The sequence below is a fragment of the Diabrotica virgifera genome, chromosome 1, assembly GCF_917563875.1.
Source record: "Diabrotica virgifera virgifera chromosome 1, PGI_DIABVI_V3a".
NCBI classification, from domain to species: Eukaryota; Metazoa; Arthropoda; class Insecta; order Coleoptera; family Chrysomelidae; genus Diabrotica; species Diabrotica virgifera.
In genome coordinates, this window is record NC_065443.1 from 273,604,634 (window position 1) to 273,734,085 (window position 129,452).

The following is a 129,452-nucleotide window of genomic DNA, read 5'->3' on the forward strand; positions in this document are numbered from 1 at the left end:
GGGCATTTAGGTATAGGGAATATAACATGGAAAATAATCAGTATTTATTAAAAACGGAAAATACGACAACAATGTAATTAACATTGTATAATATCGGCAGCATTAGAAAACTCCTACTAACCAAAATCTATAAAAATCTTGCAAGCCGTTTTCGAGATAATTGAGTGTTTCCATAGATAAAACTCACTCTGTATAATTAGATATGCCGAATGCCGACAAAGCAGTGCAGTAGTTTTTTCAGTTAGCTTGGACGGCGGACGGTTTATAATCAGTAATATCGTGGATATAACTAGTGAATATGGACTGACTTTCAATACAAAAAAATGGATAATTAATGCGAGATCATTAAAAAAATCACATAATATATCAAATTAGAATATTCTGGCCATGTTATGAGAAATGAACAGAGATATGGCTTTTTGCAACTCATCCTTCGGAAATCTTAGCATCCTCTGATGAGTAGACAAAGAGTCGATTATGAATACTAAAATTTTTCGCTTTTACAACATCATAAAATATGATGGAAGAGCTACACTGCCGTGCTAGGCCCAAAGGCGGTAACTAACATTTGAAAAAATGGTGGCAAAATCGATTTCAAAATTGAATGCTACAATTTTGGCCCGTTAGGGATTTATGGACTAGCTAATAGATTTAATGCATGGATAAATGCCCCAGTTTATTAAGGGAACCATTAGTTATATTTTAAAACAAAGTTTTATATAAAAAGAGGTAGATACCGCTAAAACGTTTTATCAAAACTTACTATAATACTAAGCCTATAAGCGGTATGTGGTTTACAGTTGTGATTGATATGAAATAAAAAGCTTTTCTGTGTATTAAATTTTATTAAATTGAAAGAATTAAAATACTATTAAATGTTATTATTTTGTTGAGCCACGATATGACAACAACAAATTGACAATATTTAGTTGTCGTTATATCTGTTTTCTTTCAAGAGTCAATAAAAACATATTGGTTCATTAATAATAATGTTCCATTTGTGATTCAATATAGACAATTAAATAGACAACCGAACAACATACCAAAAAACCTATTTAGTATTACAATGGTATTAACTCATAATTAAAATTTTTTATAAAATCTTTTATAGTGCGTGCGTCTAATAATTTGGGCGAAACTGTACTTATACTAGGAAAAAACAGAATCCCTTCAGATTGTTATAGATGTTTAAACAGCTGCTGATGTTAAGCGTTTTAAAGAATTTTTCAACTGTAAATGTGATTGTAAACCATACTTTTCACTTTCTATTCTCAGCCACTATATTCTTAGCGACAAAGGTTCGCTATTTTACGACTTTTATAATAGCCGACACCTACCCTAATATTATTATTCATTGTTATATTATTGGGTATTTCACAATATCATATTGGGTATTAAAATACCATTACTTAATATAATTAGGGCAAATTTAACATTTTATTAGTTGTATTGTAAAAACTAGTTATATGTTATGATTAAAATATGATCACATTTTCTTTTACCTATTTATAATAGCATTGTATAACTATACTACTAGATATTGTCTAGTTAAGCACTGATAATATTTAAACAAAAAAAAATGCAATCAATGGGACTGCTAATCCCATGTACGACCAACAAAGGGTTAATTACAGAAAACTTTAAGTATGAAACAGACCTTGCGCCTGCACAGGCTGAACATAATTTTTTTCACCTCATGTAATTACTTTACAATAAATTGTCCTCTTTCTATAATATTGTCTTCAGCGGTTTCACCTCGTGTTTCACAACTCTTACTCGACTCTACTTGATTTTCTAAAAAAACAAAATATTTTAAGTCTCTTTTTCTAAAAATGCTTGTGGACAGCGTGTGGATATATTATTAAGTTTTTAAAACCTAATTAAAAAAAAAGGAATATTTTTAAATATGAAAATCTCTTACTGCCTAATTCAAGACATAAATCACCCACTTGGCGCAGAGTCATATTATTTAGGACAACATAATTGGTTAATTATGGAAACACTATAAACAAAAATGAAAATACATTTCAATAGATATAATAATCTCGAAAAGTTCTCATCATCCTCGCTAATTATTTCTTTTACTAACACAACTGTTTTAACTAACACAATAATTTTTCAACCTTGTAAAGTTAGGCCGAATTTACTTCGTAATACTAAGGCGATTTGGCGGTTTCTAAATGTAGGCGTAGCATTCTTTAAAGTAGATTAGCGCTAAGTGCAATATGCTAAGGTATATGGACGGCAACTGTAGCAGATACCGTCAAAACGCCATAGTATTTAACATTTACCGCCAAATGGCTTAGTATTTTAACTGAAAAGTGTAGATACCGCTAACAAAATTGCAATTTTATTTAAAATATAATGCTTCTACAACTCCAAAGACTCTGTAAATATATACTAAATACCCTATTCTACCTCAAAATACAAAAATCTCATTTTCGATAAAAAATCAGTTATCGCCTTTGGGCTTAGCACGGCAGTACAGGACGCAGTATCAAGCTTTAAAATGACGTAAGCTTTGAATGTCACATATTTCATCTATGTTTTACACTGAAAGAATAAAAAGCCAGTTATGGGAAGAACCAGTTTATAAATACTGGTATTAAATAGAGCAACATGATTTTTACGAATTAGTGCAGTCACTGGAGGTGGATATGAGCTATTACCTCCGATTTCGTTAAACCTCCATAGATTTGCATGAAAATTGGTGAGTGGTTAGAGAATATCTCAAGGAACAATGGTGTCATGGTGCCAACTTGCGCTTTTACCCAAGGGGTAGATGCCACCCCTTCTCGTGGGTGAAAATTATTTTATTGAAAATAACCCCATAATTCGATAGAGGGACAAATTCTAAGCAAAATTTGTTATATAAAGTTATTAAAATAAATCAAAACTTTTTGAGTTATTGAAGATCAAAGATTTTAATTTTTTTTAATTCATGTTTTTAACCGATTTTTCATCAATAATTCAAAAATTATAAGTTTTTACAAAAAAGTTAATATTACCAAAATTGAAGCTAATAAAAAATGAAATAAATCCTTTACTTAAAAGTGAGTTATAGGTAACTGAATATATATTTTTTTCGTCGAGTAAAATAATCTAGGTATTCAAGCTGAAATAACGGAAAAATGATGCATTTTATAACATAAACTTATTTAACAATTGTCAAGGTAATTAAAATATCTATTGAATAAGCCCCCGAACATATTTTGATAGCATTAAAATTTAGGCACCAAAACTTTTTCAAAACATATTTTTTTTTAATTTTTTCAAAAAATGTTATGGTTTTTCTTTAATAACTCCGTTTATTTTTAAGATATCAGGTTTATCTAAAAACCGTTTGGAAGTTAGCTCCAAGAGCTATTTAACCACGTTGAATTTAATGTTTTAGACCCCTCACTTTTTTAAAAATAAAAGGTTAAATGGCCCCGGTTGCATGGTTTTCACAGCAAAATTTATGATATAAACGTTTCTATCTCGGTTATTTATTGCCATCTGGAAATAGTAAAACAGGTAAAATATTTGACACAGAATAAACTAAAATTTGGGTATTCATCAGTTTTTACGTATATTGAGTATTTTTGGAGTTGTTATCAAAAGAATGAAACGGGCTGTTCTTTTCTAATTTCTTGGGGTTGAGAGCGGACTGTATTTCTAATCGGTTGGAACAGCCACGGTGAGCAGACCTAGAATCACTATTCGGTGTAGGTATCTGCTCGTTTGGGGTAGAATTAAAAGGATGGCTAAATATTATGCCGTTTTAATCAAGCGAAGAAATTATGACAATCAAATCGATTTACACCGCGTCGGCCAAGGTTTTTGTTTGTATTGAGCGTTGCTATGGGCCTAAAGCCGCGTTCGCTCAGCATGTAGGGACAACGCATTAACCATACCGCCGCCCTTGAAATAATCTTGGATTATTTAAATACATTAAGTTATTAAAATAATAGATGGGACAAAGTCTTGGCTGAGGCTATGCATATCAACTATAAAATAAATAGAACAAATTGGTTATAAGCATAAAAAACAAGGTACGTTTACAAAGGAAACAAAAATTAATAAAATGAATAAAAAAGTTCGTTTGATATAATTTAGTTATTAGAGAGTGTCAGTGTCCATTTCGATGGGTAGAGGACAAACTTTAGTTACACTGCGTTTAACTATTCCATTTAACGTTAATACACTAACAACGCGCACAACACCGTCCTTGCCAGGATGAAGTTCACAAATACGGCCTCGAGTCCATTGATATACAGGAGAATGTTCGTCTTTTAGAAGAACCATGTTGCCTAGCAGATTGGGTGTGTCTTTCTCAAAGCGCCATTTGTAGCGTTGCTGTAGTGTATGTAGGTATTCTGTTTTCCATCTAGACCAGAAGTGCTGGAGCATAAGCTGCAAGTGCTGGTAGCGGGATAATCGGTTTATGGATCCTTCTAACTTTAGATCAGAGACCATGTTTATAGGATGCCCAATTAAAAAATGTCCGGGCGTCAAGGCTTTCATATCGTTAGGATCATTGCTCAGAGAAAACAGAGTCCGGGAGTTCAGTACTCCTTCAATTTGCACCAACAAGGTATACAATTCCTCGTAAGACAATGGATTAGTATCAGTTAGGATTCTACGTAAATGAGTTTTTATTGACTTTACAGCACTTTCCCATATACCGCCAAAATGAGGAGATTTTGGGGGAATGAAGTGCCAATTAATTTTGCTTTCTTGGGAGAAGTTTTTAATATTGGAATTTGTTAAAATATCATGAATCTTTAGTAGCTCGTTGTTGGCTCCAACAAAATTACTACCGTTATCAGAATAAATATCGGTGCACAACCCGCGTCTAGAAGTAAAACGCCTTAGAACGCTAATGAAACATTCAGAGGTTAATTCGCTAGCTAGCTCGATGTGCACCGCTTTTGTAGCCATGCACACGAACACACAAATATATGCTTTACTTAAGCGACGATTACGAAACTTTGATTCTCTCAAGAGAAAGGGTCCAGCATAGTCTACGCCAGAGCGCGTGAAGGGATGAGACATAGTGATGCGAGAAGGGGGTAAATCTCCCATTAGGTTTTTGATGGTCTTAGGGCTGGATTTAAAACAAGGAATGCATTTATGTAAAACCTTTCGAACGGCATTTCTTCCATTCAGGGGCCAAAATTTTTGACGAACAAATGATAACGTTGCTTGAGCTCCTGAATGAAGGTTTCGTTTATGCTCTTGGGAAATAATGAGTTCAGTAAAGTGGGATTTGTCCGGAAGTAAAATCGGGTGTTTGGAAAAGTATTGCAGATCGGCATTTCGCAGTCTTCCACCAACTCTTATAATATCATTTTTGTCGATAAAAACATGCAAGGAGCTAAGTTTACTGGAAGGCATCACTTGACCTTGCTTTTTTAGAATTTGAATATCTTCAAGAAAATTGCGAGATTGAATGTGTTTTATAAGAAGTATTTTTCCCTTTTCGATTTCATGATCGGTCAGATCACCAAACATTCGAGACTCTTTGGCAAACTTGAGGTTTGATATAAATCTTAGACAATATGCGGTTACATTGATGAGCTTAGAATAGCTGGAGAATCTTTCGATAAGAAGGGAAACTGCATCAGATTTGATTTCCTGGGTGGACAATATAATAGATTTTGGATTTATTTCTGGTAAATCCTGATCTAAATTTTTTGTAAAGTTAGAAACGTGATTAGCTGTGGACCAGGTCTCATTTGGTTGAGATAAGAACGTGGGCCCATGCCACCATAATTCAGAATTATGTAAATCAGTGGGAGTGGCTCCTCTGGATAAGATATCAGCGGGATTAGAATCGGAGCGTATATGATACCAATTGACAATGCTTGATAATTGTTGTATCTCTGATACACGGTTACAGACAAAGGTTTTTAAAATACGAGGTTCAAGAGATAACCAATTTAAAACAATTGTGGAGTCGGTATAAAGGTAAGTTCTTTGAATATTGAAATCCAAAAGATCAGTTATCTTTTTAGCAAGACGAGCAAGAACAAGAGCGCCACAAAGCTCAAGTCGAGGTAATGAAATCGCCTTTAAAGGAGCTACGCGTGATTTAGCGCAGAGTAAATTGCTGAGTATATAGCCTTGTGGACTAACGGATCTTATGTAGATGCAAGCGCCATATGCGTTAATCGAACTATCTGAAAACCCATGAATCTCAAAGTTTGAGGAATTTTTTGAAACAACTTGTCTTGGAATATTATATGCATTTACAAGTGAAAGATTATCGATAAAATGTTTCCAAGTCTTATAAATCTCTGAGGGAACCGGATCGTCCCATGCAATTTTAAGGACCCATAATTTTTGCATTAAAACTTTTACTTGGATAATCATGGGTCCAAGGAACCCCAGAGGATCAAAAATTGATGAAATGGTTGATAAAATCGTTCTTTTTGTTACTAGAGTTGAAGGAGGTTTTATTTTAGATTTAAAATTAAACGAATCGGCTTGAGAGTTCCAAGATATGCCAAGAGCCTTATTATTGGGTGAGTCTGATATAATATATTCAGCGTTAGAGTTTTCTAACTTTAGATTGGGCAATATAGCGTCACTATTGGAGACAAATTTCCGTAAAACGAAACCAAATGAACCTAAAATGGAGGTTAGATTTTTACGAATTAATATTAATTCCTCCTCGGTGGAGGCACCAGTCACTACATCGTCAACATAAGTATCGAGTTCTAATATGTTACTTTCAATTGGAAAATCGTCTTTTACCAAAATTGATATTTCTTTGAGACAACTTGTTGCTAGGTAGGATGAACATGCCATGCCGTAAGTTACGGTATTTAGCTGATAAGTGGAAAGTGTTTCCGTAGGAGTATTTCGCCATATTATGCGTTGAAGATTACGTTGTTCAGGATCAATCAGTATTTGGCGATACATTTTCTCAATATCGCTTGTTAAAACAAAATTATGTTGTCTAAAACGCAGTATTATACAAAATAGATCGCTTTGTACAGTAGGTCCTATCTTGAGTACATTGTTCAAAGACAACCCTGTTGAGGTGGGAGATGATGCGTCAAACACGATACGGGTTTTGGTAGTTATACTTTCTTGCTTCTCGACAGCATGATGTGGTAAATAATAAGATATTATCGAACTCGATTTGTCCGTCTGTAGACCAATGTGAGACATATGTCCCAAAGTGATGTATTCTGACATAAAATCGTTATATGCTTTATTTAGCAAAGGCTTTCTTTGAAGTTTCCTTTCAATTGACAAAAATCGTTTTACAGCGGAATTATAAGATTCACCAAGTTGAGTAATTTGAGGTTTAGTGGGCAGGCTCACTTGAAAACGACCCGTGTTGTCACGTATTGTGGTAGATTTGAACTAAGTTTCACACTCTTCCTCTTCCTGAGTATACTTAGAAGAAGAAGACAAGTTATAATTTTCTTCTATTTTCCAGAAGTTTTCAATGCTAGATTGGAGCTGGTCATTAGAAGATGTTAATAAGCAAGAGTCAATAGTTGTGTTCAAAGAACAAGCACTCGGAGGGACGGGACCGCTAACAATCCATCCCAATTTGGTTTGTTGCAAAATTGGTTGATTTTTATTACCCCTGATTTGACCTGAGCTTAAGATATTAAAAAACAATCCTGCTCCTATGAGAATATGTACTTCAGAGGGGTCATAAAAATTGGGATCAGCAAGAACAATATTGTCAGGTATATTTAAATGAGTAGTGTTGATATAATGTTGAGGCGTTAAATCGGTAATACGATCGATAACAAGAGCAGGCATTTTAAATGTATAATCACCGTTTAAGGATTTTACTTCTAAATTGACTCTTTTGGTTAAGGAAGTAGTTGATAAATTAATTCCCGAGATTGGCAAGTCAACATGTTCGAAAGTAAGATTTAATTTTTCAAAAAGTTCCTGCGTTATAAAGTTGGATTGACTACCACTATCTAGAACTGCTCTGGTTAGTATAGGTTGACGATTTTTGTTAAGTGTTTTCACAACGGCGGTTGATAACAATATAAACGAATTAGGGCTTTGATTGGTTGAGTGCAAGTTACAAGAGGATTGGGAAGATGTGGAGTTATTTGGTTGGGGAATTGCATTTTGTGAGGTGGATGCAGAACCATTAAAGTTGTGGGTTGGCGAGGTTTCACTCGTGCTACTGATGACTTTATTTCTATGCAATAGGCTGTGATGTTTACCCTGGCAGGTTTTACAAAGGTGGGTAGATTTGCATTCACTAGATTTATGAGAAGATCGTAAACAGTTGGTACATAAAAAAGCCTTTTTGGCCTCAGAAAATCGATCAGGTACAGACATGCTATGAAACTTGGTGCAAGAATAAATGAAATGGTTGTCGGCACATAAAGGACATTTATTTTTGTTTTGAGCTAAAAGTGAATGGCTATTCGATTTAAATGACTGTTTAGGAATTTGATCGTATCTTTTATCATTTCCCCTTGAGTTTAGCTTACATTCAATAGACTCCAAAAATTTACATCTATCATTTAAAAATTCAGTGAATTGACTAATAGTAGGTGATTGAATATTTTTGGTAACCTTTTCCCATTCTTTACGAGAGGTTAAATCTAGTTTTGAGGTTAAAAGGTAAATCAAAATCATAGATTTATAATACTCTAGATTGCGCCCTGCGATCTTATAATGGGTGACGGTTGCGACAGAGATAAATGAGCCTATTTGGTCGGTAGTCTCTTTTTAATTTAAGGGGAATATCGACGACGTGACTATCCCACTTTATCGAGTAATATGTGTTGACAGTTGGAGCGGGTGGTGATGAGAAATGGTCTTTGGTCTTCGGACGTGGATAATCGTGGTTCGAATCCCATACCAACTTTACCTTTTTTATTTTTATTTAATCAATATTGCGTTTATTAGATATTTTTACATCTGAAAAATGGACCTAAGTAAATCTAGCAGATAATAAATGTACCTATGTAAGTTAATATTGGAATACATAATTTGTGAACTGCATAGTAAAATAAAAGTCATTCGTTATTAATATAAATTCGTCCTTATTCGAATGATGTGAATAATATTTGTTTTGCTTCTACTTTTTAAAAAATTGTAACAATAGTTTCATAAATAAAAATAATGTCTAATTACATATAATTGAATCGGTCATTTCAAAAACAGCAAAGTCCACAATTTTGAGAAACTAACTTTTTGAGAGGAATAGACTCCTTTAAGATAAACGTTGTGTACAAAAACGACACCAGTCCAGTAAAAACATTAGGAACAAAACTACAATATAACTCTGAATTTTGATGTCATCCATTTCATCCATCTTTCGACTATATAGTTAAGTTTTCTTTGCTCTTCTGTAAAATTAGGAATATGTGACTCGTGTTGTTTTTGAAATGACCGATTCAATTAATAAATCGGTGGTACATTATGTTGATATTAATTATTGGTAATTTTTTACGAATATTTTTAATTACTTTATACTATTCTACCATTAACTTATTAAAAAAAATAACATTGGCTTTTATATTTTTAAAAATCTATAGGTACCTATACAGTTTTTCTTATTTGTTATATATTTCTTTGCATAGATTTATTTTAGAGATGTAATAATATCTAATAAACGCAATATTGATTAAATAAAAAATAAAAAAAGTAAAGATTGGTATGGGATTCGAACCAGGATTATCCACGTCCGAAGACAAACGACCAGTTCTCGTCGCCATCCGCTCGAACTGTCAAACCATCTAAAATACTCGACGACAGAGTAGGATAGTGACGTCGTCGATACTCCCCTTGAATTAGAAAGAGACTACCGACCAAATAGGCTCATTTATCTCTGTCGCAACCGTCACCCATTTTAAGATCGTAAGGCGCAATCTAGAGTATTATAAATCTATGATCAAAATAGCATTCCATTCGGAGACTTTCTCTCCTAGGTTCTCTAATGATTTGTAGTGATTTATAAACGTGTCTGCAAATTTTCTTAGAGCGTGAGATGATTCATTCTTAACAAGGCTTAATTCAACAATGGACTTGATATGAGCATGAGTAATGGCTTTCTTGTTCTCGTAGCGCTCAGTTAGTAATTTCCAAGCGACATCGTAGTTTTCTGCAGTAGCACAAAGGGACTTTATGATTTGAGCTGCTTCGCCTTTTAAACTACCTTTGAGATAATAGAATTTTTCAATATTCTGAATATTAGAATTTTTATCGATTAATGCTTCAAAGGTTTGTTTATAGGTTACCCAAGTTTCATAGCTTCCTTGAAATTCAGGTAAAGGAATTGGGGGTAAATAGGTATTTACATGATGATTAGGAGGAGTGATTGAAGAAGGCTGTGCTAATGGTGGAGCTGGGGGCTCAAGAATGAATTTTGCTTTGGCCATAGAGGCATAATATCTGGTTTCGAATTCATTTCTTTCATCTTCTTGAAGATTAATTTCAGGAAGATCACTTGTTAAACAAAGCTGTTCAATATCACCTTGTATTTTTTCAAATTCTAGAGGAAGGTTTTTTAGAGTATCCAAACGAATTTGTAAGTCAATACGACTGGTGCATGATAACGGAGTAACGCATTTTTTTGCAAAGTTATCAAATCTGGTTAAGGAGGCTTTAATTATACCACGACGAGCTACTAAATATTTAAGCTTATCTTTAACGTCTTCTTCTGCCATGGTTTGACTAATTTTAAAAACGTTAAACATTAAGCGTTAAGTCGTAATATATAACTTGATGACCCTGTTTATACAAATCAGGTACGCCAATGGCAATCAAATGTTAATTTAATATTACAGTTTTTATTAGAATGGTTTGGAATTAAAATTAAAATATTTTTACTAACCTTGGGAAAGTTTGGTTGCGCCTATGGCGAGGCAAAATGAATTAAAATACTTTAATCAATTTTAAAGGAGGTTGGTTGCGCCTATGGTGAGGCAAAATAAAATTTAAATATTTTAATTAGCTTTAAAAGCGTTTGGGTGCGCCTATGGTGAGGCAAACTAAATTTAAAATATTTTAATTAATTTAAAATAATTTGGTTGCGCCTATGGTGAGGCAAAATAAAATTAAATATTTTAATTAGCTTTAAAAGCGTTTGGGTGCGCATGGTGAGGCAAACTAAATGTAAAATATTTTAATTAACTTTAAAATAATTTAGTTGCGCCTATGGTGAGGCAAAATAAAATTAAAATATTTTAATTAGCTTTAAAAGCGTTTGGCTGCGCCTATGGGAAGGCAAAATAATATTTAAAATATCTTAATTAGTTTTAAATGAAATTGGTCGCGCCTATGGTAAGGCAAAATTAGATATTTTAATTATTTTTAAAGAATTTGGTTGCGCCTATGGTGAGGCAAATGAATGTTTAAACGAGTTGTAACTTTAAAATTATGTTATCCACGCCAATGGTAGGCTTGAAAAGCTTAAGTATAAGCTCAGAATGGGTAAAAAAAGGCTTTATTGAAATTTGACGATTATTTTTCAGTTAAAATGTATGTCAGGAACTCGAACTGTCATCCATTGACTTTAAAAAATGTGTATTTCACGCTAATGCAAATTAAAGTTATACAATGTGAGGAACTGACCTGTATTCTTCGCTCTGAGTTTACCTGACGTGGTGATAACTGGGTATCCCCTTCGTAGTCTAATGGACTGGGAATTCGGTTCGAAGATGACCATGAAACGGGCTGTTCTTTTCTAATTTCTTGGGGTTGAGAGCGGACTGTATTTCTAATCGGTTGGAACAGCCACGGTGAGCAGACCTAGAATCACTATTCGGTGTAGGTATCTGCTCACCGTGGCTGTTCCAACCGATTAGAAATACAGTCCGCTCTCAACCCCAAGAAATTAGAAAAGAACAGCCCGTTTCATGGTCCTTCGAGCCGGATATTATACCTTCGGTGTAGGTATCTGCTCGTTTGGGGTAGAATTAAAAGGATGGCTAAATATTATGCCGTTTTAATCAAGCGAAGAAATTATGACAATCAAATCGATTTACACCGCGTCGGCCAAGGTTTTTGTTTGTATTGAGCGTTGCTATGGGCCTAAAGCCGCGTTCGCTCAGCATGTAGGGACAACGCATTAACCAAAGAATATGAAAATTACAATAATTTTAAAAAATATGATTTTTTTAAATTATAATATAATTTAATATTATCTTTTTTTTAAATATGCATTCTAAACCATTACTTATGCTAATATAAAGAAGTTGTTGTAAGGATTATTATAAATTTTATTTTTTGTGGAAATGGCGTATGTTTTATTTTTCGCTTTTTCCTAAAAAATTCGAAAGGGTTCTTTTATTTTCATCATAGCTTGATTAATTTTGACGCTATTAACTTGTTCTGAAGCTCATTTAATAGGTATTTCGAAGTACGTTGACAAATGATTAGCAGGTATATTTTATACATTGCATCGTTTTCCCGTTATTTAAGCATGAATACTTAGATTTGAGTACTCGTCGAAAAAAATACACATTCTTCAATTGCCAATAACTCACTTTGAACTAACATTAGTTTAGTACTTTAATGAGGAACGTCTTCAGTTTTTTATTATCATCAATTTCAGTAATAATAAATAATAACGATTTTGTAGAAGCGTATAGTTTTTGAGTTAAACGTGAAAAACCGATTTAAAACATGCATTTCTGTCACGAAAAATGAAATCTGTGGTCTTTAATAACTCAAAAATTGTTGATATATATTAATAACTTGATATAACAAATTTTTGTTATAATTTTTCCCTCTATCCATTTATGGTATTATTTTTAATAAAATAATTTTCACCCCGAGAAGGGGTGGCATCCACCCCCAGGGTACAAGCCCCAGTTGGCATTATGTCACCTTTGTTACTTGAGGTATCCTCTATTTACTCACCAATTTTAATGAAAATCGATGGGGGTTCAACGAAATCGGAGGTGAAAATCTCCAGTGACTCCACTAAATATATTTTTACAAAATTTGCTTTCTCTTATTAATTACCAATTTATTAAAATAAACTAACTATATTATTGTATAGATAGAATTTATCGCATTACAGTATATTAAATCTGACCATCTGTCTGCGTCTATGTATCATACATAATTTTGGGCTTATTACAGAAACAAAAATTAAACATATACAGATAATATTATTATATCAACAGCCGAAAAACATTAAGAGTTGTCTCCAAACTAAAAACATCTCTGCAATTTCGTGCCGTTAATCCATGACCTACCTTAAGGGCTAAATCAGCTCGACCCAAAACTTAACTTTCCAAAACCATAAGTCGGAGTCACCACCTTAGAAATCAAAGTGTCCAGGAAGCATCCAACTTTTCCAGTGCGGTCTTGTCCGCCTGTCACTCGAGCAGAGGCCATTTAACAGAAAGTTAAAAGTAACTCCCGGTTACGATTCAGTTGCCCAGAGCCCGTGATGTATCTGAATGTCGGTGATGCGAAATGCTAAGGGTCTCCACAGGGAGTAATTTTCCTTTACCAGTCGGCGCTTTTTGTTCGCGTCTGTACATCGTTCGGGACACCTAGAATTAATTGTCGTTGGTCTATTGGCATCATTTGATTTCCGACAGGAAAATATGGGAACGAGGTGTTGTTTAATTGTTAACCTACCTACATAAAATCAAATTAATAGTAAAAAAGAAAATAACAATAAAATTCGTACATCTCATCACAGAATATCACAAATTAAATCATTATTATACTAGTCCTACGAGAATACATAAATATTAATGATACAAATTCCTAAGGAAGTAATACAAATACTAAGAATAAAGAAAAAACCACCAATAATAAATATAGACCTTAACTAGCAGCACAAAAATTTTTAGTGTCGTCACATTACAAAGTTAGGTCAATATCAATGACGCTATTCTAAGCAAACTTCTGTAACACCACATTTTAAATGACTGCAGCTTATTTATTTTAGGTTCTTGCTTCAATGTCCAGTAGTCCAAGAGGCAGCGCTGAAAAATCTTTTTGAATTTACTAAAGCTAGATTTTTCACAGTTGATTACTGTGATTGTGTAGAGAAACATACTGCGGTCGGTCGAGCGAAACGTAGAACAGGGTTTACTGAGACGGTATCAAAGTTGCTTTCCTACGAAGGTAATTAAAACCTAAAAAAAAATGTATACCATTTTTATTCAGTTGCAATACGAAGCCAAAACCCTCTTAATTTTTAATTAGATTATAGAGTGCAGCCCGCACTCTTATCGACGATTTCACCTCTTGTTAGAGGCTCTTCAGAGAATGCATAGGCTGCTTTCTCTGCTCCAGGTAAAAAATTTTCGACATATTAGTCCCCCATTGCAACTGACGTGAAGGTAGTAGGTATCTGCTAAATGAAAGACTATGCGATGCGTAGCGGCATCTGCTATATGAAAGACTAAGTTTTTCAACCTAATAAAAATTATTGTAAAATAAAATATTTTTAAAAGATTTTTAATTGAAAAACTTATTGGCCCATTTTCCTGGTGACACCTCCAAGGCTTCTACAATATGCAAGCCAGATGGATGCTGCAGTGAAGAAAAAAGGGAAAGAATTCTATAATATGCAATTCACAAACCCCGTCTGCAGCTTGGTAAAGTTCCAACGGAAAATGGACCTAGTTACTCTATAGGGGTAATACTAATATAAAATAAAAATGTATACTAATTTTATTCAGTTGCAACGCGAAACCAAAACCGTCTTAATGTTTACTTAGATTAGAGAGTGCAGCCAGCACTCTTATCGACGATTTCACCTCTTGTTAGAGGCTCTTCAGAGAATGCATAGGCTGCTTCCTCTACTCCAGGTAAAAAATTTTCGACATATTAGTCACCCATGCCGCTACGCACCTACTACCTTCTCGTCGCGTCAGTTGCAATGGGGGACTAATATGTCGAAAAATTTTTACCTGGAGTAGAGAAAGCAGCCTATGCATTCTCTCAAGAGCCTCTAACAAGAGGTGAAATCGTCGATAAGAGTGCTGGCTGCACTCTCTAATCTAAGTAAAAATTAAGACGGTTTTGGTTTCGCATTGCAACTGAATAAAAATTGTATACAATTGTATTTTATATTAGTATTACTCCTATAGAGTAACTAGGTACATTTTCCGTTGGAACTTTACCAAGCTGCAGACGGGGGTTGTGAATTGCATAGTGTAGAATTCCTTCCCTTTTGTCTTCACTGCAGCATCCATCTGGCTTGCATATTGTAGAAGCCTTAGATGTGTCACCAGGAAAATGGGCCAATAAGTTTTTCAATTAAAAATCTTTTAAAAATATTTTATTTTACAAATATTTTTATTAGGTTGAAAAACTTAATCTGTAATTAAATCCATTTACTAAGGCTGAAAATCAGTACACACATTCTAAATTAAATATAAATAAAAGTTATTATAGTCGGTTAGCTGTATGACGGGACAGAGCCGGTCGGTCGGCCCCAGTGCATGTACAGGGTTATTCACAATATTTTGACCCCCTTGTAAACTGCTTTATTTACAGAATTAGAAAAAAATGTATGTAACATACAAAAGTTATTCGATTTTTAAATTATAATTTTTTGGCATATATATCGTATAGAATAGAATAGAATAGAATAGAAATATGCTTTATTGTCATGAAAAATTTAACAATTTTATAGACAAAGCTTACAAGAATCATAAATAAAAACAATAACAAATACAATTTACTAAAATTATACAAATCGTCAATATAAATAAAACATAATAAAGTCAAATAAACATCAGTAACATTCTATTGCAAAATTAAAAAAAAATTGCAAATTGCGTAATCTACCTTAAGAAATTTAATAAATAATTTAATAAGTTATGCTGCTGCATATGACACTCAAATATAGATTAAGATTCTACTTGTACATAACAATACTGTAATTTCTTAGTTATTGGTTAAGAAACTCTGCTATTGAATAATATTATGGTCTTTCAGATAAATAGGCTTTAGTCATTTTACGGAACTTGGGGAAAGATGTTGCAGATTTAAGTTGTAGAGGGAGATGGTTGTATAGTTTTGTTGCAGAATATAATATAGATTTCTTTACTAACTCACTGGACGGGATCGGTAAATAGATGTCAAAAGTAGAATTTCTGGTGGAATAGACATGTCTAGGTCTTTCTGGAAAAACATGTAGATGTTTACGAATTAAGCAAACAGTTTCTAAAATATATAAAGAAGGTAATGTTAGAATTCTGTGATCTTTGAAGTAGCTTCTGCAATGTGTTGTTCTTCTGAGGCCAAACAGATATCTGATTGCTTTTTGTTGCAATTTAAAAATAACATCGGATTGGGCAGCTGTACCAAAACCCCAAAAAGGCAGACCATATCGAAGATGGGACTCGAACAATGAAAAGTATGTTATTTTGGAGGAGGCTAAATCCATTTCCTTAGAGACAGATCTTATTGCAAAGCAAGCTGAGGATAGTTTCTTGCTTAACACATCGATATGAAGGGACCATTTAAGGTTGCTATCTAAAAAAATACCAAGAAACTTTACAGAATCAACGATACTGATCTGGCTGTTATGAAGAGGTAAGGGTTGAAGAGTTCCTTTATAGGGTAATGCTACTGTTTTATCTACGTTAAAAGAGAGTAAATTAGAATCTGACCAGGATTTTATTGTGAGTAGATCAGAAGTTATAGTAGCATGAAGAGTTGCGATATTTGAGTTGCTCCAGGTGATACTGGTATCGTCAGCAAAAAGAAAAACTTTTCCATCGATTTTTAAACTAGTGATGTCATTAATAAAGATAAGGAAAAGTAGAGGACCCAATACTGAACCTTGCGGTACCCCACATACAACATTTTTGAGACTAGAGTCTGTATCATTTGCTCTAACCAGTTGTTTCCTATTTTCCAAGTAAGATTGAAACCAGTTCAAAGAAATACCTCGAATTCCATAGAAATCTAGTTTTTTTATCAAAATGTCGTGATTTACACAATCAAAAGCTTTGGCATAATCACAAAAAACAGTGGCAGTGTGGAGATTATTGTTTAATGCTTGATAAACCTCATGTAGTACAGAAAACATGGCATCGGTGGTACATTATTATTTAAAAATCCAAACTGATTTTGTGATAAAATCTTGTTATCAACGAGAAAGGACATAAGTCGGGCTTTTAGGAGTCTTTCAATAATTTTGGAGAGTACCGGTAGTAATGCAATAGGTCTATAATTGCAGGCAATAGATTTTTCACCACCTTTATGAAGAGGAATAATGATGGCCGTCTTTAGGCACTCTGGAAATTTACCTTTCTCAAAAGAATCATTTATTAGAGAGATGAGGACTCCCAACACATTGTCTGGGAGATTTGAGAAAATTTTTATGGATAGTCCATCGGTACTACAGGAAGATTTGCTTTTGATACTATTGATTGTTTGGATCAGTTCAGATTTACCAACCGGTCTTATAAAGAATGAATTCGAAACCTTTCCTGAATTAGGGAGATAGGAAATGGGATCTTGTTTTGACACAATAGTTGATGTTATATTTTTACTCACATTAACAAAATATTCATTTAGATTTTCTGGGTCTGGAAGGGAAAATGTTTGAGCTGTGTGAGTTTTATTTCGAAGATCGTTTATTATGGACCAAGTTTCTTTTGCAACACTTTTGGAGCTTCTGAGACGATTTTGATACTAGTACACTAGTGACACTAGTTGACGTACTAGTGACGTCATCCATTTGGGTGTGATGACGTAATCGACTATTTTCTTAAATGGGAATGGGGATGGAGTGCTAGCTCATTTGAAAGGGTATTCATTTCCCTATTTAGTAATATAAACATTAACATGATTAATTATACAGGGTGTCCAAAAACCTTTTTTTATTTAAATTAATTGTTTAATTAATACTTCAAAAATTTTATTTGGACACCCTGTATAAATAATAATGTTTATAGTACTGTATAGAGAATTGAATAACCTTTCAAATGAGCTAGCACGCGACCCCTATTCTTATTGGAAAAAATAGTCGATTACGTCACCATGCCCAGATGGATAACGTCACTAGTACGATATGTATGTCAGAAAATAAAAATTAAAAATCGAATAACTTTTGTATTTTACATTTTTTTCTAATTCTGTAAATAAAGCAGTTTACAAGGGGGTCAAAATATAGAGAATAACCCTGTACAGCCATTGGGGCCGACCCACCGGCTCTGTCCCGTCATACAGCTGACCGACTATAATAACTTTTATTTATATTCAATTTAGAATGTGTGTACTGATTTTCAGCTTTAGCAAATGGATTTAATTACCTTCGTAGGAAATCAACTTTGATACCCTCTCAGTAACCCCTGTTCTACGTTTCGCTTGACCGACCGTAGTACGTTTCTCTACACAATCACAGTAATGAACTGTGAAAAATTTAGCTTTAATAAATTCAAAGAGATTTTTCAGCGCTGCCTCTCCGTCTACAGCTTTCAAGTCCATATTGCAGCATGGAAAACAAGTACATAGCATCTCAGAGCTCTTACTCTCAGTTCTAATCTAAAGTCTTTGTGGCAGATATTCGTTTTCATTTTCACATTATCCTGGCCCTGATTTCTGTTGTTTGATTATTATTTTCTAAAATCCAGGTTCCCAGGTATTTGTATTTATCAACTCTTTTTATCGGTACATTTCCCAAACGTATGCTTTGGTTTGAAATTTATATTTATTTTTTCTAGTTTTTATCACATAATAGTTTTTCGTATATGAATTTATAGTTCCTATTTTTCACAGAAACTGTTAGTTTTTTTATTAGTAATTGGAGTTGTTCAGAAGAGCTTGGCATATTATGTAATGCCGGTGTCATCTGCGTATCTTATATTTTTAATAGCTCTTCCGTTAATAATTATTCCTTCACTTTCAAATAGGAATGCTTCTTCAAAATGGATTTACCATGTACTTACATTGAATAGTGGTGTAGACATAATACACCCCTGCCTAACTCCTCGGCTGATTTCAATTTCTGGACTGGGTTCGTTATCTATTACAATGTGTGTCTTTCGATTCCAGTAAAGGCTTGTTATTATTCGTAAGTCCTATTTATCTGCAACTAAACTATTCCTTATAGTCTATTCCGGAACGGATAGACACCGTAAGTAGTCCTGTCGCCAGAGGGGGTACAACGGCCTCCTGTATTCAGATGGACTTACTCAAATTTTTTTTATGTATTTTAACCTGTAGAACACGAATTTTTTGGGTAACAGTTGATCTCAAACTTTTAAAGGCGGTAAGCAGAATTGCTATTTTATTTTTTATTCAAAGGTTATTCGGGTTCAAAAATTGCAATTTTTCGATTTTTTGAAAGTTCAACCGCGTTTATCTCGAAAACTATGCATCCTACGAAAAAACTTGTAGGAACATTTTTTGGTTAGAATGACCCAAAAAATACATAAAAACGTTTTGTTTTGCGAGAAATCGCTGTTATGTAATTCCTCAACTTCTTTGTTTATAACAATCTTATCGACATCCGGATCAACTGTTACCCAAAAAATTCGTGTTCTACGGGCCAAAATACATAAAAAAAACTTGGGTAAGTCCATCTGAATTAAGAAGGCCGTTGTACCCCCCTGGCGACAGGACTAAAGGAGAAGTTTAAAGAGGTTACGACATATTAAAATTTAAACTGATAAACTTTTAAGACGAATAATTACAGAGTTACAAGTTTATAATTCCTAAACATAATTAAAAAAAAAAACATCAAAGATAAGTTGAAGAAAAATGCTTAGGCAAGATATAATGTCTATGAATTTGATTAATATTCGTAAAAACCAAGATAGAAATGGCTTTTGCGAATATGTAGTTTTGTACGATATGATTTAGGATATAATTTTTAAACCTATTATCTCCTGGACAAAATCATAAATAATTCCCTTTTTCTAAAAAAAAGCTTATACATATTGTTATATTTCTATTTGATATGAAAATTAAAATTTGATAATTATAAACAAAATTCAATTTAATATAAAATATTTTCAATTTTCTCAACAACGGGCATATAAATTTAGAACAACCTGTATACAACAAATTGTTATATTTAATTTTAAGAAGTGATTAGAAAAAGCTTACGGAACTCGGGACAATGCGCTTAGAAAAAACAAAGTGAATGGCGCGTACCATTATCGTTGTTCGCGGAAGGTTCGATCATTAGCCTATGCTAAATAAAACTCAAGTGAAATCGATAATAGGTCATTATCGTTGTTCGCGGAAGGTTCGATCATTAGCCGATGCTAAATAAGACTTAGTGGAAATAGAGAATAGGTCATTAAATTTTGTAAATAGTAGAAAGTAATTTTAGAATGGGAATTAACTATTTTCTTTGAAATCCATTAAGCATATTTAGAAAGATTAAAAATTGGTTTTGAGGAAGACTGCGAATGAGAGTTGGTGGTGGAAGGTTGATTTGTGAATCTGGAAGGGATATTTAGAAAGTAGGCGAATGAATGACAAATAGAGATCAGAATGTTTTGAGCTGTCGAGAAGTGAAGTCCAGTAGTGGACGGTAGTGTACGGAGAGTGAGAAAGCCGGTGTAGTTCCGTGAGTGTGGAGTATCTATCGTGGAACGAGAGGTAGGCCAGGTTGAGAGTAAAAGAACCTCCTTGAGCCAAGAGTGTCCCGGTAGCTGATTGCAGTTTCGAAAAAGGTAGAATACAGCATCACGACAGAAGCAGGAACGAGAGCTATACGAGCTAATCTTCAAAGGAGAACATTACTGAAAGCCAGGACGAGGTTTTGATCGTAGCCAAGGATAGCAGGAAACGGGTCTTGTGTAAAGACATTCTCAGTTCACCAGAAAAAGGTCAGTTTCATTTGTTTGGACATGAATGTATTGGTTTTTCGTATTAAATACCACATTATAAATTGAAGAACATAATAAATAATATCAGAAAAGCTTCATCAAACTTAAATAGAATTGTTGCTAATAAATCCTAATAGTTAAATGTTAATAAAAACTTTCAATTGGAAACCAAAAGGAAATAAGATTCCCATTTGTAAATGTTATGTTTTAAGAATAATAAGATCTAGCAAATATTAAGCAGTGATTGCCATTTAAATAAAATAAACAATATTTTGATTATAATTGTAACCCATATGTGTGTATTATTTTACTCTTTTCTTTCCTATCCCGATTAGGAACCATTGAGAAATACTTAGAAGCCACGAGAGTAAGTAATTAATTGTATAATTCGCCCTGAGATTGAAAACATATTGATATGTGATCTGGTAAATTAATTAGATTATGATTAATGCATTGATTAAATTAAATGAAATATAAGAATATTATCTCATATCAATAATCAAGATCACATCAATATATCTCCACTTAATCTTATTTACAGGTTGCTGTCCTGAATTTCAGCAGATTACACGTAATGCAGACTTCACATTACGACTTCATATTGTAGAGTCCCTTTCGCTTTCTTTATTCGTCGTCTCTTGTCTTATGAATTGTAAAATTCAGTGATTAAAGATGTACCAGAAATAAGTTGCAACAAGAAAGTTTTCAGATTTAAATAATTACTTACTATGTTAATTTTTATTTTAATAGTGAGTTCTGTATCTGGAAATTTTCGTTTTTCTTTAAGAGATGTCGCTTTGTCGTCCCAAAAGTGGATTTTAAACTATTTTTAAAATTCCACATAAATAGACAGTTTGGTTTTGTTTCGCTTCAGAGGTATGCACGGAGCTGCACTGAGGAAGTCGTAAGACAGAAATAGCTGTCTGGAGATTGTGAATCGCCTCTGAATCGAAAGGAAACATAAACTGTCTTTTTCACTTCTATCTTTTCTCAGCTTTGAGTACTAGGTACTTTCTTTCGGACCGTTTTTCCTAGACGAATGAAAGCGGAATATGAGTGCATATTGTAGAGTTCTTTTCGATTTCTTTATTCGTCGTCTCTTGTCTTACAAATTGTAAACTTCAAAGATAAAGGATGTACCATAAAGAAGTTCCAACAAGAAAAGTTTTCAGATTTAAATAATTATTTACTATTTTAATTTTTATTTTAATATTGAATTTTGTAACTGGGACTTTTGATTTTTCTTTAAAAGATGTTGCTGCAGCGTTCCAAAAGTGGCTTTAAAAGTATTTTTAAAATTGAAGTAGATTGACTGCTCGAATATATGGTATTTATAGGGATAAAAGGCAGATTTCAAGCATATACACTAAGAACCAAAATTTACGCACCAGCTTAAAAATGGGACATTTTTGATGTCTTGTATTTCCTAAACCTGTTGTCCAATTTTAACGACTTTTTTAAAATGTTATAACTTTATTCTTCAAGAATATCGATGTAATAATATTGTTGCTAAACAGATAAGTGTCATTGTATACCGGGTGTAACAATGATAGTGTGTTTTTTTCTCAAAATTTGGAGCACCCTGTGGAATATTCTGGCGTATATAAAATATTGAAATTAAAACTTAACTGTAGCCTTATGGTTTCTTAATATTATGCTTTTTGATTCATTAGTTTATGATGGATAATAAAAAAGTTAGGTACTTTAACAACTAGCAACGTTCTTCATCAATACAGGGTGTTTCTAAATAAGTGCGACAAACTTTAAGGAGTAATTCTGCATTAAAAAATAATGACCGTTTGCTTTGTAAACATATGTCCGCAAATGCTTTGTTTCCTAGATACGGGATGTTGAATTTTTTCTTACAAACTGACGATTTATTTATTGCTCTAAAACCGGTTGCGATTTGCAAATGAAATTTGGTAGGTTTTAAGAGGTTATATTCTTCTTCTTCTTCAAGTCCGTCTCCTATCGGAGGTTGGAAATCATCACAGCTATTCTTATTTTACTGGCGGCTGCCCTAAATAGGTCGATGGAACTGCAGCCGAACCATTCCCTCAGATTTCTTAACCAAGATATTCTGCGCCTACCGATACTTCTCTTACCCCTGATTTTACCCTGAATGATCAGTAATGATCAGTCTCAGCAGCGAGTATTTGTCACCTCTCATAACATGGCCAAAGTATTCAAGCTTTCTTCTTTTAACAGTAAGTACAACTTCACATCCTTTTCCGATCCGACGTAAAATTTCGGCATTCGTCACGTGGTCCACCCAAGATACACGTAGCATTCTACGGTAACACCACATCTCAAAAGCTTCAATGTTTTTAATGCTGCCCATCTTGATGGTCCATGACTCAACTCCGTATAATAAAGTGGAGAAGACATAACACCGCAGCATACGCACTCTCAGATCAAGATTTATGTCACGACTACAGAGAAATATTTTCATCTTGTTAAATGCTGATCTAGCTATTTCTATTCTTGCTCTTATTTCTTTTGTTTGATCGCCTGTATGATCCAGGCAAGCTCCAAGGTATTTATAGGAGGATACCCTTTCTATAACCGTGTTATTGACAACCAAATCATTCCTGGCGTGTGGATCTTTTGTTATTACCATCCATTTAGTTTTTCTGAGGTTTAATGTAAGTCCGTAGTCCGAGGTTATATTATTATAATATAATATAAAATTAAGATTTTATATTCACCATTGGCGTGCATACGGGTAATATGACCGGGTAATATGACCCGTATGCACGCCAATGGTGAATATAAAATTCTTAATTTTATGCCCAAAAATGCGCAATAACTACCTCTTAAAACTTACCAAATTTCACTTGCATATCTCATCCGGTTTTAGAGTAATAAATAAATCGTAAGTTTGTAAGAAATAATTCAACATCCCGTATCTCGGAAACGAAGCAATTGCGGACATATGTTTATAAAGCAAATGGACATAATTTTTATGCAGAATTACCTCTTAAAGTTTGTCGCACTTATATAGAAAACACCCTGTATTGATGAAGAACATGGCTAGTTGTTAAAGTACCTAACTTTTTTACTATCCAACATAAGCTAATGAATCGATAAGCATAATGTTAAGAAAGCATAAGGCTACAGTTGAGTTTTAATTTGAATATTTTAGATACGCCAGAATATTCCACAGGGTGTCCCAAACTTTGAGGAAAAAACACACTATCATTTTTACACCCGGTATACAATGACACTTATCTGTTTAGCAACAATATTATTACATCGATATTCTCGAAGAATAAGGCTATAACACATTAAAAAAATCACTAAGATCGGACAACAGGTTTAGGAAATAGAAGGCATCAAATTTGTCCCATTTTTAAGGTGGTGCGTTAATTTTGGTGCTTAGTGTAGTTTAATAAAATCTTGCCCAAGTATACTTTCGCTAACTTAACATCATCAGCGGCATCTGAAATAAGCCAAAGGAACTCCATTGCAACAAAAGAAATAAGTGGAAAAAACTTTGACAAGAAATCAAAGTTGATGTTAGACAAAAAATTACAATAACGTAGACTTACTTCTTCAAAACAGGAAGATATACCAGCAAAATGTAGATAACATTTGTATGGCAAGAACGTAATTTCCATAGCCCTGGCTGTTTGTCATTTGATCTTAGATAACGCCTTACACTTTAATTTGTTTTGCCTGTTGAATTCAGGTTTGACTAAACAGTGGTCCAATAATATTTCATAATTCAGTAATTTCTAATTTTTTATTTTTAAGTATTGTTCAATTCAAATCCATAGGTTAATTTCCTTCTTCTTTAGATAATACATTCGCTACTTAATATGGGCCTTTTAAAGTATAAAACCAATCATATATCATGTATTCTATCCAGTTCTCACATCCATTCCTTGTCCACTACATTTGTCGCCAATTAACAACTAAATTTAATTTTTTTTTGTCAAGTTTGAATTTGTGAACTGGATTACACAATTTAACCATCATCAAATTTATATTTGTTAATCACTCCTAATTTCATTCTCTGGCTTGCACTGTGCTACTGTTTCGTTGTACTTGGGTTCGGTGTTCAATTTGCATTAAATTCTTATAATTTACAGTTTACTATGCAGTGACTGTACACAATATTTGTCAAAGTCACGTCAGTTGTAATTTGTCACTTACTTTAACACTACCGCCAAAATAAGGAACTGTCATTCATTGTTCTTACATTTCTCTTGCCAAGATGTAGTATCCGGCAAATTTTAATTAATTTTTGATCTGTTTGTCCTTCGTCCAGTGTGTGTTTAATGTCATTTATTAGTTGCAAAATTCTTTGAATTACGTACTTGCCATACAAATGCTATCTATATTTTGCTGGGATATCTTCCTGCTTTGACGAATAATTTAGGTTAATTTAACGTTATTGTAATTTTTTGTCTAACATCAACTTTATTTTTTGTCAAAGTTTTTTCCACTTATTTCTTTTGTTACAACGGAGTTCTTTTGGCTTATTTCAGATGCCCCTGATGATGCTAAGTTAGCAAAAGTATACTTGGGCAAGATTTGATTAAACTATATGCTCGAAATCTGCCTTTTATCCCTATAAATTCCAAAAAATATTTTTAAAATTACACATAAACAGACAGTTTGGTTTCGTCTTGCGTCTTGCTGCGAGTTATGCACGCAGCTAAACTGAGGAAGTCGTAAGACAGAAACAGATGTCTGGAGATTGTGCATCACCTCTTAATCGAAAGCAAACATAAACTGTTTTTTTGACTTCCATCTTTACTCAGATTTGAGTATTAGGAATATTCTCTCGGACCGTGTTTCCTAGACAAATGAAAGAGGAATATGATTGCATATTGTAGAGTCTTTTTCGCTTTCTTTATTCGTCGTTTCTTGTGTTATAAATTGTAAAAGTCAGAGATTAAGGATTTACCAGACAGAAGTTCCAACAAGAAAAGTTTTCAGATTTAAATAATTATTTATTATTTCAATTTTTATTTTATTAGTGAATTTTGTATCTGGGACTTTTCGTTTTTCTTTAATTCACACTAAGTTAATATCACACAATGAGCTCCAAGATAACTTTTTTTTGGTATATACATCTGGCTAATTTATGTTGCTTTAGGAAACATAATATTTCATTAAATAAACTTAAATTAGGCCATAAATTGTTCTTAATCAAATAGGAGAGTCACAAATCCCGTTGGATCCAATCGGCTACATCCAACCAAAAGATTATTCAAATGCAGTCGACTGAATGACAAGGGTCAAAACCTCACTGCGGACATGACACGTTTTTTGGGTTGAAATCCAATAAATAAATAATAGGAAAATATATTATTTTTAAAATCGTGGGTCGTATATCTATATTATTAATCTATTATAGGCCTGGATCCCGCGTACCAAAAAAAGTTGATGAATAGCAAACTAAAAATTTGTTAATAGTTTAACGGTGTCTAGACGGACAAACTTTGATGTACGGGAAGACTGAAAGAGGGGAATTTGTTAGTTATGGAACAGTTTAAAAATTTGAAACGTCAGATTACGAAAACGTCCCATGTATTTTGTCGGACAGAACATCCAATTGATCTGTTACCCTTTCATTAAACTCTCATGAAAAATTAGACTGCTATTACTAATCAGTATGATTCCTGTCATTTGACATAATATTCTTCGTGTTCCACTCATTAAAATGCCCAGATGGTGATAAACACCACTTTGATTTTTGCATGGGAGTTTAATGAAATGGTAACAAATCAATTGGAAGTTCTGTCCGACAAAGTACATGGAACATTTTCGTAGTTTGACTCTCCAAATTTTAAACCTGTTCCACAATTAAAACTTTCCCTATTCCAGTGTTCCATACATCAAAGTTTGTCCGACTAGACACCGTAAAGGTATTAAAAAATTTTCAACTTGCTATTAATCAACTTTTTTTTTGGTATGCGGGATCCAGTTCTATTATATTAGACGTGGACGTACAGTTACGGTATTGAATAGTTTACAGGCTTACGTATCTAGAAGCCGATTTTTAAAATTATTAACTTGTTTAAACGCACCTTTTACGTCAAAATGACGTTACCAGTGTGTATCTAGAACAGGTTGATTAAAATTAAAAAATAAGAATTATATAAATATGTAGGTATATTTTACAATAACAAAATGGATAGTACAAAAAGAAGTTTTTTTGCATAGAATGGATTATGGTCTTAATAATGAAAACAAGGAAGTCTGGTTTAAAAACACCGATTTTATTTTATATCTATCCCAAATTATCCAATTTTTGTTTGATTTTTCATATGCACATATATGGCTCACGTCCAAATCTGCAGCAACTTGTCTTAAAAACCAACCTTCTTCGATTTTGGCAATTTCTCTTGCTTTTGCGCATCATTCAAATTTATTGTAACCCTTGGAGGGGTTTGATATCGTTATTTTATTTTTCAACACTCGCGAAGTTTTTGACAAGCATTGACTTTTTGAAATTTTTTGTCTTTGACATTTATCAAATCCGTATGATCCTGCAAATTTACAGTATTACAATATACAAATTAAGGTGTAAACTATTCAGTGACCGTAACTGTACATTATAAGTTGGCCAATAGTTTTGTGCAGTTAGGAACACTATTATCAGAAAAGCACAGACGTTCACCTATTTAATGTAATTCTGGATAATTTTACATTATTTATTTAACCCTTAAGTACTAACAGCCCGTCTCTCAGATGGCATCGCTTGTCGAAAGTGGGATATTTTTCTTCCTAGAAAATTTTGAAGGTCGCCCATTTATGACTTTTCAAGTTGAGTTGTTCTTAAGTAGTATTGAATTCGGCAATTTGCTGCAGGTTATTATTCGAAAGATATTTAGGCTCAAAGTGTGATTTCCTTCTAATAGACGGGGTGTTAGTGTTTGTGCCCAGTTCGTCATTAAACATTATGTGCCCCAGTTCGTAAAAAAAACATCAAATAAGGGAATAAACACCCTGAGGAAACTCTTTTGAAATGGTTTGATGAGGTAGAAGACGACATAAGTGAAGTGAAGTCATTTTGTTATGAAAATGTTGCCACTGATTACCATCAAGTATATTCAAATGGGAAATAAGCCACAATTTTACCTAAAAATGATTTTATTAACGTTTCGACACCCAAGTCGGGTGTCGTTGTCAAAATACAAAATAATATTAAATAAACAAAAATGTTGTTGCTTAGTAAAAAATTCTTCTAATAATTTATTTAATCTGACTCATTAATATCGGCAATTCAGACACGTATTATACATTTTAAAGTAGACGACTTTAAAAATGATATTGCCAATATTGATGAGTTGCGTTCCTGGGACGACTTTACTAAAAGATAGTTCATTCGATTACATGAAATCAATCCCAACTCAAGAATAGCCGCCACAAAAAATCATAGCATGTGATCTGTCTTTAAAAAGACAACCAAATGTAACGGTGGTACTGAAATTCTCACGTTAGAGATTCCATAGTAAATCAAGATTGGATCGAATGGAACAGAACAAATTAGAACGGGATCCTACAACATTCACAAGAAATAATACGAGGAAAATATCAATACCATATGTAAAAGGACTATCCGAGAAACTTAAAACAATAGGAAATAAATTCAACATATCAACAACATTCAAAACAACAAACACATTGAGATCTGTTCTATCTAAAACTAAACCTAACAGTGAACAAGAAAGAACAAAGAATTGTATTTATAAAATACCTTGTGAATGCGAACAATTTTATATAGGTGAAACGTCAAGACCATTAGACGATAGAGTAAATGAACATCAGTCTTATATAAAAAATAGAGAATTTGATAGATCTCAAATATGTCAACACGCATGGTATAATGAACATAGAGTTCAGTGGAGAGATTCAAGTATAGTCCTAAAAGAAGCAGATAGTAAAAAGAGAAAAATCAAAGAAGCGGCTCTAATTATGCTAAATGGAACCAATTGTGTCGCAAATTCCTCGGTAGAATGCAGTAGGATGTGGTTACCCATACTAAAGGAGGAAGTCAATAGAAAGAAAATACCACAATTAGTAAATCAGTAACATATCGAGTTAGTACATATTTAGTATTTTAGTATTATTTAAAATTTAAAATATCAAGTCAGAATTTGGTATTAGTTTTGAGAGTAAACTAAATGTAAACCCAAATACTTGCGATATCGGGATAGTATCACGAGGTTTTTCCTGGTTTTCCCTCGTGATTTACTATGGAATCTCTAACGCGAGAATTTCAGTACCACCGTTACATTTGGTTGTCTTTTTAAAGACAGATCACATGCTATGATTTTTTGTGGCGGCTATTCTTGAGTTGGGATTGATTTCATGTAATCGAATGAACTATCTTTTAGTAAAGTCGTCCCAGGAACGCAACTCATCAATATTGGCAATATCATTTTTAAAGTCGTCTACTTTAAAATGTATAATACGTGTCTGAATTGCCGATATAAATGAGTCAGATTAAATAAATTATTAGAAGAATTTTTTACTAAGCAACAACATTTTTGTTTATTTAATATTATTTTGTATTTTGACAGCGACACCCGACTTGGGCGTCGAAACGTTAATAAAATCATTTTTAGGTAAAATTGTGACTTATTTCCCATTTGAATATACTTGATTATAAAAATGCCACAAGAAAATAGCTTCAGAACAACTGATTACCATTGCTACACTGTACTAACTATAGTACCTGTCAGTTTTTTTGTTTTGATATTTTTTAAAAACCTTTTTATTTTCATTTTTCTTACTCTTTGCTTAACTCGATTATAAATTTTTATTAAGTTTCTTTAATTTGTTTAATTTTTATCACACTTTTTTCAGGAGTAAAAAGGTACACAAACAATCCTTCCATTCTTGTTATAATGTTTTTTACTTTAATAAACACAGACAAACTAGATTAATTACTGTGTTTTTTAGATAATCAATACTTTCAGTAGGTCATCGAGATATTTTTTGCATTAAAATATTTAACAAAAACAAAAATTACCACTAAAATGTTAAACCCGTCTGTCAGGCAGTTAGTTAGTGTTTACGCCATTGATTTAAGATGTTAGTACTTAAGGGTTAATACTAGGGCAGTCCGATAAGTACTTAACCTTTCCTCCCGATGGCGCCACTATCGCAAATGAAGTGTGCTGTCATTTAATGCGTTCTCGTAGACGGCTACTGCCAAAATTTCAGCCAAATCAAAGTTATCGTATTGTTCTGATTGCTTATGAAAATGAGTGTCTCCGCGGATTCTCCAGATTTGGCCCCGTGCGATGACTATTTGTTTCCAAACTTGAAAAAGACACTCGCTGGGCAGGAATTTAAGTCAAATGAGGAGTTCATCGCCGCCACGGAAGCCTATTTTGCAGACCTCGAGAAAAGCTATTTTTCAGAAGGGTTAAAGAGGGCATAGGTAAATTGAGTCCCGTATACTACGGTGACCATATCTTTTTAAAGAAAAAAAAGTACAAAAAAACAAAAATGTATTAAAAATGCAAAATGTATCTTTTTATTGGACAAACATAACTTTTTGTCAATAAAAATAAATAAACCATGTAGCTAAACATAAAAAATTTTATCAATTAAATTAAACAACATATTATATTAAGAGGATCGGTACGTATTTTCGGCTGCAATGCTATTCAAATGGGGATTCATTTTTTTCAAATCCTGAGAAAACTAATAAGTATTTTTAAAAAATTTAAACGCAGAATGAAAGATTACGTTATTGGCGAGGGCCGAAAGTCCCTGAGAACTTCTATAATGTTTATTTTAATAAGTTACAGGGGTGAAAAAACTAAGAGAAAATTTAGTGTGATTTTTAATTTCAAATATCTCATTCAAAATAAACTTTTTATTTATTCTAAGGGACTTTCGGCCCTCGGTAATAATTTAGTCTTTCATTCTGCGTTTAAATTTTTCAATAATATTTATTGGTTTTTTCAGGATTTGAAAAAAATGAACACAATGCCGTGGTAATATTTTCCAAATCTGTCTTTGTCTTACAACGCACTCAACCGAATATAATATTGTCAGCATATATTGTCAGTCAGACACTGACAATCAGTGACAATTTTAAATATTTGACATTGCATCGGGAATATTTTGAGAAATTGATTAAATATTATTGATATATAGTGTATTTGATAAATAATTGATTTAAGACGTGAACTTAATAAAAAGTTATTTATTGTGTATTATTTGTGGAAGATCCAAGCAGAGAATACATCAGATTGATATATCCTGTGATCCAAGTATTTTGTTGTTAGAGATGTTCAAAATTGTAAGCGTTCCAAAATAACAACATATTATTAAAAAATCACTTTAACACTTTTCCTCTTTTCTCGATTGATTATTAGTTTTTGTTGTACAAATAAATTATTACAATCACTGAAAACATAGTTAGTGAAAAAATTATCACATTTATTAACTGAATTAATAATTTGCAATTATAAAAATAACAGTTATCCAAGAACATTCAAAAGCCATCTCTTTAAATTAATTATGACATTTTCAAGTAGAATGACATTCTAGTAATGTTTACATATCCACACCAGTGTGAATTTTACTACACGTAATTTGCCGTGTAAAGACAGAAAAAGTAGGGATACACGTAAAATATTTGCGAATTATGTACCCATAGCCTTAACTTTAAAAAAGTTAGAAGCCTGTAATTAAAAGTTTTTAGATGAGGGACCTGAAATAGCCCCATCTTCTTACGGTTTTTTGTACCATTCATATTTTTCTGAACTTGAAATTAATTTAAGAAGATCCGGCTTCGACTGAAGTAAATGAAACATTTCATTACAAGTCTCATCAAAATTTGCGTACACCGGCATCGCTGCCATGAGAGTGGAGATCTATGGTGGAGATGGACATTTGTGACTTTTCCGACGTCCAATACTTATTTATTACAGAAAATCCAGACATAGAAATAAAACGTAGAATAGCAATGACTAAAACTACTTTTACGAAAATGAAGTCATTTCTTTGCAATAATCATCTCAGTTTAGAACTAAGACAAAGAATGGCCAAGTGCTATGTTTGGTCCGTACTTTTGTATAGTGCAGAAGTGTGGATGCTAAAAGTATCGATCATGAACAGAATTGGAGCATTGGAAATGTGGATTCATAGACGGATGCTGAAGATACCCTGGACAGCAAAAAAAATGAAGAAGTACTAAGGAAGGTCAACAAAGATAGAGAACTGCTAAAGACTGTTAAACATCGAAAAATGTCTTATCTGGGACATATAGTGAGGGGAAGTCGATACAAAATATTACAACTGATCCTTAAAGGCAAAATAGAGGGCCGTAGAGGTGTAGGAAGAAAACAAGTTTCTTGGTTAAAAAACATTCGTGAATGGACTCAGATATCAAATGCAGGACAACTATTCCATATTGCAGAAGATCGAGAAGCCTTCGCAATGGTGATCGCCAACGTCGGATAATTCTGATATGGCACATGAAGAAGAAGAAGACAGAAAATAAACGCTCGATAGCCGCACTAGTACCCGGAAGGCAAAACATAAATTCGCATAATATTTGTAAGTTTTTCAGTTTGAATTGATCTACACACTTAAAAACTTCAAGTCATCGATCCTGACTATTTTTTTTCTTCTCTGTTCAACTCAGCAATTTTTTCACTTGTAGCCAAGTCTTTCAAAATTCCCAGTTCGTCAAAGAGTTGATCTTGATTTAAAATGGTTGTCTTGATATACAGTTTAAAAGCTTCAACAGAATAGCAAACATCGTTCCATGTTATTTTATTTCTTAGATCTATCTATTTGAATAGTTTGAACTCATGAAGATTTGTACTCCAGTTTTCTAGATAGGTTACACATTTTCTGTAAAAATGTCTCACTTGTATACTGACGTTTTCAGTAGCGGGTTGCCCGTTCTCAAGTTTACCAAGACATTCTCTCACTTTAGCGGCAAAAATAATGCGTCCAACCGATGTTGTAATTCGTTTTTAAGATTAAAGTATCCTTGGGCAGCATTGCCGCATTTATTTTATCACCTTCTACTTTCAGACTGGCTTCATAAAACTGCAATGGCAGTAGCATTAGCAGCGGCAGCGCGAGTGAGCTATTTACACGTTCACGCTGCCCCTGTCGAACAGGACTGAGTGTAAATACGGTACTTATAAAAGATAAAAATATTAATTTTTTTAGAAAAATTAAGTACATTTGAGTGTCCTTAGAAAGGTTTTAAAGTACATTAGGACAATATTTAAAAAGAAGTACTGTCCTACTTAAATAAGTACATATGGTCACCGTCGTATACCTGAATTAAGAAGGGTGAAAATATTTAGATGGTTGAATTGAGTCCCGGGCATCGTAATCCTTCTAATTACCTTTTAATAGCTTTTTAATTTGTAAGTATTTTGTTGGTTATGCATTTATGGTAATCAAATATAAAAAGTAATAGGTATGTACACTATTCCCCGTGTGGAGGCGGGCCTCTCAAGTAGAATACCTCCACAGCTTCTCCTGCTCATCGTAAAAGGCGACAAATTGGAGCAGCTGACCGCTGTCCTTCAACCCAGCTCCTAACCTGTCCCTGTGTGATAGTTATTACCCCCAACTATCATATTACACCCACCCCTACCATCAAACACGTCCTGATACCCAAACCTATACCCGAGGAGAAAACATCCACGAATTTAAAAACCAGTGGAGGAAACCACTGAAAACAAACGGATATGCATAGGGATTGCGGCTATGCACCATCCTAGTATACCGCCACCCCAACCTCAAGGTGTAACACCATCGTGCCGAAGGGGTGCATGGCCCAGGGGTAACGTAGTGGGCTACAAGCGATGCCTAAGAGAGATGGCGAACCCGAGGGGAGAACAGCCTTGGCGGGGCAAGGGCGCACTGCCCCACTGGACAGATCAACACGACCCAACTCGTGGGAAGGAAGATGGGACAAAAAAAGAAAAACAAAGAATGCGGAAGAGAGAGCAGCGGGGGCGAAAAAGAAAACAGAAGAGGCGGGGAAAAAGAAAGGGACGAGAATCAAGGGGAGAAAAGATGGAGAAGAGAAGTGGAAGAAAAGGAAGACCCCGGATCTAGAACCAGCGCAAACAGAAGCAAGGGAAAAGAAAGAGAAGGTAAGAGGGAAACAAGGGAAGTAAGAGAAGAACTGCAAACCAAGAGAGAAGAAGAAAGAAAGAGAATAGGAAGAGAAAAAGAGGGAGAAGAGAACAGACAGAAGGACGAAAAAATAAAGCGAAGAGTCAAAGGAAAGAAAACGCAAGGGAAGAAGGGGAATCGAGCAGCTCTGACAGCAGTTCCGATGATGAATCGGAGGAAGAGGAGCAAACACCCAACTGTAATGCAAGAACAAAGTTGGAACGCCTCCAGGATAGTGTAGCGGCCCTTGAAAACTCATGGTTGAGGTGCCAAATACAAGGGTTGCCATAAAGCAGGAGGTCGACAACCTGAGAAACCGGTTGTTCGATTATACCGAGGAACTGGAGGAGAGCAAGAAGAAAGAGGAGGTTCCAAGGAAGTCTGTTTGCACGACATCCAGAGGTGTGCAGACGAACATGGAGTCCTTGAAAGTCAAGAAAATGGCGACAATGGGTGTTCAAGTGGACCTAGAGAACCCAGAAGCCATTAAAAGGAGGGTGGACGCCATCACGGAAAAAATGGCAATATGCGAGTACGAGGAAATAACAGAGTTCTTAAGTGAGGACTGGCCGGAGGAAGTCTTCCAAAGAACTGAAGTGAAAGAGGGGGACATCTCTGATATAGCAGCAGACGTGGCAGTATTTGTTACCAACAACGACGAGGACAAAAAAGCCATGGAAACGGTGAAAGGTATGTTTCCTGACCTACCAGGTGTTCCAGCGGAGGTAGATGAGGATGGAGGCCTGGGAACTGTGAGAGTCACGATGTCTGCTCATGTAGATGGAACGTGGATTGACAAGGAGAAGTATGGATTCAAACTTCTCCCAAACAAGAAGGAAGAACTCGAGTCGGTGAAGTTCCTCAAGACATGCAGGAAACTGGTACAGAAGATGGAAGAGCTAGGAAGAGAAAGAGTGGGAATCCACACGCCAACATCACTAGGAGTTGAGACATCGAGGAGAATCCTGGAGTGGGCAGCAAGAGGAAGGGGTGTGACGATCACGCTCCTAGGCAAAAAATCCAGAAGAGGGTGGGCAAACATTAACACCAAGCCCAGAGAACAATGTGGAGTAGTACTTATCAGCAAAAACAAGGAAAAATCATTTGCGGACCTTATGACAGAAGTGAAAAGTAACCTCACAGGAAGAAAATCTATCGACATAAAAAGGATCAGACAGACCAGAAATCAAGGAATATCACTGGAACTGGGAGGAGGAAGGGAAATGGCGGAGGAAGTGAAGAAACTCCTCTCTGGTAGCACATGTGTGTCGAGAGCAGTGGCAAAAGGGGGCGTCGTAAAGAGAAGAATCTTGATGCAAGAAATCCCACCCAACACAACGGAGGATGTGATCCAAAAAGCCATAGAGGAAGTAGCAGGTAAAGAGCGGGCATGTGACATAGTAAAAACCTGGACCGAGAAACGGGGTGGAGAAAGAGGGATGATGAGTGCAGTGATGGATGTCGACGAAGACGCGGCCGAAAAGATCCTAAGAATGAGAAGAATTAGGGTAGAGTATACCTCCTGTCGGGTCATAGAAGCAAGGACAGAAATACCAAGATGCTTGAGATGCCTAGCCTTTGGACACAAGCAATGGAACTGTAAAGGGCAGAACAGAAGAGGATGTTGCTTCCGATGCGGCAAAGAGGGCCACATAGCGTCGGAATGCAAGACAGAAACAATCACATATCTCAACTGCGATGTGACCGGGCATGTGGCGAATTCAAGAAGATGTCCAAAGTTCAACCGACTGGTTGAAAGTAGGGACCACTAAGGACTAGTCCCAGGAAGAGCGCGCGAGTGGAAACAGTATGAAAGAGAGCGTGAAAGAAGTCCGAGTCTAGGAAATGGCGAACACAGGAAATAAGATCCGAGAGCTGAGAGTACTACAAACGAACGTGGGAACGGCGAGATTAGCACATGATCTCGCCGAGGCTGCCGCCGTAGAAAAGAATATCGACGTGCTGGTGACGGCGGAGCCAAACCCAACAGCGGCTAAGAAAAGAGGATGGTTTGTGGATACGACTGGAAGGGCCGCTGTACGAATCTACAATAGAAAGCTGCGAGTGTATGAAATTAAACCGAAAGAAGGATACGTGATCGTCCGGATGGAGAAGATGCAGCTGGTCTGCTGTTATGTTTCTCCGAACATAACAGTGGGTGAGTATGAGAGGAAGATGGACGAGATCATGCAGGAAGTGGAGAACACAGGAGGAGAATGCGTAGTGCTGGGAGACTTTAATGCAAAAGCAGCGGAGTGGGGATCTCCTATCACCGACACTCGCGGCAGGATACTGACCGACTGGGTGAGTACTCTGGATTTAGTAGTACTGAACACGGGTCTGGCGCCTACGTTTGTTAGGAGAGGTACAGGTACGTACATCGACGTGACTATGGCGACACAAGGAATAGCGGCGAAAGCAAGAGGCTGGAAGGTTTTACCAGACTACACCGGAACGGAGCATCAGTACATCGGATTCTCGATAGTCGGGGCGGGAACTACTAACGCAGTCCGCGCGTCTGGTACGTCGGGAGGCGGAGGCGGCGATGGAAATGACTGGAAAGTATACGAGGAGCTGATCAAATGGAGAGTTAGCATGATGCAGGGTCAATCACCGACAGTCGAAAACCTGGAGAGGGTAATTAAAGAAGCGATGGAGGGAAGCAGGAGGGGTCGCCGAGATGTAAACAAGATGCCCTACTGGTGGAACGCAGACATCGAGACACAAAGAAATGAATGTATAGTCATGAGAAGAAGGCTAACGAGAGCGAGGGGCAGAGCAGGAGTCGATCCTGATATCATCGAGGAGATCGAGGAGGAGTACCGCCTACGGAAGAGGGAACTCTACAGGAAAATACGTGCAGAAAAGAGAAGGCACTGGAGAGAACTGTGTGAAAAACTGGATGAGGACGTCTTAGGTCAAGGATACAGGATCGCCATGAAAAAGTTCCATGCGTACCCCTCGTATGAAATGCCTATGGATAAGAAGCTCGAGGTAACACGAGAGCTCTTTCCCGCGGGCAGGTGGCATGGTGTACGGAGAGACGAGGAAGCTGAGCGGGCTGTACCCTTTACCATGGATGAACTTGTCGAGGCATTGGGCGCACTCAAGACGCGCAGGTCCCCCGGTTTGGATCAGATATCACCTGAGGCGGTGAGGTGTCTAGGACGGGCGGAGCCCGCGTGGCTTCTGGAGCACATGAATGCACTGCTGGAAGCACAGACCTTTCCTGAGCCTTGGAGGACATCGAAGTTGGTACTGCTTCCCAAAACTGGGGAAAAGTATCGACCCATCTGCCTTCTTCCGTGCGTCGGTAAGCTGTATGAAAGAATGCTGCGGGGACGTATCGATGGCATGATTGAGAGGTCGGGAGGCTTGTCCCCGAGGCAGTTTGGTTTCTGTAAGGGGAGAAGCACGATTGATGCAATCGTGAGTGTATTCGACGCATTGCGCAATAGAGGGGATGAACACCGTTGGGCGGCCCTGTTGTTGTTCGATGTTAAGAATGCATTCAATACGCTGCAGTGGAACGAGGTAATGAAGGCAATGGAGGAGAGAGAGTGTCCTGGATACCTGATGAACGTGGTAGCGGAATATCTGTCTGAAAGAAGAATTATGGTGGAGAAAGGCACGATCGTGGATGTGACGGCAGGTGTTCCCCAGGGATCTGTCTTGGGCCCGACGTTATGGAATCTAGCATATGACGGGATTCTGAACTGTGAATATGGAGAGGGTACGTTTCCCTTCGCATTTGCAGACGATCTCGCTGTGCTGGTAGTGGCGCGGGACGAGCTAGATCTTAAATACCGGGTACGGAAAGCAGGCGGCGTCGTGAAGAAATGGATGACACAGCATGGACTGAAACTCGCGGCAGAGAAGACCGAGGCCATCATTCTGAAGGGGAAAAGGAACAGGCAAAGTGTGGAGCTACAATGTGCAGGAGCGTGTCTAACACCCAAGAAACACGTAAAGTACCTAGGAGTGACGTTGCACCAGAATGGAAAATGGGGGGAGCACGTGCAGGTGGTGACCCGGAAGGCTGCAAACAGTGCGGCTGCGTTGAGGAGAGTGATGCCCAACATTGGAGGACCCAAATCCGAAAGGAGGAGGGCCTTGCACGGTGTTGTGCAGTCGATCGTCCTCTATGTAGCCCCAGTCTGGAGTGAAGCGGTAGGGATACGGGCCTACAGGGGGCTCATTACACGGGTGGACAGAACAAGTCTGCTGCGAGTGGCATGCGCCTACAGGACTGTGTCTGCCGCAGCCTTGTGGGCCATCACTGGATGTGTTCCGCTGCATGTGTTGGTAGTAGAAAGAAAAGAACTGTATAAGAGAAGAGACCTTGAGCTTACTATGGCCGAGAGAAGACAGGAAATAGAAAGGTCAATTGAAAGATGGCAGCAAGAATGGAACAACATGGAGCATGTGGCACAGTGGACAAAGATGTTGCTTCCTAACTTAAAAGATTGGATGGATTGTGGTCACAGGCGACTGGACTATTTCCTGACGCAGGTGCTCACAGGACACGGGTGTTTTAGAGCCTACCTCTCTAGGTTTGGAAAGGCTGACACTGACGAATGTCTATACTGCAGACACCCGGACACTGTTACACATACCATGCTAGAGTGCAACAGATGGTTAGTAGAAAGAAATAGAATGGAAAGAGAGACAGGTGTGAATTTTTTGACAGTGCGAGAAATGATTGAGAGAATGATTGAAAATGAAACTGGTTGGACTAGCATACACAACTATATCCGTGTAGTGATCAAGAAGAAAGAAGAGGAGGAAAAACTGCTGTACCAACCATAGGGGTGAGAGGGAAATATATGGCGAATAGAAGGCAGAGGGAATAAGTTTTGACGAGAGGCGAATAAGTAAGATATATTGTATGAGACAGACTGTGGGAAAGAAGCTCTAGTAAGAAAAAGAAAGAGAAAAAAAAAGAAAAAAAAAGCCCAATCTTGGGACCAAAAAAAGGGGGAACGGGGAAAATGAAGGGCCTCCTTGCTTACAGTCTGTGGAGAAATGAAGGTAAAGTGCTTCGGAAGCGATGTCGACCTTGCAGCGGCCATTCCGTTTTCGGAGCGCTGGATGACAGAGGAGGGTCTGGTTTAGCAGGTAGGCATTCGGCGTAGCCTCGGCGACGAGAGAGCGTTTTAAAGCACCTCGGGAACTATCGCTGGTACTACGAAGAATGAATCCTGCACTAAGGTCAGTCAGGCGGCGTTCTGGACTGAGGTGTCTTTTGAAGATTCCAGACCCCCCTCTTTAAAGACGAAAAAAAAAAAAAAAAAAAAACAAAAAAGGTATGTACACTATAAAATATTTAGTAAAGAGTGCAATCTATCTGTATATGATACGGTGTTGATTGCCAAAATTAGTTCTGTGAAAATTGTTCTTAGTGGTAAAGGAAAATAATTCATTGTGTTGAATGGCTTCAAATATCGTTTTCACAAATTTTTAAAAAATATCTGCAAGCGTTGGATTTGTTGTACACAGACGAAAGAAAAATGTAAAGCATTTTTAAAAACCCAAGGGGACAACGTAGTGACGGAAATTATGGATGACCACAATCATAGTGAATTAAACGATGTTAAATAAAAAAATGTTATAACTCCTTGAAGCGAAAGACCGTAGATGTCAGTGAACGACCTATGAAAATGAGTGATATGAAAAATATGTATTAGGAATCACGAAATGGCGATATTAGTACCTTGACAACCAAAGATGTGGAATTGGTCCGAAAAATATGTATAACGCCCGACGATCTTTTCTGCCGAAATCGCCAAAAAGTATGGAAGAAACTCATTAAGAACATCACAATACTTTATTGAAAACCAACAAAAACGAGGATTTTCTAATGTTAAACGACATAGAATTCAAAATTATTATGTTTTCCTGCAACAGCAATTTACAATTTTTAGCAGGTTTGGACACCATTTGTGCTTATAGATGGAACTTTTGAATGTTGCCCAAAGCTCTTTAAGCAAATTTTCTCCCTCCATCCATGGTCTAAATCAAGATAATTATATACCTTTGTGTTCTTCTTATTGCCAAATAGAGAAAAACATACATAGACTGGCGTTTAAATACCTTACTTAGCATGGATTTAGCATGTAAATGTAGGTTATATTGTTTGCTGTAGATATTTGAGTTATTTCTTTTGTGGTAATAAAATTATATGTTATAAAATAAATTATTGATTTCTCATTCCTAAAAAACATTACGTACACCGACTAAGCCCCAGGTAGTCACGGGACTCAATTTACCCATCTTCGGGACTCGACTCGGCTATTGGAAAGACGGATTATAAATTCTGGGACTCAACTAGGTTACTTCGGTTAAAGAAGGAAGTTGGAGCATCTCTGGGTCAAGTAGGGATGGCGGTTGTTGACAAAAACACCAGTTTTCGGTTATACCGGTTATTTTATCTACAGTTTAACCTGGCGGTTATAACCGGTCAAAAAAACCGGTTATTCCAAAAACCGGTGTTAGGTTTTTTTAGTCATAGCCAATACCAAATAAGTTACATTTACATTGCGCTTTAGTTTGCGATACTACATTCGAATCGATATCAGTCCATAGCAGTAGATAATGCAGTCATCAGTGTTGTACAATCGGTTTCAGTCAGCTTATAGTTTCTCATTTATGCACGGGGGCGAAAAATTTTCCCATTTTTTCTCTAAATTCAGTATTTTTTCCACTTATCCGGTTTTTACAGGTTACTACTTTAAAAGGAAAAAACCGGTTATAACCGGAACAAAAAAACAACCGGAAAAACCGATTATTGCAAAGGAAAAAGGACGGTTTTAGGTTATAACCGGTAGGTTTTTCCCATCCCTAGGATCAAGTGTATCGAGATTCGTCTAGTCCGAATTGCGTTCCGTTTCTTGGGCCTTGTCGAATTGCGTCCCAAATATTGTGCTTACCTGGCCACCGATAACGTCTAGTGAGTCTAGTCCGAATTGCGTTTTATTTCTTAGTTAGCCAACCCAATTGAGGTCAGAGGATAGCTTAATAAATATTAGGTAAGCAGGGAAATATAATAAACGTAATATCAACTAACAGTTGGACCATGAGGACCCTATCTCAGAGGATCAAAGAACATCTCAGCAATCCAGAAAAATCAAATTTTGGTTATCATGTTAAATTTAGCAACCATTCCTTCTCTCCTTCCGAAAACAGTACAATTTTACATAACATCCCAATCAAAAACTATAGACAAATGGACCTTTTAGAAGATCTAGAGATAACTAAAGAAATAAAACTTAATCCTGATTTTTGCTTGAATACACAAATCAATCTTAATTACAACTATAAACCTTTGTTCAGACTCTTGTGGGAGACTCTGGAGGAATAAGTTTGACCTCATGCAATCAAAAAATAATTTTTTAAAATTTTTTAATTCTTTACTAAAGCATCATTTAAAACAATATTTGTAATAAATCATTTGGCAGCTTATTCTTTAAAAATCACATTTCACAAATTCAATGTTAATTTATTTCCCATCTTCCTAAAAAACTTCACCATCAAGTTTCTTTACATCATGTATTAATTTTCAAAAACGATTCGAGTTTGGTTTGTGAAGGATAACTTGTCAATTGGTTTATCCTAGACCTTAAGTCTCTTTTCAATATGTATTTCATTATTTTTTAAAAAACCAGATTTATGTAACTACAGACTTTGTTGAAAAGTTGTTCAATCCAATTGCTAAAAAATGTCATATGTCAACTGTCACTTTATATGAGAAAATGTGAAGACACCTTAACGAGCACACCCTGTCTACATCGACTGTCATTAAAAATCCTCCATGCGAGGTGACCATTCTGCTATCTGACACCGCAGTATTCAAATGGTAAGGTCTTTTTGACCTTACCATGATCAAATATTCGTTTTATATATAATGTAATTTTCGTGTGAAAGTCCTTTGTGCTCGTTCTTGATGTTTAACTTTTCTGGATACAAAATTAACCAGCAGCAAATTGAACAATTTTTTAAACAGACAGACAAGGTTTTTTCCAACCAATAAAATAAAAAACTACATAAGAAACAGAAGTATTTCATATCATAAATGGAACCCATCTCTCTTCATAGTGGTATTTTGACCTTTTTGACGTAAGTTAAACTTTGAATTCTAAGATCAATTATTCATTAGAGATCTTTTATTGTAGCATAGCTCCGAAGATGGCTTTATAAGCCGAAAGCGCTCATCTAAGAATTATTAATTTTACACACTTCAAAAGTACACTTCTCCCCCTTTTACCTGTCAACTAACAGTTTATTTTTATATAATATATTATATTAAAAAGCACCGAATTTATAACTAACACATTTAACGAAATCGTATCTTGAAATTTCACCCCTGTTATACTGGTTAATTTTCTGTTCGAGAAAAATATATTTACTGGGGGTAGCTTTATCTACATTTCTAGAAATATTTTGTTTAACAGAATTTATTTTTATATAAGAATCGGTTTGAATGCGCTTTAATGTTTCAACAAACAAAAAAATATCAGGATGTGGAGACAAACAATAATTTTTAAATTTTGAATGAAATCTCTCACAAGAATTAGTTGTTCTATTATATAGATGCGCTATTCTTTGCCCAAATTTGTGGAGGAAATGTGGAGTCCCCGTCGATATACGTTTCAACTAGATAGTTTGCAAATGCGTCAACTCAATGATCGTCTGGTTTTTCAGGCATAAAATCTTTCACAAAACAATCTCCAACTTGGCTCGGAGGAAGATACATTGGGCCAAAAATATGCTTCAGCCATTTACCTATTTCTGAGTTCTCGTTTTTATACTCAGAACTCAACCCCACATTTTGTACTTTACGCCACCTGTAATAAGATTATAGAATAAATTAATCTCCGAGAGGTGAAAATTGCATTTTGGCCATAAGAAAAATGCCTTTATAATATGTATCTCAAAGAGATGGAAAATGAAAAATATATTACTCGTGAAATAATGACGGAAATAAGTCAAATTTTTACATTCGCGGGTTTTGGGGGTCACTAAACACGAATTTCATGACAGCGATTGTCTATGAGGTACCTGGGGCCCAGGGTAGAACTACTCGCCTGGAGTTTTATGTTATAATCATTAAAAATCTGTAAATAACCATTACCCGGTTCCAAGGTACCTCGCTGCCTAGTTCAGCTTTTATTTTTACTGGAAAATATAACTGGTTCAATAAAATAGAAGGAAATAACTCTCAGACAAGTTGCGGCGGAAAATAGCATTTTTGGGAGACAAGGTTACAAGAGTTGCCAATGCAAAGGTGGTTGTAAAAATATTAAGTGTGCATGTCGTGCAAAAAATAAAATTTGTAATTCAAAATGCCATGTAATAGTCCTGTCGCCAGGGGGGGTACAACGGCCTCGTTAATTCAGATGGACTTACCCAAGTTTTTTTTATGTATTTTGACCCGTAGAACACGAATTTTTTGGGTAACAGTTGATCCGGATGTCGATAAGATTGTTATAGACCAAGAACTTGAGGAATCAAATAACAGCGATTTTTGGCAAAACAAAACAATATTTTGTATTTTTTGGGTCATTTTAAGCAAAAAATATTTCTACAAGTTTTTTAGTAGGATGCACAGTTTTCGAGATAAACGCGGTTGAACTTTCAAAAAATCGAAAAACTGCAATTTTTAAACCCGAATAACTTTTGATTAAAAAGTAAAACAGCAATTCTGCTTAGCGCCTTTGAAAGTTCAAGTCAAATTATGTCGGTTTTGATTATTTGCATTGCTAAAAATTTATTGTGTTACTGTTAAACAAAGCTACAAACAACTAGTGCGTGAGTGATGTTTCTATGATTTCTCATTTAAAATCGAACGAGTAGGTAGAATAGGTACTAGTGCAATCAAGACTATTTCTACGTTACATGCGTTAAAACGCATGTAAAATCACGGGAAACCCTACGTGTTTATAGCTTTGTTAAACAATAAAAAAATAAATTTTTACCAATGCAAATAATCAAAACCGATATAATTTGACTTAAACTTTCAAATGCGGTAAGCAGACTTGCTATTTTATTTTTTAATCAAAAGTTATTCGGGTTCAAAAATTGCAATTTTTCGATTTTTTTAAAGTTCAACCGCGTTTATCTCGAAAACTGTGCATCCTACGAAAAAACTTGTAGAAATATTTTTTACTTAAAATGGCCCAAAAAATACAAAATATTGTTTTGTTTTGCCAAAAATCGCTGTTATTTGATTCCTCAAGTTCTTGGTCTATAACAATCTTATCGACATCCGGATCAACTGTTACCCAAAAAATTCGTGTTCTACGGGTCAAAATACATAAAAAAAACTTGAGTAAGTCCATCTGAATTAACGAGGCCGTTGTACCCCCCCTGGCGACAGGACTATAAATATATGTATATAAAAAAATGCAAAAACAGAGAAAGAAGCCGAACTCGGTACCCAACACAGACTAGTGACAGCAGAGATAAACATGAAATTATTGGAAATAATAGAGAGTCCTCAATATAAAAGAATAGCAATACATAAGATGAAAAATATGGAAATGAGGAAGTTATACCAAAGAGAGACAGATAAAATACTGGAACAGCATGAAAACAATGAGGAAATATGGAATATGGAAGAGAGATGGAAAAAATTGAGAGACACGTTATGGAACACTGCAAAACAATTATGTGGAATAAGAAATAATGGGAAGAATAATAAAAGAACTAGATGCTGGAATAAGGAAATAAAGCAAGCAGTATAAAAGAAGAAAAAAATCTGAAAGCGATACATAAACACAAATGAAGAGCAAGACAGAGACGAATACAGAAGACAGGGAAATATAGTGAAAAAACTAGTAAAAGATGCGAAGAAGAGCTGGAAATTCGATGAAGAATTGAACAAAGGTTTCGGGAATAACAATAGACAGTTTTGGAATATAATAAGAAGCATGAAAGGAACAAAAAGGAAACAAATAATATGAACTAGAAATGAGCGAAATAAATTGAAAAATAAAATCAAAAACGAAATAATAGAAACAGTCTCGACGTTTAAATACCTGGGAGTAATAATATCAGAGGATGGAAAGCTAGATCAAGAAATCTCATACAGGGCGAAAAAAGGAAATAAGATCTACTATGCACTAAATAAAACAATATTTGGATAGGAAGAAATAGATCAAGAAATAAAACTGAAGGTTTACAATGCAATATTTGTACCAACTTTAATGTATGCAAGTAAGACCTGGATAAAGAGTGCAAAACTAGACAGTACAATAAACGCAGCGGAGATGAAACAGCTGAGAAAAATAGCAGGAAAAACGAAATTGGACAGAAAAAGAAATAAAGATATTAGACAAATACTGAAACAGGAATCGATAATAACCAAGATCCAAAAAAGAAAATTAAAATAGTATGGACACATTAATAGAATGGACCAAGGAATACGACCAAAGCAGGTGATGGAATCAAAAAGATATGGTAAAAGAAGGAAAGAGGTAGCCAAGAGAAAGATGAATCGATCAGATTATAGAAATTAGACAGAAAAAAGGAAAAACACATAAACAAATGAAAGAGTTAGCAAAGGACCGCAAGAAATGGAAGATATGGATAGAGGATGAATAAAATCTCCCACGCCCCTGAGGGCCATAAGGAGTTTCGAGAAAGAAGAAGAAGAAGAAAATGCCATGGTTCACTATCTTTTCAAAATAAAAATAATTAGTTTGCAAAAGATATTTTAAATAAAACTAATACATCATGGACAATTTTATTTATCTATCAACACTGGTCATTTGCTTCTGGCCACTGTTGTTATTGACCAGTTATTGCTGAAAACTCTAAGTTACTTTTTGACAACATTGGTCCATAGATAATGTTGTTGTCGTTAAAGGCCAGGCATTGCCTTTAATAACCAGGGAAATGGATATTCACGACAATGCCCGGTTTTTAAATTTAATGTCCAATTTACTTTATAGTCCGTAACCTATACAGGGTGTTTAATTAAAAATTTTCAATCTCTGAGATGTAGATTCTAGACCTGAAAATATTAAGGTTTAACCAAAATCAGTTACATAAAATATGGCCCCTCACTTAGTTACAGGGTGTTAATTTAAAAATTAAAAAAAAATTTAGCTCAGTATTTTAAAACTATTCGACGTATTATTTTCATACTTGGCAGAAATTGCCGTCATGAAATTCGTGCTCAACGACCCCCAAAACTCCCGAGTAATGGTTATTGACTGACTTTTAACTCTAAAAGGACCAAGGAGGGTTAAAAAGTATCCACAACATTGCATTACATCCAATTTTCTAAGTAAGTTTGTTCCTAAAAATCTCAAATGATTGGTAGTTGTCGGCGTACTACTGCCCTATTAGATGGCATAATTAGCATTTCTATAATTTAATTCATTTCCACATACCTTTATAAAAAGTTAACAGTGGACTTATAAATAATTCCCTTGAGTACTTCAACATCATCCCAAAATGGAAAAATGGAGAGGGACGATATCACTCATGTGTTAAATTAACAAAATCTAAAAGAAGAAAGGCCAATAAGTGGGCAAAAACAACCATAGTTTGTTCAAAATGCAAGTATGTATGCGGTAAGCACAGCAAGGAATCAAAAATGTTTCTGTATCCTACAATGATGCCAATTCCACTGAAGACGAATACTCGGGTAAATTATAAATTCGTATCTTTTAACTGTTCCATAACGTCTAGGAATAATATAAAAGTGTTATTTTTAAATTAGTTTAAATAAAGAAGCACGTTTTTGATTAATTTTTGTGTGGACATTTATTGACCATCCTTGGTCCTCGCTGTTTCTACTAAAGGGTTGGTTCTGCGAGAGTTAATGATTAAAACAAAACGTCAGGCGACGAGTTCCACCCTAGGCACCAGGTACCTCAGAGACCATCGCTGTCATGAAATTCATATTCAGCGACCCCCAAAACCCACGAATATAAGAATTTCCGTCAATATTTCACGAGTTATAAATTTTTCATTTTCCATCTCTTTGAGATGCACTTTGAAAATAAATTCTTTTTATGCGCAAAATGTAATTCTGATCTCCTGGAGATCAATTTATTTCACAAAATTTCCTGAAACTCTCTCGAATCGAATGCAAAAAGTTGCATCACGATTCATCTTACTGCACAAAATTCCTAGGTTTTGTGCTTTGTCGTTGATTCGCCTATTTGTAAAATAATTTAATATTTGTCCTTAAAATAGGTTTAGTGGAATGGCACGCTAGGTTTCATGTGTTTAGGGACAAAGATAGATAACGACAATAATAATTTGAAAAGTATGGGATATTTTTGTTAGAAGCTATTTTTATTCATGTATATAAATTTCATCAGGTTTCTTATTGCCATTCACAATTTCAAATAGTGGATGAATTCTTCAGGCTTTTCGAAGGCAGTCGGAAATTAAAAAATGTATATCTATAGTACTGAGTAAACGAGATATTAAACTTAGATTAATAAAAAATAGCATTAAAACCAGACAAGTTTGTGTTACTCTACATCTACAGAATTTGAAAGGTCGATAGAACACTTAATAATGAGCAATTTTCTATTCTCAAAAATTTTCTGTCACTTTTCATGGTACCAGGAGAAATATAATCTTGGACAGCTGGTTTAACATTCTTGATTAATTTTCATATATAGTAAAAACCCCAAATTAGTAGCTCTAATAGTTACTATCAGCAAAAATTCTAGGGAATGAAAATACGCAAAGGGTCTTTATTCGTCTAGTGAGTTTGTTTAACATCCCTTGTACACTTTATTGCCTCATATACTGAAAAATCAAAAGCAAACACAAGTGTTAACACAAAACATGCAAAAAACTGGTAAAACCTATCAGTGTACAGATTAATAGAATAAACTTGAAATCATAAATTATTATTACAACTAAACGGTACTTTTCCATTCAATAATTATTGATTATAAACCATGGGATTGCGATGAGATATATAAATGTTAGATAATGATGGATTAATTGATTAAATAATATTATATACAATGCTTTTCACGGAGATCTCCCATTGGTAGTGGAAGAACAGAATAGAAACTAACGTAAATAGAAAGGACAATAAAAGTTTCAAAAAACTAATGAAGAATAGAAAGGAAATGGTAATGAATTGAAGAGATAAAAAAGAAATGGGAATTACGCACCTATGAATTAACTCAAGAACATGAAAAGGGCAAGAAAAAACAATAAACGAAAAACTTAAATTATAGAAAAACAAAAGAATGCAAATACGGACATCGGATAATAAGACTCAATTTGGAGAGATGGCAAAATGAGAGAATTGGCAAAATGGCAAAAAACATAAAGGAAAGGCAAAGGGACAATAGTAAAGAAGGAATACACAATGATTTATTCAGCAAATACAAAACAGGGTCATAACGAAGCAGTTCTTTATTTCTCCTTATTTCTTTCTTTGTTCTATTCTCTTATTTTCCTTTAGGCTTCTCTAGGCCTAGGCTTCCTTAGGTTCTCCTGCTGGGAGCATTTTTGATGTTTTAAAATTCAGGTCGGCCTCATAATCGAAATATATCGAAAAGATCGTACGTGTCGATCCATTCTACTCGAACCCACAATTGCAGCCCCTCTTCAGATAAGAGCCAATGCTGGGACCTTTATTACAAAGTAAAGGCTTTTAGTCGTAATTATCTGTGTATACCGAACGCTCACACGGTTCTGTGTTCGATATATTTCCCACTCCGCAGCGAAGGCAGGGAGAGGTAGCCCGCCAAGAATATAAAAGTAAGCGAACGAGAAGCACCAATTTTTCCTGAACAGGGAGAAGTTGGTTTTTTGCGGTTTCCCAACTTCATTGCACAATTATACCTGTTCGTCCCAAGAAAATAGCCGCAACTATTTTCTCCACTCGAACGCACTCTGTCCACGCTGCGCTCAAAGCCACCTCCTGACCGCCGACGAGGGACGCAGGTTCGCCTGTCGTTGTACAATGGTTTCTAGGGAGACTGGTCGAGAGCAAAGCACGGACAGTACACGTAAATGTCTATGGAACCAACAACAATCCATCAAACTTTCTTCTCTGTTGACTTCTTAGCCTTCTGGACACCACCGTCCGGCATAACCCAGGATCCAAGAACACCAGGACACGGCGCTTGCTCCAGTGTGTTTTTCGGACTGTTTGCTTTTGCGGCCAACACATTACATTCACTTCAAACCCTGAAGAGGACAAAATCCTAAACGGGGAAGCACATTGAACGCATTTCTTCTGAGCATTATCCAGACAAGCAAATCAAACAATGTAGTAGTAAGCACCAATGCCAACACTGCCAACACTACACATTCACTACAAACCCTGAAGAGGACAAAATCCTAAACGGGGAAGCACATTGAACGCATTTCTTCTAAGCATTTTCTAGACAAGCAAATCAAACAATGTGATGATGAAGCACCAATGAGTCTTGCAGCGAATTGATTCCCTGGTTAAGCTAACCAAGTGGCTAGTGGAAACCAATTTAGCTGAGACATATTGAGTCGAAGCCAGCCGCGGAGCAATTCTGAATTGAAGAATTGCTTGCGACGTTTGTAATTGCGTATTCAGCGATTGCTCCCATCTCCAGTTTGGGGTCTAGTCGATGTATGTGCGTGTAGATATTAATAATTTTATTGCGAATTGAGGAATTATTGTTAATTACACATGTTATCCCGTTTCGATATTAGTAAATACAACTTTGTTTTTCTTTTAAGGATAACTACAAGGGGGATTTCTTGGAAATGGTACGAAGACTAGAATTTTGTTTTTAACTTGACGTTTTTGATTTTATCTTATACTGGGATAATAATAATATATTTTAATTTTAATTAATTCTGTGTTCTACTATCTGTTTTCCGAAAGAACTCACTCACTCACTCACACTCGCTGATCATCCCAACCTCTAGGAACATATGTGTACCGCCGCTAGTCAACGGGACTCACATGTCCGAAGATCAAACCGGTCACGCCCCAAAAGAGCAAATTATTTTGGATCGGTACCTATCTGACCCCCAGGTTTTTCCTCCACCCCTCCCCAACGCGTGGCATACGCCGGGAGGCTTATGATCTTAACGTCGGCGTCAAGCGATTTGGGAAAAGAAAACACCCTCCGTTTTGACATGGTTGTGGTTAGGCCACCTCACTGTAGGGGTAGCTTTATAGCTTTTCTTCCCATTTACATTACTGAATTTACTTTGTGTTTGACATGATTTTGGACTGGAGTCCCTAAGAGTGTGTTTCCCCGCGGAGGGACAACAACCTAGGTTGGTGCCCCTCTGCGGGGAACCGTTTGTGAGCTCGGTCACTCAGCTGTTGAATTGGCACAATAAATTTTGTTCTCCTCGGCAGCTGGGCACCCGATGTGTCTGGCCATCGAGCCCATGCTTATCGCTATCGCACATGGCCTCGATGCTCAGAGTTTCGCGTCCAGGTCTCTCATTCGACCTGCCTTAAGGGCCTATAGCCTAAGTGGCTGTACAAAGTGATTTTTTAAGTATGCCGCGTGGGTACGGTCAGTATTCACTTTTTCCTTGATTACTTAATGTGCAGCGTTGTACGTCCTAAATGGTATTTTGCTAATTTTTTTTTTTGTTAAAAGATTTTTTTGGTGAGCACGATCTGTGGTCCAATCCTCCGAAAGAAACTACATTGTAAAAATATAAAAAACTGAAATCAAAATTAATTGGTCCTCCTTAACCAATAAAAGTGAATAACATTGTAAAAAAATATAAAACCGAAATCAAAATTAATTGGTCCTTCTTAACCAATAAAAGTGAATTATGAAGGTTTTTGCAATTTTATATTTCTTACAATATATTATATAAATTTTAAATTCGGTTTTCTTGAGTAGATTAAACATAAATAAATAAATAATTTAATCATAGTTACTTTTATAATTATTTGTTTCCTGTTTTCGTATAACAACTTTCTTAATAAACAAATAAATTATCTGCTTTTAGCTGGTATTATCTATAACAGGTATCTCAAATTTAGAACCATTCAAAAATTCACATTTTTCTAAAATATCTGTACAGCCCGGATTAAATGAATCATATTTATCGGAAACCGCTCTATATAATAAAAGTATAATTGGAGGTAATACTAGCCATAAATTTTAACTATCCCAAAACGTAATTAAACAATAAATAATTTTTGTCATTTCAATGAATAGAAAACAAGACATCCATATAATTCGATTTTGGTTTTCGGAGTGAATCCTCATCGACACTGCGTGATGTTATTAAATTTTTTGTTTGGATTGAAACAGTATTATTGGTGGAAGTTTAATTAATTATATTAAAACCACACAAATTATAAACAATAAATAATATAATATAAACTAAATATAATTATCTGGATTCAAATATAGAGGAAAAAACGAGTACATGAATAGTCTGAAAATCAATAGATAACAAAAAGGGAGCAGCAATAACATGTAGAGAAGGGAGAGTAATAATAGTTCAGGAGCCGAAGCTTTTCACCTCGCAATTTTTACAGAATGAATCGATTTGTTTGAAAATTTGAGAATAAGTAGTGGATAGTCCAAGTATCAAAATCTATACGATTCCCAAAGGCGATTTTACCATGGGGGTGGTTGACACCCCATTTAGGGGTGGAAATTTTTTATTATATTTTGACCGCAAAAGTTGATAAAAATATTCATTATAAGCAAAAAACGTCCTATATATTTTTTTGATAAATTTAATAGTTTTCGAATTATTCGCTAGCGAAAGTGTTAGTTTCATATCAAATAAAGAAATCAATGTTTTTCGATGGTATGTTCCTTTACGATTCACTAAATTTTTGCCGTAGAAATTTTTTTTAAACCAAGTTCTTGGGAATTAAATAACCTACAATTTCATATTTAAACATTTTTTTGTATCTCTGACGCTAATCTTTCTATTCTGAAGAGAATGGCATTTTTACCAAAATACAAAAACTCGTTATTAGCATGAAACTCCAGTTTTTTTAAACTAATCATACGTAAACGATATTATTTTTAAAGTGTGCACAATTGAGGAATTTATTAAACAAGGAAACAAAATATTGAAGAATGTAGAAGTATACATATGTGAAGTACCAGAAACAATAGAAGATGACAAAGAAAAACACAGGTTAATAGAAGAATATCATAATCACCCGATGTTTGGAGGACACTTAAAGAAAAATAGACTAATAAAGAAGCTAAAAGCAAAGTTCAGGTGGAAAAATTTAGAAAAAGACCTAAGAAAATACGTTAAGCAATGCCATGAATGTCAGATTAACAAACCGAATAGAACGCATGTCAAAGAAGACGTGATATCGGACACTTCTTCGAAACCAGAGGACACAGAGTACATAGATACGATAGGTCAATTCACTAGAAGTAATAAAAGCAATGAAGACAAAAAGGGCGGAAAGAAGAGAATAAGCCCAAAGCAACATCACAACACTTTAAAATAGGAGACCTAGTCCAGGTAAAGAGGGAAGAGAAAGGTAAGTGTAATAGTCTTTATGTAGGTCCCTTCGCAATAACAGAGGTAAATAACGTTAATTGTAAGATCAAAACAGAAAACAATAAAATTAAGGAAATACATAAGAATAGATTATATGTTTACTGTCCGAGGACACAGTGAGTGAGAGTGAAACGGGAACAGTGTTGATGTAGAACATTTTTTTTGTACCTTACTTTATTTACTAATTAGTTATAGGAAATAAATATTTAATTTTGTATCGATTAAAACAAAGTAACCAGTTGGTGGCGCTATTAAACAACAATTTTCTTCCTTGCATGTAGTCAGAAAATTTCCCGAAGGGGATGGATGTAAGGTTTTATCAACATCCAAAATTGAGATCAACACATATTCATTTAATTCTTAAATGTACTAGAAACGAAAACCAAAACATACACAGTTGTTTACATTTTTACTGGGTCACCTAGTTTTGTTAGAAACACCAGTCGACGATATTGCATAGTCAACTAATTCATATTTTCGTATGTCATGGCCACGCTGAGTCGACAATATAAACAAACTAGATGTTATAAATTTTTTTATATAAACACGAAGGTATGGTGATTCATTCTAATTCATTCGTATTATTAAAAAAGAACATTCTTAATCCAGATGCTCTAGCAGATGGTTTTACCGCGAGCACATCAACTATTTACTGTGGTCTTTATAGTTGGTAATAAATAAGCAGTTATACATATTGTTTAATTCAGCAACCCCTATTGGTAGGGGGTAACTACCCCCAACTACCCTAAGATATTTCCCGAGGGTGCATACCCGCATAATAGGATTGGATAAAAATTTAATTTTAAAAATTATCACCCTTATTGCAAAAGAACAATAATTGCGAAAAACCATAAAAATTAAGTATTCGCATTTTACTTTTGTCAACCATTTACGCTACAATTTGGTACCTTCATATTTCACCAAGAAAAATTTTATGATATAATAATACAATAGCTACTGTAAATTTCAATAACATCGGTTCAATAGATTTTGCAAAATAGATTTTGCAATCCAGCAATCTACACCTTTTACTTTAAACGATTCATAACTTTTACTAAAATAAGAGAGAAATATTGAAACAGATCCCATTGTCTTTAGAAAGGTAAGAGACATACAGGGTGAGGCAAATAAAGGGCCTATTAGAAATATCTCGAGAAATAAAGGTAACAGAATCATGAAAATTGGAATAAAGGGGGTTTGAAGGATTATATATTAAATGAAAATATTTTCATCTCTTTGCAACTTCCGGTTATACCGGAAGTTGCTTATAATTTCGTTTTTTTAAATGGGACACCCTGTATATTTTTACATTTTTGTATTCTCTTCGATGTCTTCTTTCTTAAAATATGAGATTTTGTAATATTTTACAGGGTATTTTAAAAGATAATTACGTTTTTTATTAATTTCGTAGCAAAATTAACACCCTGTAGAATTGTAGTAGTTTGACATCTAAAACTCTACTTACGTTCAAATGATTTTTAATATACTCTACTATTGTTAAGAATCATTAGTATAGCTAAATTTTTAATTTTAGTATACAGGGTTGGTCGAAACTCGGAATGAGTATTTTCTGAGTTTTCTTAAATAGAACACCCTGTATTTTAGTATTGTAATGAAATGATATTTTATGGTACTTTTTTATTTCTTAAGCATTCCCTATACCTAACTGCTTTAATTTGTGCTTAATTGTTAATCGCACCAACAATTTTAACTAAGTAGGTATTTCGATAGCTAAACCATTATTGGTAATTTTAAGGACCAGTCTGGATTAATATGTATTTATTTCTGAAAAATTATCTGGGATTGAGTATTTTCACGGCTAACCTAATAAAATTTTACGTATTTTTTGTTGCAATTAATGTTTAGCTTGAATCACCAATAACTCACAAATTAAAGCAGTTAGGTATAGGGAATGCTTAAGAAATAAAAAAGTACTATAAAATATCATTTCACTACAGTACAAAAATACAGGGTGTTCTATTTAAGAAAATTCAGAAAATACTCATTCCGAGTTTCGACCAACCCTGTATACTAAAATTAAAAATTTAGCTATACTAATGATTCTTAACAATAGTAGAGTATATTAAAAATCATTTGAACGTAAGTAGAGCTTTAGATGTCAAACTACTACAATTCTACAGGGTGTGAATATTGCAACGAAATTAATAAAAAACGTAATTATCTTTTAAAATGCCCTGTATAATATTACAAAACCTTATATTTTAAGAAAGAAGACATCGAAGAGAATCCAAAAATGTAAAAATATACAGGATGTCCCATTTAAAAAAACGAAGTTATATGCAACTTCCGGTATAACTGGAAGTTGCAATGAGATGAAAATATTTTCGTTTATTAGATCATCCTTCAAAACCCCTTTATTCCAATTTTCATGATTCTGTTGCCTTTAGTTCTCGAGATATTTTTAATAGGCCAGTTATCTGCCTCACCCTATATACTATAAAAATTTCAGAAAAAAATATTAAAATGGAACAGAGTTGTAGCAAGTTAAACGTAAAAAAACGTGATTTCATTTTTTTTATTTTTAGGGTAAAATTGCGATTTTGACAATGTTTCCCCACGTAAAATTCAAAATAAAACTAATCTTCATTTTCAGCACCTTCAAAAATATAAAATATGATGAAAATTATCCATTTGCCACACCGTGGTCAGTATCTCCAGAAATAAGCGTTTTTTGGGGTATGCCTCTGGTATATAAAGTTATATAACTTTTTTCCTATTGCATGTTTTGACTAAAAATTTTCCAGAAAGCTTTTTCATGAATTATGTTTTATTGCTATGTTGGCTAAAATTATAAACTAGAAAGTTTGTCACTCAACTTTTTTAAATAAACATGCAACAGACGAAATCTGGCGACAAAATGTTTAAAAATTAACAACCCCTCTTTTGAGTTGTTTAAACATTCTGGACAAATCTCATTGTTAACCAAATACTATCTACATACTAAAGACGGCACAGTAAAATTTTCAAAAGGAAATATTTACAGGGGCCAAAGATACAGCAAGTTAAATTTGAAAAATCATCAAAATTTATCTTTCGCATTTTTGCATAAAATTTGATTTTTGAACATGTTCCGCCAAATCTAAAAAAAAATAAACTTTATATTCGGATTCAGCGACCTCGAAAACATAAACAATCACCTAAATTGGTTAGTCACCTTAAAGGTGATTTTCGTGGTCGGTATAACGTAATTTAAGGGGTTGCTTCCGCTCGCGTATTAATTGCGCAAATTTCCCTCAGAAACTCATTTTTCACATGTTTTACTTGTATTGATTTCATTATTCAGTAATCTTAAAGGTATAAGGGATGAAACCGTGGCTAAACTTATTGAACTAAAATGATATTAAAAAAAATATTGTTTTTGTTTTCATTGTTTGATTATTCTATAAAAAAATTTTCATTTCAATAAAGTTTCCGTCAATCGGATGCGTATACATATAACGCTTCTTGATTTTTTTTAATTTATCAATATATAGATCAAGGTGTAATAAGACTACGATTTATTTAGTAGTTATTTTAACTGGTAATAGGTGCAATAATTGACTTGGATTTTTTAGTAATAATGAAGGCGGTACTACTAGTTTTGGCTTGTGTTTTAGTTTCTGCTTACTCCCAATGTGGTAAGACTATATTTTTTACGATTGCTATCTGTAAATTGTAAATTATGTATATTGTAAATTATTTTATTTTTCTTTTAGTCTAGTAAAATAAAATTACACTACATGTAAATCAAAATGTAAATTCGTACAGGTTGAAACAAATTTTATATCAAAGTTTAGGTGGGTACAAAAGATATTTTCAAGAAAGTATCCAAATCATACAAGGGGATCATTGTTTAAATAAATAATTAAAAAGCGGTCATTTTTGCAAAAAATTACTTACTTTTTTAACTGCCGAGGTCATTCAATTACCAATGAAGTTCTATGGGATTTTTTTTCTGCAAAGTTGAAGGGTAAGTCTTTCACATAAGTCTTACTAAATTAAATTTGACCCCCTATTTATTTAAATAATTGTATATAGAACTTTAAAAACTAATTTGCAAAAAAATATTTTTAGCGTTTTAAATAAGCACTACAAAATATCTTGTTTTACAGACTAATTTGCGCTATGTTATCAGTATTAAGCAAAAAAAAATTGGTCCAAAAATATTTAATATTTTTTGAGATATTGAATTTGTTTATTAAATGGTACTCTATTTTCTATTGCAAAAACGCGGTTGTTGCCAAAGAAATATTCACCTGTATTAAATCTTATTATTTTTACTTTTATGCATTTTTTTGATAAATGTATTGATAAATTCAAATTTCAATTAAACTTCCCCCTAAAATGGCATTTGAAAGTTATTCAAATTTATTTATAATTTGTTTTTTTAATAACGTCGCTGGGATTAAATATTTTGAAATGACGTTTCAATAATTGGGTTCCTGGGGATTTTTCACTAATTAACAAATTTTTTGTCTTTTTTTCCTCTTCTTTTTTTTTCGTGGAGTTATACAGGGTGTTTCATTGGTAAAGTAACATACGTTAACTGTAGAAATAGCATACTTAGGCGGTCTCAAAAATACCATACTTAATGGGTCTTACTCCATTAATAACAAAGATACTGGGTGTTTTATCTATTTTGCCATTTTCTTAATTGGTTCATAACTTTTTGACCACACTGTATATTTATTTTATATTTGGCACGCAAATACCATTTAAGGCGTGCAATAAACTAATTTATTTATAATTGTAAAAAATCCAGGTCCGGCTTAAAAAATATTGGAAAAATATTCCGACCCCAAAACAACACCCTGTACATTAATTTTTTTTTAAATAGATTTTTCAGTTGAAAAGAGGATAAAAATCTAAATTCAGTGGTGTACTTTGAATTTTCGGCAAAATGATTTTTCTGGTCAAATTTGGAATTTGAATTCTGAAATCAAGTAAATTGCGAGAGCTCTAAGTAGAAAAAAATTTAAATACAGCTTACAACTTGTCAACCACACTGTATATTGATTTTATATTTAACACGCGAATATTATTTTAGGTGTCCAGTCAATTAATTTAATTACAATTATAAAAAATCCAGGTCCGGATTAAAAAATATTGTATAAATGTTCCAACCCAAAAAAACACCTTGTATATTAAATTTTTTTAAAATGGATTTTGCATTTGAAAAGAGGATGAAAAACAAAATTAGTGGTATACTTTTAATTTTCGGAAAAATGATTTTTCTGGTAAAAATTTGAATTTGAATTCTGAAATTATACGAATTGCGAAGCTCAAAGTAAAACAAATTAAAATATGACTTAATTTTAATTAATACCATTATTTAATCTAAATTGATAAAATATTAACATTTGCACATATAATAATAATTTTTGATAACCCCCTCTGTGGCTCAGTGGAAAGAGCGCCTATCTTTGGATCGAAAGGTCCGAATGGTCGTGAGTTCGAATCTCACCAGGGTCAGAAATTTTTCGTTTATTATAAATTAATAAATGAAAATAGTTTCTGTCCTTGTGGCATCGGTACTCACCGGAGAGACCGCAGACATTCGGATACAATTAGCGTCTCTTTGCAAAGACAATGACGTCGACTTTGCAATGTAACAAGACACTTACTCAACACACACAGTACACAGTACACATGACGCTAGGTACCTAACTACGAAAATTTGTCGTACCTATGTACAAAAAAAAAATAATTTTTGATGGTGGTAATTTTGAATAAGTACTTTAGTTTTGAATAGTGATTTTGCTGCAAATTTTCGCTGTTTTGTTATAATTTTTAGCTATTTTGTTGATCAAAGTGATGTATTCTTTATTGACCCTTTATTATTTATTCATTATTTAAAGATGAATATTCGCCAAAAACTATTTTTCACACATAATAAAAAACACTAAGATATTAACATTTTACCAATTTAGATTAAATAATGGTATTAATTAAAATTAACTCGCATTTTAATTTTTCTACAAAAGCTCTCGCAATTGACATAATTTCAGAATTCAAATTCAAAATTTTACCCGAAAAATAATTTTGTCGAAAATTAAAAGTATACCACTAATTTTGCTTTTCATCCTCTTTTCAAATGCCAAATCTATTTTAAAGAAAATTAATGTACAAGGTGTTTTTTGGGTCGGAATATTTACACAATATTTTTTAAACCGGACCTGGATTTTTTATAATTGTAAATAAATTAATTGATTGGACACCTAAAAGAATATTCGCGTGTTAAATATAAAATTAATATACAGTGAGGTTGACAAGTTGTAAGCTGTATTTCAATTTTTTTCTAATTAGAGCTCTCGCAATTCACTTAATTTCCGAATTCAAATCCAAAATTTCACCAGAAAAATCATTTTGCCGAAAATTCAAATGATACCACTGAATTTAGTTTTTCATCCTCTTTTCAACTGAAAAATCCATTTTAAAAAAAATTAATGTACAGGGTGTTGTTTTGGGGTCGGAATATTTTTCCAATATTTTTTAATCCGGATCTGGATTTTTTACAATTGTAAATAAATTAATTTATTGTACCCCTCACAAATGATATTTGCGTGCCAAATATAAAATAAATATACAGTGTGGTTAAAAAGTTATGAACCAATTAAAAAAATGGCAAAATAGATAAAACACCCAGTATCTTTGTTATTAATGGAGTGGTATTTTTGAGATCGCCTAAGTGTCTTCTTTCTACAGTTAACGTATGTTACTTTCCCAATGAAACACCCTGTATTATTACGGGCCCTTTTAGGGTTAAGTTTCATTAGGACTGTCGAGACTCTAAGTTGTAGATTCTAGACATAAAAATATTAAGATTGGTCTTAAATCACTTAAATAAAATGTGGCTACTTACTGAGTTACAGGGTGTTTTATTTAAAAATTTAAAAATTATTTTTACCAATTACTTTCAAACTATTTGACGTATCCTTATCATACTTGGCAGAAGTGTATGTACTATACAGTCTACTAAACTGTGATAAATAAAAGTTTCTAGCTACTACCAGAGGCGTACGACAGGGGATAGTTAATGTTTGACCCTTCCCAAGTTCTACGCCACTGAGGGAATTACTATTTTAGTGAAATTTTTCGATTCTCCAATACTTTCTATGTAAATAATATACTCTTTACTGGTAACGATTAAGTCACTACTTTTCGAGTTATTGGACGTTAAAAATGAAACAGCATAGTTATTTTGATTCATTCATTCATTCATTTTAAACTTCCAATATCTCTCAAACTGATGGCTTTACCAATACCAATAAAATTATTGACATACAAAGTATTGGAGAATCGAAAAATTTCGCTAAAATAGTAATTCACTCAGTGGCGTAGAATTTGGGAAGGGTCAATCATTCACTATCCCCTGTCGTACGCCTCTGGCACTAGCTAGAAACGTTTATTAGTCACAATTTAGTAGGGTGTATAATAGCCACACTTTCTGCCAAGTATGATAAGGATGCGTCAAATAGTTTTAAAGTACTTGGTAACAACAATTTTTAAATTTTTAAATAAAACACCCTGTAACTCAGTAAGTAGCCACATTTTTTTAAAGAGATTTCAGTTAAATCTTAATATTTTTAGGTCTAGAATCTACAACTCAGAGATTCGATATTTTTAATAAAATTTAACCCTAAAAGGGCCCGTAGTAATGTAACTCCAAGAAAAAAAAAGAAGAAGAAAAAACGACAAAAAAATTTTGTTAATTAGTAAAAAATTCCCAGGAACCCAATTATCGAAACGATATTTCTAAATACTTAGTCCCCGCGACGTTATTAAAAAAACAAATTTTAAACAAATTTGAATAATTTTCAAATGCAATTTTAGGGGCGAGTTTAATTGAGATCTGAATTATTCAACACGTTTATCGAAAATATACATAAAATTAAAAATAATGATATCTTAAGCAGGTGAATATTTCTTTGGCAACAACCGCGTTTTGGCAATTTAAAATATAGTATAATAAACAAATTAAATATCTCAAAAAATATTAAATATTTTTGGACCAATTTTTTTTGCTTAATACTGATAACATACTGCAACTTAGTCTGTAAAATAAGACATTTTATGGTGCTTATTTAAAACGCTAAAAATAATTTTTTGCAAATTTGTTTTTAAAATTTTATATACAATTATTTAAATAAATAGAGGGTCAAATTTAATTTAGTAAGTCTTATGTGAAAGATTTACCCTTCAACTTTGCAGAAAAAAATCCCATAGATCTTCATTAATAAGTAAATTACCTCAGCAGTTAAAAAAGTATATTTTTTGCAAAAATGAACCCTTTTTAATTTTTTAAACAATGATCCCCTTGTATGATTTGGATACTTTCTTGAAAATATCTTCTGTACCCACCTAAACTTTGACATAAAATTTGTTTTAACCTGTACGAATTTACATTTTGACTTTTTTTTATTTTATTAGGCTATTTCTGTTTATAAGTAATTCTGCTGTTTCACTGGCGGATTGATAACGATGCTATGAAAGGTGGTGACTCCATGTTTTGCGCGGTTGGCCGATACTTCTTCTACCGATTGGTCATTTATCTCTTGCTATTTTGAACATTCCCCATTCTGCTTACGTTTTTATTCCATTCTTTTTGTCTATTTATTGTCCATTCCCTTACACACTATGTGTTATATTTTTTTATTGGCTTTAGGATTAGACGATGCGGCCAGAAACAAAGTATATAGTGCATACATAATACATAAACATAATATATCTTATCTAAACTATCTAATTAGTAATCTAATTTAAGGTTTTTTTAAGTCTGACCGACCTTTTTGTTAAGAATATATATAATAAACATTTTATCTTCAAAGTGAATTTTTGTTAAATTAATCTTAATAAACATTTTGGGATAAGGACAAGGGTCACACTTTTCTCATGCAAGGTTTTTTCTTAGCATGTTTTATTAATTATTGATTACCTATATACCCACCCCACACGGTAAGGCAGGCATGTAGGCAATCAAAAGGAAAGACATTTAAGGTTACAAGCCTAATCTAGTCATTCTATAACTTAATTTTACAGTCATATAGGAAAAATAAAATAAAATAAAAAATACGTTTATCACTCAGTGCCAAAAGATATATAACATTATAGGGACCGTAAACGTTTAAACTTCTTAAATTTTTTTGTAAGAATGTCCGACTGATGTGTATAATTCTTACAATTAAAAAATAATGATCTAAGTCCGCTGTTTTGTTGCAAATATCACAAAGATTGTTATCAATTATTTTTATTTTTTATGATTGTGCCGGATAGCAAGCATGTCCAAATTTCATCCGATATAATATGATTGTTATGGAACTTCTCGGAAAATCGTAATTTTTAAACCAGTAATTTTTTCGAATATCGGGTTCTAGTATGTTAATGTTTTCACTGCTCTTTCGATCTCCCAGCGTATTTCCTGTATTTTTTCTCAGTACTCTCATCTCTGCCGTTTCCAGTAGTCTTTGTATTGTGACTGTGTAGGGTCTTGTTTCTGATTTATAATATGTTATCATTGATCTTACAGTGGCTTTATAAATCCTTGACTTCATCTCAGTATTAGTTTGTCGATTTCGCCATATAATTTCATTAAGGCATCCTGCCAGTCTTTGTGCTTTTTGTACTTGATTTCTCATTTCTTTGTCCAGATATCTACAGCTGGAAAATGTAATTTCAAGGTATTTTTTTTCCATCACTTGTCCAATACTGATGTCACCAATTCCTATTTTAGACGAAATTGGTTCTTTACGGATTACTATTGTTTTAGTTTTCTGAGATAAAATTGTTATATTGAACTCCTTTGCTCTTATGTTAAATCTGTGGACTAATCTTTACATGCTATCTTCATCTTGGGCTATGAATATTGCGTCGTCTGCGTAACAGAGTAATTTAAGAAACGACGAAATTCAAAAGACTCCATTTTCCAACAAATAAATATTTAAAAATAAAATCTTTGGATTTCCTAATTCGGAAACAAAGCATCATTACAAGCTCTCCTGAGGAGAACAAAAGTTCGAAATGGTCCATAGAGAGATGGTAATGATCTCTGAGTCGAAATTAAATATAAAATGCCTTTATCTACCTGCGTTTTTACTCACGTATTGAGTACTAGGAAACAGATATGTTGATCTTTGCCTCGTTGAATTGATGTGTTGTTGAGTGCAACTACAGGGTGATTGATTAGTGAGAGGAAGCTCAGTAGATCTGTTGTAGTAAAAATTACAAAAAAAAGTTACTGACAAAAATTGTAGGCAGCTTTAAACTCCACATTTTAAAATTAGTTATAATCTTACAGGGTGTTCCATAAGATGGTGGCAGACCAAACTTATGTTTTTTTAAATGGAACAGCCTGAATTTTATTTTAAATTTGAAATCTGCTTCACTTCCACATCACAACAATGTAAAGTTTTATTATGTTATACCGGGTACTTAAAAAGTTATAGCCAGTATTACCTGAAAATCGTATCAAGTTTAACTCCCTGTATAATTAAAAAGGAGTACAGGAACATTAATCTATGGCAACCATAGTTTTTTAATAATTGTTAAAAATTATAAAAAATAGTCGTTTTCATAATATTCGTTAAATCAAATACAGGGTAAGTCAAAATGCAAGTACATTATTTTCTTGGTAATTTTAAATATAACACCCTGTATTTTATATCATTATCGAAAAGTACTAATATCGTACTTCAAATTTTATGAAGTACTCCCTATACCTAAAGTTATCAGTTTTCTAGATATATTTATTTTTCCATCAAAGTATCAATTTGGTAGATATTTTAACGTTTACCAATAATTATTGTGAGTTGGCCATGATTGATTTGTCAGAAACTGAGAGTTTGACATTATTGTTTATTAATTCAGTAACGAAATAACGACACAGAAAAGAAAACAATTTATTTTAAATAAAATTTATAAAAAATAACCGACGCAAAATTAAAAAAAAATAACAACACAAAAAATAAAAACAACAGTAATTTTAACTTATCTTACTTAAGTAAGGTGTTCAAAATGACCTCCCAAAACATCTATGCATACTGTGTCGTTGAAAGAGTTGCTTACATTACTAAGTATTTGTAAAGAAATATTTTGAAATACAATTCGGATTCTATTTTTCATATCATCTCTTGTAACCCCAAAAAAATGAGTCCATTTTATTGAACTCTGGTGACCTTGGGAGCCACCTTACTGGTCCATCCCTTCCGATCCATCTTTCACCAAACTGATCATTAAGTTCACCACGTATTAATTCGTTGAGGTGCGCAGGAGCACCGTCATGTAGAAACCACATTTGTTCACGTATATTAAGTGGAACCTCTTCTAATAATATCGGTAACTGATTTACAATAAAATCTAAATAAATCTCACCATTTAAATTATCTTCAAAAAAATATGGTCCTACTACATGGTTACCGACGATACCTCCCCACACATTTAGAGACCATCTTGTTTGACTATGTGTTACTATGTGGTATGGATTACTTGTTGAATAGTAGTGAAAGTTATGCCTATTAACAGAACCGTTTCGATGGAATGTAGCTTCATCACCAAATAGGACATAATCAAAAAAATCTCTCTGCTCATTAATTTTTTCTAAAGCTCATTCCATAAATACTATTCGTTTCTGAAAATCATCATTATTTAATTCTTGGTGCTTTTGAATATGATAAGGGTGCATCTTGTTTTTAGATAGAATGTTTTGAACAGAGTAGTAACTAAGTTCTTTTTCATTGGAAATACTCCTTATACTTGTGTGTGGGTTTTCTGTAACTGCCATCAACACACTCATTTCGTTTTCCTCTCTCACACTAGTTTTTGTTCGTTCATGTTTTTTATAATCCACTGAACCAATGCGGTTAAATCGATCTTTCAATTTTTCAAATGTATCTTGTCTAGGTTGCCGCCTATCTGGAAACCGTTCTTGATAAATTCTAGCTGATAGTAATGAATTTTTATTGCATTCCCCCAAAATCCAGATCATATCTACCATTTCATCAGTAGTAAAATTCATTATTGCTAATTTAAATTGAATTAATTACTGAATTACTAAATAATGATTGTTACTAATTTACGGTGTACCGCAATACTGAATTAATTAACAATAATGTCAAACTGTCAGTTTCTGACAAATCAATCATGGCCAACTCACAATAATTATGGGTTAACGTTAAAATATCTAACAAATTAATACTTTGATGGAAAAATAAAAATATCTAGAAAACTGATAACTTTAGGTATAGGGAGTACTTCATAAAAGTTGAAGTACGATATTAGTACTTTTCGATAGTGATATAAAATACAGGGTGTTATATTTAAAATTACCAAGTAAAAAATGTACTTGCATTTTGACTTACCCTGTATTTGATTTAACGAATATTATGAAAACGAATACGTTTTATAATTTTTAACAATTATTAAAAAACTATGGTTGCAATAGATCAATGTTCCTATGCTCTTTTTTAATTATACAGGGAGTTAAACTTGATACGATTTTCAGGTAATATTGGTTATAACTTTTTAAATACCCGGTATAACATAATAAAACATTGTTGTGATGTGGAAGTGAAGCAGATTTCAAATTTAAAATAAAATACAGGGTGTTCCATTTAAAAAAACATAAGTTTGGTCTGCCACCATCTTATGGAACACCCTGTAAGACTGTAGCTTACAATAATTTTTGTCAATAACTTTTTTTTGTAATTTTTACTATAACAGATATACTGAGCTTCCTCGCACTAATCAATCACCCTGTACATATATAGACTCCCATGTCTCGGCATTCATCACTCTTTATTCCTTGCAAATTTTAGAAGGATGGGTTATAGGTATAAGAGAGAATCTGTTTCCGAATTAAGAAATCCAAAGATTTTATTTTTCAATATATTTTTGTTTGAAAATGGAGTCTTTTGGGTTTCGTCGTTTATTTAATAGAGGTCGTGAGTACTTCTAAATGTTGATTATTTCTTTGTAATTGGCATCTCTTCTTCTTCTCCTTGTGCCACTCCTATCGGAGATTGGAAATCATCAAAGCTACCCTGACTTTGTTTACAGCTGACTTAAAAAGTTCATTAGTTGTGCAGCCAAACCACTCTCTCAAATTCCGTAACCATGAAATTCTTCTACGGCCTGGATTCCGTTTTCCTTCTATTTTTCCTTGCATTATATTCCGAAGTAATGCGTATTCATGACCTCTCATCAGATGACCCAAATAATCGAGTTTTCTTCGTTTTATCGTTAACAAAATTTCTGGGTCTCTTCCTATCTTTCGTATTACTTCAAGAATTGTGATTCTTTCAACCCAACTTATCTTCAGCATTCGACGGTAGCACCACATCTCGAAACTTTCAATAGGGTAAAAGCACCAGTTATTGGCCTCTTAAGGAGAGCACGTCAATATATCTATGAAATGTTTTGTCACTGTGGCCTATTATAACTATTTTTAACATCATGGAATTTTATTATTATTTCTACATATTGTAAAATTTTATTATGTTAATCTTTCAGGTCTAAAAATATTTTATATGTGTTCTTTTGTAAACGTGCAAATGAACCAGTTATTGGCCACCCTGATCTAGTTATTGACACCATATTTGTTAGTGATTGGCCATCATTTTTTAAAGTGATATGTCACCAAATAATTCTTAAGTTAAAACAAGTAGATAGGTAGGTGTTTGGGTAAGCAAGGATTTTGTGATGAGTGTGGACACAAAAAAAAGATACAGTAAAACCTGTCAATAACGGTCACTAAAAATGACAGAACTATTGGCCGATATAACAAGGTGGCCGCTAATACCAGGTTTTGTAGTACACAAATTTTGGTTTGGGGAACTTTGAAACTGGCCGGCTAGTTCAGGTGGCCGGTTTTTACAGGTGGCCGTTAACACAGGTTTTACTGTATGTCAAAGTAAATTTTATTTTTTATTCTTATTTATTTTTTATCTGACAAGATTCGCAAACATATACTTGATCTGTGTCGCCATAGAATCTTGTTACGCAAGTTACATGATATGTTCTAAGGCACATTTGGCATCTAATGCCTTCCTTACACTCTGTAATATTTAGTACACATAGATAACACACACCTTTAGAGACTTTTTGATTTTTAAAATGTGATGGAATGTTTGATACCAAGTTTGTATTTTTAAAACGCGGAAGAACGTTTGATACCAAGTTTCGATTTTCGAAGTGTGAAGGAATATTTGATAATAAATTATCAGACAGAATTGTAATTTTTGTTGAGGACTGATTTGTATTATCATGAAATAATTTCCGTTTGGGTACAATTTTTTTCTCAGGGCTTGGAGATTTAGTGTGGGTAAGAAATATTTTCGGAGATAATCTCAAATTCGCTTCTGGGGTAGGTGAATGCTTGAAAATTTCAAGATTATCTTGGTTATTTACAGAGCTTGATGATTTTGTGTGAATGAAATTCTGGTGTAGGAACTTTGACAAATTCAGGTAGTGGTGGCTCAAAAACCGCAGTATTGTTACTTCTACTTTCCTGGTTTAGAGGAGAAAACACTTTCAATGCTTTTTTGTCTTTTCTGGATATTTTTTAATAGGAAAGTGAACTTTTACACCCTTTTTTAATTTTGTTGAGGTAATTTCTATGGGTTGTCTACTTTTCTCTTCAGACTAGTTAAAAGTTTTAGCTAACTTTTTGAGATTTTTATTATTCGAGCTTTTTATTTTCTTTTGATTTTCTTTAATACTTTGTTTTTCCTTTCTTTCAAGTTGCCTCTGTTCCTTTTTACGCTCCTCTTCTAATTTTTTTTCCATTTTTTCTTTTTCTATTTTTCTTCTATCTGCTGAAGTTAGAACAAATGGAAGCTGTTGAGTTTGCTTTTTTCCTTTTCGTGCTGGAGTATTTGGCCATATTAAGTAAGTCGTAATAGATTTATTTGTAGCATTTACAGATATATTTTTAGAAATGTGAAGGGATTTCTCGGGTTTTTTGGTTTTTTGATCTTCTTTAACCGTTTTCGTCACACTTGATTCAGCTTCATTTGTATATTCTTCTATTCCTTGCATGTTGAAAATTTCATTCTCGGGTACTATCAAGGTTTCGTTCTCCATTTCAGGAATGTTTACTATTTCAGTATCATCTATTATTACAGGTATATCATTTATATCGAAAATTACTTCACTTGTGTCTAAAAATTTTACTTCTTCTTCTAAAATTTTTTCTTGTTCGTCCTTTGTAGATATTTCTACCGAGGATTTTTCTGTAAATGCTGAAAAGATTTGTTTCAATATTTGGTAATCATCAGATTGAGTTTTACGATTATTTCGACATAGCTGTTTCATTTTGTCATTGCCAACTATTTCACAAAATTGTTTATAAGAAATTGTTGTATTTGGATCAATAAGTGTTGGTAAATCATTGTGCTCATCCAGATTATCTTCAGTTTCAAATTCTTTCCCAAGACATTTTGAATAGTCAAGAGCAGAAGAATTCCAAGGAACTATACCGCATGCCCTAAACCCACTTCTGATAACATCTGGATTTAACCTATCTATAGCAGATTTTAAAACAGAGGCAAACTGTACTTTCGTTAAGACTTTTTGGGGGTTGTCTCTCCTAAACTGAAGCACAGCTTTGTTTCAAAAAGTTTTTAGAGGCTTAAATGCAGCCACATCCGCTGGTTGCATTAATCTCGTGGCATTAGGATATAAAGCTACTAAAATAATTTTCAAATCTATACAAAGCTGACTTGTCTGTACAGTTAAATGGGTTTTATGCCCATCAACAAAAAGTATCACCGGACGTGTAATATTATTTCGATCTAAATAAGGGTTAAATATATTTCCAATATATTCATAAAAGTTTTTGTTGCCAATCCAACCATTTTCTGTTAATCCAATACCCCACGAATTTGGCACAGCACTTAATATATCATTTGACAATCTTTTATGGGGATAAATTATCATAGGAGGTAAAATATTGCCTATTGCAGAAAATGTTACATAACTGTTAAGTTATGTTACATAAATGTAACATAACTGTTAAGTTAACCTTTGGGTTATGTTCAATTTCATAGACGTTTCTGGAACCCTTCATAGCCAAAACCTTTTTATTTTTGGGACATAAATAAAAACATGTCTCGTCACCATTAAAGATTCTGGTTGGGTCTTGAAGAACGTCTGAAATTCCTTTTTTATCTAGATAAGATTTTATGTTGTCAAACCATTTGGTAATATCTCTTTGGTTAATGTTTGAACTTGCTGATGTCACTCCCTCTGAAGTACTTAGCGAAATGTTGGGATTGCGCTTTAGAAATGCTGATAGCCATGTTCTACCTGGTCTATTTTCAACAAATGGATTAACTCTAGGGTTACTCTCTAAAAATGATTTAACGGAGTCCTTAATGTCGTCAACACGAACAGGAAATCCTCTATTTTGACAATGAAAAATCCAGCGTTTCAGTTGTTCCTCTTCATCCTTTGAAAGAAATGGATCTGGTCCATGCGTTATCTTGTTATGAAATTTTTCACTTTTCCGGTAACTTATAGTGGCTCTGGGAATATTAAAAATTCTTGAGGCTTCTCGCTCACTCATACCATTTTTAATTAACTCTAAAGCTTTTTTAACATTGTCTTCGGAATACTTTTTTTTATAATTGTTTTCAGTTTTAGATCGTTTTGGCATATTTTCTAAAACAATTTATAATAATTAGTTATTGGCCACACATAAAACACTAGTTATTAACATATGTCAATCACTAGATTCTTACAAAATCTGATGTTTCAGTTATTGGCCATCTAGGCCAATAACTGATACATTGATAATTTCATGCATTAGTAGTTGGCCACCTTAAAATTTACGTTATTTGAATAAATAACGTTAAATTCGTTATGCAATTTGAAGCAGGACATACACTATATTCTCACAAAAACATATAACATAAAGTAGAAAGTGAATTGCAGTATATAGTACTTACCGACCAACACAAGTTTCTCTAGGTAAATAACAAAATTTCGGTTGAAAACTAGCGGCACATAACACTGTCTCGTTCAAAATCGAATACTGACTAAAATGTAATGGTTACCTTGAAACTAGATGTGTCATACTCTAGGAGACATATTGCCAAACTTAAAAAAAGTGGTTAGAATTAACAAAATACCAAAATTTTCCTAATTCTAATTAAAATATATTAGTAGGCCAATAACTAGCACATGGCCAACAACTGGTGCCTTTACCCTATTTTTTATGTTGTTCTGTTTGAGAGCCCAGGCCTCTACACCGTATAATAGCGTGTTAAATACGTAGCCTCTTAGCATTCTTAATCGTAGAGGGATGCTTATATCTCTGTTACAGAAGAATTTTCTCATCTTTATGAAGGTGGCCCTGGCAATTTCGATACGTCTTTTTATTTCATTGTTTTGGTCTCCAGTTTCGGTTATTAAAGTTCCCAAATATTTGTAACTTGATACTTTTTCAATTTGAATGCCGTTTATACTAATATGTGCTGGTTATGTCATGATTTTACTGAAGACCATATACTTGGTTTTTTTGATATTAATGTTTATGCCATAATTGTTGCAAGCAAGATTTATGTTTGTAAGTAATCGTTGTAATTCTTCTACTGTTCTTGCAACTAGTACAGTATCGTCTGCGTATCGAATATTATTTACAACCTCTCCATTGATTACAATTCCTTCATTTGCTTGCAAAAGGGGTTCCTGACAGATGCTTTCACTATATACATTAAATAGCAGTGGTCACAAAATGCATCCCTGTCTTACTCCTCTACGTATTTCTATTGCTTTTGATATCTCATTTCTTATTTTGAAAAATAAAAAAAAAATAAATAAAAATGATCTCTGAAACGAAATTAAATATAAAATGCCTTTATCTACCTGCGTTTTTACTCACGTATTGAGTACTAGGAAACAGATTTGTTGATCTTTGCCTCGTAGAATTGATGTGTTGTGGAGTGCAACTATATAGACTCCCCATGTCTATGCATTCATCACCCTTTATTCCTTGCAAATTTTAGAAGGATGGGTAATAGGTATAAAAGAGAATCTGTTTCAGAATTAAGAAATCCAAATATTTTATTTTTAAATATTTATTTGTTTGAAATTGGAGTCTTTTGGGTTTCGTCTTTTCTTTAATAGAGGTCGCGAGTGCGTCTAAATTATTTCTAGATTATTTCTTTGTAATTGGCATACTTGGAAAATATGTCTAATTTCGATTCATAGCATCATTACAAGCTCTCCTGAGGAGAACAAAAGTTGAACAAAATGGTCCATAGAGTGATGGTAATGATCTCTGAATCAAAATAAATATAAAATGCCTTTAGGTACCAGAGTTATTTTACTTCTTTGTTTCTCATTCTGCATCCTCTTCGTGTCTTCGTTTCTTTACGCTTTTGATGTTTTCATCCATGATTAAATTGAAGAGCATAGAGCTCAATGAGTCTCAGTGTCTAACTCCGCTGCCTATTTTTATAGGTGGTGTATGTTGTCCACCTATCTGCTATCCACTTCTTTATTATACAGAAGATGGATTACGAGTATATCTTTTAAGTCTGTCAAATGCTTTCTTCAAGGCAATCAGATATAGAAATGCTGCTCTATTATACTCTAGCGATTTCTCAGTAATTTTCTTTATAACGAATATTACATCTGTATTATAAATTTGTATTGTATTGTAAATTGTACTGTAAATTGTAATGCTATGAACATAAATTAATTGCAGCTCAACAGTTGCTTTTTAGAGTCCGTAATGTGCGGTCTCTGTGTAACTGTGGTAACATTATCACACTTAATTTTATATAAATATCTAAATTTCTACAAATGTGTAACATTCTGATGTTTTTCGTCCCTGTGTTTTGGTGGCCTAAGCATGTAAAACCTATTAGCATTAGGGGAGAGGCTTGTACCTTGAGCCAGCTTGTACCATGTTGGTCCACCCCATTTTTCTTTTATTTTGCGCGCGAACTCTCTATGTTCCTTATCTTATCTTCTTCTACATTCGTCTTCATTCTGTGGTTAGTTGTTGAATGTTATTAGAAATCGTTTGCGGCTATCGTAAAAATATACTGTTTTATTTCGTGAAAAGTAACTATTTATAGGATGGATAATTTACTTTTCTAATATTTGTGTTAATAGATATCATAAATTAAATTACAAGGTGTAAATCCCTATATTAATAGGTAGTTAAGCAACATAGTGAGAAATATAAAAAAACCCTTTTATTAGGTTAAATTCACATTTGTTTTCTTTTTTCCGAGTCTTGTACCTTGGACCGCTATCACGTCGTGTACATTGGGCAGTACAAAATTAATGGGAAAAAAGAAGACACATTTTCATGTTGCACAAGTAACTGCTGTAAGTCCCTATTTAACGGTCAAGTATCTGAAGAGAATTCTGAACAGCAACGTATATTCTGGACCAAGTGGTCAACAATTTGACATTAATATTGAAGATGTTGTGCTCAAACTTAAACTACCAAGTCAGACTGGATTGTCTGAAAGGCAAAAATGAGTACATGTATTTGACTTAGATTTTGAGACGTTCAATGTTTAGTCACACAATTTTTTGTATATTTAGGTTTACGGGTGGTTCAACGTACAAGACTACGTGGTTCAAGGTACATTACCGGTTTGCACCTTGGACCAAATTAGCTCTAATAAATAAAATTCAAAAAAATGTGTTTTGTTTGTTTTAATAAAATGACCTTTTAATATACCATGGTGTGCAAACTACAAGTTAGTCGAAACCATTTTCCTTGAAATTAAAAAACTTAAAAATAATTGAGCTTTGACAAAATCGGGTTTAAGGTACAAGCCTCTCCCCTACTGATAATTAACTCTTTAGCTCAAAACGTTTTTTGATGTAGCGCGAAAAAGTTTTTTATAAATTTTAAATATACCACTAGATTTTAACTCATTTTTTGTTTAGTGGCATAATACGGCCGATTACAGGAAATTCTTTTTCTTTTATTTTTCTGAATTTTTTACTACGGAAGTAATAGCTACACTACTGTCTTATTAACTTAAAAAGACGTAAAACCACATGCATATGCATATATAGTACATCCGCTATAACTTTTCCCATGCGGTACGATCCATTTTCAATCAAATTAGGTCAAAACATAAATTGAAACGAACGTCGATGTGTATATACATTTTGTATACTGTATACTATATACTACACACATCGGCGTACGTTTCACTTTCTGTTTCGACTTAATTTGATTGAAAATGGATCGTACCGCATGGGAAAAGTTATAGCGGACGGACCATATGTATGCATATGCAGGGTATGTATGTACATATTATATGTACATTATTACGTATAATCAATACACTTATTTCTACTAGCCATCAATGATGGGTTATTAGAGTATCCCGGTTATTGGAATATTATTTTTTGCTTGGAAAAAAGGGTACTCCAAAAAGCGGGTTCAGATGTACTGTATTTTCTTGTTTCCAGATAAAACGCGGATCTTCCAAACTATTTTTGCAAATAAATGCAATGTATTTTTTAAATGGTATTTTCTTATTACAAAATTGTCAAAAATCGAGTTTCTTATTGTTAAAATATATTACGTGAATATAAAATGCAAATGACTATTATTAAAGTAATCAAATATTTTAGATGAAAAACCAGATGTTGAAGTAGTTTGCTACTGGGGAAGCTGGTCTGTATACAGAAAAGAAACCGGCAAATTTGCAACTAAAGACATTGATGTAAAAAGTTGTACCACAGTTATATATGCATTTGCAGGTATTAATTTAGATCAAAAGACAACATCACTGGACACGTATAAAGATTTAGACTTAAGTATGTATACTATTCAGTTAAAGATTTGAATATGTATTTATTATTTAACTGTTTTAGAGGGCTTTGCAAATTTTACAGCCCTTAAACAAGACAACCCTTGTTTGACAACAATGTTAGCTATTGGTGGCTGGAATGAAGGTTCTCGAAAATATTCTGTGGTAAGTATAAGCTACATAAATATGCATTTATTAAACGCTTTTCTTTAGTTCAATCGTTTGGGTCAAATCTGTAGACATTAATTTGACTGCCTTTTCTTCAATGCAAATGAATGAAAATTTGCAGACATATTATGAATTCGCGGGAATAATACACAAATAGTCGATAATTTGTGTTTATGTTTATTGGTTGTTTAAATAAAAAAACCCATTTTAATGGAAAATGCTTAAATTCTCTTGTGTTATATAATGTATAAAATTGAAACTTTTACAGGTTGTAGCTAATTATATGAACTATACATCATTTCACTTTTTCCGTTAATTGTTTACGTTATGCTTCATAAATAAACAATAAAATTTAAATTTTTTTGACGATTCCGACTGCTTTTCATGTTTGTACATCATGTTTATAAACATCCTAAGCGGCGTATATTTTAAACGCTCATATGTTTGTTGATAAAAACATCGGCGCTTATTCGTGTCAAATTTCAATAGGATACGAAACAAAACTTTAACCAAAACTCGAATTCGAAAAACTTGTGTTTTAACGTAGGCTTAGAAAAACCACCGGTAGAGACGTTTCGTGCTACAATTAACATTAGAATTCGTAATTCAAAATTAACAGGGTCTACACCGTGCAATAGTAAAGCATTAGAAGAGATGGAAAGACTGCGAGAACTGTAATATGTGTAAATAATGATTTTGATTTAAGAAATGTATGAAGAAATTACAGTAAATGCACAATGTAGGTATGTATCAAATGTTGAAATAAATGCAAAAAATGTGTCTATCATATATACATTCTCTTTTTAAACATGATGATATGTTTTAATGTTTGAAAAGTGTAAGACTAAAAAGTAAAACATAAAAAAATATGAAAAAATCTTTTTCAGAAATACATTATTTTAGTTACGAGTGACTAAATTTAAAAATATTATAAAAAATGAACTAAAAAGCAAAAAACAAAAAATTCAAACTCGAAGGATTATTCGAAAAAAATTGTTAAAGAAATTAAATATACTAAAATCTTACACATCCGTTAAGAAATTGAAAAAATCTAAAACATTCGTTAAAGAAAAGCGTGGGGCGCGTCTTCATCGAATAAACGGTTTGAGGATAGATACTTTTTTAGTTTTCGCGCCCCACTCTTTTCTTTAACCAATGATTTTTTCAATTTCTTATAGTCTGGGCTGATTATCGGGGAATAGGCTATTTTTGGGAAAAGTTATTTACCAGCAATTTTATTATATAAACAAAATGGCGCCCGAAAATCGTGTTTTTTTCAATTATTGCTCTATAACTCCGAAGATTTTAACTTTACAACAAAAACACTTAAATAAAAATTCACCGTGATTAAATTCTGCATAGATACGTGTTTTTCCTGATCTGCTCCGACGAAAATTTTTCTCGGAAAATGCGGGTTTTCCCAACAAAATCTTTAACTTTCAAATAAAGTTTTAGATAAGTAATTATTTACCAATAATTAAATAATTTGGTGACTTAAAAGCCTTCTTGGTTTAGATTATAGTTTCAGAAGTTGGTGAAAATTAAACGAATATTTTAGCAACAATTCAATTGTTAATTAATAATTTAGAGTCGCAATAATAACCAAAATAATTATGATACACTGATAAAACTTTGAAATCTTATAAAGATGAGATGCCTATTTAACATTTTGTTGACAAAATATAAATTTTTTATTTTTGTGCATAATCTTTAAATGTTTAAAAAAATAGTTATAAACAAATTAACGTTTCTCAGAAAGTTTATATTATATTATAATTTTAAGAAATAGCTAAAATGCGCATTTCAAATATCTTGAAAATGAATGCCTTAAAACTTTTTTGCAACCATTTATAAAAAAGTTATGAAACAGCAAAATAAACATACGATTACTACGGTATTTATAATTTTTTTTAATTCTTTCAAAGCGTAGAAGTGCGTTTAAAGTACAAGCTAATTATTTATAAAAAAATATCTATTATCAGTTTAATGGTTATATTTTAATTAAAGATTATAAATATATTTTTTTGTAATTTACACGCGCGAAAGTAGAATAAAACAGTACCGTAGCTACCCGCCCACATACACAACTCGAGCGAGTTTTATGCCCGATTTCACCAACGATACCTAAACGGTTGCCTTATTAAGTAATTCTTATCGATAGGAACTTCTTAAGTCAATACTTAGGAACAATCGCATTTCACAACTAAAAGAACTGCTTATCTAGGAAATGCTTTCCTAGGTATTACCTAGGGTACGTTTGAACTATTTTTGATAAATAAAAAGAAGAATAAGATGACATTTCCTTACTTTTTCGATTATTTGTCATAATTGTTTGTTTGCCAATTTGGTTTTATTCAGTTTTGTACTGTTATGGTTATTTTAATCAGTAGTTAGTTATTTGTGCATTAAGTTTGTATATAACAAATATAGTTTTGTGTATGTACAGTGAAATGGAGGAAAAGAAAAGAGTTCTAAATTTCACATATTGACGAAAAATTGAAGTTAGTTGAATTGTCATTAATGAAATAATTTTAAATTAAATAATATGTTAAAAATTGCTTTTTGTTATTAATTTTTTAATTACACACTTCTAGTTATATCACGAATGGGTTTTTGAAACACAACACTAGTTTGTTAGGTAGTAGGTAGACTACATAATTTTGTCAACAGACTTGTAAAAAACTCCAAAGGATTTTCTATATTTTCCAACACGACATATTATATTAATAATATAAAAGAAAATACAAAATTACAACTAATATACCTAATATTACAGAATAACAGAAAAATTAAGGTAAGAAGCAAATTATTGACAAACGTCACAAATACATTAGTCAAAATTGTAAAAATATAACCTGACTGTCAACGATAAGTAATACCTAAAGTTTAGGGATATCGAAATCCGTATCCTAACGCAAGGTAATGCTTAAGCGGTTTAGGTAATTCTTATCGTATGGTGAAATGCGTTTTAGAGTTAGGAAGTACCTAAACCCACTTAGGTAATTCTTAAATATTTAGGTATAGTTGGTGAAATCGGGCATTAGAGTGTCAGTCGCTTCGAGTGAACATTTTATCTCCGGCTCTGTATCAAGCCTACTTTCGCGCTAAAAATTACAAAAAAAAAGTATTTTTAATCTTTGATTAAAATATAACCATTGCACTAATTTTTGACATTTTTTGTGAGTAATTAGATTGTACCATAGACTCACTTTTAAGCTTTAAAACAATTAAAACAAATTATAAACAACGGAGAATTCGTATATTTACTTTGCTGTTTCATAACTTTTTTGCAAATAGTTGGAAAATGTTTTTAAAGCATTCATTTTCAAGACCTATGAAATACGCATTTTAAATATTTTTTAAAATTAGAATATAATAAACAATTTCTGAGAAATGTTAATTTGTTTATAACAATTTTTTTTAAACATTTAAAGATTATGCAAAAAATGAAAAATTTATATTTTGTCGACAAAATATTAAATAGGCATCACACCTTTATATTCTTTCTAAGCTTGATCAATGTCTCATGATTATTTTGGTTGTTATTGCGACTGTAAATTGTTAATTTACAATTGAATTGTTGCTAAAATATTCGTTTCATTTTCACCGGCTTCTGAATTTATAATCTGTAACAAGAAAGCTTTATTTTCACCAAGCTATATAATTATTGATAAATAATTACTGGCCCAAAAAATTTATTTGAAAATTCGATATTTTGTTGAGAAAACCCACATTTCTCGAGGAAAATTTTCGTCGGAGCAAATCGGGAAAAACATGTCTCTATGCAGAATTAAATTGGGGTGAATTTTTATTTGAGTGTTTTTTGTGTAAAGTTAAAATCTTCGGAGTTATAGAGCAATAAATGAAAAAAATACGATTTGTCGGCGCCATTTTGTTTATAAAAAAGTAGCACACTATATGCGGACTTTGCATACCTATATTAATAATATATAGGATCTTATAATTCGATTCCAGCAATAACATTGCTGGTAAATAACCTTTCTTTGTACTTTACTAATTAGACAGGCGTATTATAACTATTTTTTTTTTCAAAATTTAAAGATTATGCAAAAAAAAAGAAAAATTTATATTTTGTCGATAAAATATTAAATAAGCATCTCATCTTTATAATCTTTATAAGTTTGATGAATGTATCATGATTATTTTGGTTATTACTGCGATCGTAATTTGTTAATTAACAATTGAATTGTTGCTAAAATATTCGTTTAACTTTCACCGGCTTCTGGAATTATAATCTACACCAAGAAAGCTTTGATGTCACCAAGTTATTTAATTATTGATTAATAATTACTTACCTAAAACTTTATTTGAAAATTAGAGTTTTTGTTAGGAAAACCCGCATTTTCCGAGGAAAATTTTCGTCGGAGCAAATCGTGAAAAACATACCTCTATGCAGAATTTAATTGCGGTGAATTTTTATTAAGGTGTTTTTGTTGTAAAGTTAAAATCTTCGGAGTTATAGGGCAATAATTGAAAAAAATACGATTTGTCGGCGCCATTTTGTTTATAAAAAAGTAGCACACTATCTGCGGACTTTGCATACCTATATTATTAATATATATGATCTTATAATTCGATTCCAGCAATAAAATTGCTGGTAAATAACTTTTCCATGAATTTTGCTAATTAGCCCAGAGTATTAACGAATGTGTAAGATTTTAGTATATTTAATCTGTCTAACAGTTGTTGTTTTCGAATAATCCTTCGAGTTTGAATGTTATTTTTTGCTATTTACTTGATTTTTTATAATATTTTTAATTTGAGTCACTCGTAACTAAAGAAAAGTGTTTCTTAAATTTTTTTTTCATATTTTTTTATTTACTTTTACTTGTAATGTACCTACTTTAGTTTACGATTTATTTTCTATCTTACGCCATTAAAACGTTTCTTATCTTTACAACCATATCCATTCTTTATTACATGCTTCCTGTTTTTAATCTTCCAGCGGAACCCCCTCCGTGGCTCAGTGGTAAGAGCGCCAGCCTATGGATCGAAAAATCCGAAAAGGTCGTGAGTTCGAATCTCACCAGGGTCAGAAATTTTTCGTTTACTATAAATTAATAAATGAAAATAGTGGGATCGGTATTCACCGGAGGGACCGCAGACGTTCGGATACAATTAGCGTCTCTTTGCAAAGACAATGACGTCGACTTTGCAAAGTAACAAGACACTTACTCAACACACACACTACACATTATTCCCCTGAGTTAGTGGTAAGTTATAGTCTAAAAAAACAATTATGAAATTGACTGGCCAGTTGGTTGTGAAAACCAGTGCCAATAAAACTCAAAACACACACAATCTTCCAGCGGACGGTGAGGTCTGTCAGGCGTCTATCATATGAAAGTACATAAAATTGATAATTTTTATTGATAAAATTCAAACCCTTCAAAATTTTGCTATAAATAAAAATTTAAGTTCTCTGCGAATTAAAAGAAATATACAGGGTGTCCCAAAAGTAGTGGAACGGTCGAATATTTCGCGAACTAAACATCAGATCAAAAAACTGAAAAATACGTGTTCAATAATTTTCAAAAATCTATCCAATGACACCAAACACCAACCCCCACTACACCCCCTGGTGGTGGGGTGAAGGGTAACTTTAAAATCTCAAATAGAAACCCCTAGTTTTTCTTACAGATTTGGAGTCGTTACGTAAAAGTTAGCAACTTTTACTCAAGACATTTTTTCGAACTGTGGATAGATGGCGCTATAATTGAGAAAAACGGTTTATCCTGATACCATAGGTAAATTATAGAGACGGTCTAATATCTCGAGAAATACACTTCCAAATGAGAAAACCAAAACAAAGGTTTTTAATACTTTTTAAAAACCTATCGAATATCACCAAACCTGGCCCTCCAACCCACCCCCTGGAGGTGGGGTGGGGGGGTAACTTTAAAATCTTAAATAGCAACCCCCACTTTTTATTACAGATTCGGATTCGTCATGAAAAATTCAGCAACATTTATTCGAAACATTTTTTAGAATTGTTGATAGATGGCGCTTTAATTGGAAAAATACGATTTATTAGCGCCATTTATCAGCAATTTTAAAAAATGTTTCGAATAAATGTTGCTTAATTTTTCATGACGAATTTGAATCTGCAATAAAAAGTGGGGTTTGATATTTAGGATTTTAAATCTACCCCCCACCCCGTCTCCAGGGGTTGGGTTGGAGGGTCATTTTTGGTGTTTGTCGATAGGTTTTCGAAAAATATTAAAAACCTGTTTTTTGGTTTCTCATTTGGAAGTGTATTTCTCGAGATATTAGACCGTTTCTATAATTTACCTATGGTATCAGGATAAATCGTTTTTCCCAATTATTGCGCCATCGATCCACAGTTCGAAAAAATGGCTTGAATAAAAGTTGCTTACTTTTACATAACGAATCCAAATCTGCAAAAAAATAGGGGTTTCCATTTGAGATTCTAAAGTTACCCCCCACCCCACTTCCAGGGTGTGTAGTAAGGGTTGGTGTTTGGTGTCATTTGATAGATTTTTGAAAATGATTGAACAAATATTTTTCAGTTTTTTGATCCGATGTTTAGTTCGCGAAATATTCGACCGTTCCACTACTTTTGGGACACCCTATATAATATAGTATATTATGTTATAATCAAAGCCCGAATTTCAGGCACTCCTAGGTTTGGCTAGGCAATCCTCAGGTCTGACTGACAGTCTTAGTCAAAGCCCGAAATAAATTACAGTTTCGGCCTTTGACTAGTCAAACCTAGGAGAGACAAATTTGGTCAGGCAAAGGTTGAAAGTTAATTCTATGAAATCGGGGTTTGACTAGTCAAACCCCGATCAGCTATTAAAGTGTCGTAATTTGTTAGCAAAACAAAACGTGATTTTTTAATTTTAATGTTTATTATTTTTGTATTGTCGTAATTTAAATACTAAAATTATTGTTTATTCTCACATGTTGAGGCATTATTGCGTTTAGAGTTGCAAAATACGTTAGACCTTTTATACTTACATAATTTTGAAGAGCATTTCTTATTGCAGTAGCATTTTAAAAAGTTTTGTCCTCCAAATTTAGAATATTTTGTACAAATTTCTCTTAGAGACAGCTTAACGTCTGGAACATCTTCGAAATTACGAAAATTCTCTTTGGACTCTCTGATTTGATTTCTGGAAAAAGTGTGTTTATTGATCCTTATTTCGCACCAACTCTTTATAAACAGTACAGTATTTTATCTTGTATGATACCCAAAATATTTAGAGCACCTCCTTTGGCTCTATCAAAGCTGGGGATAGGTATTGTTACAGTTTTTCCGATTAAATTGAAGGAAATTTTCTTTCACTTAATTGTTTAATAAAATTATCCTGGGCATGAAGATCTTCAATCGCCTTTCCTTTATTTACTAATTTTTTTCTGTCTGTGCACAACGCATGTTTTTAACTTTTCTTTCAAAACCTACATAGTAGGTACGCACCAAGTGTGCTGTTACCGCACACAGCATGTATCACATGATTACAAATTATGCACGTATGTGCGTCAGAGCTCTCTTTTTGACAAATACAATAAACCACATCTGAAGAAGTAATCTGAATTGTTTGACAATTTTCTTCCTCTCCTAGTGACGAAGGTCCTGGGGCTTCGTTAGTATTAAGGTGATCTTTAGTTTTTTCTCCGATTGCAATATCTTCTGTCACAGTTGACGATGACATTCCTATTCCATATGTTTGCGCTAAACACACTTTTTTCAAGAAATTAAAAAAGAATTCAAAGATAATTTTCATAATTTCGGACATTCGGTTTCAGCTGTCTCTAAGAGAAATTAGTACAAAATATTCTAAAATTGGAGGACAAGGCTTTATAAAATGCTACTTCAATAAGAAATGCTCTTCAAAATTATATAAGTGTAAAAGGTCTACCGAATTGTGCAACTCTAAATGCCATAATGCCCCATCATGTGAGAATAAACACTCTAATTTTAGTATTTTAATTTCGACAATAGAAAAATAATAAATATTTAAATTAATAAATCACGTTTTATTAAATTTAATCTAACAAACTATGACATTTTAATAGGTGATCGGGGTTTGACTAGTCAAACCCCGATTTCATAAAATTAAATTTCGACCTTTGCCTGACCAACTTAGTCTCTTCTAGGTTTGACTAGTCAAAGGCCGAAACTGTAATTTATTCCAGGCTTTAACTGAGACCATCAGTCAGACCTGAGGATGGCCTAGGCAAACCTAGGAGTGCCTGAAATTCGGGCTTTGACTATAACATATACACGGAACTAAGAATGTACATACCAGACAAATTTTTTTAAATTCTGTAAGTATTGGCTGCGTAATGTACCTATAACAGCATATTATACCGGGTGTCCACTTATATTTTCCCCCATTTTAACTGCCTATAACTTCTAAACGGTTCAAGATAGAAATATGGGGTTTTCGCTGAAATGTTTTATTTTAGTAAAAGTTTTGTCTGAATGGATTGAATTTTTTATATCGCTTTCAAATACGAAATAAAAAATGGCGGATTTTTGAAAAAAACTTTGTTGACTTTTTTTTAATGGAACACCCAGTATATTTTTTTTGTAAATTGAAAGAAAGATCATTCACCTATCCAGCGATATAAAGTTTTTCAAAATAGGTTGTCAAATCACTGAGTAATTAATTTTTAAAATGAGGGGTGCAACGTGGATATCACATACCTAAATAACATAACTGAGCAAAATGATATTATGTTATGTGATTTCCACATTGCATCTCTCATTTTAAAAATTAATTGCTCAGTCATTTGGCAACCGATTTTAAAAAATTTTATATCGCTGGATAGGTAAATGACCGTTTTATCAAGACACAAAAAATATACTGGGTGCTTTAATAAAAAAAGTCAACAACGTTTTTTTTTAAATCCTCCATTTTTTATTTAAAGCGATATAAAAATGGTCATTTACCTAAAAACTTGAAAAAACGGTCATCTATCTATCCAGAGATATAAAGTTTTTTAAAATCGGTTGTCAAATGACTGAGCAATTAATTTTTAAAATGAGAGATGCAATGTGGAAATCACATAACTTGCTTAGTTATGTTATTTAGGTATGTGATATCCACGTTGCACCTCTCATTTTAAAAATTAATTACTCAGTGATTTAATAACCGATTTTGAAAAACTTTATATCGCTAGATAGGTGAATGACCTTTCTTTCAATTTACAAAAAAATATACTGGGTGTTCCATTAAAAAAAAGTCAACAAAGTTTTTTCCAAAATCCGCCATTTTTTATTTCGTATTTGAAAGCGATATAAAAAATTCCATCCAATCAGACAAAACTTTTACTAAAATAAAACATTTCAGTGAAACCGCATATTTCTATCTTGAGCCGTTTAGAAGTTATAGGCAGTTAAAATGGGGGAAAATATAAGTGGACACCCGGTATTATGTGCTGGAATGTGCATGGAATGTGCTGGCAGTAATTTGATTAGCAATATTTCCTCTATGGGCATTTTTTAAACATTGTTGTTTGCTACTTATTGCAATGTAATTTTACCTTTAAACGGGATATTTACTTTTGTATTTTTGTTTTATTTTTATAACTAAAAATAAAAGCAAAACACGAAAAATGTTTAGAATTTTAATGTTCGTTAGCTGTAGAAAAATGATGAGCATAGAAGAAGAACTAGCAGCAAATTTTATTTAAAAACAGTGCATAATTTTGTTTTGACTCTTATACTCAAATTGTCGCCAACATAACTGATCTACGAATTTTGAAAAAAAAAACAAGCAAACCAATTAGAAAAATTTCTGGCAAATCTTAAATATTTCACTTATATTGAATCAGCAAAAGCTACTGTTATAGAAATACACAATGGATATTGTAATAAAACTTTATTTCATTTTTGTTTTTTTTTAATTTTTTAATTTTGATCATTACAGCTGTCACTTTTGTGTTTGTGTAATTTTATTTCGCATCTTGCGCTGGAGGGTTAAAATATTTTTAAGTATTTTTACTCTACTTAAAGTTACCATATGGATTTGTAATTTTAAGGGTACTGTTTAAATTACAACTAGCAGAGTTTTCATAGAGATATTTTCTTCAAGATATCTGCCGGGTCGAAAATTTTTTTTACTCATAAAAAAACATTTTTAATAATTATTTAATTAAAGTTTACATAAATACTAACCTAAATATACTAAACTCCATAATATCATCAATTTTTTTATAATTCGACCTTATATCGGATCCTCTACTAAATTGGAAATTGGGAAAAACTAAATTTGGTAATTTTATTGTTTAATATACAGGGTGTAACAAAAATACAGGTTATAAATTAAATCACCTATTCTGGGACCAAAAACAGTTCGAATGAACCTAACTTACCTTAGTACAAATATGCACATAAAAAAAGTTACAGCCCTTTGAAGTTACAAAATAAAAATCGATTTTTTCCAATATATCGAAAACTATTAGAGATTTTTTATTGAAAATGGACATGTGGCATTTTTATGGGAGGAATATCTTAAAGAAAAATTATAGTGAAATTTGTGCAACCCATAAAAATATTATGGGGGTTTTGTTCCCTTAAACCCACCCAAACTTTTGTGTACGTTCCAATTAAATTATTATTGTGATACTATTAGTTAAATTCAATATTTTTAAAACTTTTTTGGTTCTTAGTATTTTTTCGACTCGACAAGGCAGTTTTTATCGAGTTGCGGCTTCTTTTCTAATATGTTTACATAGAGATTTTATGGGGGTTTTGTTCCTTTAAACCTCCCAAATGGTTGTATACGTTCCAATTAAACTATTACTGCGATACCATTAGTTAAACACAGTGTTTTTAAAACTTTTTTGCTTCATTGTATTTTTTCGATAAGGCACCTTTTATCGAGATGTGGCTTCTTTTTTAATATGGTTCAAAATATACCTAAAAATGTAAATCATAAATAAATTTTCCTATTATTATCAAGTCTCCATAATCGTACTTAGCCATATACAAATATGTGGTGGATTTGACAAATATGCAAAATATCTCGATAAATACTGATTTTTCGAAAAAGTACTAAGAGGCAAAGAAGTTTTTAAAGCATTGTGTTTAACCAATAATACTACAATAATAATTAAATTGGAACGTACACAAAAGTTTGGGGGGGTTTAAAGGAAAAAAACCCCCATAAAATTTTTATGGGGTGTCTAAATTTTACTATAATTTTTTTTAAGATACTACTGCCATAAGAATACCACACGTTCATTTTCAATAAAAAATTTCCAATAGTTTTCGATATATTGGAAAAAATCGATTTTCATTTTGTAACTTCAAAGGGCTGTAACTTTTTTTATGTGCACATTTGTACTAAGGTAAGTTAGGTTCAATGGAAGTATTTTTGGTCCCAGAATATGTGATTAAATTTATGACCTGTATTTTTGTTACACCCTGTATAATCTGTTCGCAAAATTTTGTTGAAACTTTCGCTTTTTTTTTGGTTAGTTGAAAAATTATATTTTTATATTCGCATAAACATTTCTTTTGCGCTGCATTTATACAAATATAACGGTTTCTTATTTTTTACGAAGCTTTGAGGTGGAACCGAATTTTTAGGGAAAATTATTTGGGATTTTATCTAATACAATAATTGTATTTATGTTATTTTTTAGATGGCAAATTCCAAACAACTACGTGAAGATTTTGCAGACAGTGTTATAGCATTTCTAGCCTACTATGGATTTGACGGTGTCGACATAGATTGGGAATATCCCACTACCAGAGGTGGTATTAAAGAAGATGGAGAAAATTTTATTTCCCTTTTACAGGCACTAAAGAGTAGGTTTGAAAAGTACGAACTAAAACTCTCCATTGCTGTTTCCATAGATGTAGACTTGATTAACACAGCGTATGTAGTACCAAAATTAGCTGAGTAAGTTGTTATATTATTCTAGTAGAATTCAAAGTATGACTATTGTCTAGTAGATATGGTAATAAATGAGAAACAATACATTTTTTAGTATATTTGTATGCTTACAATATACAAAAGTTACGTATTATTGCTAGTACACTTTACAATCTATACATGGTGATTTTAAAGTATAATACACTCTAACGTGTAAGTAAAAGCTTTCAACTTAATAAAATATTTAAAAATATTAAAAATAATATCAAATTCAAAATTTGTTGGACTATTTTTCTGGTAACACCTCAACGACTTTTAAAAATTGGGTTGCTATCTCTGAACCTATGCTTTATCTGATGAGCCACTAAAAAGTGGCGAAATCGTCGATAAGAGTGCTGGTGGCGCTCTCTGAATTAATGGAAAATTAAGACAGTTTTGGCTGCGCATTGCAACTGATTAAAAATTGTATACATTTTTATTGAAGTTATACTTCTTTACGCACGAGGGTGAATTTTTATTTTCCCGGGCGCATGCGCACACCGGCAGTATGATACTATAGTCGCTCAAACGTTATACGGGATCTGATTAGGTGTTAAAATCTTCTGCCAATAATTGTTCAATATGGAGATTATGGATTAACAAGAGTATATTAGTTTTTATTGTTGTGATGGCAGAGAAAAAAGCAAGTTTATCATTGTAGTGACTTTTTAAATAGATTTTAAAAGCGAGAGGTACGTAATAATTGTAAATGTTCCAGTATCCTAATAAAAAATTACATAGGTATTTTACCTACCTATTTGGAAAATTTAAAAAGAACCTACCAAAATAGTATGTAATGTTTTGATTTACATAATTTTTTGATTACCATCAAAATTTCTACCAATATTCACATAATATATTTTATTCCCCAAAATATTCCTATAATTCCACAAAAATCAAACTAATTTGATTAAATTCATATAAGTATGTAATAAATAACTGCCAAAAAGTTTATGGTGTAAACGTTCAGTTAGTGTATATTCCCACATGACAGATACGCGAAGGTGGTGCAATGGGAAAGCACTTCGATTTTCGATCGGCGAGATCGACGGGAAGCGGGTTCGATCCCCAATGCAAATTATTTATTTTTTATTTTTTTATACATTTTATGATTGTAAGTATATTATTATATACTCATGTATGGAAGCGAAGTCTGGACATTAACAGCAGAGTCCAGAAGAAGGATCAATGCTGTGGAAATGGACTACATACGTAGAAGCGCTGGAATCTCCCGATTGGACAGAATACGTAACGAAGAAATAAGAAGAAGGATGCAGGCACACGATACAGCGGTAGACAGGCTCGAGAGAAGAAGCCTAAAATGGTTCGGTCACTTACTTAGAATGGACGACCAACGATGGCCAAAGAAACTCCTGAAATGGAAACCCCCAGGTAGGAAGAAAAGGGGAAGACCAAGACTATCCTGGAATGACACGATAAGGAAGGCCATGGAACACCGAGATTTGGAAGAGGAAGATGCCCAGGATAGAAATAGATGGCGGTTAGGTGTGGGGATGCGGCGTCAGCCGATATGACACCCCGGATATATATATATATATATATATATATATATATATATATATATATATATATATATATATATATATAAGTATATTATTATATAATTTTTTTCAAAAAATACGCATTTAGTTAAAATTTTTGGCAACATTAGTGTTCAGAAATCATTTCCGTGTGACATTTTTCAATGTGTTTGTGTGGGTTTTATTCTTTTATTTTTTTAATTTTTGGTATTGTTTTAATAAAAAAGAATGTGTGTGTACTTTGTACGCACGTAAGAAGTTATACTTCTATTATATGATTTAAACGAAATTAATATACTTTTTATTTATATTTTGTTTAAATATTAAACTAATTTATACTTACTACTTCTCAAACATTTTTATTAGAACAGTGCCAAAAATTAAAATAATAAAAGAATAAAACACACACAAACACATTTAAACAAGCCACAAATGATGTCTGAACATTAATTGTCGAAAATTTTTTTAACTAAATACGTATTTTCTGAAAATACAATTATATAATAAATATACTTACAATCATAAAATGTATTAAAAAAAACAAAAAAGAAAGTTTCTATTGGGACTCGAACCAGCGCTGATAAGAGCAGTTGGTATTGGAATTCATTCGCCTTCTCCGCTTAGCCACGGACACTATGTGTCATTATTTACGAAGATCGACTAACTAAACGGATTAAACTTGTGATATTTTGATATTTTGAAAATTGATCAAATTATTTTAATTTTGAATTGAAATGATTTAGAATTGAAAAAATACAACAAAACATAGGGTAAAAAAACAATATATTAGGTGAATATTGATAGCAATTTTGATGGTAATCAAATTATATAAATAAAAGTATTACATACTATGTATTTTGGCAGATCAAATAGGTAGGTTTATACACATGATACATTAACAATTATTACGTACCTGTTGCTTTTAAAAACTATTTAAAAGTCACTACAATATTATAAACTTTTTTGTTTCTGTCCTCACAACAATAAAACTAATATATTATACATTTGTTTACCTTTACCTTTACCTCCAAACCACAGCTGCCATATCGGATAATTTTTGACATGTCATTTGAACATCCAATCAGAACAAAGTTATAATGCGCATGCGCCGGGCTGATAGGTTTTAACATATAAAAAAATCACCCTCTATCGCCGGTAAAGAAGTATAACTTCAAAAATTTTGGAAAGTAGTAAGTATTAAAATTAGTTTAATAGTTAAATTAAATATAGATAAACTGTTTTAGGTATATTTATTTCGTTGAAATCATATAATAGAAGTATAACTTCTTACGTGCGTACAAATTACACACATTTTTTTTTTCTATTAGTATTACTCCTACTAAGTAAAATAGGTCCATTTTCCGTTTAAATTTACCACGCTGAACAGACGAGGTTGTGAATTGCAAACTGTAGAATTCCCGCGTGTCTTCTTTGCTTCAGCATCCATCTGGCTTGCAATTTTTAGAAGCAGTGGAGGTGCTACCAGAAATATGGTGCTGTCAGTTTTCAATTTGATATTATTTTAAATATTTTTAAATATTTTGTTAAGTTTAAAGCTTTGACTTGTATCTAGCAGATGCCGCTAGATAACTACTACCATCACGTTAGTTGCACTGCCGGACTAATAGACTGGGTGATTTGCTTGATTCAGAGATAGCAACCTATGCATTCACTGATGAGCCACTAAAAAGTGGCGAATCGTCGATAAGAGTGCTTGTTCCGCTCTTTGAACTAAGTGAGAATTAAGACAGTTTCGCATTGCAACTGAAAAAAATGGTATACATTTTTATTTTTCTAAGGTGTAATTCTGCATGAAAAAATAATCACACTTTGCTGGATAAAGGTATGTACACAAAAATGATTCGTTTCCGAGATACTGAGTGTTACAATTTTTCGTACAAATAAAAAGATCATGTATTATATACTCTCAAACCGGTTAAAATATGCAAATGAAATATGTTGGGTTTTAAGGGGTAGCTATTGCGCATTTTCTGAAACTATTATAAACTATTTTCTATTTACCATTGGCGCGCATACGGGTAATGGTCTGAATTTTTTAAAGAAAAAATAGTACGCCACTAAGATATTCCAAATTAAAAATCATTTTTTAATTCCTCGACAAATTTGCGACCAAAAATATATTTTCCTTTTTTCCTTATCAGGCGCTTTTTTTGTGCAAAAAACAAAATATCTTAACGCTTACAAGATATGTATTTGACAGTTATTAATGATATAAGTGTTAGAAACACAATTTTAAGGCACGCATGTGAAGGTTTGCAGAATGAGCGAAGTGAATTCACATAAGTGCCTTTAAAATGTAATTTTAACACGTATATCATACAACATTTTTTCTACAAATGTCTTTATATCAACCAATATAATTTATTAATTCTCAATTACAGGACAATACCTAAAAAACTTTTACTTGAACTTGACTGACATTCCATTTTTATATTTTTCTTGACATTACATCAAAACTGCCTATACTGTCAATACGTAAATCATAACAACTGTAGAATAACATCTACTTTTGTGGTTGTATATTCTAACAAATTTTAATAGTTTTTTCTATAAACGTGTTAAAAATGCAATAATAGGTACAGTTTACATTAAATTTTAAAACACTTCTAAAAAAGGAAAAGGATATTTGATTATATGAAAGTGTGCTAAAAACCCATTGAAAGTGTGCGAAAAAGTAAATCCCATTTAAAATACATTGATACCTCACGCACACTTTAAACCCTTCACGCACTGCTGTCTATCATGACAGTTTTCACAAACTAAAAACTTATACATAATATGACAGAGTAGATAAAATAAGTTTGGAAACTGTATTTCGAATACTCTGTAAGCGTTACGATGTTTTATTTTTTTTGGCATAAAACCGGCGCCTCGTATAAAAAAGAAACAAATAAATATTTTTGTCTCAAATTGAACGAGGAATTTAAAAATGATGTTAAATTTAAAATATCTCAGTGGCTTGCTATTTTTTGTCTTTAAAAATATTCATATTTTACCCGTATACGCGTCAATACTAAATAAAAAAGTATTAATTGTATGTCCAAAAATTGGCAATAACTAACTTCCTCTTAAAACCCACCAAATTTCATTTGTATATTATGTCAACCAGTTTTTTCTTAGCCTTCTATCGTCCACGTTTGGACATAAGCCTCTCCCAACTCCTTCCATCGGTCTCTATCCTGAGCAAGATATTTCCAATTTTAGACCAGTAAGTATCTCTTTTTAGGTGGATGTGAGAGGTGGCATTCAGATTTTTGCGGATAAAGTTAGGTGATAATTTAAAAATTTCAAAAAATTTCGTTTTTGTTCTACTTTTTTGCTTATAACTTTAAAGCGATTCATTTTGGAACAAAGTCGTATAGGAATAAAACAAAGATAATTAAATTTTCTATCAGATGCGATGATTAAAAATATCTTATCACCCTTGCTGCAAAATAGCAATAAATATAAAATAAGGGGGCAAAATAAGCCTGTCCTTATTCAATAATTTTCCATCAATTAGGTTTCACTTGGGATCTTCCTAATTCGCTTAGAAAATTTTTGTAATGTGCTAAAACCGTACACCAAATTTCATTAAAATTGACTTACTATATTTTGAATAATAATTTTGCAATCTAAACTTGTTTTAAAAAATTAGAATTTTTTAAAATCTTGCACAACAAAAACTAGAAAATACAACAATTATCGGATTGCAGCCTCAGCAATGTTTTAAAGGTTATAAACAATTTTTTGCCATATAAACAAATTAGTCCTGTGGCCGGGAGGGGGTGCTACGGGCTCCTTTATTTAGATGGACTTACCCAAGATTTTTATGTATTTTTTGACCCGTAGAACACGATTTTTTTGGGTAACAGTTGATCTGGATGTCGATAAGGTTGTTATAAACAAAGAACTTGAGGAATTATATAACATCGATTTCTAGCAAAATATAACATTTTTTGTATTTCTTGGGTAATTCTAAGCAAAAAAGTTCTTACAAGTCTTTTCGTAGGATGCATAGTTTTCGAGATAAACGCAGTGGAAGTTTAAAAAATTCCAAAAATTGCAATTTTTGAACGCGAATAACTTTTGATTAAAAAAATAATGTGTGTGTACTTTGTACGCACGTAAGAAGTTATTCTTCTATTATATAGGTAATTTCCACGAAGTAAATGTACTTAACAGGTTATGTGTATTTTATTTAAAAATTAAACTAACTTTCTTATCTACCACTTTCAAAAAATTTTTATTAAAACAAACAAAAATAAAAAAAAATATGAATGGCCCAGGATTGGAACCCGCGACCTTCCGATCTCGGATCTAACGCCCTACCAACTACTCCACCGAGGTCCTTGTAATTGACACGTAAGTTTCGGATATAATTACACAACACGGCGACAAAGAGACAGTGTAAAAATATTATACCCACATAATATTTGATTATTTTACTACAGAGGAAAACAAATCCAAAAACACAAGAATTGTAGTAAATAATACATTTACTAAAAACACTAATATATTCTTTTAATGACTTATTTGCGCGGATACAGATACATATATACTTGTCTTGAAAGATTAGCAACGAACTACATACTGTCTGTGTGCGCAGGCGCGCAGATTTATGAAAAATTTTACTCTCAATTGCGCCTAAAGAAGAATAACTTCAAAAATAAAATAGCAATTCTGCTGACTGCATTTGAAAATCTAAGTCAAATTATACCGGTTTTAATTATTTGCATTGGTAAAAATTAATTTTTTTATTATTAAACAAAGCTATTTGTTTATAAGCCAAAAAATTGTTTATAAGTTTAAAACATTGCCGAGGCCCCTTAAATAATCCGATTTTAATTCTGTCAAGTGTATTAGATAGGTAGAGCACCTCTTTATATGTAAAAAATTAGACAACTTCTAAATGGTCTACTTTTTGTTCAGAAAGATTTTAAAAACTTTGAACTTTTTTAAAAACATTTAGATTGCAAATTTATTATGCAAAATCTATTAGGTCCATTTTAATTAAATTTGGTACACGGTTTAAGTATGTTATAAAGAATTTCCTAAGTGAATTACTAAGGTTCAAAGTGCCACCAAAGTGGTTAAAAACATTGAATAACAACAGGCGTATGTTGCCCCCTTATTTTGTATTTATTGCTATATTGCAGAAAATTTAACACGTTAAGACATTCTTGACCAGTCGTATGTCATACAAAATTCGATTATCTTTATTTTGTTTTTCTACGACTTTGTTCCACAACGAATCGTTTTAAAGTAATAAGCAAAGAAAGCAGAAAAAAATCGATGTTTTTCGAAATTTTTAGATATTTTAATTTTTTTATTAATGTTCCGGGCATATTTGAGAAGGAGCATAAGTCAGTTATTATTACTGAAGGTGTCACCTAACTTTATCTGCAAAAATCCGAATGCCACCTCTCACATTCAAAAATAGACGTTTTTCGCAGATCCTTACTGGTCTAATTTGTTCCAGCTACTCTTTTAACTTTCCGGAACTAACATAGGTTTTCTGAACATTAAAGCTAACATCGGGTCTCAGAGACCGACATAAAAAAATGTTTCCATTGACACACTTTCAAGCGTAGGACTGTGTTTACTCCCTGAAGGAGTTAAATTAAACATACCTGATACCTATTTTTAAATTATTAAACCTCTCTAACATTAGCAAAGTACCAAAGAAAATAAAACAATAACATAACATCTGATTTGTCAAAAACAACCTCAATATTTCCATTGCTGTTTTCTTGTACCTAGGTTCACTTTTTACTCTTAACAATTGGGTTACTAAATTATCAGCACTTGTTTGTACGGTCTTTCGTTAATCTAAATATTTTTTTCATCGAGTAGATCATGGGTCCAATATGGGTCCAAAATGCGTCTCTGAGACAAGATTTGCCGATAATTGCATAATTAGTTGACACTGAAGACTCAAACTTCAACACTAAAAACAGGCAACTAAATCAGGCAGCTACTGATGGCGGCGAAGATTCATAACGAACGATTTGGATATAATCGTAAAAGCACTAACTGGTCGGTCTCACACACCCAATGTTAGTCACGGAAGGTTAAGATATTAAAGTTACCCACCACCACACCTCAACGGGGTGGATTGCGGAGTCATTCGATAGATTTTCGAAAAATCTATCGATTTTTCAGTTCACGAAAATTTTGGTTAACGTAATATTCGACAATCTCGCCAATTTTGACAGACCCTGTATATGGATATAATTAGATCGTTACTCAAAATTGTTTATTTTTTAATAATTATTTAATGTTTTAGTTTATTTAATGAAAAGGGTTGCCGATATGATTCTCTTGTATTAAGGGATCACTTAGATAGACCTGTTGCATTGGAAAAAGCTAACGTGTTTGACGGATTAATCAGGGGGATGGCTTTACAAGCTAGCATGCCTTCAGATACTCACTATGACTCGTAACGAACGATTTGGATATAATCGTAAAAACTCTAACTGTTCGGTCAGACAGACCTAATGTTGGTCACGTAAGGTTAATATTATCATTAACCGGGTCTAGGACATTTCGGCGTCGCCGTTTCGGCGTGGCCATTTCGGCGTGGCCGTTTGGGCGTAGAGCCGTTTCGGCGTAGGCCGTTTCGGCGTCGGCCATTTCGGCGTCAGAGATTTTATTTTAGTTGACTAAATACCTACATTGGAGTCTATTAGTAAGACATTATTTTGAAAAAAATCTTTTAATATAGTTATTTAAATAGATACATTGGAGTCCATTGATCACAAAATTTTAATATTAATGGTAGATTTGTATATGTCAATTTTATACTTATGTGTGTGTGCTTGTTATTTAGCTCATAGTTAATGTAATATCTGTAATTGGCTTCTAGCTGTAGATATTATATATAAATAAATGAATAAACAAGATTTTGGAAAAATGAATATTTTATTTTAGTTATTATTTACATGTTATAATTAGATATGTGCTAGTCCAATTAAAAATCCTGAAACATTTATATTTACATACAAAACATTTATATTTAACCTACAAAACTTATTCACGAAATATTAATTAAAATAAAGTATTTACATGTTATAATTAGATATGTGCTAGTCCAATTAAAAATTCTGAAACATTTATACTTACATACAAGACATTTATATTTAACCTACAAAACTTATTCACGAAATATTAATTAAAATAAAGTACCTACTTACATATTATAATTATGTGCTAGTCCTCTTAAAAATTCTAAAACATCCCCGTTTGCATCAAAATTTCCCACAAGCCGTGAAATGCGATCATCTGCGTCTCTGTATTTTCTTAATTTCAATGGTGGGAGATTACCTGCCACAAGTTGCTCGAAATAGACATCTCGACCTTTCTGCACCTGACGCAGGCCATCTATAAATTTCCATATGGTTGGATGATCTGCTCCCAATTCCATCTTGAGTCTTCTATGGGCGGCCTCAGCGTGATTATTTGTCCGGTCTTCTCCATCCAGAGTTCTCTGGTAGAGGTTCCACATCCTTTGGGGAAATAAACTTGGTCTTCTGCCATTTCCTCTTCTGTTCATACGTCCAATATAGTAGTCTTCAAACCAGTCTACAAGTGGTTGGTGTTCAGCAGGTAGAGCTTCCGCTAGAACGGCAAAGGCATCATCTAAATGTTCGATAGGAACAAATGCTAATGCTGTCAACATTCTGCAATTTAAAGCGAATTGTGGATCAGCATTATACTCTCTCGTATATCCCATAGCAGCCACTTGTTTCTTCATATTTTGTGCCAAATGGAAAAAACATCCATTGATGTCGACGCCTGGAAAACAATCTTCCATTGCCTTAAATGCCGCCTGTTCGAAATCGCAATGGATTGCTCTGGGTTGCAAATTTGGTACAATTTGTCTGATCAATTCAAACATACGGGTATATGTGGATCTTGTTTTATTCGGCAGCATGGCATAAAATATTGGATGGACTCCATTATATTTTGTGGCCATAACTGTGTATACTTGTAAAAATAGAGATGGTGCTATAGCAAATGTACCGTCACCATACCACACATCTGAGGTCTGTAGATGTTGCAGCCACGATTCTCTCCCGAAAATCAAAATTCTTTGCAATCCTTCTCCATCATCTGCTAATAAAAAATTTTCTTCTACACCATCTTGTAACGTGTAAACACGATAAGACTCGGGAATTACTAACTCTTCAACAGTTGTCGGATTTGATGGGGCTGCATGAACTTCGTTACGTTTTCGTCTGATGAATTTTCTCATCGCGCCAGTGTTTGGGAGCCGACCATGACAAGCTTGACTTGTATTTCTCAGGCACTCATTGATTACCACTATTGTCCCTTCGTTTGTTTCTGTAGCACGCTTTTTCATTTTTGTAACAACTTGTGCTACTTCCACGTCCATCGCCGAGGAGTCGTGAGTGTGAACATTTACTTTCTTGATGACTTCACCATCTCTTGTATGTATTCTTGCTTTGCACGTTTGTTTCCTCTCACACCTCCAAAATTTTAGGGATTCATCGCTTTTACTAACAGCGTCAAAAACATACATGAAACCATCAGTGGTAAATTTCTCTCTTCCTCTGGTCGATAAAATTTTTCGTTCCATAGCTTAAAAATTCTTCGTCTGTATATCGTATAAATACTACTATGAAATATTATAAGACACTACATAAACTCTTAAACTGATCTCTGTTTATATAGCTGTACCCTCAATAATCCAACCAATCAAATCAATAATAGGTAGGTACCTACTTAAAATTTCCCTTAAGATTAAAAATCAACAAATTACTTGCATCTCTCGTTAATGACATTATAATGTAATTTTTGAAATCAACAACTAATTTAGTTTTCGAATATTTAAAATCAACAAATAACTTGCATCTCTCGTTAATGACATTATAATGTAATTTTTGAAATCAACAACTAATTGATACATGATAATGTCATTTGGAATTAACAGGTAATTTAGTTTTCGAGGAAATGTTAATAACATTATTATGTGATTTATAGAATTTTGTATTTAAATTTTCGAAGAAACTGCAATAAATATAGGGATAACTATTATTATACTAACTAATGGTAAATATTTTAAAAGCAGATTCCTTTCAAGAAAATATTGTATAATTTAATTTTTTTTAAAAATATACATTCTGCAAATATTTTTGCTTAAAAAAGATATTTTAACAATATTAAAATTCTCCGTCTATATACCATATAATGTATGTCTAATTAAAGTTGAAAAATGTCAGTTATCATCTAATTAGCTCTGGGACAATTAAGAGAACAGCAATTATTATTAATATGCATTAATAAAAAATCCAATATAGGTATTTGCAGAATAAAATATAACAAAATGTTTATAAAAGAAATATATTTAGTTTATTTTTCTACTTGACCATTAATGTTAAAATTGTGTGACCAATGAACTCCAATGTATTTAAATAACTATATTAAAAGATTTTTTTCCAAAAAATTGCCTGACCAATAAACCTCAATGTAGGTATTTAGTCAACTAAAATAAAATTTCTGACGCCGAAATGGCCGACGCCGAAACGGCCTACGCCGAAACGGCCTACGCCGAAACGGCTCTACGCCCAAACGGCCACGCCGAAATGGCCACGCCGAAACGGCGACGCCGAAACGTCCCATTCCGTCATTAACCTACCTCATCTCACCAGTTTAGAACAATAAATAAATTTTGGTTTGTAAGAAAAATTTCAACACCCTGTTTCTCGGAAACGAAGCATTTGCGATCTTAAGTTTTTAAAGCAAACTGTCATTATTTTTTCATGCAGAATAACCCCTTTTAGTTTGTCATCCTTTTTAAAAGCACCGTGTATATTCATTTGCTACACTTCTTTAAGTATTAGTGACAGGCTGTTTAAGCCTTTATTTTTATGCTTTATTTTTAGTTTAGTTGATAACGTCAATGTAATGGCTTACGACTATGTGACATCAGAGTCAAACGTGACTGGACTCTCTTCTCCCTTGTCAAAAATAGTAAGTAGATATTTATCTTTATACAGGGTGATGGTTTGGGACTTGTAATTAAATGTTTTTGACAAAATTTACTTAATTATTAACTGGAGATTTAGGATATGGGGTTTTTGGAATATGCCCAAGTGATTTCCGAGATATGATCAAAAGTATTTGATTTGACCCCCTTTATCTTTAAATTTTATAAATAATAAAATTTCAAATAATTTTACTATAACTGCTTTTGGTAGGGGAGCAAATTATGCTAAATTTGCAGTCACTCGAGCGTTATGGGGACCTATTAGGTTGTGATTATTAGGTCCTACAATCAAAAAAAGTTATTTTTCAGTTTTAATTTTTTTAATTTAATTTTCCATTTCCAACAATCGTTTTTTCCGATTATAGCTCCATCTATCCATAATTCGAAAAAATATCTCAAATAAATGTTGCTTATTTTTACGTAAAGAATCTAAATCTGCAATAAAAAGTTGGGGGCCCATTTCAGATTTTAAAGTAACCCCCACCCCACCTCCGTGGGGGTCGTGTTTGCTACCATTCGATCAGTTTTTCGATCTGATGTTCATTTTGCGAAATATCGCGGGGTTTGTATTTAAAGTTTTAAATTCACCCCCCCCCTATCCGTGGGGGTCATGTTTAGTACCATTCGATAGATTTTTAAGAAATATTGAAGAATTCTTTTAAATTTTTAGACCTGACGTTCATGTCGCGAAATATTCGCTTTTTTTGTGAAACTTTTTGACTTATTTCCTTACTCAAATCGTCATATTTTTGAAATATACACTCTTTTGCATGTACTTAACTTACTGTATCTTAATCTGACAATTTCGAGTATTTTTAAGGATAGATTTTTTTTTCGGGGCCCCTTAACGAACTTGCTTGTGTTAAGAGCCAATATATGGTAGACGTACATTTACAGGGTACCAGGTTTCTCCCCATATGATAAACTAACGCGCTCGAGTAACTGCAAAAATCCCCTCTTGGGCTCTCCTACTATTTAGCAGTGTCTATTTTAAAGAAACTTTAACACTTTGTGGATGTTAATCCAAACGCCAACCAACTTTCTTAATAAACTACCCTAATTTTATGACGACACATATATATTATCGAGCGGAGTGCAAGAATTAAATTAACTTATTAAACAACACATATACTCGGGGCTAATTAGCAAAATTCATGGAAAACTTATTTATTGCCAGCAATTTTATTGCTGGAATCGAATTATAAGATCCTATATAAATATTAATAATATAGGTATGCAAAGTCCGCAGATAGTGTGCTACTTTTTTTATAAACAAAATGGCGCCGGCAAATCGTATTTTTTCAATTATTGCTCTATAACTCCAAAAATTTTAACTTTACAACAAAAAGACCCAAATAAAAATTCACCTCATTTAAATTCTGCATAGAGATATGTTTTTAACGATTTGCTCCGACGAAAAATTTTCCTCGGAAAATGCGAGTTTTCCCAACAAAATCTCTAATTTTCAAATAAAGTTTTAGGTAAGTAATTATTAGTCAATAATTAAATAACTTAGTGACATCAAAGCTTTCTTGGTATAGATTGTAATTCCAGAAGCAGGTGAAAATTAAACGAATATTTTAGCAACAATTCAATTGTTAATTAACAATTTACGATCCCAATAATAACCAAAATAATCGTGATACATTGATCAAACTTATAAAGATTATAAAGATGAAATGCTTATTTAATAATTTTTCGACAAAATATAAATTTTTTTGCATAATCTTTAAATTTTGAAAAAAAAATTGTTATAATACGCTGGTCGAATTAGTAAAGTACAAAGAAACGTTATTTATCAGCAATTTTATTGCTGGTATATTGCTATATATTAATAATATAGGTATGCATAGTGCGCAGATAGTGTGCTACTTTTTTTATTAACAAAATGGCGCCCCCAAATCGTGTTTTTTTCAATTATTGTTCTATAACTCCGAAGATTTTAACTTTACACCAAAAACACTCAAATAAAAATTCACCCCAATTTAATTCTACATAGAGGCATGTTCTTCCCGATTTACTGCGACTAAAATTTTTCTCCGAAAATGTTGGTTTTCCCAACAAAATCTCGAATTTTCAAATAAATTTTTTGGGCAAGTAATTATTTATTAATAATTAAATAACCTGGTGGAATAAAAGCTTTCTTGGTATAGATTATAATTGCAGAAGCCAGTGAAAATTAAAGGAATATTGTAGCAACAATTCAATTGTAAATTAACAATTTTCAGTCGCAATATCAACCAAAATAATCAGGAGACATTGATCAAACTTAGAAATATTATAAAGATGTGATGGGTATTTAATATTTTGTCAACAAAATATAAATTTTTCGTTTTTTTGCATAATCTTTAAATGTTTAAAAAATAATAATTATAAACAAATTACCATTTCTCAGAAATTGTTTATTATATTATAATTTTTAAAAAATATTGAAAATGCGTATTTCAAAGGTCTTGAAAATGAATGCTTTAAAAATTTTTTCCAACCATTTGCAAAAAAGTTATGAAAAAGAAAATGAACATACGATTACTCCGTTGTTTATAATTTGTTTTAATTGTTTCGAAGCTTAAAAGTGAGGTTATGGTACAAACTAATTACTCTCAAAAAATGTCAAACATTAGTTCAATTTTATATATATTTTAATCAAAGATTAAAAATGTTTTTTTTTTTTTGTAATTTTTAGCGCGAAAGTAGGCTTGATACAGAGACGGAGATGTTCACTCGAAGCGACTGACACGCTTTAAACTCGCGCGAGTTGTGTATGTGGACGGGTATAACCATTAAACTAATAATCGATAATATTTGTTGGTAATTAGCTTGCACTTTAAACTCACTTTTACGCTTTGAAAGAATTAAAAAAATTATAAACAACGTAGTATTCGTATGTTCATTTTGCTGTTTCATAACTTTTTTGCAAATGATTGGAAAAAAGTTTTAAAACATTCATTTTCAAGATCCTTAAAATACGCATTTTACCTATTTTTTAAAATTAGAATATAATAAAAACTTTCTGAGAAACGTTAATTTGTTTATAACTATTTTTTAAACATTTAAAGATTATTCAAAAAAATTAAAAATTTATATTTTGTTGACAAAATATTAAATAGGCATCTCATCTTTATAAGATTTCAAAGTTTGATCAGTATATCATCATTATTTTGGTTATTATTGCGACCGAAAATTATTAATTAATAATTGAATGGTTGCCAAAATATTTGTTTAATTTTCACCGGCTTCTGGAACTATAATCTAAACCAAGAAATCTTTTAGGTCACCGAGTTATTTAATTATTGGTAGATAATTCCTTATCTAAAACTTTATTTTAAATTTAAAGATTTTGTTGGGAAAACCCGCATTTTCCGAGGAAAACTTTCATTTGAGCAGATCGGAAAAAACACGTGTTTATGCAGAATTTAATTTCGGTGAATTTTTATTAGAATGTTTTTGGTGTAAAGTTAAAATGTTCGGAGTTATGAAGCAAAAATTGAAAAAAATACGATTTGGGGGCGCCATTTTGTTAATAAAAAAGGTAGCACACTATCTGCGGACTTTGCATACCTATATTATTAATATATATAATCATAAGATTCGATTCCAGCAATAAAATTGCTGGTAAATAACTTTTCCCAAAAATGGCCTATTCTCCGGTAATCAGTCCAGACTAATATAAAATTGTAGCAAACATACTAAACATGAGACTTAAATCATCCACTGAACGAGTATTAGGAGAATACCAGAACGTGTTCAAACAGAAGATTTCGACACTTAATTCCATACATACAGTAGATCAAGTAATTCAAAGTCAGGAGATTACAAGAAAAAAATACACTTAATATCCATAGATAGCTATGATCTATGGAATATTGTTATCCCAGAAAAATTAAGACATATTATTATGCTAGCAGGGAACCTAAAGAACACCACAGCAAAGATCATTTTCAACGGAACCACTTCTAAGGAGATTAATGTAAACAAAGGCGTAAAACAAGGTGACTCTAACTCCGCCACATTATTTAACCTAATATTGAAAGTACCTAATAATAAGGAGGACATACTTTGCAAACGAAAACTTTATTACAGATCAACTTCAACTTATCCACCTTTAGCTACATAGCGAATAACGGAAAATAGAGAACAGAGAAAAGAAATCTGAAAAGCAAAAAAAATATGGAATGAATAGTGATCTGCTAAGCAAGCAATACCCTAAGTAAGAGAACTTGTTACACAATGTTACACAACAGCAAAGACACACAGCAAGTTATAAATGACAGAGGAGACCTAAATTCAAATTGAAGGCAATTTTAGACAAATAACTTTGAGTTTATTAGGATTTTTTAGATTTCTTACATTACAGAAACAAATTAATGTTTCCTATTTTAAGAAAAATTTGATGATACCAGTCTCAAGTAAATATCGCCCTCCACTCTGCATTTATAACTTTTAAACAATGATATAGGTACTACATTTTCCTTAATACCAGGTTGTTCAATAAGTTATGCAGTTCGATAAGAAAAACACAGTTTTATGATTTGAAATACACTGTATTATTCAGTCTTGTTTCCCTCAATATCAATACAGTTATTCGAACGAGATTCCAATTTACAAATTCTATCTCTAAAGTGAGAATCTGGAAGAGTTGGAAAAAACGCTTCCAGAGCTGTTATGTCGCCTGGTGAGAACAATAGTGACGAAACTTCAAAATGAGCATTTAGAGATAATCGTATTTGAAGTTTTGATGAAACTGCTAAACAGTATAACTGACTTATAGGTAATCATTTTGCAAAATTTTTCTAATAATGTATTTTCTAGATATGTAAACCAATTAGTAGAAGTAATTTTATTTGAAGAAAAGATGGATATTGTATTTATTTTTGATTTTTTTTCTGCGTTACGCCATTATTGCATTATCGAAGATGTTTATTTTGATGTTTCGCCACTATACTTTAATACTACTATACTACAACAGTTTAGTTTCTGTTTTAAATAATTAAAAAATTTATTTTAAAAATAAATTAAACGCATCAAATAAAATATTTTATTGTACACACCAGTTATGTGCAAAATGAAACTAAAGTACAATAGAAAAATAACAAAATAAGATCTTAAGTAATAATTATGAAAACGATAAACATGATAAAAGATAAAAAGTAAGCAAAAGAACTATGAATAGTAAAATTAAATTCATCATTTCACTCACGTATGTTTCGTATTTCAAACTACTAAAGAAATTATTGTGGGTAGAAGGAATTGATTTATTTTGTAAGACTTCTTTTTAGAAATGAATATTGGTTCTCGATAGTGTGGAATTAAACAATACTGATCCAAAGTGGATAGACGCTTTCTTGATTTGCTATTTCTAAGTACCTAAGAACGATTGAAACCGAGTTTCTCTGTAAGAAGTTTAAAAAAAAAAAACACAAAAGCAAAAACGACCACACAGACAAAAGTGCTCATTCGCCACTATTGCACATTGTACTACTATCTTTAATAAAATATCTAATATTTCAAATACATGTAGGCACGGCGTAATTACAGATTCGCCAGTATTGATATAAAGTTTGGTGTGCTTTCGTCGTTAATGCATCAAAATATTTGACAAATTCACAATACTATAAAGACTTGTAGGCGCCGTCTAGTAATAAGGAAATTAAATAATTGTTAGCCGATATTGCACATAAAAGAGGGCATATTTAGATGCCGATTGATGGACTTAACTCAAAAACGTTAATTTTCGAGTTTCGCCACTATTGTTCTCATTAGGCGATGTACTCATCATTTTATAAAAACCGCTTTCCACCATACATTTTTTTTCTATTGACACAGATGGAAGTCACTAGGGGCCAAATCTGATTAACACTGCGGATGGTCCAACAACTCGAACTTTACTTCATGGATTTTAGCCATTTTTAAAATGCTCGTGTGACACGGTGCATTGTCCTGATAAAAAAGGATTTTTTTCTTTTGTAAACCGAGTCTTTTTCATAATTTTTTTTCTTCAGCTAGTCTAAACTGTTACAATTATATCCAGAATTTATTGCCTTAGCAGTTTGCAATAAATCCACAAAAAAATCCTATCATATCTCAAAAACTGATGCTAAAACATTATTGGCCGATATCTGGACACGAACTCGTTTCGGAGCAAAAAACCAGGTTCTACCGCTTTTGAACCTCTTGCTGCGATTCAGGATCATGGGGATAGACGCAGCCTCATCTATAGGGATGAATCGGTGCAAAGAAATCTACTCTATCCTTTCGAAAACATTCCAAAAATTGCTGAGCCGCACTCAAAAGTGTGTCTGTGTTTAGTTGTTAGCGAATGCGGCAACCATTGTGAACACGGCTTTTTGAAACTCAATACTTCAGCCAAAATATTGCTTACACTGTGCAACGAGATGCACAGGAATTCTACTAAATAACTTTCAATCACTAGACGTTTTTCCAATACGACATCCGGTAATTTTTCTGCGATTTCTAATTTCTGGTGTTGTTGCTATTTTTGGACGTCCTTGACTTGGTTCGTATTCAACGCTTGTACAACTACATTTAAGTTCAGCAACTCATCTTTCTGTAATAAGTAAAGGCGAAGAGTCCTTAGTCCTTGTATACTTCTAACATTTGTCCATAAATTCCCTTTGCTTTTAAACCTTCCAAAAATAAAAATTCAATCACTGCAAGATACTTGATTATTTCCATTGTAATAAATACTGTGACACATCATTACTAAGTGATTTCGAAACAAAGAATGAATTGACAGATTGAAATGAAACTACAAATATCTTCATATGAAGATTCTACCAACATAATAAAAAAAATTAGGCTAGTAGCAATGCCCTCTCTTATCCAACCGCAAAACTTATTGAACAACCTAAGACAATCTTAATTATAAATGTTTCCTTATTGCAACCTTATTATTGGATAATAAGCTGTTTTCATTTTTAAATATACTTTTTGTACGACCGTTTAATAACATGCTCATTATTCGCTATTTTTTCATAGATAATATCACCCATTACTGTACCCGTGAGTAATAATTCAATACTCACGGGCTGAAGTTACTCACGGGTCATTACTCACGGGCTGAAGTTAGATTCAAGTGACGCATGCCACTTTTAATTTTAATCGTATATAAACTGCAAATAAAATTACTTTAATTTGTTTATTTAATACAATGATTATTGTAATTTATATCAACAATTAACTTCGAAAAATTTTTAAAGGAATTTTAACTGTAACAATGTCAGTATATTTTTTACGTTTATATTTTTACTTGTTTACTAAAAATTTTGACGGTTATCATTTATTTTAGTGACAATGACATTAGCTCATTTTGTTTATATTTACTGGAATTTATAACTAATATTGTGTTTATTTTTCAAGTTGTATTGTGCTGAATATGTTATAACATATTATGTATTGTTATAATCTACTTTTTCTATTTATTTAGATTAATTAGCAAATTCTCAATTTAATTGATTATTCAATTATTTTATTTATTGCCTATGTAAAAACACAACTAAATTCCAAATAAATTTTCCCATCAATTTTATTCTCAGGGCTAATTTAGTATATGATACAATACCTGTGATGTGTGGCTTCTAGTATTTCTAGTTGCTTACTTCTTCCAGGGTAGAAACAGGGAAATTGAAAACACTCAAAATCATATAAATGTAATCTATTGTTTTTATCAATAAGTCATGTACATATGATTAAAAAAATAATAAAATTTAACTTTGTTGCAACAATCTCTAACTTAATAAATTTAAACTCTAACTCTGCTATCTCCTTGTTTTGACAAAAATATTTATTTACTTAATTTCTTATTTACTCATACTAAATTGAATGAATTTTACTTTTCTTCTTTTGAATTGATTTCTCAAATTTGAAATGACTAACTGCGTTAAAAAAATTGTTCAATAAACAAATAAACAAATATGTTTTTGATATAAATTAATTTTCTCCATTCAGACCAATTATTTGACTAACCTTTTATTCTCCACTCCCTCGTTTTCTGGATTGCGCCGTCCTTGATTCTCTCAACACGTACTCTCTGGTTATTGCGAAAAAGTCCCTCTCGTCAAAACTGCTTCCAAGAAAAACACACAGGACCTGCTCGAATATCTTGTGCACAAACGGATAATAATCAGCTACTCGTTCTAGACAAAACAAAGGAATTTCCCTCGGACCAGGAAAATTAACTCTTCAACCGGTCGACGATTTGGTTTCAACTTGATTTTGCTCGCAAAGGCCGATCACACCACTCTACACTGATTATACACTTTTAAAACTCGACTGGCTTCTTCAGATGTCAATTACACAGTGTCCTTATTTTTCTCTCAAATCCATACTCTCACATTCATTATCCCTTCTCCTGATATTCTCCATCCAATAAAAAACAACCTCTCTCAAACCATTTATTTCTTAAGAGAACTTTTCCAATTTGTCAAATTTCAAAGAATATCATAATTAGTTCTTTACTACTTTCTACTTTTACAACTAAAAACTAATACAGTTTGTTTACCAGATTAAAATACCTTCCCGAAAGGATCTTAAAAACGTTATTGTCCCGTCAACGCTCTCTCCACTTTCTAATCACCGAAATGTTTGTTAATGTAGGTACCTCCATTTCGTCGAATAATTACCACTAATCGTTTTAATTTTTCCGAAACACTTGTTTAATAGCAAAATTAAATTCTATACAATCTTGGCCAAATACAGGGTGATGAAAAACTATGATTTTATGGTCTTTGATATAAATTTAATTTTTTTGAATTTCCTTAAAAAAAAAACAATTCCACAACAGTATAGTTATATTATTATATTATATATAGTTAAATGTAAATATACATTATAACTATTGAAATACGTCAACCGACAACAGCCATTTCCTATTTATTAGATTAATAATTGACAGTACTATCCCATGCAAGATAATTCGGACGGCATTCCCAAAATTAAGAGACTGGGCCGATATTAAGCACAAAGTAATCTGGGGAATTCCATCCGAATTATCTTGCAACGGATAGTAGGTACAAATTTAAGCTTATAATTTTTCGGAAACGAATAGAACTTATATTGACTATTTTCTAGTTGTATTATTACAATAAATAATAATTTGGTAATAGTAGGCAACCAATTATTCAGCCACGTACTAGTGGTAAATAGCATTTTGGTAATCTTGTAAATTATTATAATTTAAATCCCGAGTAGTTGATAATTAAATTTTTTACTAATTAAAAGAAAAAAGGTCGTAGAAAAAGTATAGTATTCAACTCGCATGTAATGGCTTTTACTCACTCTGATGAATTACGACACTCACCTACTGCTCGTGTCGCAAACTTCATCATCGTGAGTAATAGGCGTCATTACATACTCGTTGAATAATATACTATTATTAAGTAGACATGGAGTGTTATAACAATTTCCTCTTCATCGAAGATTGAAGTGTCGACACAAAAGTATATTGGAAGTGCGATCTCTAGTACATACCTTACTATTTTTTTAGAAAGATACGATTTCCCATTGGCTGAAAGCAGGACTACCATCAAAAAAGCTTTACCTTGGAATTCCAGCCTATGCAAAGACTTTTATATTAGCAAATGAAAGTAATGCGGATATAGGTGCTAAAGTCACAGGACAAGGAGATCCAGGAGAGTTTACTCAGGAAGCAGGATTGTTGGCATATTACGAGGTAATTAGTATATACCGTCATACACTTTATTATTGCTTAAACATTTCGTCTATCTTCGCCATTCTCAGTAAGACACTTGAAATTACGACTAGTTCAGGGGCGTGTTGAAAATATCTGACAATTGTGCACTTACGAATCAAACTATTTTATTAAATTGTGATATTATGTATATACATATTGGAGCGATATTTTATATTAGTATTATGTTGATTAAACTATGATCTTTGTTTATGTCAATAGGCTACAATATACAGGGTGTCCCGAAAAGTTTGGTCATAAATTATACCACAGATTCTGGGGTCAAAAATAGATTGATTGAACCTCACTTACTTATATACAATACTGTACACAAAAAAAGTTACAGCCCTTTGAAATTACAAAATGAAAATAGTTTTTTTTTTCATGTATCGAAAACTCTTAGAGATCATTTATTGAAAATGGACATGTGGCATTATTATGTTATATATATAACATCTTTAAAAAAAGTTAAAGTGAAATTTGTGCACCCCATAAAAAATTTATGGGAGTTTTGTTCCCTTCAACCCCCCCAAACTTCTGTGTACATTCCAATTAAATTATTATTGTGACACCATTAGTTAAACACAATGTTTTTAAAACTTTTTTACCTCTTAGTACTTTTTCGATAACCCAGTGTTTATCGAGATATTTTGAATATTTGTCGAGTCCACCACATATTATTTTTGTATATGGTTAAGTAGGATTATAATATAGACCTGTTAATGATCTGAAAATTTATTTATGATTTATTACATTTTTGGGTATATTTTGAAAAAGAAGCCGCATCTCGATAAAAGGTGACTTTTCAAAAAGATACTAAGAGGCAAAAAGTTTTAAAAACACTGTGTTCAACTAATGATACCACAATAATAGTTTAATTGGAACGTACACAAACATTTGGGATTTTGGGGGGTTTAAAGGAACAAGATCCCCATAAAACTTTTATCTAAATATATTTAAAAAGAAGCCGCATCTCGATAAAAACTGGCTTATAGAAAAAATACTAAGAGGCAAAAAAGATTTTAAAACCTTGTGTAATGGTACCACAATAATTAATTAATTGAAATGTACACAAAAGTTTGGGGGGGGGGGAGGTTTAAGGGAACAAAACCCCCATAAACTTTTTATGTGGTGGACAAATTTCACTATAATTTTGTTTTAAGATGATTCTGTCATAAGAATGATACATGTCCATTTCCAATAAAAAAATTTTCTAATAGTTTTCGATATATTAAAAAAGTAGATTTTCATTTTGTAACTTCAAAGGGCTGTAACTTTTTTTATAAGCACATTTGTACTAAGGTAAGTTAGGTTCAATGGAACTATTTTTGACCCCAGAATGTGTGGTATAATTTATGACCAATTTTTTCTGGACACCCTGTATAATTTTGTTGTAGTTTTTTCAGATTTATTTGCTAAATTATAAAATATAGCCATTCCTTTGAATTTGAGAATGTACAATTTCTGAAAAAAGATCAATTTAATTTATTAAATTGTGATATTTTGTATCTACATATTGGAGCGATATTTTATATTGGTCTTATTGTTGATAAAAGTGTGTTCTTTTTTATGTGAATAGGCTCCAATATATAATTTTTTTTTCAGCTTTATTTGCTAAAATATAAAATATAGCCATTCCCTTGAATTTAAGGATGTACAGGTTCTTAAAAAAATAAAAGAACTACAACAAAAGTTGAATATTGGATATGATTCACAAAAGAGATATATCAAAAGCAATAATAGTAGTAGCAATAATAAGACTGATATAAAAGATCTATCCAATACATATCACAACTTAATAAATTTAGTGATTAGTTAAGTATTTCTAGAACTTTCTTCAAGTTCTAGACTTCTTCTTTTGGTACCGTCTTCTTAGCGAAAGTTGGCGATGACTTCTTCAAAGTCTTCTCTATTTTGGGCTTTTCTTAGACTTTGAAAGTCTAATCCTGTCCATTCTTTGATGTTGGGTAGCCAGGTCTTTTGTCGTCTACCCAGGCCGCGTCTTCCTTCTATTGTCCCTTCTATAATAAGTTGAAGGAAGTTATACCTGTCAGTGGCGGCTCGTGGCTTTAGGGACAGGGTCGGCGGCAAGGTTTTGTCTCCTCAGATAGATATGCCATCTAATTAAAAGGCTTCAATTTCAAAGGAGATTTTTGGTTTTTGTTTTTTTTATTTTTTTTTTGTTTTTGTTTTGTTTTTTCCTATAAATTTACAACCTAAACCTGCTTATAAAATAAGTATATTTAGTCTATGTTGTTTCGAAGTAGCAAAATGGGTTATAACGTCATTATCAAATTTATTATTGCTTTGGAGATATTTTAAAAGATTTTCTATTGACATTTGAAATTTGAGACTAGTTTGACATTCTCTCTTATTTCATGGCGTTTCGACAATACCTTTTGACTCTTTTGAGACAAGAGGAATCCTGTTCATTTGAGGCAGGAGCGTCATTTGAAATTTTGATAGGGGGGGGCAAGCATTATAATAATATATACAATACATTTACATATATGCAAACATAATAAACATAAAAAAATTAATCTATTTTTTGTAAATTTCAGTCATTTTCAGGGTCGGGGGGGGGCATTTGCCCCTCTGACCCTATCAAATGACACCCCTGATTTGAGGCAGACTTTGCCCACATTTGAGCACAATAATTTATTAATTTGGGGAACAGTTTGTTGTACCTAATGAATTGCAGTATAGAAAATTATACATATTTTGTAACTTATCCCACCTTTCGAAAATATTTGGATCAGCATAGAAACCTGTTAATCCATTTTCTTACTTTATTTGATTCAAGAATGATGGATAATTTTTAATGAACTTGTCTAATAGATATTTTGAAACTTTTTTGGCGTAACTTTTAAATTTTGAATCGTCAAAGAGGTCAATGATTTATAACAGTGAGTAAATAATAGTTTTGCCTGGTGCAATAGTTTTAACGTTTGCCTGGAGACCATACAATTCACCGGACATCAAGGCAGCGACGTCATAAATTTGCCTTACCAATTTATTTTTGATATCAAAAAATTTTAATATGTCCTTTAAAACACCAAAAATATATTCTGTCTTATGGCTTCTGCTCACGTCTGAAAACCTAAAAACCTCTCATAAATATTAGACGTAACGCGTATCGAAAAAACAATTGATACTTGTGAATGACATGTTACCTCTATCAGTAGTTTCGTCTACTTCTACCGAAAATCATCAAAATGTAACTACTAATTGATTCTTTCATTCTGTGCTGTTATAGGTACGCCTCTAAATGGCGCTAAATGTCTTCTAGTCAGAAAGTAAATTAGAAAATTTTATAAAGAATTTTATTTGTTCTCCATAATTAACTTGATGTAACGAATCCTCCGATTCATCCTGTCACCTAAATGGTAATTCCTAAGAACTTAAAAAAATTACAATATCAATCATTAAACGACGTAAAACTACCTACTTACCTATTTCATAATTTTATTCCGAACGCGATAGCAAGGTAATACGTGGCTGTACGTGCCTTGCTACCGTTTGCTTTGCAGATGACCGCTCGGCAAATTGGTTTCTGCCGTACTTGGCATTCAAATAGTACGGGAAATGTATAATTGGTTGCCTATCGGCTAATATTGCATAGCTTCCGATTACAAGCAAATTTTCAATCTGGGGACGGCTTGCCGAACCGGGCTTTATAATAAGAATTCACACAGTCGCAATCGGGTGCATGTCTATAGGAACATTTTTGAAAAGTCTCTTACGCAGAGCGCACACGGATCACTTAACATATGGCATCGATCCAATTCTTTTAAAAACAATGAATAAAATTTCACAGAAACGAATATCATCAAATCCGATTAAATTAAATATTTAAAAAAACCTATAATGTGTCCCTAAATGTGTGGGTCGGCACTGTCGACCCTGTCTACCCTGACGAGCCGCCACTGATACCTGTTGCGTCTAAATGCTTATATAAGCTATATGCTTATAGGAACTTATTACACTATATATTCCGATTTCTATTATCTCCTTGATTTTTTGCATTTCTTTTGTGCTTATTTGTTGATTTTTCATAGTCGTATTCCTTTTCTAGACCATTTCGGTATCATATATCCTCACTTACTGTACTTGTACTAGCTTTTTGGCCATTTTACTCAGTTATTTTTTGTTTAATTGATGTTTTGTTGTTTTCTTCATCCCATATCCATTCCTTTCCATTCACAGTCAACTACTTACTGCCTATTTTTATTTGTTTTTCCATTTTTTTTCATTCCTGGGTTTATGGTATGGTTTGTTCAACAGTAAATGTTTGAGTTCAATTAGTGCGGTCGTAAATATTATTAAATTTATCTGACCTGGCCCATTGTTAAGACCCACCCGGAGCGATTAGCCACCGAGTTAGACAGAGTTGGTCTTTTGCAATTAACACTGACTAGACGGTACTCCCATAATAAAGCCTGAAATAAATTTTACCTGAAACCGGGCCTTTTATACTATTATCGGTTAATCCAGGATGTTTATAGTGGTAACTAATTGAACTTAACCATTTACTGTTAAACATACCATACCTACATGATAATAATAGTATCTGTAATTCCTGGTCATTAAAATCAAAAAGTTAATAAAAAATCTTGAGTAAAATCACTAAGCACAAATTGTTAAAAATTTTTAGGTAATATTATATACTATTATACCTCTTACCATTTTTGAGGCAGTAATGTTGGAGTAATTATTTTTAAAAAACTCTAACATGAAGTAAAACGACTTCTATGTAAATTGGTATATTTATTAAAACTTAAAAAATCCCAATGGATTGAGTAAAATATGTCGTATAGAACGTTTGGATGGACCTACTGGTCCATCATCAGCGAATCTACAATAAAATAAGTAATCCCACTATTAGAATTGAAAGATGGTTGAAATTTTTTAAAAGCTAAAAAAGTGTGGTTAGATTACTTACGTGCATACTTGCTAAATAGCCCCAGAACCAAACAATGGTTGAATTTATAATTCGATTTACATTATTTAAAAATAATATTAAACAGGCTAAACGCCGGTGTTACAGGATATAACCTACGGGAACATGGTCAAACCCTACCAAAAACTCAATCAACCATCTTAGGCCAACTTTGACTATAAAGTGTCAAAAGTGTGTAAGGAACTGTTTGAAGTGACATTGACAGTAGAGAAAAAGGTAATCGATTTTTCAATGTTTATTAACCAAAAGGTCATGACCCAAAACAAATGATAAATATTTTAATATCTGAACTCTTTATCATTTGTCATCAATATCATTTTAATATCTAAAATCTTTATCATTTGTTTTGGGTCATGATATTTTGGTTAATAAACATTGAAAAATCGACAACCTTTTTCTCTACTGTCAATGTCACTTCAAACAGTTCCTTACACACTTTTGACACTTTATAGTCAGAGTTGGCCTAAGATGGTTCATTGAGTTTTTGGTAGGGTTTCACCATGTTCCCGTAGGTTATATCCTGTAACATCGGCGTTTAGCCTGTTTAATATTATTTTTAAATAATGTAAATCGAATTTTATATTCAACCATTGTTTGGTTCTGGGGCTATTTAGCCAGTATGCACGTAAGTAATCTAACCACACTTTTTTAGCTTTTAAAAAATTTCAACCATCTTTCAATTCTAATAGTGGGATTACTTATTTTATTGTAGATTCACTGATGATGGACCGACAGGTCTGAAAACGTTCTGAATTGGACATATTTTACTCAATCCATTGGGATTTTTTAAGTTTTAATAAATATACCAATTTACATAGAAATGGTTTTACTTCATGTTAGAGTTTTTTAACTATATGGTATACAGCCAACCTAGGGAACTTCCCTTTTAGTTTAATTATTTTTACTTATTTTAGGTAAAATCTTTGATGAATGATCCCAGTGAGGTGGCTACAACTGTTGATGATACAAACTATTTTAGCTTTGCTCAGTACTGGTTTACATTTGATACACCTGAGACCGTCACGACGAAAGTAAGTACAAACATATAAAAATATTTTATAAATACATACTTGAAATATAACTAATTAATATACTTAATATATAAACTAAAGAAATGTATTAGTTTTTTCTAGTAGTTTTTTGAACTGAAAAAGGAAACCAAATGGCAGAAGACCATCAGTGGTAAGACCGGGAAGACGATGGAATTATAAATTATGGAAGGCACGTTGAATAACAGACAGAGTCAAGTCTACACAAAAAGAAGAAGAAGAAGAAGGAGAAGAAGCAAAAGAAGAGGAAGAAAAAAAAGGGGAGAAAAAAAGAGTAGAAGTATTACGTTCTGAATGTTATATCACACAGTTCACTGCGACGGTCCTAAGGAAGAAAAAGTGAACAATTATTATGTTGCTGTAAACCAGAGGCGTGCGGTCCATATATCCTCAGTGCTTCCCCCGCTTCCCTATACTTCCATATAAGAAAATACATATATTATTAATTAGTATTTAATTATCAACAATGTTTCCCTAATCTAAGTAATCTATTATGTAACTAATAGGCACTGAAACATTATTAAAATTTGATCGCATACGAACGGTCTCAAATAAGCACACAATTCGCATCTCAAAATCGCTGCTTGTCATGCATTTGTCCCGTTCAAAAATTGGTCAGGGTTTAATAACTTCACTCGCTAGTCATGTTCCTTTCACGCGAATTTTGATACGCCTGGAAGCGCTCGTCCGACCGCTTCCGATTCGAAAACGAGATGCGGAGTCTGTTACTGCTGCTATAACGGGTAGGTATTTAGGTACAAATGGCTCGATTTCAATTTTTTGCTTAATAATTTTACTAATATTTTATTTGACATTTTGAGATTTTTCCTTTTACTGATATTTTATAGTACCTACGACATTCTACAGACGAAGTCAAATGACATTGAATTTTGTATAAGACAATTTGATGACTTATGATGATTAAAAAAATGAGCTGTTTAAAAATATTTGGGATAAAGCTGAAATTATGGGCTTCGAACCTAAAAGAAAAATAATGATGATTGATATTGTCGGCGAAAGAGAGACCTATCGACGATTATACTTCGAAATTTTTGATAATATTCTACAACAAATGAATTATCACTTTGAAAATTTTAAAGAAATAAAATATGTAGAATTATGTAATTTTAATATGTCTAATTATAATTCATTAAAATCTCCCACAGAGGTATGTACCTATTTAATTCAATACGATTAAATTATGATTTTTTTTTTGATAATCTAGCTTTGCATTCTCAGTTAAATGTCATTTATAAAACACCTGAAATTAGTGATAAAGAAATACTTAGGAATCGGTTGAATTTTTTGAATACTACTGGTTTAAATCAGCCTTTGTGTGAAGTGGGCAAGTTGTGTGAATTAAGTAGTAGGTACTAACTATCCCAACTACAAGTGCATCAGTTGAACGAAGTTTTTCAATATTAAAACGCATCAAAAGTTTTACAATAAATTTTACAAGTGAAGACAGACTTTCCAAGTTAGCCCTATTATCCATTGAAAAAGAGTGCATTTATTAAACAATTATCAGAAAATCCAAAATTTTACGACGATGTTATCGACAAAAAATTTGCATTGGTTGATAAGAGAATAGGACTCAAGTATAAGTAAATAAGCGTTATATTGTTCAAAGTTGTGTGTTATGGAAGGTGATTCGAAATCGGAATATAAAAACAATTTTGAATAGAACTCTTCTTTTTAAGTTTAAAGAAACCAAGCCTGGAGCAGGGACTCGACCCTGAGCAAGCAGTACAGATTGATGATAAGTCACTAGATATACGATATACTAAGTCACTAGAGTCACTAACCTGCATTGATCTGGGTAGGATTTCGTTTGTGAGTCCTTGTATCCAGGACTCCCACATAATAAGCACTTTGCTGATAGAGAGCCCATATAGCGCATCAGAGTGCTATCGGAGGGTAAGTGGATAGGGCGGATTGGGGCGGGATGGAGTGACACCCGCTTATAAGAGTAAATCCTCCTTGCCTCAATGAATTTGTATAACCCGAATCTCATTCTCAAGGCGTGTGCATGTCTCTCAGACTGGGTTAAACACTATACCTAATTTTTTGTAGTTCTTGTTTTTAGTCGATATAAGTTAACAGGTAATACATTAGGTATACACCTATTAAGTAGGTATATGTTTTGATCTCGGCCCTCGTAAGATAATATTTGTTAAACCCTTATTGAATCGCTTCCTCTTCCGAAAATGTCACCGCACGCCACTGCTGCAAACCTTATAGCCATGTTTTAGTCATCTCAGTCATCTAAATATTGAATTTGTCTATAATTTTAACAAAATAGCTGTCCTCTTCTACATATTAGTCAATATGACTGAACTACATTTTGGTGATTCATAAATTCGTGACAATCCGAACGAATCAGCGCAGATTAGAAACAACCGTGTTAATTACAAAACAAAATAAACATGGGCATTTGTTTAATATATGCTGACGATGCACAGTGGTGAATTTCGCCGAAAACCTGGCCAAAATGTAAAAACTTAAGTTTATAGGTATACCCCGAGAAATTTGATATGAACCTTGCCCTGTAGGTTTTTGAGAATCATAAACGGCTGTTAAGGGTAGAACAATACAAGCAGATCATGCATGAGCGCCCATATAAAAAATTTTAGGGGAGGGGCCAGACGTGAAGGTGTTGCACATTACATTTTGTATACTTTGGATGACAATATACAGGGTGTCCAGAAACTCTACCGACAAACGAAGACAGAAGATTCCTCATATAATTTTAAGAAATTTTAACCCAATTCTAGTCCGAAAATGCTTCGTAAGGGAGCTAGAGCTCTTTGAAGATGGCGTCTTGTAATTAGTTTTTCTTAAATACCTCCAGAACGCTTCTATTTAGAAAAACAAAAATTGGTACACATATTTATCTTCCAGAGATAAATCAATTTCATCCATTTTGAATTTCTGGTACCGGTCACAAGCGTCCGTTTTGGGTAGGGCATTTTTGATACTGGATGATTATGTTGTGAGATATTCTAGTGCTAAAAGGTACTCTTGATTTAAGTCTCTAGGACACACCGTTTTCTAGAAAAATCGATTTGAAAATTTTTCGTTTTTTGAATTTAAAAAAAAAAATTAAAAAATTTACAAAAAAGCGGTGTATTTTACCAAGTTATAGCAAGAGTAACTTTTAGTACTAAAATACCTCACAATTTAATAATCTAAAATCAAAAATTCTTAAAAATTAAAGAAAAAAAATTTATGCGATAAAATAACTCTTCACTTACCCAAAACGGACGGATATGATCGGTACTAGAAATTCGCAATTAATGAAATCGATTCGTCTCTGGAATATAAATAAACGTACTAGTTTTCGTTTTTCGAAATGGTTTTTTTTGAATTTTTTTTTGGAAATTCAATAAACGAAAAATTTTCAAATCGATTTTTCTAGAAAACGGTGTGTTCTACCGACTTAAAGTAAGAGTACCTTTTAGTACTAGCATACCTCATAATTTAATATGCCAGTGTCAAAAGTGCTTAAAAGTTAAAGACATAAAAGTTATGCGATAAAATAACCTTTGCCCCACCAAAAACGGACGCCTATGACCGGTACTAGAAATTCACAATAAATGTTATCGATTTATCTCTAGAAGATAAATAATATGCGAACCAATTTTTATTTTTCTAACTAAACGCGTTCTGGAGTTATTTACCCGCCATTACACGCGCTATGAGGGAATCCCTCACCATATTTGTTTATAACCAATGAAATTGTGTAAACTAATACGATAACCTTAAGCACCCAGGAATGCCTTTAGCATGGTTCATGAGAGGCTATGAAAAAGTTATAGAATATTTCAGGCGGTCAGTGTGCTGTGTGATAGTTGAAAGAAGAGACATCCCTCTTCAAGTGAGGGAATTCCTCACTGCGCGTGCAATCACGGTGAAATCACGTTTCTGTTATCTCAAAGAAACTTTTAGGTTTTTATTTAATATTTAGGTAGGTTTAATTAAAATATTATTGTTTGGATTAGGTTAGGAACAGTGGCACACCGAGCGGGGGTTTGGGGGTTAAAATCCCACCCAGAGCATATAGAAATATATATAAAAGAAAGTAGGAAAATGTAACTTGTCTTTTACAAATAATACAAAAAACTTTCGGTGCCCAAGCAAGACCCTCCCTCCCCCCCCCCAGAGGAAAATTCTAGGTGCGCCACTGGTTAAGAACCCATTTTTAAATTTACCTATTCTAATTGGGAAATAAGCCACAATTTAACTTGAAAAATTGATTTTATTGACGTTTCGAATTCCACCTCGGACGTCGTTATCAAAATACAAAATATTAATAGTTAATTACATAAATGCCACAAAGGAATAGCTTCAGAACAGTTGTTAATTTTAATTTGTATTTTTAGTAAAATGAATTCGCGTAAAGAACGTTAATTTCTTCAGTGGCTTGCTGAAATTAAAATTAAGAAAACTTGCTTTTGATCTATGTATATTATTTTTACTTTTGTTTTGTTAAATTAATAAAAAAATTGGTTTACGAGACTTTCTATAATATGTGAGTACAACCCATTTTATATTTATACATGTTGACATTCATTCTTCCTCGAAATAAGTCGAATTTATGTAGGTGAGGGCGACGCTCATACGCGTGCAACCACGTCACAGTAGAAGACGCGTGTAACGGCGGGTTAAGAAAAACTAATTACAAGACGCCATCTTCAAAGAGCTTTACCTCTCTTAGGAAGCATTTTCGGACTAGAAGAATTGGGTTAAAATGTCTTAAATTTATCTGAGGAATCTCCTATCTTCGTTTGTCGGTAGAGTTTCTGGACACCCTGTATAGTTTAAAGCAACAGAAAATCTAGGGGGGGCCGTGGCCGTGCCCATGGGCATGGGCGCCTATGAGATCATATATATTTATATTAGTGTAAAGTTGTCATTGAACGACAGCGGACCAAATAAAAATTAAGCATATTATACAATAATATTGGGGCATTGTTTGGTTTTCATTTAGAACTATAGACGTGTATTATTTTGTTAGTTTATAGTGGATGCTATGTATGGAGGTAAGTGGAATATTTTAATATACTTTTTAGACTTATTTTTCGTAAAATATACTTTATTTACAACATATTTTTGCAAAATATTGGCAATAATTTTCAAGCGTTTTAAGTTTTCCAAGTTTTAAAAAGGGAAAAGTAAAAAAGTCTACTTTGCTCAGCAAAGATATTTTGCTTAAGCTTAATAAACAGTTCAAAATGTATATAAATAATCCTCAAAAATCATCTGCAGCCATGTGCATCCTTTGCGGAATTTTTCATTTTAAAAAAATATAACATGCTGGAGAATTTCTACATTAAGAGACTTTAATGCTATATGGTCAGTTAATAAAGTGAGAACAAAATATGAAGCATCTGATCCAGTAAATTTACGGTTTTTTACACAAGAGCCGCAGTTTTTTGTTATTTTTTTTGTTTTCTTCTTCTTCTTTTTTTTAATCTTTAAATCCTTTTATTCTTATATATAGTGGCTATGTTTTTGCTTCCTTATTTTTATATTTTTTTAAAATTTTGGTCGGGTAAGTCAAAATTTTTAATTTTTTAAACATGAAATGCATTAACGAATGCATTTCTTTCGCACGAAAGCGATGCTTTGTGTTAAGAAGCCACACATTGGTAGGTAATATTTATAATTAATCGGATCCATTTACAAAACAATTAAGATATACATATTAACAGTTGCCCTACCTATTTTTGGAAAGTATCGTTTAAGCATTTTATTTTTAAAAAAGGCAAAATTTTTGGACTCATACGACAAAAACTATTAAATAATATAAAAATAAGAAAGCAAAAAGATAGGCCTATTAATAAAGGTAAAATAACTTAAAAAAAAAGAAGAAGAAAGCAAAAAAATACCAAAAAACCACGGTTCTTTTGTAAAAAAAATCTGGTAATTTTCTGGATCAGCTGCTTCATATTTTGTTCCTACTTTATTAACTGACCATAACATTAAAGCCTCTTAATATAGAAATTCTCCAGCATGTTACAGTTTTTTTAAATGAAGGATTCAGCTAAGTTTGCAACTTGTTGCAGATGATTTCTTGGGGAATATTTATATATATACTGAATTATTTATTAACCTTTAACTACACGCGCTGGCATACTTTGTACACCAGATATAAGAATTCTACTGGAAATATATTTAAAAATTTAATTTTTGACCTTGCTTATTTTTCTAACCTATCACTGGAATGTGCTTTACAATTTGGTTTTAGTTTCGTTATAATCGGCGTTCTGAAAAGATCGTAATTTACATTTTATTATTTGTTGTTTCCGGTGGTGGACAATATACCCCAGGATTATATTACTATAAGTCGTAATATAAGTACATATATGTTAATTGTTTTTTAGTCATTATGGCAAAAAATATATTTTTCTTTGTAAACAATACTTTTTCTCCTGTAAAAAATCACATATAAAAAAAATTTTTATTAGTAATTTTATTTATCATGGAATCCAGTTATTCCATGATTCCAGTTATAAATCCCAATTGGCTTACTGAAAAGGAACTCCAAGTATTCACTGATGCCGAATAAGTTTTATAACAAACAACTAAGTGTATTTAAAAAAAAATTAAACAAATCCGCTGTTTTTAAGTGTATTTTCTTGTGGCGTACAAAGTACGCCACATGTGTAGTTATGTTATAACTTGATGCGCGGGTAGTTAAAGGTTAAGCAAAAAATCTTTGCTGACCAAAGCTGACTTTTTTACTTTTCCCATTTCAAATCTTGGTAACCATAAAACAAACATTCTTGCCATCATTTTGTAAATATGTTATAAATAAAGTTTATGTTAGGAAAAAGAATCTAAAAAGTATATTAAAATACTCCACTTACCTCCAGAAATAGCGTCCACTATAAAATAACAAAATAATATACGTCTATAGTTATAAACGAAAACCTAACAATGCCCCATTTTAACACTTTGCCACATTTTAATTTTATTCGGTCCGCTTTCGTTCAATCCCAGCTTTACACTAATATAAATATGTGATATGCTTGTATTGTTCTACCCTCAACGGCCGTTTATGATCCTCAGAAACCTAGAGAGCAACATTTATATAAAATTTCTCGGAATATATAAACTTAAATTTTTGCGTTTTGGCCAGGTTTTTGGCAAAATTCACCACTGTGCGATGTGACGATTTAGAAGTTTTAAAATGATAATATAACAACTTGAGGCGCTTGAAGAATATGATTTAAAGGTATATTAAAATAGGGTATCTAGAATATTCATTAAAATATGGACGACTTTCTCTCGGATGGTGAGATAATATAACAGGAGACCTAAGCTATGGGCGTGGAGAATCGGGTGGATATTGCTTAAACATTAACTACACGCGCTGGCGTATTTTGTACGCCAGATATAAGAATTCTACTGCAAATATATTTAAAAATTTAATTTTTGACCTTGTTTATCTCTCTAACCTATCACTGGAATATGCTTTACAATTTGGTTTTAGTTTCGTTATAATCGGCGTTCTGGGAAGATCGTAATTTACAGCTTATTATTTGTTGTTTCCGGTGGTGGACAATATACGCCACCATTATATTAATATAAGTAGTAATATAAGTACATATTTCAATTGTTTTTTATTCATTATGGCACAAAATATATTTTTCTTTATAAACAATACTTTTCTCCTGTATAAAATCACATTTCAAAAATTTTTTATTAGTATGTAATTTTATTTATCGTGGAATTCAGTTATTCCATGATTCCAGATATAAATCCCAATTAGCTTACTGAGAAGGAACTCCAAGTATTCACCGAATAAGGTATATAACAAACAACTAAGTGCAAAAAAAAATAAACAAATCCGCTGTTTCTAAGTGTATTTTCTTGTGGCGTATAAAGTACGCCACGCGTGTAGTTATGTTATAACTTGATGCGCGGGTAGTTAAAGGTTAAAACTCACAGGAATGGAGGCATGTAGTCGAGTCGAGTAAATCTCGTGAAGCCACGTCTTTTAACGCTACGCAGTGCCTTAGTAAGTAAATACAAAAGTGGTTCAGATGAAAATTTCCCACACACCACAAAAAATATGTTAAGGGAAGATAAAATATGTATGTAAACGTATCATAACAATGTTAAAAAATACATAATATTTTGTTATGATTAATATACCCTAGATACAAATATTGTTGCTAAAGTATAAAAATTATTGGAAAATGGCCAAAGAAAGTCATGTTGACTAATCATTACTTATCAACTTACTGTTTGTCGTCAATTTTCAATGTACTGCAGTGAATCTCAAAAATATATTTTTTTAGGTTAACTATGCAATGGATCAACAACTTGGAGGCATTATGTTTTGGGCCCTTGAACTAGACGATTTTAATGGAGATTATGGTGATAAATATCCGTTATTACATGCTATAACAGATGCTATCGCAAATTACAAATCTTCCAGTAGTAAAAAATAAATAAGAGAAAATAAGAAATATTTATATTTTTTGATTTATATTAAAATAAAAAGTAAAACTATTAAGTGTTTGTTTTATTGTGTAATCCTTATTTGTTTTTTTTGTATTTCTTTAGTTTCCTTGCAATCCTAAAATTCATAATATTTCATAACATTGAGGTGAAAAATTTAGAAGCCAATACAAAGAAGCAAGCGCCATGTAAAGAGTTTTCAATATTTAGAAATAAAGGGTAATAGTGATATAATAATATAAAACAATAGGCCACCCACGATATTAACTAGTAGAGACATCAAGTCACCCGTTTTGTTTAATCAATAGTATCAGAAACATAATTGCGGCTAGGCGCAAAATTTGCTTTTTAAATGAATTATTTGTTTTTCGAATCCTGAGGCCCAATAAATAACCGTTTTGGAGTGTAATTTCCAGGGTCAACTCCTAATTGCATGAAAATTTGGATTTAGGTTCTACTTACCCTCCACTTCAAAGTTGAATTTGTGCCGTTGGTTGCTTTTACTTTGGGGGTGACATTTACACCTGCTCGGGGGGGGGGGGAAACGCGTGTTTAAAATAAGGCCGGAAATGGATAAATTGACTTATTTTAAGCACCTTTTGTTCCATAAAGTTTTTTAGGTAAGTCAATAGTTTTCGAGTTATTCGCGATTTAAAATGTTGATTTTTCGACAAAATAACTGTTTTTTTTGGTTTTTCCCAAATAACTCAAAAAGTAAATATTTTATCAAAAAAAATATTCTTAGCAAAAGTGTAGCCTATAAAAAAACAAAAAAAATTATGTACTAGTAAAGTCTACAATTTGAGAAGAAGCAAAGTTGTAGCTCATGAAAAATATGTTCTTATTCGTCTAATTCCAAATCGAAAAATTCAACGCGAAATCACCGAAGAAAGAAGCGTTTTTCGGAAAAACCTTATTAACATTTTTAATTTATCGAAAAAAAGCTTATTATTTGTTTTTTACAAAAGTTTACAGCATCAAAAATAAACGAGTTACTCTGAAAAAAATAGTTGGCCCCTTTTTTTTGGTAAAAAAAAAATCGTGAAAAACTCCCTCTATTTAGCACCCTAAATGAAATTAATCGTTTAGCTTTACCATCTATTTTAACTGTATGTATATTGTTTATATGATTTGTAAGTTTGATTGGTTTGAAGTGCTTATTTTTGAAAACATTTGGTTTTATATTAAAAAAAAATTTCTAAAAATTTTTGAAAAATTTAATTTTTTCAAAATAACGTAAAAAGTATTAGTGATAAGAAAAATCTTAAAGAGTAAGAAAATGTAGATTTTGCTATTATAAATATGCTAGTTTCATTTTGTTTCTCCGTAAAACAAAAATTGGTTAAGATATGGCTGTTCAAAATTTGCATACACTCGTGATTAGTGACCCATTCAAGCTTTCTCAGTTATAACCCTTTCAAAAATAAACACTTTAAACCGGTCAGACAGACAGATCATATAAAAAATAGATAGGTAAGTAAACTGTTTGTAAAGCGGTAGCGATTAATTTCATTTGGGGAGCTAAACACGGCGAGATTTTCATGATTTTTTACCAAAAAAAAAGAGGGCCAAGTTTATTTTGAGGGTAACGTGCTTATTTTTAATGCTAAAACTTTTGTTAACAATTAAAACAAAGCTTTTTATAAACGCTTTAAAAAAGTTTAAACGGGTTTTCCCGAAAAGTGCTTAATTTTTCGGTGATTTCACCTTGAATTATTCGATTTGGAATTAGACGAATAAGAACATATTTTTCATGAGCTACAACTTTGTTTTTATTTGGTTGATAGACTTTACTGATACACCATTTTTTGGGTTTTTTTATAGGCTACACTTTTGATAAGGATATTTTTTTCGATAAAATATTTACTTTTTGAGTTATTTGCAAAAAAACCGTCTGAAAACGTAGTTCTTTGTCGAAAAATCAACATTTTCAATGGCAAATAACTCGAAAAGTATTGACTTACGTAAAAAACTCTATAGAACAAAAGTTGCTTAAAATCAGTAAATTTATCCATTTCCGTTCTTATCTTGAACGTATGTTTTTTCACCCCCGAGAAGTGGTGACTGTCACCCCCCAGGTAAAATCAACCAACGGCACAATTTCAACTTTGAAGTGGAGGGTGAGTAGAACCTAAATTCCAATTTTCATGCAATTCGGAGTTGCCCCTGAAAATTACACGGTATCGCCGAATTTCCCCTTCATTTACTGGGCTAATTAGGATTTTTGAAAAATTTAAACGCAGAATGAATGACTACATTATTATCGAGGTCAAAAAATCCTGAAAAGCTCTACAATGTTTATTTGAATAAGATAAAGGGGTTAAAAAAAGAGAAAATTGAGTGTAATTTTTAAGTTCAATTATCTCATCAAATAGAAACCTTATTGTAAGGGACTTTCGGCCTCAGTAATAATGTAGTCTTTCAATCTGCGTTTAAATTTTTTAAAAATATTGCTTAGTTTTTTCAGGACTCGAAAAAAACCAATGCATTTAAATGGCTCTGCAAGCAAATTTTTGCGCCTACTCTCCAAGAAAAGGGCCATGTATGTCAAATATTGGCCAGTAAATTGATAGGACCACATATTTCTATCGATACAGAAATTCATACAGAGTTCTTCCCTAAAAGGGGGTGAATTTTTAAGTTTATGAAAATTATATTGATGTAGGCTGAAATATTACACAAATAGTTCAGAGAAATAAGGAAAAAAAATATCGTGTTTGTGACACATCCCCCTCCAGGCTGAAACCAAATTTTTCGAGTAATATGGTCATCTAGAATAATAACCTATATGTTTCCTGCAGCCGATTTTGGTGATATACATAGTTATAAACAAATGAAGATCAAAAACGGTAAATTTTCGCTTTTTTCGTCTCTTACTAAAAAATTGGGCATTTTAAACAAATTTGAGAGTAATAAACTCATAAACCGTATAAAAAACTTCAATATGGCGTCCGCTGAATATGTCTATCCTTATTGGTTACTTAGAAAATTGCCAAATAAATCATAAATTTTGAGTTTTTATAAATATTCATAACTTATGTAAAAATTAACTTAGAACCTTCTTATTACATGGAATGCTGAGGCTTATGGTGCTTAAATTACACCCTAAATTCCAAAGCAATTGGTCAAATAGTTTAAAAGTTATTTAATTTGTTTATCCAAAATTAATTTTTTTTGCAACACTGTAAGTCAGAAAATGATGAAGTTACAGTAATATTTTGGATAGTTTATGAAAGAAGAAAATTTACAGTATTAATTTAATTAAAAAAAAATGACAAAAAATAATTATAGATATTGCAAAATAATTTTGCAAAAATATGTGAATTAAAAAAATGGGGGGGCTAACTTTGTCCCTAAATGTCCTAGAACAGTTGTTTTTCTTTCTAAATGTGTATAAAAATTCAGTCTTTCTAAATATGAAAAAATAATTTTTCTACGGGTAACGGTTAAAAAGTTATTCTAATTGTTTATAAGTAAGCAAAAAATGGACATGTTTTTGCAAAATAATTTTACACTGTTTAAAATTATTTTTTGTCATTTATTTTTAATTAAGGTAATAGTATAAATGTTCTTCTTTCATAAACTCTCCGAAGTATTATTGTAACCTCATAATTTTCTGACTTATAGTGTTGCAAAAAAAAATGAATTTGGGAAAATTAAATTAAATAACTTTTAAACTATTTGACCAATTGCTTTGAAATTTAAAATATAATTTAAGTACAAGAAGTTTTGGCATTCCGCGTAATAAGAAGATTCTAAGTTAATTTTTACCTAAGTTACGAATATTTATAAAAACTCAATATTTATGATTTATTTTGCAATTTTCTAAGCAACCAATAAGATTGGACATATTCAGCGAATGTCATATTGAAGTTTTTTATACGATTTATGAGTTTCTTACTCTCAAATTTGTTTAAAGTGCTTAACTTTTTGGTAATAGACGAAAAAAGCGATAATTTACCGTTTTTCGATCTTCATTTGTTTATAACTAGGTATATCATCAAAATCGGCTGCAGGAAACATATAGGTTAATAATATAGATATCCATACTATTCAAAAAATTTGATTTCGGCCTGGAGGGGGATGTGTCACGAGAAAAACCTTATTTCTCTGGACTAAAAATATACTATAGGTTACCATATAATAAATCTAGATCGTTAGCGATCCATTTTGGTATAGCACTAATTTTGACGGTTTCTTTGGACACCCCATTCAATTATTTATAAACCTTAGCAGTAAATAATATTTATCATAATCATCAACCTACATGCGTTCACTACTGAACATGAATCTCCTTCAGATCTTTCGATTTGCTTCATGTTTTTTTCTTCACTCGACAATATGGTTTGTTCGTCGGTAGGTCAGTTGAGGTTTTCTTTAACCATGTTCCCAAATTCCTCAGCCATGATTTTCTCTTTCTCTCGGGTCCTCTCTTACCTTTGACTTTATCTTTGACTTTACTTGCAATATGGATTTCAGCAGGGGGTAACGGTGCTGATATCTCATAACATGCACTAGATACTGCAATTTTATGCGTTTAATGGTAAAGACAATCTTCGGTTCCTTCTTCATTCTTCACAGAACTGCCTTGTTCGTGATTATTGCTATCCATGATATTCTTAGCATTCTTCTATAAAGCCACATCTCAAATTTTGCAAGTTTTTTAACAGTGGTGTCTGTAAGCCTCCATGCCTCCGCTCCATATAATAATACAGGGGCAAGATAACATCTCATATGTCTCAATTTTCTATCTAGGGATATGTTGTATATTTGAAGTTGGCCCTCATTTTGTTAAAGACCATTCTTGCCTTTCCTATGCGGCACTTTATTTCCTGTACATTGCTCCACCGCTTATTTATAATAGTTCCCAGGTAACAATATTGTTCTACGCGCTCTATCACCATTCCATTAATGCATAGATGAGCCCCGTTTATATTTTCCTTGCTGATAATTTTATTTGTGTCGTTTTTTGGGTAATAATATTTAGTCCGTACTGTTGACTGTACTCGTTGATTCTGTTCTGTGTAAGCCGTATAGAGCCCCTTCAAAAATTCTCTCTGAGTACACATTAACTATAAACGGCGACCAAATACATATCTGTCGTAACTCCACGTAGTATGTTTATGTCATCTGTTTCTTCTTCGTTAATTTTCATATAGGCAGTCTGATTCCAGTAGAGTTCTAAAATTATTCCAGTAGACGATTTGTCATCCCTTATACGACCACTACTCCTCTCATTAAAACATCAAGAAGTACTGACCTTAACAATTTAGGTTACAGCTGCTCATCCACATCTAATATACATATTAAATATTCGAGCCGTTTTGATCCAAACGTTGTCAATCTTACACTAACGCATACACTAATAAATAGAAGTCTTTTAATAAATAAAAATAAAAACAAAATCTTTTAATAAACAGAAATAAAAATCTTTAAAACCATCACATTTTCAAAAAATTGTATATTATGACATTCACTGTAGTTTACTTCACAAAGATAATAACGGGCACAGATTTGTTGTTTGTTTTTTACCAACTATCTCTTCACCCTCAAGAATTCCCAAATCCCATAAACTTGTTTACCTTTGCAACATTCTCTGTCTATTCCATTATATCCCGTTAGCATAAATTAAGCAGAAACATCCTGTTAATGAATACTGAGGTATTCATTAGAGATTGAGATACATTGAGATACACTCCTTGTATCCGAATGTAAGTACGACACGTTATAATTGCATGAATATAGACGGCATACATCTGCATGTGTTTGTGAGCTTGGGGACGTATGTTACCGCCACCGATTTTACATGCATATGTATTTGTCTGATATTTTTACTACTTTTATGTATGTTGTTCAACATTGGCTTGATCTTATGGATCTTTAGCATCTTTTACAACCAGCCATTATTTTAACTCTGGTTTTTTATTTGTAGCATTTAGTGACTTGTAACCGATGACCTGAAGATGCTCTGCATACTTTAGAGAGCGAAACCGGTCATCGCAAGTTACAATAAATGATTGAGAGTACGTCTGTCTTTTACTTCATTTACTTAATTACTTCATTTACTTCATTTATTCCAGTAGAGTTCTGAGATCATATTTTGGCGTTGAACCTATTAAATGCCTTTTCATAGTCGATCAAGCAAGTGTATACTTCGCAGTTAACGTCCCTGCATATTTAAATCAGGACCTGTACTCTGAAAAGTGCCTCTCTGGTAGCCACTGCATTAATGAACCCAAACTGTCTGTCCGATATTTGTTCCTCACACTTTTTATAAATTCTTCCATGAATTTCTCTAAGAAACAGTTTCAGCAGATGGCTCATTAGGCTGATTGTTGGATATTCTTCACAGTTTTTAGCCTTCTGTTTTTTAGGTGTCGTTATGAATTCGGGGCGTTCTAAAATAGTCTTTAGTAACTCTGGGTTCTTTCTGTGACGGATTAATTCTGAACGAAATAAATCTTACGGAAATGTCGTTTTAATATTTTTCCAAGTACAATACAAAGTCTGGTTTTTATCCCGGTCTTATGGTTTAAGTAATACAGTTCTTAATTACCCATTAGGCCTGTCCCAGTAACCTAAGGCTCTTAGATTAATGCTACATAATAGTTATGTAGCTTCATTTGCGAATCTTGTTCCACCGGTGTAGAAAGTATGCTTGCCATGCTGAAATAATGGTACAAAATTATAGGTTTAAATGCACATTTCTCTAACAATTTATCATTCAAAGTAAATACTTTAAGACCCTTAATACTCTGTATCGATGTAAATAACGATATTATTCCTTTTGAAAGAAAGATATTAAGGAAGATATTGTGACCCATTTGCGACAATGGTATGTGAAAGAAAAGACTTATCCACTACCAATAGGTTATACAAATATTAGAAAGAACCCTCTGTAGCAAATTATGCAAAAATACAAAAATTGTGCTGGTCAGGTCACCTTATAAGAATGGATAACGACAGAACACCTAGTAAAATGCTTAGCGGACCTAGATCGGACAGTAGGAAGACCAAGGAAGAGGTCGATAGACGAAGTGAGAGCTGGTGCTAAAGAGATAGTGAGGGTGGAAAACTGGGGAAGAACAGCGAGCAACAGAGATACTTGGAGTCGAATCCTAGAGGAGGCTATGGAACGACTTGGGCTGTAGTGCCATATGAGAGAGAAAGAGAGAGTAAACAACGAGGAACCTGTTCAAATACTCAATAAAAAAAGAAAGTTGTGTTCTACTCGTAATATCTAAACGGCATATAATGTATAACTAGGCGATGTTAAAAGCAATATAGAGAAAAATAGAAAATAAAAGGTAAGAGAGGACTGAAAGGTGCAAACAGTCGTGATTAAAAAAGAAAAGCTGTTGAACTGTTTTGGATATATATTTACCAGAGGCGTGCGGTCCATGGAAGCGGAGGAAGCGCCGCTTCCCTATTTATTCGTCGATATAAAAAAATATATTATTAATTAATATTTAATAATAAAATTTTTTCCCTAATCCAAATAATCTACATATTACCTAACCAATAGGCATTGAAAAATATTAAAAATTAATCGCGTACGAACGAACTCAATATGCACACAATTTAACTATTTGGTCCACTCCTGGCAGAAGCGCATCTTAAAATCGCCGCTTGTCATGCAGTTGTCCCTTTTAAAATTGGTCAGGGTTCAATGACCGCAGCCACTAGTCGCGCGAATTTTGGTATGCCATGGAAGCGCTCGTCGTATCGCCTTCCCGAAAGTGAGATGCTCCGACTGTTACTGCTGCTAAGGGGTGCTTAGGTATTAATACGTACATTCGCTTAAAGAATATTTCGATTTAAATTGTTTGCAGAGATATTTCCTTTTACTGATCTTTTATTTGACATTTTATAGAAATCAAATGGTATTGCATTTTGTATAAGACAAATTGATGAATTTACTAATACGATAATTAAAAAAACGAGAGCAGTTTAAAAATATTTGGGATAAAACTGAACATATGGGGTTTGAACATGAAAGAAAAATAATGAGGATTGATAATTTCGGAGACAGGGAGACAGAGAAAACAGAGGAAACAAAGAGACATTTTGATAATATTCTACAACAAATGAATTCTAGCTTTCAAAATTTTAACGATTTAAAATTTGTAGAATTATATATAATCTTAATATTTCTAATTATAATTCATCAACATTTCCCACAGAGGAATTTATGTCATTACGATTAAATAATGAAAATTTTTTGATATCACAGCTTTGCATTCTCAGTTAAGTATCATTTATGAAACAACTGACATGAATGATAAAGAAATACCCAGAAATCTGGGATTTCTTTATAACTACTGGTTTAAACAAGTCGCTGTGTGAGGTGGTCAAGTTGTGTGAATTAGTACTACTAACTATCCCAGCCACAAGTGCATTAGTTGAACGAAGTTTTGCAGTATTGAGATGCATTAAAAGTTTCAAATTTTTTCAAGAGTTTAAAAGAAATTCAACAAGC

General features: G+C 32.7%; 1 protein-coding gene across 1 annotated transcript; it reads left to right on the forward strand.

Annotated features, from left to right (window-relative positions):
* The first annotated feature begins 55,866 nt into the window (after positions 1-55,866).
* LOC114334911 (chitotriosidase-1) lies at positions 55,867-121,028 on the forward strand. Its single transcript, XM_028285047.2, has 8 exons — positions 55,867-56,005; positions 72,975-73,160; positions 73,218-73,318; positions 84,962-85,221; positions 96,683-96,770; positions 106,289-106,474; positions 112,367-112,483; positions 120,811-121,028. Exons 1-8 carry the CDS (start codon positions 55,948-55,950, stop codon positions 120,961-120,963), a joined length of 1,149 nt encoding a protein of 382 aa, XP_028140848.2. The 5' UTR covers positions 55,867-55,947; the 3' UTR covers positions 120,964-121,028.
* Positions 121,029-129,452: the final 8,424 nt, after the last annotated feature.

Coding starts and splice junctions, on each gene's coding strand:
- LOC114334911 (XM_028285047.2), top strand. CDS start 55,948: ATGAAGGCGGTACTACTAGTTTTGGCTTGTGTTTTAGTTTCTGCTTAC. Junction 85,222..96,682: donor GTAGTACCAAAATTAGCTGA/GTAAGTTGTTAT, acceptor CTTTATTTTTAG/TTTAGTTGATAACGTCAATG. Junction 112,484..120,810: donor CTGAGACCGTCACGACGAAA/GTAAGTACAAAC, acceptor ATATTTTTTTAG/GTTAACTATGCAATGGATCA.